This window comes from Tachyglossus aculeatus, chromosome 5, assembly GCF_015852505.1.
Source record: "Tachyglossus aculeatus isolate mTacAcu1 chromosome 5, mTacAcu1.pri, whole genome shotgun sequence".
Classification (NCBI taxonomy): domain Eukaryota; kingdom Metazoa; phylum Chordata; class Mammalia; order Monotremata; family Tachyglossidae; genus Tachyglossus; species Tachyglossus aculeatus.
The window spans coordinates 64,516,688-64,639,839 of NC_052070.1; the positions used below are offsets into that span (position 1 = coordinate 64,516,688).

A 123,152-nucleotide genomic window follows, 5' to 3' on the forward strand; every position below is an offset into this window, starting at 1 on the left:
AGCTGAGAAAATGCGCTTTATTAAGTTAATAGAAGCCAAAGAAGGGCAGGGATTCATCCTGCTGAGAGCTCACCTCCTCCAAGAGGCCTTCCCAGACTGAGCCCCTTCCTTCCTCTCCCCCTCGTCCCCCTCTCCATCCCCCCCATCTTACCTCCTTCCCTTCCCCACAGCACCTGTATATATGTTTGTACATATTTATTACTCCATTTATTTTACTTGTACATATCTATTCTATTTATTTTATTTTGTTAGTATGTTTGGTTTTGTTCTCTGTCTCCCCCTTGTAGACTGTGAGCCCGCTGTTGGGTAGGGGCTGTCTCCATGTGTTGCCGACTTGTACTTCCCAAGCGCTTAGTACAGTGCTCTGCACATAGTAAGCGCTCAATAAATACGATTGATTGATTGATTGATCCTGCCCTTTCCTTCCTCTCCCCCTCGTCCCCCTCTCCATCCCCCCATCTTACCTCCTTCCCTTCCCCACAGCACCTGTATATATGTATAGATGTTTGTACATATTTATTACTCGATTTATTTATTTTACTTGTACATATCGATTCTATTTATTTTATTTTGTTCGTATGTTTGGTTTTGTTCTCTGTTCTCCCTTTTAGACTGTGAGCCCGCTGTTGGGTAGGGACTGTCTCTATATGTTGCCAACTTGTACTTCCCAAGCGCTTAGTACAGTGCTCTGCACACAGGAAGCGCTCAGTAAGTACGATTGATTGATCCTCGTACATATTTACTCTTGCACATATTTACTATTCTATTAATCTATTTTGTTGTCCGTCTCCCCCTTCTAGACTGTGAGCCCGTTGTTGGGTAGGGACCGTCACTAGATGTTGCCAACTTGGACTTCCCAAGCGCTTAGTCCAGTGCTCTGCACACAGGAAGCGCTCAGTAAATATGATTGATTGATCCTCGTACATATTTACTCTTGTACATATTTACTCTTGCACATATTTCCTATTTATTTTATTTTGTTGATCTATTTTGTCGTCCGTCTCCCCTTTCTAGACTGTGAGCCCGCTGTTGGGCAGGGACCGTCTCTAGATGTTGCCAACTTGGACTTTCCAAGCGCTTAGTACAGTGCTCTGCACACATTAAGTGCTCAATAAATACGATTGATTGATTGATTGATTGATTCCCAAGCGCTTAGTACAGTGCTCTGCACACAGTAAGCACTCAATAAATATGATTGAATGAATTAATGCTTATTAAGTCTGTTGTACTCTCCAAGTGCGCTCACTTCAGCGCTTTGGGTGCACTAATGAGTGCCGTAAATGTTAGCGATGATTAATTGAGAAATATTCTCGATTTATAAGGACCTTCTCTCTCACCAGCAATCCTTCTGTAAACAAATGGGCAAGTAGAACATCTTGACCCTCGGGGCGACAGGAAGGTGGTTGCCTTCTTTCTCAAGATAGGAGAGAAAGTTTGGTTTTTTGTTTGTTTTTAAAAAAAAGAGAAGCTGCCTTCTCTGTGTCAATCAATCAGTGATACTCACTCAATCGTATTTATTGAGCGCTTACTGTGTGCAGAGCACTGTTCTAAGCGCTTGGGTAGTACCAGCCGGCAACATAAATACGCATCATTTTAGTCCACATTAAGCCAGTTCTCATAGCTCTTGAGAATTACTGAAGGTCACTAAGGTCAATGGATATTTTTATCCAAAACACTTCAGCCACTTAATCTTAAAAAAAGAAAGTACACCTATCTTTGTATTGTTTCATTCTTTAGGGTGGAAACTGTTTCTCCCAATCGTACTTTCATGGCATAGTGGATAGAGCCGGGGCCTGGGAATCAGAGGGTCATGGGTTCTAATCCCGGCTCCACCACTTGTCTGCCGTGTGACCTGGGATAAGTCATTTCACTTCTCTGGGCCTCAGTTACCGCACCTGTACCGTTTGAAAGTACTATACCTACAGGGATTCGCCAGGAAAGCACTCAGTACACTGGCATGTTTATCTTCCCGAGGGCTCCAAGTGATTTTTCCTAGTTATTCTTCACACCTATTTGGGGTCATAAAAATGGCAAGATTGGGCATTCACAGGCTGATCTGCCTATCTGAGCATTCCTGGCCCATTTCACTTTGTTACCTCTAAGTTTCGACATGGGTTTTATTGCCGCCTCCTTCACTTATCCACTGTGTGACCTTGGGCAAGTCACTTTTACTTCTCTGTACCTCAGTTCTCTCATCTGTAAAATGGGGATTAAAAGCGTGAGCCCCACCTGGGATAACCCGATTACCCTGGGTCTACCGCGACACTTAGAACAGTGCTTGGCACATAGGAAGCGCTCAACAAATACCATAATTATTATTATAATAAGTTGGAAGCAACAAGTATTTATTACTCCATTTATTTGTAAATATTCTACTTATTTTAAAGCAACAAATATTTATTACTCTATTTTATTTGTACATATTTATTCTGTTTATTTTATTTTTTTAATATGTTTTGTTCTCAGTTTCCCCCTTCTAGACTGTGAGCCCGCTGTTGGGTAGGGACCGTCTCTATATGTTGCCAACTTGGACTTCCCAAGCGCTTAGTACAGTGCTCTGCACACAGTAAGCGTTCAATAAATACGAGTGATTGATTGATTGATCTGCTGTGTGACCTTGGGCAAGTCACTTTTACTTCTCTGTACCTCAGTTCTCTCATCTGTAAAACGGGGATTAAAAGCGTGAGCCCCACCTGGGATAACCCGATTACCCTGTGTCTACCCCGGCGCTTAGAATAGTGCTTGGCACATAGGAAGTGCTTAATAAATACCATAATTATTATTATAATAAGTTGGAAGCAACAAGTATTTATTACTCTATTTATTTTATTTGTACATATTTATTCTACTTATTTTAAAGCAATAAGTATTTATTACTCTATTTTATTTGTACATATTTATTTTATTTTGTTAATATGTTCTGTTCTCAATCTCCCCCTTCTAGACTGTGAGCCCACCGTTGGGTAGGGACCTATATATTGCCAACTTGGACTTCCCAAGCGCTTAGTACAGTGCTCTGCACACAGTAAGCGCTCAATAAATACGATTGAATGAATGAATGAACAAGTCGTTAAGAAAAGCTGTGTGATTTTTGGCAACTATTCCATCCAGAATATACTTGCTGATCATACTGGATATGTGGATGTGTCTTGCGTAATATTAGTAGCTAAGTTACACAAGTTTATTGGTCTGAAATTGTTACTCTGGAATTGATAGTTGTTTGGAAGACCTTTTAATTGCCAAAATCTAGTTTCTAACCTGCCTGCCCTTTTTTTGTAGGCGAGAAAGAGAAGCTGTACAGGCAAACATCATGAAGTCAAATAGGGTCCAAGTAGTGATGATTTTTTAAAAATATGTTATTTTTCATACGAGGCCCAGTATCTTGAGCGGTCTATCTGCAGTTTTTCCGTAAGATGTCTGAAGTCAGATCTCCAGAAAAAAAAAGACCTCGTAAGAGTTTGTCGAGGAATAAAAACCGAAAAAATGAAGCAGAGACTAAGTCGAACTCTATCATATCTCTCTTTAACAATGCACCACCACCCAAACTCGCTTGTCCTATTTGTAGAAAACTGGTGCCAAGGTACAGTTTAAACGCACACATCGACGAAGGGTGTCCGAAGGACAATGACAAAACAGTCGATCCTAAACGTGACGGGTCGGGAAATCCTCACCTATCCTCCGTGTGCCAAACTCCAAAGAAATCCTCACCGTCGGCGGCAAGAATGAGCCCTGGAAAAAGCAACCTCGAGAAAGACAGCGTCAAACAACAGACCAGCCCCTACTTTGAGGCTAATGATAAACCGATAAACGATATTCGGGATGAGCGGAGAAGTCAGTCGGTGGAAAAAGTCCCACTGGGAGATGAGCGGAGATGTCGGTCTGTGAAAGAAATCTCCCTGGGAAGCCTGTCATCTAAACTGACTAGGAAGTTTAAAGAGGCTAGAAAATTGGAACAGAACGGGAGTTTTAAGCCATGCGAAGTTCCGGAGGCACAGAGAGGGCAATGTACGGTTGACAATACTCCAGAGTGTGGTCCTGGGGAAGGCCATATTGAGAATGATTGTGGAAACAAAAATCAGTCGGTTATATCAAAGCTTTCTGAAGCCTTCCAGACAGAAAACAGTGCCTCCAAAAATATCTCAGAAGTTGGGGAAATAAAGGAAAGTCCTGAGAGTGCTCAGGAACATGAGGCAGTGAGGCTCTCAGCTGGTCCCGTCGAAGATCCTCTTGAGTTAGCGGGACCAGACCACGCTTCAGAGAAGGGTCTAGAAAAACAGACGGGTTTTGAAGTTGCAAATGAAAATCAAGAAGGATCCACAGCACAAAGAACAAAAATGAGCTGTGCTTCCGAAGACGAAGCCCATCCGCCCAAGAATGATCGCCTTTTGGGGAATTCAGAAGAGAATTTTAAATGCCACCTAACTCATCCTGAAAAGAGGACCGTGGGAGGATTTCCTGTGGAAGGGTGCAGTAACTTAAAGGACAAAATAATTTGCAGGACATTTTTGGAGCTTTCAGAGGAGGTGGGGGCAAGCAGCGATGTTCCGGAAAAGGAAAGTCACGATTTTAGGTGGAACTCAATGCCCGAGTCTACAAATCAGCCTTACTACCTTAGAAATTTCCTTATGGTCCTGCAAGGAGTCCTAGAAAATGAAGATGATCTGAGGCTCTTTGACCAACAGGATACTGACATCATTGCTAAATTTTATCAACTTTCAGGTATCGTTAATTTCTGACCATTTGAATTGCTTGGTGAGAGAAAAAAACAGTAGTGCTGTATTGTCATTTGGAAAGTAATTTTGATTCTCGCCACTTGTTAAGCTGAATCCTCAAAAGGTGAATTTGGTTCAGGTGACAAGATCCTTGGATACTGTGTTCTGTGAAGCATTGATATGAAGTGGCTATTTTCCTAGGTTTCATCCATTTTTTCTGGGGTTTTTTAGGGATGGCAGGATATTCTTAAGGATTTTATGGACTTAAAAATCCATAATTTCCATGATACGTGTTTGAGGGGATATTCCTGGCTCCCCTTCTTCCTCGAGTCCTACTTCTGTAGGTTTTCCAACGGCTCCCAAATGTCATCCATTGGCTTTTCAATCTTCATGCTCCTTGGAGTCTTTCCAGGTCCCTCTGGTTGCTTTTCTTGTCCGTCCTTTTTCTTGTCAAATCTATCCCGGGAAGGATAGATCCTCAAGGGGATTTCTGTTCTCTGGCGTTCAGCAACTCCTCTAAGGACCTTTTGAAACATTCTGGAGACTTTTACAGTTTCTCTGTCATGGAATTGTTTCATCTAATGGTTTCTTACTCTGGGGAACGAATGGCCAGTAGCCACCACCCCTATTCGTAGCGTCTTTCATAAAAATTGGTGGTCTGTAGGGTTGGAGTCATTTTCACCACTGACTGTACCTGACACCCTTCAGAATACTTTTTACTACACTTAGAATGGATGGATGATGACTTAAATTATTTCGTCTCCTCGTCTATTAAATCTAAGTGGAGTGAAAATAGAACTTGTTACTAAGCTCCCCGGAGTCCGTCTTTCATCGCTTACTGCATCCCCCGTCAGCGTGCAGTGGGAAAAGAGGTCACAGGTGCTAGCTTGTTTTCTCTGGGGCCTGGAAATGTGCAAAACATTTCGGCTGCTTTGCTTCTGAAGCGAGAAAATAGTCACGGGAAGCCAGGGAGGAGAATTAGCTTCATTTTTTAAATTTAAATGGTATTTGTTGTTAATGATAATAATAATAATTGTGGTATTTGTTAAGCATTTATTATATGCCAGACACTGTACTAAGTGCTGGCATATGACAGTGCTTGGTACATAGTAAGCACTTAACAAATACCGTCATTATTATTATGACTAAGCTTATGACTTATAATTATGACTTATTATTATGACTATTTTAGACTGTGAGCCCACTGTTGGGTAGGGACCGTCTCTATATGTTGCCAATTTGTACTTCCCAAGCGCTTAGTACAGTGCTCTGCACATAGTAAGCGCTCAATAAATATGATTGATGATGACTAAGCGCTGGCATAGTACGTGCTTGGCACATAGTAAGCACTTAACAAATGCCATCATTATTATTATAAGATGATTAGGTTGAACACAGTCCCTGTCCCACATGGGGCACGCAGTCTTAATCAGTGCTCGGCACATAGTAAGCGCTTAACAAATACCATGGTGATGATGATTAATCCCCATTTTACAGGTGAGATCACTGAGGCACGGAGAAGTTAAGTGACTTGCCCAAGGTCACACAGTAGATAGACTGTGAGCCCACTCTTTTAGACTGTGAGCCCACTCTTTTAGACTGTGAGCCCACTGTTGGGTAGGGACTGTCTCTATATGTTGCCAATTTGTACTTCCCAAGTGCTTAGTACAGTGCTCTGCACATAGTAAGCGCTCAATAAATACGATTGATGATGATGATGAAGTGGCAGAGTCTGGGTTAGAACCCAGGTCCTCTTTCTCCCAGGCCCCTGCTCTGTCCTTTAGGGCATGCTGTTTCACAAACTGCTTTACGGTCCCTAAAGACCTTTTTCTTGTCAAATACAATGGTTTCTACTCCATCCCAATACTTTAGCCATCTTTGGCACTGTGGACGACTCCCTTCTCCTTTAAACATCGTCTGCTGTGTGACCTTGGGCACGCTGCTGTATGCCTCAGTTCCCTCATCTGCAAAATGGGGATTCACTACCATTTTAACCCCGTACATAGAATATGAGACCCATGGGGGACCTTTTTATCTGGTATCTACCACGGCACTTAGTACAGTGCCTGCTCCATAGTAAGCGCTTAACAAATATCGCGATTATTATGATTATTTTTCTGTGAAGGGGGTGGAAGCCAGATTGGAGTGGGTCAAGGGAACAACTGGGGGAGAAGAAAAATTGTCAGGTGTGTGACTTTGGGCAAGTCTTTTCACTTCTCTGGGCCTCAGTTACCTCATCTGTAAAATGGAGATTAAGACTAATAATAATAATAATGATGGCATTTGTTAAGTGCTTACTATGTGCAAAGCACTGTTCTAAGCACTGGGGCGGATGCAAGGTGAGCCCCCCGTGGGACAACCTGATCACCTTGTAACATTCCCAGCGCTTAGAACAATGCTTTGCACGTAGTAAGCGCTTAATAAATACCATTATTTTATTGTTAAGCCCGTGCTCTTTTCCACTGAGCCATGCTGCTTTTCTACCTCAGCACTTAGTACAGTGCCTGGCACATAGTAATCAACAAATAGCGTAAAAACCCCCACAAAAAACTGTGGCAGCATTAGCAGCCTTGAACCATTCTGGATTCATTCATTCAATTGTATTTATTAAGCTATCCTCAACACGCTATCCAACCTTGGCTTCACAGACTCCGTCCTCTCCTGGTTCTCCTCTTATCCCTCCGGCCGTTCATTCTCAGTTTCCTTTGAGGGCTCCTCCTCCCCCTCCCATCCTCTTACTGTGGGGGTTCCCCAAGGTTCCGTTCTCGGTCCCCTTCTGTTCTCGATCTACACGCACTCCCTTGGTGACCTCATTCGCTCCCACGGCTTCAACTATCATCTCTACGCTGATGACACCCAGATCTACATCTCTGCCCCTGCTCTCTCCCCCTCCCTCCAGGCTCGCATCTCCTCCTGCCTTCAGGACATCTCCATCTGGATGTCTGCCCGCCATCTAAAACTCAGCATGGCCAAGACTGAACTCCTTGTCTTCCCTCCCAAACCCTGCCCTCTCCCTGACTTTCCCATCACTGTGGACGGCACTACCATCCTTCCTGTCTCACAAGCCCGCAACCTTGGTGTCATCCTCGACTCCGCTCTCTCATTCACCCCTCACATCCAAGCCGTCACCAAAACCTGCCGGTCTCAGCTCCACAACATTGCCAAGTTCCGCCCTTTCCTCTCCATCCAAACCGCTACCCTGCTCGTTCAAGCTCTCATCCTATCCTGTCTTCTACTACTGTATCAGCCTCCTCTCCAATCTCCCATCCTCATGTCTCTCCCCACTTCAATCCATACTTCACGCCGCTGCCCAGATTGTCTTTGTCCAGAAACGCTCCAGGCATGCTACTCCCCTCCTCAAAAATCTCCAATGGCTACCAATCTGCGCATCAGGCAGAAACTCCTCACCCTGGGCTTCAAGGCTGTCCATCCATCCCCTCGCCCCCTCCTACCTCACCTCCCTTCTCTCCTTCTCCAGCCCAGCCCGCACCCTCCGCTCCTCCGCCGCTGATCTCCTCACCGTACCTCGTTCTCGCCTGTCCCGCCATCGACCCCCAGCCCGCATCATCCCTCTGGCCTGGAATGCCCTCCCTCTGCCCCTCCGCCAAGCTAGCTCTCTTCCTCCCTTCAAGGCCCTGCTGAGAGCTCACCTCCTCCGGAAGGCCTTCCCAGACTGAGCCCCTTCCTTCCTCTCCCCCTCGTCCCCCTCTCCATCCTCCCCATCTTACCTCCTTCCCTTCCCCACAGCACCTGTATATATGTATATATGTCTGTAGATATTTATTACTCTATTTATTTATTCATTTATTTTACTTGTACATACCTATTCTATTTATTTTATTTTGTTAGTATGTTTGGTTTTGTTCTCTCTCTCCCCCTTCTAGACTGTGAGCCCACTGTTGGGTAGGGACTGTCTCTATATGTTGCCAACTTGTACTTCCCAAGCGCTTAGTACAGTGCTCTGCACACAGTAAGTGCTCAGTAAATACGGTTGATTGATTGATTGATATCTATTCTATTTATTTTATTTTGTTAATATGTTTGGTTTTGTTCTCTGTCTCTCCCTTCTTGACTGTGAGCCCACTGTTGGGACCATCTCTAGACGTCGCCAACTTGTACTTCCCAAGCGCTTCGTCCAGTGCTCTGCACACAGTAAGTGCTCAATAAATACGATTGATTGATTGAGTGCTTACTGTGTGCAGAGCACTGTACGAAGCGCTTGGGAAGTACAAGTTGGCAACAGATAGAGACGGTCCCTACCCAATAACGGGCTCACAGTCTAGAAGGGGGAGACAGACAACAAAACAAAACATCTAAACAGGTGTCAAAACCATCAGAATAAATAGAATTATTGCTCTATGCACACCATTAATAAAATAGAGTAGTAAATATGTACAAGTAAAATAAGTAGAGTAATAAATATGTATAAATATATACAAGTGCTGTGGGGGGAGGAAGGAGGTGGGGCAGGGGCGGAGGGGTGGGCGGATGCTATTTAGGTATCCTACAACTAAGTTTCATCCTGCTTTATGGGTAGTGCTTTCTGAGCTTTCAGAAGGTAAACTAAATTTTTGAGAATAAAAGGCTTGAGAAAAGGTCTTAGTTAATGGTAACTTTGAATGCATTTTGGAGTTTATCAGTACGTGCTACTGACTGATCGATGGACCTTCATTTATTTATTTACTGAAAAAAGGAAATATTGGCTTATCCAGGCAAAAGCATATTTGAGAACAAAAGATTTAAGAAAAAATTTTAGATTTTATTTTGGAAAGTAAAGTAGTAACCAGTAGAGGAAAAAAATTACTTGCCTCACCTTTGGGATCGAATGTGATTGGGGAAAACCTGAATAATTAAATAATTATTAGATTCACACTAAAGTCAAAGAGGCTCCTTCAATTTGCCTATCTGTGTGTAAAATATATTTTTCAGACCTTACAATGACTTAGAAAACAACCTGGCTCTTTCAGAAAGAGGTGTTAATCTTGAATCACCATTGCATTTCTGAGCTTCAGTGAATTTTATGCATGAAATGATTTTTGGAAGAAAGTTAATATTGGTTTGCTAATGCTATTGAAATACATCTACCGCAGGAAATGGCCAAAGATTATATGTCAGACTTTTCCAACGCAAGCTAAATTGGATAAAAACCAGCAAGATCGAATATGAAGAGATCGGTCCAGATTTATCGCCGGTAATCGAAGAATTGAAGCAAGCAGGTTTTCTGCAGTTAGGTATGAGAGATAAACTGAAATGTAGAGCCTTCGGTTAAGGATAACTACTAATTATGTGAATTTGAGGAAAATTTAAGTTTACTGATTCATCAAACCAATTAAGAAATGCAACGAAAGAGAGGTGGCAATCTTGCAGGTTGGCATTTTTGGAGAAGAAGACTAGCTAGATTAAAAAAATTACAATCGTATGTGAAAGGAAAAGGGTTGTTTTGTCACCTTTAAACCGTGCTTTCCCCTTGTCTGGAATATGTTTTGGGTATGAGACTGAAGAGTGTGATGGTCAGGGTGAAAGTGGGAATAAGTCACCAAGGAAAACATCATGGAGAAGACAAGGTAGCTTCCTTTGAAACAGGAGCATGGGAGCTTCAAACTCAATGACAGGAAACTTTTCCCACACAGTGGGTCACAAGCTGGTGGAACTGTGCAGTCGGTTCTGCCATAATGCACATTTCTGCCACGATGCATATTTCCACTAGTCCTTTGATCGCAGATTAAGGAGTGTTTACCCGTTTGGGTTCTGTCTACCGTGTATGGTAAGAAAGAAATGGCTTGTGGGCCTGCAGGTGGACATTTAAATAGTTGAGCTTCACCAAATGTATTTTTCAAACAGGTGAGTTTTGCAGGAATACAGAGCCTGCATTATAGGAGCACTTGGTGGGGTTTCAAGTGGGGTTCGGCTAAATTCATGGTTGAGCAATCCGTAATCAGTTCCACTGCGAGGGAAAATTAGAAATGTTGGATGGTTTAGGATGGGCGTGGAGGAGGATGACTCTCAAATGGTTCCTTCAGGCATCCTGCTGCCACTTCTGGAGGCAGAATCCTGGGCTAAATGGACCATTGGTCTCATCAATAATTGATTTTTTTCTCTTTTTTTTTTGGTACTGTAAGTAATGTTTCAAATATAACTATTCTTTTGCCTGATTTTTTTTTTGTCATTTTATACGACTAGCTGTAAAAGCAAGAGGGAAAGTCTTTTTGTTTCTTTGTCTTTGGTGTAGAATAACAGTCATCTATTTTTATGTTAGTTTTGGAAAGTTTTCAATTTAGTGCAAAATTTCATTTTATTTCAAACTGGACTCGCCTAACTAAAAACTGCACTCTTAAAATTGTAACTTTATATGCACGTTTTTATTTCTTTAGAATCCGAATTGCAAGAACTCTCTGAAGTGCTTGATCTACTTTCTGCCCCTGAGCTAAAAACCTTAGCGAAGACCTTTCACTTGGCAAACCCCAATGGTCAGAAACAGCACCTGTTGGATGCCTTTCTTAAATTAGCCAAACAGCGCTCTGTCTTCAGCTTTGGCAAGAATCAACCTTCCATTGAGGCAGTGATTTTAAAAAGGTGACATTCGGTGGTATAGTAAAATCCCCTAAGCCAACTTTTTAAGAAGCTAAATTAAGCTTTGTCGATTGTGCTTATTTGGAAGTGATGTTTAGTACAGTGCTCTGCACACTGTAAGCGCTCAGTTAATATGATTGATTGACATGCTACTTGTTTTGAATCGAAAAGTCTAAATTGACTGGCAGGTACACCTTTTGAGCCCCAAGTTGCAGAGTGACTTTACTGCAGGCCTGTGGATTCTGGCTGATTAGCCAGCTAATGCCGAGGTGCTTTTTTTAAAGGATTCATGCAGGGTAAATGAAACAAAGAGAAGCAGCAAGGATTAGTGGAAAGAGGAAAGCCCTGGAAGTTAGGGGAACTAGGTTCTAATCCCAACTCTGCCAATTGTCTGCTCTATGACCTTGGGCAAGTCACTTAAATTCTCTGCACCTCAGTTTCCCCATCTATAAAATGGGGATTAAGTCCTACTCCCTCCTACCTAGACTGTGAGCCCCATGTGGGACAGGGACTGTGTCCAATTTGATAACCTTGAAAGCTGCCCCGGTATTTAGAACAGTGTAAGCCTTTAACAAATACTGTTTCTATTATTGTTATTCATTCATTCAGTTGTGTTTATTGAGCACTTACTGTGTGCAAAGCAATGTACTAAGCACTTGGGAGAGTACAATATAGCAATAGAACAGACCCATTCCCGCCCCTGAAGCGCAATGTCATTTGTTCAGAGTTGTAGTGGGAATGTTAGGAAAATGAATAGAGCCACGGCTTCAACATCTGTCCCTCTTTTTTCTTCCTTGCATTATTCAAACATGTGAAGTTTGAACCAGAAGAGAATGAGTAGTCTTTTGGTAGTTTTCCAGAAGAAAATGAGTAGTCTTTTAGTAGTTTTCCATTAAGATTTTAGTACCAAGTAATTCACTTTAAGCCTACATATTTGCAATATTTCCTTTGTTGAAATGCACAGTTATGATACCCTGATGCATAAAACCTCTACATTATAATATTTGTAATACCCTTGACTCTAAAATATTTTAAAATGCTGAGATGAACAGAAAACCAGAGTTGGTTTAGGATGGTGAAGACAGGTGTGAAGACTCATTTCCCCAATTCAGAAGTAACTTTTCTTTGCAAACATGAAGATCTCACTATCTTGAGGGAAAATATAATTGACTCATATAAATTTCAATCGTCATTTTATACTGGTGTAGAATACTCTATATTAGGAGCATAAAAATGTTCTAGAGCTGTAACAGAAAAAAAGATTTAGCTGTTAGAGTGCTTTTTCTAAGAATTAAACCCAGCTGAGAGTAAACCCAGCTGCTGGAGAACCTGTTAAATTATTTTTGCTTTAGTTTACTGTTTTCCAACATTTTTACTAATCAAATCCAAGGTGGTCCAGTCCTGGGTTTTCCCAGAGAAGAGAATGTCCCACTTAGCAGATTTTTCGTTCTCATTTTCCCCAAATCTCACATCATCTTGTCCACTTAAAGAGTCTAAAAAGCGGTGTAATGTAAATAATGATTTTCTTGATTTGTAGGGCGAAGGATTTGGCTGGACAGTCAGTAAGGGTTTGCAAAGGCCCTAGGTCCCTGTTTTCCCGTATCTTGCTCCTCTTTTCACTGACCGATTCCGTGGAAAATGAAGAAGCTGCTTGTGGTGGGCAAGGCCAACTTTCTACCGTGCTTATGGTGAACTTGGGTCGTGTGGCATTCCCCAGGTACACTGTGAACAGGAAATTACAAATCTTTCAGGATAGAAGCGATCTCATCAGGTAAGAGGCATTTTCAATTTGGGGTCTTAGCCAATATTTATTTTGGGATCACTGTAAATTCAGATTTCAGAGTTGAGGGACTTTGCTTATTTTCTGTTTGTATTTGCGCCACTAATAAACACCTTAGAAACCTATTGAGGACATAGAGAAACGTCATTCATTTCTGGGATACATTCATCAGAGGAGATTATTAAATTGTTGCCTAAAAATGCCTAATAATAATAGTTGTGGTATTTGTTAGGCGCTTACTAAGTGCCAGACACTATACTAAGCACTGGGGTGGTTACAAGCAAATCAGGTTGGACACAGTCCATGTCCTGCGTGGGGCTCATGGTCTTAATACTGTGATTACTGAGTTTAGATGTTCTATTTGAAATTCATTATATTTGCTTTAAAGGTGGGGAGGGGAGCATAGTGTGGTGGACTTGAGAAGGGAGGGAGTTTAATTCAGGGAAAAGGATCAATCAGTGGTATTTATTAAACGCTTACTGTTTGCAGAGCGGTGTACTAAGCGCCGGAGAAAATACGAAACAAGAGTTGGTAGACACGTTCCCTGCCCACCCCAAGCTTACAGTGTAGAGGGGAAGACAAAACATTAATATAACATTAATATAAATAAGAAAGGGATGAATGAGAGTATAGCCAGGTACAGTTTAGAGGGATTGGGAGGAGTCAGTGCCAGCTGGAGGAGAGCCGAGAGACAAATATTATTATATATTATATTTATATATATTATTAATAATAATAATAGATAGGAATATATTTTGGTGCAGAAAGAAATGGGTGGCTATTGATCGTTCTTGAGGAGAGTAGTAGTAATAACAATAATAATGGCATTTATTAAGCTCTTACTATGTGCAAAGCACTGTTCTAAGTGCTGGGGAGGTTACAAGGTGATCAGGTTGTCCCACGGGGAGCTCACAGTCTTCATCCCCATTTTACAGATGAGGTAACTGAGGTCCAGAGAATGAAGTGACTTGCCCAAAGTCACACAGTTGACAATTGGCGGAGCCGACATATGATCCCATGACCCCTGACTCCAAAGCCCATGCTCTTTCCACTGAGCCACGCTGCTTCCCTAATCTGTTCCGAGTGACATAAGGAGATGATCTCGATGGGAGAGGCTAGAGGTAAAATGACAGTGAGGCTGATAATAATAATGATGGTATCTGTTAAGCGCTTACTATGTGCCAAGCACTGTTCTAAGCGCTGTCACAGTACCTCTTAGTGCTGTAAGGCTGATGCAGTACTTCATATGAGAGGTGATAAGTGGGAAGCAACATGACAGTGGAAAGAGCACGGGCCTGAGAGTTGGAGCACCTGGGTTCTAATCTTGGTTCTGAAAAGTGCTTGCTGTTTGACCTTGGATAAGTCACTTCTCTGTGTGTCTATTTCCTCAATGGTAAAATGGGGATTAAAATCCAGTCTCCCTCCTGCTTATGACCTTGAGCCCCATGTGGGACAGGGACTGTGTCTTACCTAATTAACTTGTACCTTCCCCAGCGCTGAGAACAGTGTATTCCATTAAAAAAAACCCAAAAACTTAGATCAAGTGGAAGGGAAAATCCTAATGTAGGAAATATTGTGGAGGATAAAAGAGCAGATTCAGAGACAGACTGCATGAGGTAGGTGAGAAATGAAGAAGTCAGAGATGATACAGAAGTGATGATTTTCTGCGTCCAGAGGAATGGAGGTATTTCAGATCGTAGTGGGAGGTGGAAAGATTTGCCATATTGAGTTTAAGGTGCTGGCATGTTATCCAAATGGAGAGGACCTGGAAACAGGAGGAAATGTGAAATTTTAAGGCAGATGAGACACTGGAGCTCATTAGATAGATTTGGGAGGCGTCTGTGTGACTATTTGAGGCCATGTGAGTTGATGAGCCCACAGAGTTGATGAGCTCATAGAATGTGGGAGAGCAAGGAGAGTTTACAGAGAAGCAGCGTGACCTAGGGGATAGAGCATGGGTCTGGAAGTGAGAAGGACCTGGGTTCTAATCCCACCTCCACCACCTGCCTGCTAGGTGACCTTGGGTAAGTTACTTTGCTTCTCAGTTCCTCGTTACCTCAACTGTAAAATGGGGATTAATACTGTGAACCCCACATGGGACCTGGACTGTATCCATCCCAGCGCTCAGTACAATGCCTGGCACACAGTAAGTACTTAAAATACCATTTAAAAAAAATTAGCATCCCCGTCCAGTTTTCTATCAGCTACAAAGATTTCTGCTTCTAAGTCATCACTAAAAATACTGAATAAAACTAGTCCCAGATTCTGTCTGTTCCTCAAGGTTAGCACCTATCCTCAAATCAATAATACCCTCAAGCCTCAAGTAATTTCATACAAAGCTTGCGAAAATCCCGGACTTGTTAGCATTCTAGCAGTAGCCTTAATGGTAGCATTGTAAAAATGTTTTTTTTTTAATGATTTCAGCTGTGTACTGCATTTCATGTTCTTTCAGTTTTTGAACCCGTTGTGGCTGTAATTGTGAAAATTAGGGCATTGAGAACTTTCAAGTGGCAGACTCCATTGATTTTTTTGTAGTTCTGAGATTGGTAGAACAAACATTGATTCTAATAAAAGATTGTGATGATCATAGTAATTATCTGGCAAAAAAAATCACTTGGCTAATAAGTGTATACCTTTTTAACAGCAAAAGCTTTTAACCTTGGGTTTTATTTGGCACTAACTTATGCAGTTATTTATCATTACCTGGATATTTTAGTTAGTAGTAATATTGAGTAAAAATGGAATAAATGTCTGCTTAGTGGATATTCAGTTAAAATAAAATTCATAGTAGTTAATTGTATTAAGCCATACTGAGTGCAGGTCACTGTATTAAGTGTTGGGAGAGTACAATATAACAGTATAGTGGTGAGCCAGGATTTCCTTGGCTTTTATTAGCTTCTGTTGAATGGGATGTGTGCTCTAACACTCTACCCTATATGAGGTATTGGAAATCTACCTACTTACGATCTTTTTTGTTGAGGTTTAAAATGTGTGTTTTTTCCTAACTTGCCTTTTCCCAATATGGTTCTCAAATATGAAATCACATCATATAAGGAATGAATCAACCAAGAACCCAAGAGAAAGGGTTTCAGTTTTGAAGAGAAGTCCCTTTTTTCCCCAAGATTATTTTTTCCATAATTGATTGAAAATAAAGTCAAAATAACATTCCTCTGCATTTTCCTTTTAATGCTCTGATTTGTTTCTCAGACTGGATGATAGCTGGAAAAGCTTTGCTTGTGAGGCTAGAATGAAGTGAGGCCTAGAAGTTGTAGCATGTGATTGGGTTTGGCGGCATCATTCCCACTCAGGATTATTATACGCCTTTCACTGCTACACATCATAAGTGCTGGGGTGGCTACAAAGAAGTCGAGTGGAGAGGAAATGTGGCAGGGGGCTATGAAACGAAATCCTGTAAAGCAAAAAGAACACGAAAAATAAAAATCTTGACACAGATTTAATAATAAGAAGAATAAAATAATAATGGTACTTATAATAATAATAGTGATGGCATTTATTAAGCGTTTACTATGTATAAAGCACTGTTCTAAGCACTGGGGAGGTTACAGGGTGATCAGGTTGTCCCACGGGGGGCTCACAGTCTTAACCCCCATTTTACAGATGAGGGAACTGAGGCACAGAGAAGTTAAGTGACTTGCCCAAAGTCACACAGCTGGGGTTTGAACTCATGACCTCTGACTCCAAAGCCTGGGCTCTTTCCACTGAGCCATGCTGCTTCTCAAGCGCTTATTAAGCGCTTACTATGTGCCAAACATTGTTCTAAGCACTGGGGCAGATGCAATTTAATCAGGTTGGACACAGTCCCTTCCCCACATGGGGCTCACCCTCTCATCCTCATTTTACAGATGAGGTGACTGAGGCACAGAGAAGTTAAGTGACTTGCCCAAGGTCACACAGGAGACATGTGGCGGAGCCGGGATTCGAACCCAGGTCCTCCTAACTCCCAGGCCTGTGCTCCATCAACTAAGCCATGCTGCTTCTCAGTGTGGCTGATTCTGTGAGAAAGTTGTCAAAGTCAGATTTTTTTAATTAATCCAAGTGCTGATTCCGTTGATTACGACAAAGCAGGGTGACTGCTTGGCTATGTGGTGACCTCAGCAGACTGCTTCAGAGGACATTTAAATCTGTGAGATTTGACCCTTCTAGTGAGGAAATTATTCTACAAGGGGCAAATCTGACCCGATTAACTTGTTTCTACCTCAGCGCTTAGAACAGTGGTCGGCATAGCAAGCATTTAACAGATGTCGTAATAATAACAGATTATATCTTAGGCCACTTAGAAAATATTGCCGTTGGAAAAAGAATTAAGCAAGAAGCAGGGTATAACTTTGAACTTAACGCCGCTGGTTACAAGAGCTCTATTTAACTCGATGCTTTTTTATTCTTTTGGAATAGATATGCATCAGCTGTTCATACGTTGAATGATGTGGCCACCGCAATGACTAATGGAAATTGGAAAGAGGCTAATGAGTTGTACAAGTGTGCAAAAGAGGTCTGGAACAACTTGAAAAATCATCCTTCACTGAGGTAACCCACAGATACATATTCAAACGTACAAACAGATAATAAACCCCCTTCTAGACTGTGAGCCCACTGTTGGGTAGGGACCGTCTCTATATGTTGCCAACTTGGACTTCCCAAGCGCTTAGTACAGTGCTCTGCACACAGTAAGTGCTCAGTAAGTACGATTGAATGATTGAATGTAATGAATCTAACTGGGTTTTTTTGCATTAAGATCCCCCTTCTAGACTGTGAGCCCGCTGTTGGGTAGGGACCGTCTCTATGTGTTGCCAACTTGTCCTTCCCAAGAGCTTAGTACAGTGCTCTGCACACAGTAAGCGCTCAATAAATACGACTGGATGTAGCAAAAGTCATGTAGAGCCCAAGCCTGAGAGTCAGAAGGACCAGGTTTCTAATCCCGGCTCTGTCATTTGGGCAAGTCACTTAACTTCTCTGTGCCTCAGTTCCCTTATCTGCAAAGTGGGGATTAAGACTCCGAGCCCCGTGTGGGTCGCGGACTGTTTCCAACCTGATCGGTTTGTAGCTACCGCAGCACTCAGCACAGTGCCCGGCACGTGGTAAGTGCTTAACAAATACCATTTAAAAAATTAGCAAATTAAGACTAGTGCATTTAGTTGGAATGCCGGGAAGAGAAAGCAGCTAGTGGATCAAGCACCGGCCTGGGAATCAGAAGGACCTGGGTTCTAATCCGCCTCCGCCACTTCTCTGCTGTGTGACCTTGGGCAAATCACTGCACTTCTCTGGGCCTCAGTTACCTCATCAGTAAAATGGGGATTAAGCCTGTGAGCCCCATGTGTGCATCCTGATTAACTTGTGTCTACCCCTGCGCTTAGAACAGTGCTTTGCACATAGTAAGCGCTTAACAAGAATCAAAATTATTATTAGTATTTTATTATTATTAAATCTCTGTTGGAATTTTTATTTTTCGTGTCCTTTTCACTTTACCAGATTTTGTTTCATAGCTCCCTGCCACATTTCCTCTTCATTCAAGACTTGCTTGTATCCACCCCAGCACTTAGTAAGCACTTAACAAATACCCCAATTATTATTCAATTCCTCGTTTCATTTTCCTAACTTCAAAATGTTGGATGAATTGAAGCTTAGAACAAATGATTTGGTAAAGAAAATACACCTCAGAGATTCAGGTTTTCAGTTGCCAAAAATGCAAGTTAATCTGTTTTTCATTCATGATCATTCGGTCTTTTGACTTCTTTGTACACTGGTCAGCTGAATTTAAGAAATTATTATTAGTATTTATCATTAAATCTGTATTGGGATTTTTATTTTTCGTGTCCTTTTCGCTGTACCAGATTTCGTTTCATAGCTCCCTGCCACATTTCCTCTCCACTCAAGACTTGCTTGTATCCACCCCCAGCACTTAGTAAGCACTGAACAAATACCCCAGTTATCATTCAATTCCTCGTTTCATTTTCCTAACTTCAAAATGTTGGATGAATTGAAAAGAAGCTTAGAACAATTGATTTGGTAAGGAAAATACACCTCAGAGATTCAGGTTTTCAGTTGCCAAAAATACGAGTTAACAATCTGTTTTTCATTCATGATCATTCGGTCTTTTGACTTCTTTGCACACTGGTCAGCTGAATTTAAGAAATTATTATTAGTATTTTATTATTATTAAATCTGTGTTGGGATTTTTATTTTGCTTTACCAGATTTCGTTTCATAGCTCCCTGCCACATTTCCTCTCCACTCAAGACTTGCTTGTATCCACCCCCAGCACTTAGTAAGCGCTTAACAAATACCCCAGTTATCATTCAATTCCTCGTTTCATTTTCCTAACTTCAAAATGTTGGATGAATTGAAAAGCAGCTTAGAACAAATGATTTGGTAAGGAAAATACACCTCAGAGATTCAGGTTTTCAGTTGCCAAAAATACAAGTTAATCTGTTCTACATTCATGAGCATTCGGTCTTTTGACTTCTTTGTACACTGGTCAGCTGAATTTAAGAATGCAGAAGAAACAAGGCAGCAGCACAAAGGTTATGGGAGAACACAGTAAAGTTATTCATCCAGTGGAAATTCTAGTGGGAGGTGCACTGGAGCCAGCATCAAAATACTAAGCACAACCCAAAAACGAACAACGGACCTTAATTTCGAGCGGTTCAAAATACACTGTTATCTGACATTTGGGAGCATCTTCAAGTTTTTAAAAAGTTTCAATGTCTCTTTCCTTTATCGTTAACGTCTGTTCTTGGGAGAGTAAATCAAAATATTCCCCACAGTATCCTCATTGAGTAAGAACATTTAGAAAGTCCATTCCTTAAAGGACTTTAGTTCAATTATATGAAGTATTTGATCATTCAGTCGTATTGAGCGCTCACTGTGTGCAGAGCGCTGTACTAAGCGCTTGGGAAGTACAAGTTGGCAATGTATAGAGGCGGTCCCTACCCAACAAAGGGCTCACAGTCACAGCTTGAAGTTATGAACTTTCATTGCATTTTAATCCCTGACCAATGAAGCGACGGCTTGATAATGTGAAAATAAAGTAGGCCGTCAAGAGCCTTGGTCTGGTTAAGATGGGCCGTGCCTTTGGCTTGACTGTTCAAATAATCTCTTTCTTGAAATTGACCAAATGAGAAAATGAAGTAAGTAAATGATAGCCACCTGTGCAGGCTTTCCATGCTAATTAATTTGTCAGTGTGTACAAGGTGCGATTAAAAAGTACAGCAGCAAATATGAGCTGTTGGGACTCCTAAGCAATCTTATTGTATCTCCAGATATAATTAAAATATTCATTTTTTAAATATTTTTGTTCTGACTGATGTTGGTTGTTTTCAGAGAAGCACCCTGGCTCAGTGGAAAGAGCCTGGGCTTTGGAGTCAGAGGTCATGGGTTCAAATGCCGGCTCCACTAATTGTCAGCTGTGTGACTTTGGGCAAGTCACTTCTGTGGGCCTCAGTTCCCTCATCTGTAGAATGGGGATTAAGACTGTGAGCCCCTCGTGGGACAACCTGATCACTTTGTATCCCCCCAGCGCTTAGAACGGTGCTTTGCACATAGTAAGCACTTAACAAATACCATTATTATTATTATTATTATTATAGTAAGCCAAGAGCCTCAGGCTGCTAAAGATTAACACTTTTTTTAAAGAGGCTGTGTTCTCTTGTTGAAGGTGATGAGTATTATCTTTGAAACGTATCATGTAGGAAATCAGAGGGCTTTGGTAAGGGTGTGAATAAAATTGTGGGGGATTTAGGCAGTCAGTACACTTCCAAGTGCCCAAGTGAAGTACATCTTCAGTCAAATTGCTGCAGGTTTAAAGATCTTTTCCAGAGCAGCGATTCACATCCTCAGAGTCACTCTCCCCCATGCCCCTGATTTGTGCTGAATCCTGGTTGTTTCTAAGGCTGCTGTTTTAGCATGGACCTATGCAGGGACATTCCCACCCTGAAAATAGCTCCACACATCCTAGAGAAACCACTGCGCTTGAAGGTAAGGCTGGAGTGAGCAGCATCAGCAGCAAAGGCATTCCCATTTGGAAGTTGTACTAGCCCAAGTGCCTAGTATGGCTCTGCGCACATAGCGCTCAGTACGTACCATTGATTGATTGATCGATCCCTTTTGATGTTTGTTCATTCATTCATTCAATCGTATTTATTGAGCGCTTGCTGTGTGCAGAGCACTGTACCAAGCACTCGGGAAGTACAAGTCGGCAACATATAGAGACAGTCCCTACCCAGCAACCGGCTCACAGTCTAGAAGGGGGAGACAGACAACAAAACAAAACATGTAGAATTAAAGCTATATGCACATCATCAACAAAATAAATAGTAAATATGTACAAGTAAAATAGAGTAATAAATCTGTACAAATATATATACAGGTGCTGTGGGGAGGGGAAGGAGGTAGGGTGGGGGGATGGGGAGGGGGAGAGGAAAAAGGGGGCTCAGTGTGGGAAGGCCTCTTGGAGGAGGTGAGCTCTCAGTAGGGATTTGAAGGGAGGAAGAGAGCGAGCTGGCGGGTGTGTGGAGGGAAGGCATTCCAGGCCAGGGGAAGGACATGGGCCGGGGGTCGACGGCGGGACAGGTGAGAACGATGTGACACCTGACCCTTTGAGGACCAGAAGATTAGCTGTAAATAAAGTTTTCTACTAGAAAATGTGGGCCTATTATCAGTGGAATTTGCCTGCAAGTACAAGCAAGTTCCTGCACTTGAGAAGCAGTGTGGTTTAGTGGGTAAACCCCGGGCCTGAAAGTCAGAAGGATCTAGGTTCTAATCCCGGCTCCACTACTTGGCTGCTCTGTGACCTTGGGCAAGTCATAAATGCTTAGTACAGTGCTCTGCACACAGTAAGCACTCAATAAATGCAATTGAATGAACAAATAATTGAATTTTACTTCTCTGTGCCTCAGTTCCCTCATCTGTAAAATGGGGATTAAGACTGTGAACCCCAAGAGGGACATGGACTGTGTCCAACCCGATTAGTTTGTATCTACCCCAACACATAATAATAATGATGGCATTTGTTAAGTGCTTACTAGGTGCAAACCACTGTTCTAAGCGCTGGGGAAGTTACAAGGTGATCAGGTTGTCCCATGTGGGGCTCACAGTCTTAATCCCCATTTTACAGATGAGGGAACTGAGGCACAGAGAAGTTTAGTGACTTGCCCATAGTCACACAGCTGACAGTTGGCAGAGGCAGGATTCGAACCCCTGACCTCTGACTCCAAAGCCCATGCACTTTGCACTGAGCCACGCTGCTTCCCCATAGTACAATGCCTGGCAAATTCATTCATTCAATCATATTTATTGAGTGCTTACTATGTGCAGAACACTATACTAAGCGCTTGGGAAGGCCAATGACAAGCGCTTGACAAATACCATAAAAAACAATGCTTTATAAAAGGGGTGAATTGGAATTCTAGAGTAGTTTTTAATCAGTAGAAAAGAATGAAAGGATTTGGTGGACTTGATTCTGTGGACTTGTAGGATGCACTTTTAGCCTATTTGCATTAATTCTTCACCTGAACAGTTAATTATTTGTAACTGAATTTTTGGATTTCATAAGTAGGATGAGTGCTTGAAAGAAATGCAAGAGTCAAGGCACATTGCTCTTGAGTTTTTAAGCATTTGGGCATAGGTAAAAATGTGTATTTTTGCATGGGTAAAAAGACTTTGGATCAAATGCATGTGCACTTACATAAAATTATGGAATTAGGGAAATTATGGAAAATTATGGTAAATATGAAGTTATTTTTCAGTACTTGTTGTGTGCATTAAGACCCTGGTGGTTTTGTTTTTTAATTTATCTATCTTTTTACTTTAAATATAAAATGTGCTACCATAATTCCTTGCCACCAAATTTTCCCACTGTTTTATCTTCTCAGATACCATGAAGAGTTGCCTCTTTACTTGAGGTGTTTTACGGTTGGTTGGGTTTATACAAGGATTATGTCTCGAGGAGTTGAAATTTTGCAGAGATTGCACCTGTATGAGGTATGAATGAAGAGTCGGCATTCGGTCTTAATTGTGTAAATAAGTGTGTGTTTTCCATATGTGACTAAATATGACTATTGGTAAAAGTCTCTAACGTTTTTCACGTTTGCCTATCTTGTGGGACTATGTTTGATCAAGCCAACATTTTAGTGTTGCGGCTGGGGAAAAGATAAATAGTCAAATAACCTGCCATCCTATGTATCATCTTTGAGGTGCCCTATTGTTACTGACCAAGTGGGTGAATATGCATTGCTTTTGTGTAGGCCAGAGGAAAAGCGTTAATGCTGAATTTGGTAAGGTGAAGAGAGGTGGAAAGATAGTAAGTTTCATGTATTATGGGGATAGTCCAATCCCTGCATTTTTTTCTTTCACTTCCACAGATTGGCAAGTAAATAACCGTGGAATCAGAGGTTTATTGAAAAATCTCATACTGAGGAATGTTACGGTATGCATATGTGGTTGTCCCTTTATGTTGCAAAAGGATGTTTTGTAAAGAGAATGCTGAAAATATTAGGTAGCTAGACACAGGCTTTATGTCAGAGAGTTAAATTGTACTTTAGTCATTACAGGTTGATGTTTTTTGGTTTATAGATTTGTAAACGTGATCTATTTTCTGTAATGAATTTCTCCAATTTTGTGTCGCTTGTAGGAAGCCGTTAACGAGCTTAAAAACCTGTTGTCTCAGGACATTTATTGTCCTGACAGCAGAGGACGTTGGTGGGATCGATTGGCTCTCAATTTACATCAGCATTTGAAACGCATTGAACAGGTAGCGTTTTAAAATCATTTTTAGAAATGGTACTTGCGGTATTTTGAAAAATATAGCCCTGTCTTTGAACCCCCAGAGGGAGCTGAAAATTGAAAAAGAAAAATAGAGAGCTGAATCTTAGAGCAGAGTTCTCAAGTTAACATTGTTTTTTAAGTGGTATTTAAGTGGTTACTATGTGCCAGACCCTAGTTTGAAGCTCTGGGGTAGATACAAGCTAATCAGGTTGGATACACTTCATGTTCCACATGGGGCTCACGGCATTAGCCCCCATTTTACAGATGAGGGGATTCAGACAAGTGGTGGAGCCAAGATTAAAACCCAGGTCCCTTTGACTCCTGGGCCCGTGTTCCATCCACTAGGCCATGTTACTTCTCTGTGATTTTGAGTTCTTATTCTCTGAGAGCAATTTCAGGATCCTAGACACTCAACAGAACTTGTGTAAAGTATGTAGTTGTCTTTCATATTCAAAGAACACAAGAAGCAGAACAGCCTAGTGGAAAGCCATGGGCCTGGGATTCAGAGGACCTGGGTTCCACAGCCGTCTCTGCCAATTACTTGCTGTGTGACTGTGGGCAAGCCACTTAATATCTCTGTGCATTCATTCATTCATTCAATCGTATTTATTGAGCGCTTACTGTGTGCAGAGCACTGTACTAAGCGCTTGGGAAGTACAAGTTGGCAACATATAGAGACGGTCCCTACCCAACAGTGGGCTCACCGTCTAGAAGGAGGAGACAGACAACAAAACAAAACATATTAACAAAATAAAATAAATATGTACAAATAAAATAGAGTAATAAATACCTACAAACATATATGTGACATAAATCACTTGCCCAATGTCACACAGCAGGAATGTGGCGGAGCTGGGATTTGAACCCGTGACCTCTGGCCCCAAAGCCCGTGCTCTTTCCCCTAAGCCACTCTGCTTCTCCTTTCCTTTTTTCTTTTTCCTTTCCTTTCCTTTCCTTTCCTTTCCTTTCCTTTCCTTTCCTTCCCTTCCCTTCCCTTCCCTTCCCTTCCCTTCCCTTCCCTTCCCTTCCCTTCCCTTTCCTTTCCTTTCCTTTCCTTTCTTTCCTCCTTTCTTTCTCCCTTCCTTCCTTTCCTCCTTTCTTTCTTTCCTTCCTTCATTTTCCTTTCTTTCCTTTTCTTCCTTCTTTTCTTTCTTCCTTTCCTCCTTTCTTTCTCCCTTCCTTCCTTTCGTTTCCTCAACTGTAAAATGGGGATTCATTACCTAGTCTCCCTCCTACTTGGACTGTGAGCCTCATGCAGTACAGGGACTGTGTCCAACCTGATTAGCAGAGTTTAGGACAGTGTTTGACACATAGTAAGTGCTTAATGAATACCCTGGGGAAAAAAAAAAGACCTTTATGATGTAATTCACATATAAGTGTGTGGGGGGCTGAAAAAGTCCCAGCCCTGTTGTGCAGACAAAAAGCACGTTAGGATTTTTTTGGGTTTTTTGGTGGGTGGGGGATTTTGATGTTTGTTAAGTGCTGTACTATGTGCCAGGAACTGTAACTAAACCCAGGGGTCAATACAAACTAATCAGGTTGGATCCCCACATGGGGATCGCAGTCTTAATCCCCATTTTATAGATGAGTTAGCTGAGGTACAGAGAAGTGGAAGTGACTCACCCGAGGTCACACAGCAGACACGTGGTGGATCTAGGATTAGAGCCCATGACCTTCTGACTCCTTTCTTGACCTGTGCTCTATCCACTTCAACATCCTGCTCATGCTTAATGTTTGCAACATAGGGAACTGCTTTTTCTTTAGCCTAAGATAGTGTCTGAGACAGTCTCACTGAAAACGGACAGCACAAGGACACCTCTATTTCGGATGGGGGTCACTTTTGTTGCAGTGGTTACGTAAAGAAATAATCCCGAAATGACTAGACTTTAACTTGGGTAGTTTCTTCAATTATAACCCACCCAATAACCTAGCTGAATAGTGCCAAAAGGGTCAAAGAAATAGATGATGTTGATAAATGTAGAGCGGTATGTTCTACACGTGATGACATAACATTTCTGTAGCTCAATTCAACAATTTATTTTGGGGATTTTTTTTTTTTTTCTTTGAACTAGCCCACCTGGTTTTCTGTAATACAGTGATTAATATAGTAGATGTCCCCGCTGTGCCACAACCTGATTACCTTGTATCTCCCCCAGTACTTAGAACAGTGTTTGGCACATCATAAGCGCTTAACAAATACCATCATCATGTCCCTTGAAGTTGAAAGTAGTTTTGTTATCTGCCTTACCAAAGGGTAATGTAAAGAATCAAAAGAAGCATTAAGTACAGCTGAATCTCAACAGAAGGTGTTTGTTAGACCAGTTGCTCTTTCCCCCTCCTCTTTGTTCTGATCTTGCATTTGTGTTGAATAGTTGAGTCTGATCTTCTTTAGCCTTCTGTTTTTTCAGTTGGTACATTAAGCAAATTAGATGACTTTGGGGTGGAAAAAAATTGACCATGGAATGTGGGAATTTTACCATTTCTTTTGCGGCGTTGGAGCTTAAAAAAAGCAGTGTGTTGGAGTTGTGTTTCAAGGGAGTGAGCATTCCTTTCCCTATTTGCAAAATTGCTTAAATCATTTTTTTAAGTGGAAAATAATATCTACAGCTGTAGTTTCTGTTTTAATTTTCTATTGTTTATCAAAAGTTGGGAAATATTCAAGTTTAAAAAGAACCTACCAATTTAAATCTGGCCAGTGCCAGATTTTGCTATTCTGCATCACTTGTCGATCAGATAATGTGCTAATTTCATCAAATCCTCCCAAATGTTAGCCTCAGAGACATAGGAATAGAAGAATCCTCCAAAGTGCATTCCTTATTCCAGGTACGCTTCAGTGAAGCCTCTCTACGAAGATGAATATCTTGTTCCTAAAAAATTTCCAGGTAGGGCTTCTCCAGACTGGCTTCACATTCACATCTGGAATTTTACAAATTCACTGTCAGTAAGAGTTTGTCCTTTCTTCCAACCAAGATTTCGTGCTGCAAATTAAGTGCATTCCTTCTTGTTCTGACGTCATTAGGAACGTGAGCAACTAGCTAAACTTCACTGGATTCTAACGCTTTGAATATCTAGCCACTTTTTCTTGACTCAAATAATCCCAGGTCATTGTAGGACCTATTTCAATCGATCAATGTTCTTTGAGTGGCTATTGTGTGCAGAGCCCTGTATTATCACATGGGAGAGTATATTAAAAGGCAGAAACAGGAACACAATTCCTGTTTGCACCGTGCTTAGGGCCTGGATCCCAACTGTGTCCAACAGTCTAATAAAGTGCAAATAAAAGAAGCAAAGCTGAACTATTTTGCAGTTTTTACCTGTTCTACCCCCAAGATAAATAGGAATGCATCCACTCCAGGCTCATGTTCACGATTTAAACAATAGTGCCTCATTGCTAATTCCCATTTGTTTCTCGTGAATAGTCAATTCTTTCCCCACTTGGTATTTGATATTTTGATTCACTTCCCAAACTGTTCAGCTCTTCACTTGTTCCTTGGATGCTCATCTAGTTTCTCCCCCTCTAGACTGTAAGCTCATTGTGGGCAGGGAACATTACGTTTTATTGTTGTATTATACTCTCCCAGGCGCTCAGTACGGTACTGTGCATCCAGTCAGCGCTCAATACATACGGTTGAATGAATGTATGAAACCGCATGTCAGATTTGGCAAAAGCCTCGTAAGAAAGATGGTTCTCTACAATAATCTCTACTAGATTCTAATAATAATTCTAATAAAGATTCTAATAATCTCTAATAATCTCTACTAGACTGATACAGTCTAGTATCAGTAGTTTTTTTTTTAATTTATCACCTGTGTATGCATAGACACCTGGAGATTATATTAAAGGACAAGATACCCTCCCTCCAGCAGTTTACAATCTAATGAATTCTAACACAAGAGTACTAGCTATGTGAATTTTGGTTAGGCTGTAACACATCCTTTAGGGGAAGGATCATGTCTTCTTGTTCTACCCAGAAGTCACTCACTTAAATACTGATGATGGCAATATCTTCACTAAACTGTACATTTTCCCAATTGAATGCCATTGCAGAAGTGTTTGGCTTTTGCCAACTTGGAAAAATCACTCCTTCACAATTGTTTCCTTTGAATTCTGTATTAGTAAAGGTAATTTAAACAGCTTATGAAGGGCTTAATATTCAATTCTGTTTTTCATTAGGCTATTAAGTGCATCTCACAAGGCTTATTGGATCCATTTGTACGGACAGGACATCGGTTTTCTCTTTATCAGCGGGCCTTGCGCCTGAGAGATTCCCCAAGCTGTCACAAATTCAAACACCTCTTTCAAAAGCTGCCTGTAATAACCGTTGAAGACGTTACGCATGTAAGTGAATCTGCTGTGACTCATAATAATGTCAGAACTCCTAAGTTTTAGGTTTCAGGTTGAAGACAACCTCAGGAGAGCTTTTGTTCAAGGGCAGTATTTGTTTTCGGTGAAGTTCTGCCGATTGGTTCAGGGGAAAGAAATCGGGTCTGGTAATCATGAGGCGTGGGTTACAGTCCCAGGTCCGCCGTCTTCATCATCATCATCAATCATATTTATTGAGCGCTTACTGTGTGCAGAGCACTGTACTAAGCGCTTGGGAAGTACAAGTTGGCAACATATAGAGACAGTCCCTACCCAATAGTGGGCTCACAGTCTTAAAGGGGGAGACAGAGAGCAAAACCAAACATACCAAGAAAATAAAATAAATAGAATAGATATGTACAAGTAAAATAAATAAATAGAGAAATAAATATGTACAAACATCTATACATATATACAGGTGCTGTGGGGAAGGGAAGGAGGTAAGATGGGGGGATGGAGAGGGGGACAAGGGGGAGAGGAAGGAAGGGGCTCAGTCTGGGAAGGCCTCCTGGAGGAGGTGAGCTCTCAGTAGGGCCATGTCATCCGGGTTGAAGGTTTCTGAACGAAGAACCACCCAAAGCATTTTCCAAGGTGGACAGACCCCAACAGGAATCCTAATATTATAATAATAATAACGATGGTATTTGTTAAGCACCTACTATGTGCCAAGCACTGTTCTAAGCGCTGGGGTAGGTACAAGGTCATCAAGTTGTCCCACGGGGGGCTCACAGTCTTAATCCCCATTTTACAGATGAGGGAATCGGTCAGTCGTATTTATTGAGCGCTTACTGTGTGCAGAGCACTGTACTAAGCGCTTGGGAAGTACAAGTTGGCAACATATAGAGATGGTCCCTACCCAGCAGTGGGCTCACAGTCTAGAAGGAACAGTCTAGAGGGAACTGAGGCACCAAGAAGTTAAGTGGGTTGCCCAAAGTCACACAGCTGACAAGTGGCGGAGCCAGGATTCGAATCCGCAACCTCTGACTCCCAAGCCTGGGCTCTTTCCAATAATAATGATAGCATTTATTAAGCGCTTACTATGTGCAAAGCACTGTTCTAAGCGCTGGGGAGGTTACAAGGTGATCAGGTTGTCCCAAGGTGGGCTCCCAGTCTGAATCCCCATTTTACAGATGAGGGAACTGAGGCCCAGAGAAGTGAAGCGACTTGCCCAAAGTCACACAGCTGACAGTTGGAAGAGCCAGGATTTGAACCCATGACCTCTGACTTCAAAGCCCATGCTCTTTCCGCTGAGCCACGCTGCTTAGTAGCTAGATAACTAGATAACTAACGTGGGCTATTAAGGCAGACAGCATAGACTAGGGGAAAGAACCCGGGCCCGGGAATCAGAATCGGGGTTCTAATCCTGGCCCGGCCACTTGTCTGCTGTGTGATCTTGGGCAAGTCACTTCATTCATTCATTCAGTTGTATTTATTTAGCGCTTACTGTTGTGCAGAGCACTGTACTAAGCGCTTGGGAAGTCCAAGTTGGCAACATAGAGAGACGGTCCCTACCCAACAGTGGGCTCACAGTCTAGAAGGGGGAGACACGACGCCACGCTGCTTCCCCGTGCTGCTTCTTAATTTAATCGTTCGTTCTGTTGTTATTTAGGTGACGATCAAAGGAAAAATGTGTCCCCAGAGTGGGATGGGGAAATCCGTGTTTCTAATGGAAGGTAGTGGGGACGAAGAAGACCCTAGCCTAACCACAGTCATGTGCTCAGTTGAGGAGTTGGCACTAAGCTATTACAGACAGAATGGCTTCGATCAAGGTAATTTAAAAAGTGCTGTTGTTTATCCTTAGAGATCAACGAAAATCACTGTATATTTGCGGTGCTAGGAACATTTTAGTAGCCGCCTAAGTGAAATTTAACCATTGTCTTTTCAGTAAATGTAAAGTCGTTCTTTTACTTATTCATTCATTCAATCGTATTTATTGAGCGCTTACTGTGTGCAGAGCACTGTATGTATTTATTGAGCACTTACTGTGTGCAGAGCACTGTACTAAGCGCTTGGGAAGTCCAAGTTGGCAACATATAGAGACAGTCCCTACCCAACAGTGGGCTCACAGTCTAGAAGGGGGAGACAGACAACAAAACAAAACATATTAACAAAATAAAATAAATAGAATAGATGTGTACAAGTAAAAGAAATAGAGTAATAGATACGTACAAACATTCATTCATTCAGTCAATCGTATTGATTGAGCGCTTGCTGTGTGCAGAGCACTGTACTAAGCGCTTGGGAAGTCCAAGTTGGCAACATATAGAGACAGTCCCTACCCAACAGTGGGCTCACAGTCTAGAAGGGGGAGACAGAGAACAAAACAAAACATATTAACAAAATAAAATAAATAGAATAGATGTGTACAAGTAAAAGAAATAGAGTAATAGATACGTACAAACATTCATTCAGTCAGTCAATCGTATTGATTGAGCGCTTGCTGTGTGCAGAGCACTGTACTAAGCGCTTGGAAAGTACAAGTTGGCAACATACTGCATGCAGAGCACTGAACTGAGCGCTTGGGTGGGGGCAAGCACGTATTTCTCACCACGAGGTTAGTCAGGAATGTAACCTTTGGGTGACAAGAGATTGGAGAACAGCGATTAATTCGGAAAGGTGAGCAATCCAGGAGCGTCCACTTTGTGAGGAGTAAGTGGTAAGCACATTCATTCATTCATTCAGTCGTATTTATTGAGCGCTGTGTGCAGAGCACTGTACCAAGCACTTGGGAAGTACGAGTTGGCAACATATAGAGACAGTCCCTATTCATTCATTCATTCAATCGTATTTATTGAGCGCTTACTGTGTGCAGAGCACTGTACTAAGCACTTGGGAAGTGCAAGTCGGCAACATATAGAGACGGTCCCTATTCATTCATTCATTCAATCATTTATTGAGCGCTTACTGTGTGCAGAGCACTGTACTAAGCGCTTGGGAAGTACAAGTTGGCAACATCTAGAGACAGTCCCTACCCAACAGCGGGCTTACAGTCTTGAAGGGGGAGACAGACAACAAAACAAAACACATTAAGAAAATAGAATGGTAAATATGTGCAAGGGAAATAAATAGAGTAATAAATCTGTACAAACATATATACAGGGGCTGTGGGGAGGGGAAGGAGGGAAGGTGGGGGAGAACCCAACAACGGGCTCACAGTCTAGAAGTTCTTATTAAGAGCCATTGGCTGGTGGATTTTTATGGGGGTGGGAGTTATAGGCAAGAAGAAAGGGCGTGACCAGGGCATCAGAGGTGGAACAACAATGTTGGCATTTGTTAAGCGCTTACTATGTGCAAAGCACTGTTCTAAGCGCTGGGGGGGATACAAAGTGATCAGGTTGTCCCATATGGGGTTCACAGTCTTAATCCCCATTTTACAGATGACATAACTGAGGCTCAGATAAGTTAAATGACTTGCCCAAGGTCACACAGCAGACATGTGGCGGAGCAGGATTTGAACCCATGACCTCTGACTCCATAGCCCGGGCTCTTTCCACTGAGCCACGCTGCTTAGCAGCGTAGCCTGGTGGATAGAGTACGTGCTTGGGAGTCAGAAGGACCTGGGCTCTGATGTCAACTCTGCCACTTAATAATTATAATAATGATAATAATAATAATGACAGTATTTGTTAAGTGCTTGCTGTGTGCAAAGCACTGTTCTAAGCGCTTGGGAGGTTATAAGGTGATGAGGTTGTCCCACGGGGGGCTCACAGTCTTCATCCCCGTTTTACATATGAGGGAACTGAGGCCCAGAGAAGTTAAAGTGACTTGCCCAAAGTCACACAGCTAACAGTTGGCGGAGCCGGAATTTGAACCCACGACCTCTGACTCCAAAGCCCGGGCTCTTTCCGCTGAGCCCCGCTGCTTGTCTGCTCTGTGACCTTGGGCAAATCACATCACTTTCATTCATTCATTCAATCGTGTTTTATTGAGCGCTTACTGTGCGCAGAGCACTGTACTAAGCACTTGGGAAGTACAAGTCGCTAACATATAGGGACGGTCCCTACCTAATAACAGGGTAGAGAAGCAGCGTGGCTCAGTGGAGAGAGCCTGGGCTTTGGAGTCAGAGGTCGTGGGTTCAAATCCCGGCTCCACCAAGTGTCAGCTGTGTGACTTTGGGCAAGTCACTTCACTTCCCTGGGCCTCAGTTCCCTCATCTGTAAAATGGGGATTAAGACTGTGAGCCCCCTGTGGGACAACCTGATCACCTTGTAACCTCCCCAGCGCTTAGAACAGTGCTTTGCACATAGTGCTTAATAAATGCCATTATTAATATTATTATTATTTGGAATCAGGGGTCATGGGTTCAAATCCTGCCTCCGCCAATTGTCAGCTGTGTGACTTTGGGCAAGTCACTTCACTTCTCTGTGCCTCAGTTAAGCGCTTAATAAATGCCATTTTAAAAAAAACAAAAGAGGCTCACAGTCTCTGTGCATTAGTTCCCTCATCTGTAAAATGGGGATCGAGAGACGTGAGTCCTAAGTGGGACACGGACTATACCACCCCGATTTGCTCTTATCCACCCCAGCGCTTAGTATAGTGCCTGGCACATAGTAAGCGCTTAACAAATACCACAATTATTATGAATATGACTATTATTATTAGCCAAGACTGAAGCAAATTAAGTAGGTTAACTTGAGAAGTCAGTCAGTTGTATTTATTGAGCACTTACTGTGGCAGAGCACTGTACTAAGCACTTGGGAGAGTACAGTATAACAGACATGAGCTTACAGCTTAGAGGGGCCTAGTGGGAGAAGAAAGTGGATAGGTAAGAGGGAGGTCACTTGAATCAATCAATCAATCAATCGTATTTATTGAGCTCTTACTGTGTGCAGAGCACTGTACTAAGCGCTTGGGAAGTACAAGTTGGCAATATATAGAGACAGTCCCTACCCAACAGTGGGCTCACAGTCTAAAAGGATCTGTGACCTTTGGGCATTTGATACACACCTCACCCTCAGCCCCACAGTAGTTACATACATGGCTTTAAATTATCCATTCTAAATTATTTCTATTAGTATCTGTCTCCCCCTCTAGATTATAAACTCACTGTGGTCAGGCAATGTGTCTGCTAACTTTGTTGTATTGGACTCTCCCAAGCACTTAGTACCGTGCTCTGCACGTAGTAAGGGTTCAATAAATAGCATCGATTGATTGGGAGAGCTGATAGAAATCCTTAAAACCAATGATCAGGAACTTCTACTTGATGCGGTGAGTTATGGCATCTATTAAAAGGTGTTTGTGGAGTGAGGAGAGACTGCAGACTATTTTAGGAAATAATTCGGATAATAAGCTCCCCCTCTAGAGTGTAAGTTAGTGTGGTGCTCTGCACACAGTAAGTGCTCAGTAAATAACGGTGATTGAATGATTGGTTAAAGAGGGGAGGGACTGGGAGGTTAGGTAGATCAGCGAGGTTGAAATAGCAGTGTAGCTGGGAATTTAGCAAGTGCCTGAACCATGGTGGTGGCCTAGTAGATGAGGAGAAAGGAAAAAAATTCAGGAAATGCTATGGAGGAAAAAACGGACAGACTTTAGTGACAGGTAGAATGTGAGAATTTTCCCCATCTATTACACTTTGTAATCAATGTGTGGTAATATAATTCATTCCTCAGTATGGGGAAAATTAAGGCTCAAAAGACGGGAGGTTTTGTAATAATGGTGATATCCCTAAGTAGATTTTACTGTAAAAATAGCCAGGGAAATTTTTCTCTTTAAGAAATGAAACGATTAAATTTCGGCTTCCCTTGAGTAAATCAAGGTTCTCTGTATGTGTGACTTTATTCGTAGGAATTCATGGAGAAGGATCCACATTTATTACACTCTATAGCCTTCTAATGTGGGACATTATTTTCATGGATGGAGTCCCTGACGTGTTCAGAAATCCGTATCAGGTATTTATGCTATCGTCTTGACTCATGTTTTTTGGACACATGGTATGGTTTTATAATGAAATCTCTTAGGAGATTTTAGGGGGTTTTACTCATTCATTCATTCAGTGGTATTTATAATGATGGCATTTGTTAAGCGCTTACTATGTGCCAAGCACTGTTCTAAGCGCTGGGATAGATACAAGGTTATCAGGTTGTCCCACGTGGGGCTCACAGTCTTCACCCCCATTTTACAGATGAGGTAACTGAGGCACAGAGAAGTCAAGTTACTTGCCCAAAGTCACACAGCAGACATGTGGCGAAGCCGGGATTCGAACCCATGACCTCTGACTCCAAAGCCTATGCTCTTTCCACTGAGCCATGCTGCTTTACTGTGTGTAGGACACTACTTAGAGCTTGGGAGACTACAATGTAACAATAAACGGACACATTCCCTGCCCTCAACGAGCTTACAGTCTGGACATGCTAATCCCCCTAAAAAGTTGTACATGGCAGCAGCATCAAAAATATAGGACATAGTCTAAAAACACTATATGCTGATAACTCTCATCTTTGGGATACTCCCAGAACACATAGATAATAGGGATAAAAACACTATATGCTGATACCTCTGATCTTTGGGATACTCCCAGAACACACAGATAATAGGGATAAAAACACTATATGCAGATAACTCTGATCTTTGGGATACTCCCAAAACACACAGATAATAGGGATAAAAACACTATATGCTGATAACTCTGATCTTTGGGATGCTCCCAGAACACACAGATAATAGGGATAAAAACACTATATGCTGATAACTCTGATCTTTGGGATGCTCCCAGAACACACAGATAATAGGGATAAAAACACTATATGCTGATAACTCTGATCTTTGGGATACTCCCAGAACACACAGATAATAGGGATAAAAACACTATATGCAGATAACTCTGATCTTTGGGATACTCCCAGAGCACACAGATAATAGGGATAAAAACACTATATGCTGATAACTCTGATCTTTGGGATACTCCCAGAACACACAGATAATAGGGATAAAAACACTATATGCTGATAACTCTGATCTTTGGGGTACTCCCAGAACACACAGATAATAGGGATAAAAACACTATATGCTGATAACTCTGATCTTTGGGATACTCCCAGAACACACAGATAATAGGGATAAAAACACTATATGCTGATAACTCTGATCTTTGGGATACTCCCAGAACACACAGATAATAGGGATAAAAACACTATATGCTGATAACTCTGATCTTTGGGATGCTCCCAGAACACACAGATAATAGGGATAAAAACACTATATGCTGATAACTCTGATCTTTGGGATGCTCCCAGAACACACAGATAATAGGGATAAAAACACTATATGCTGATAACTCTGATCTTTGGGATGCTCCCAGAACACACAGATAATAGGGATAAAAACACTATATGCTGATAACTCTGATCTTTGGGATACTCCCAGAACACACAGATAATAGGGATAAAAACACTATATGCAGATAACTCTGATCTTTGGGATACTCCCAGAGCACACATATAATAGGGATAAAAACACTATATGCTGATAACTCTGATCTTCGGGATACTCCCAGAACACACAGATAATAGGGATAAAAACACTATATGCAGATAACTCTGATCTTTGGGATACTCCCAGAACACACAGATAATAGGGATAAAAACACTATATGCTGATAACTCTGATCTTTGGGATACTCCCAGAACACACAGATAATAGGGATAAAAACACTATATGCTGATAACTCTGATCTTTGGGGTACTCCCAGAACACACAGATAATAGGGATAAAAACACTATATGCTGATAACTCTGATCTTTGGGATACTCCCAGAACACACAGATAATAGGGATAAAAACACTATATGCTGATAACTCTGATCTTTGGGATACTCCCAGAACACACAGATAATAGGGATAAAAACACTATATGCTGATAACTCTGATCTTTGGGATGCTCCCAGAACACACAGATAATAGGGATAAAAACACTATATGCTGATAACTCTGATCTTTGGGGTACTCCCAGAACACACAGATAATAGGGATAAAAACACTATATGCTGATAACTCTGATCTTTGGGATACTCCCAGAACACACAGATAATAGGGATAAAAACACTATATGCTGATAACTCTGATCTTTGGGATACTCCCAGAACACACAGATAATAGGGATAAAAACACTATATGCTGATAACTCTGATCTTTGGGATACTCCCAGAACACACAGATAATAGGGATAAAAACACTATGTGCTGATAACTCTGATCTTTGGGATGCTCCCAGAACACACAGATAATAGGGATAAAAACACTATATGCTGATAACTCTGATCTTTGGGATACTCCCAGAACACACAGATAATAGGGATAAAAACACTATATGCAGATAACTCTGATCTTTGGGATACTCCCAGAGCACACAGATAATAGGGATAAAAACACTATATGCTGATAACTCTGATCTTCGGGATACTCCCAGAACACACAGATAATAGGGATAAAAACACTATATGCAGATAACTCTGATCTTTGGGATACTCCCAGAACACACAGATAATAGGGAAAAGCTTTGCAGTATCAGCATACGGTTATGGATGGAGCAGCCTTAACCAGGCAGACACAATCCACGACCAAAGATTTTCCCAGTCAAAACGGAGCTGAATAAATTTTGCTTCCAAAACAGTACCAACGCACGCAGGCTAGGAGTAGAAAACTGAATCGAGAAGGCCGGTATGTCGGTGGAGATATTGACAGAAAGTCAGTGAGCTGTATCAGGACGTAATCTGTGTGGTTTTGAGGATGGAATTACAGCAGAAAACATGTTCGGCTTCTCAGGTAGTTTCATTAATGCCACCTATGATGATTACTGAAGATTGGGCCCTGATACAGCTTTACAGACTCTCATTCTCTCGAGACAGATTCCAAAAACAGCAGCAGAAGGTTAAAATGGGCTAGCCCTCCAATACACCAAAAAATCGTTTCAGCGAGGCCTGCATCTCTCAGTCAGGAGTGCCATTGGGGGATTTGAAGAATGGGTAATATTTCAGTTGGAGAGCCACTTGCCCAGTGTGAGGAGCATGTTAAGGGCTCTGTGCAAACTTTTTCAGCTGGAGAATGGTGGACGAAAATATTTGAGAGGAAGAAGCACATAGAGTCAAGGGCTCGTTCTCGCCTCTCCCGCCGTCGACCCCCGGCCCACGTCATCCCCCGGGCCTGGAATGCCCTCCCTCTGCCCCTCCGCCAAGCTAGCTCTCTTCCTCCCTTCAAGGCCCTGCTGAGAGCTCACCTCCTCCAGGAGGCCTTCCCAGACTGAGCCCCTTCCTTCCTCTCCCCCTCGTCCCCCTCTCCATCCCCCCATCTTACCTCCTTCCCTTCCCCACAGCACCTGTATATATGTATATATGGTTGTACATATTTATTACTCTATTTATTTATTTATTTATTTATTTTACTCGTACATTTCTATCCTATTTATTTTATTTTGTTGGTATGTTTGGTTCTGTTCTCTGTCTCCCCCTTTTAGACTGTGAGCCCACTGTTGGGTAGGGACTGTCTCTATGTGTTGCCAATTTGTACTTCCCAAGCGCTTAGTACAGTGCTCTGCACATAGTAAGCGCTCAATAAATACGATTGATTGATTGATTGATTGATTGGAAAGCAGTCTGGTCTAGTTTAAAACTTTTTCAATTGGAGAATGGTAGACGAAAATATTTGAGAGGAAGAAGCACATACAGTCAAGGGCTGGAAAGCAGCCCGGCCTAGTTTAAAGGGCATGGGCCTAGAAGCCAGAAGAGCTTGATTCTCTTTCCGCCACTTTCCTGCTCCATGACTCAGTTTCCTTAACTGCGAAATGGAGATTCAATAACCGTTCATTCATTCAATCGTATTTATTGAGGGCTTACTGTCTGCAGAGCACTGTTCTAAGCGCTTGGGAAGTACAAGTTGGCAACACGTAGAGACGGCCCCTACCCAACAGCGGGCTCACAGGCTAGAAGGGGGAGACAGAGAACAAAACAAAGCATATTAACAAAATAAAATAAACAGAATAAATATGTACAAATAAAATAAATAGGGTAATAAATCCGTACAAACATATATACAGGTGCTGTGGGGAGGGGAAGGAGGGGAGAGGGGAACTGTTCACCCTCCTACTTCCGCGGGAAGCAGCGTGGCTCAGCGGAAAGAGCCCGGGCTTTGGAGTCAGAGTTCATGGGTTCGAATCCCGACCCTGCCAGTTGTGAGCTGTGTGACTTTGGGCAAGTCACTTAACTTCTCTGTGCCTCAGTTACCTCATCTGTAAAATGGGGATGAAGATTGTGAGCCCCCCGTGGGACAACCTGATCACCTTGTAACCTACGCAGCGCTTAGAACAGTGCTTTGCACATAGGAAGCACTTAGTAAATGCCATTATTATTATTATTATTATTATTATTATTACTTTGACTGTGAGCCCCATGAGGGACCGGGACTGTGTCCAACTTGGCTAACTTGTCTACCCCAGTGCTTAGAATAGTGCTTGATGCCTAGTGGCACTGAACAACAGCAACAACAACAACAAAAAATAAAGCAGGGTTTGCTGCCTGCATTCATTGCAGCTAAGAACTGCTCGGGGCCAAAAAAAAAAAAAAAATACAGTTCCTCTCCAGTCAGTCCAGGTTCATCCTGGAGCCGTATTTTCCTATCCCACCCCTTTATTCCGCTTTTTGAGAAAGGAATTCAGAAACGAAGATTTTTTTTTTGTAATAAAGCCTTAGAGGTCTTTAACATTTCTCTAAAACAGTAGTTCCAGCTAGGCACCGTCCCTGAAGGATATTTCGTTTTTCCTCCAGGCATTCCCATTGGATCTGTACACCGACAGCTTCTATGAAAACAGGAAAGATGCGATCGAGGCCCGGCTCCGGATGCTTCACGGGGCTGCTCCTGAAACGTTGAGACAGTTGATCGCGGAGGTTTGGAGCGCCCAAGAGGGTAAAGCAGCCGCAGTTGTTAGCTGGGACCGGTTCACTTCCCTTCAACAAGCTCAAGTGAGTAGAAATGCCAAGGGAAGAAGCGTGGCTTAGTGGAAAGAGTAGGGGCCTTGGGAGTCAGAGGACCTGGGTTCTAATCCTGACTGCACCACTTAGGCAAGTCGCTTTTCATGTCTCTGTGCCTCAGTCACCTCATCTGTAAAATGGGGATGCAAACTGTGAGCCCTCCGTGGGACAACCTGATTACTTTGCATTTACCCCAGCACTTAGAACGGTGTTCGGCACGTAAGCAAGCGCTTAACGAATACCGTATTTATCATTATTACTATTATTACATGTGGTTTGAGCACTTAATGTGCTCAGAGCTGTGTGCTAAGTGCTTGAGGGCTGAGGAGATTGCTGCTGACCGCCGAGGGCTGAATCTTAGAGAAAAGCAATCGGTTGTATGTATTGAGCACTTACGATATGCAGAGCACTGTACTAAGCGCTTGGGAGAGTGCTCTAGAGAAGCAGCGTGGCTCGGTGGAAAGAGCCCGGGCTTTGGAGTCAGAGGTCATGGGTTCCAATCCCGGCTCCACCATGTCTGCTGTGTGACCTTGGGCAAGTCACTTAACTTCTCTGGGCCTCAGTTCCCTCATCTGTCAAATGGGGATGAAGACTGTGAGCCCCCCGTGGGACAACCTGATCACCTTGTAACCTTCCCAGCGCTTAGAACAGAGCTTTGCACATAGTAAGTGCTTAATAAATGCCATCATCATCATCATAATTATTATTACTATTATTATTATAACAGAGTTCCATGCCCATAATGAGTTTACAGATTAGAGGACTGGTATTTGGTAAGTGCTTACTATGTGTCAAGCAATGTACTAAGCACTGGGTAGATTCGAGTGAAGCAGGCGAGAAACAGTCCGTCCTTCGTGAGGCTCACATTTGAGGAAACTGAAGAACGTAACGGTGCCTAAAATCATTATGAGAGGCAAGTGGCAGAGCTGGGATGAAAAACTCAGGGCCTCTGGTTCCCAGGCCCCAATCAATCAATCGTATTTATTGAGCGCTTACTGTGTGCAGAGCACTGTACTAAGCGCTTGGGAAGTACAAGTTGGCAACATATAGAGACGGTCCCTACCCAACAGCGGGCTCACAGTCTAGAAGAGCCCCAACCTCTTTCCAGCAGTGATTAGTTGTGAGTCAGTCACAGGAGCCAGGGACCAGTCCCCTTCCCCGGGGGGCTCATGTCCATTTTACAGATGAAGAACTGAGGGCCAGACAGGTTAAGAAGGTGACCTGAGGTCACCCAGCAGGCCAGTGCTAGTGCTGGATTCGAACCTAAGCCTCTTGACTGCCAGTCCTGTGCTCATGGCACTAAGCTCTCTGGACTCCCCAGGGGGCTCATGTCCATTTTACAGATGAAGAACTGAGGGCCAGACAGGTTAAGAAAGTGACCTGAGGTCACCCAGCAGGCCAGTGCTAGTGCTGGATTCGAACCTAGGCCTCTTGACTGCCAGTCCTGTGCTCATGGCACTAAGCTCTCTGGACTGTGAGCTTGTTGGGGGCAGGGAATGTGTCTGTTGGTACGGTGCTCTGCACACATGAAGCGCTCAATAAATACGACTGAATGAATTCATTCGATCGTATTTCATTGTCGTAATAATGATGGCATTTGTTAAGCGCTTACTATGTGCAAAGCACTGTTCTAAGCGCTGGGGAGGATACAAGGTGATCAGGTTGTTCCACGTGGGGCTCACAGTCTTAATCCCCATTTTACAGATGAGGGAACTGAGGCCCAGAGAAGTGAAGTGACTTGCCCAGTCACCCAGCTGACAAGTGGCGGAGCCGGGATTAAAACCTGTGACCTCTGACTCCCAAGCCCGGGCTCTTTCCACTGAGCCACCCTGTGTGCAGAGAACTGTACTAAGCACTTATGAAAGGGGCTCGTCCTTACAGTAATAATTATAATCGTAATTGTGGTACGTGTTCAGCACTCTGTGCCAAGCGCTGGGGTAGATACAAGTTAATCACGTTGGACTCAGTCCCTCTCTCACAGGGAGCTCACAGTCTTCATTCCCTTTCACAGGTGAGGTAATTGAGGCCCAGAGAAGTGAAGTGACTTGCCCAAGGTCACACAGCAGAGGAGTGGTGGGGCTGGGATTAAAACCCAGGTCCCTCGGACACCCAGGCCTGGGCTCTACCCATTAAGCCACGCTGCTTCTGGGTTACAAGCAACCCAAGTCCAGGATTGAGTATTTTCTGTTTCTGCGTAGCTCTAGCCCCTTGCCTCACCTCACCATACAAATGCCCAAACCGGGCCTCCGCTCCTTTCCGTAGCCCAGAGGCAATGCTTCATCTGGATATCCTGCATCGGGCAAAAACTCCTCACCCTGGGCTTCCAGGCTGTCCATCCCCTCGCCCCCTCCTACCTCACCTCCCTTCTCTCCTTCTCCAGCCCAGCCCGCACCCTCCGCTCCCCTGCCGCTAATTTCCTCACGGTACCTCGCTCTCGCCTGTCCCGCCGTCGACCCCCGGGCCTGGAATGCCGTCCCTCCGCACATCCGCCAAGCCAGCTCTCTTCCTCCCTTCAAAGCCCTCCTGAGAGCTCACCTCCTCCAGGAGGCCTTCCCAGACTGAGCCCCCCTTTTCCTCTCCTCCTCCCCATCCCCCCCGCCCTACCTCCTTCCCCTCCCCACAGCACCTTTCTATATGTTTGTACAGATTAATTACTCCATTTTACTTGTAATCAATCAATCAATCAATCGTATTTATTGAGCGCTTACTGTGTGCAGAGCACTGTGCTAAGTGCTTGGGAAGTACAAGTTGGCAACATATAGAGACAGTCCCTACCCAACAGTGGGCTCACAGTCTAAAAGGGAAAGACAGAGAGCAAAACCAAACATACTAACAAAATAAAATAAATAGAATAGATATGTGCAAGTAAAATAAATAAATAGAGTAATAAATACGTACAAACATATATACATATATACAGGTGCTGTGGGGAAGGGAGGGAGGTAAGACGGGGGGGGATGGAGAGGGGGACAGGAAGGAAAGGGCTCAGTCTGGGAAGGCACATACATATTTACTTGTACATATTTACTATTCTATTTATTTTGTTAATGATGTGCATTTAGCTTTAATTCTATTTGTTCTGACAACTTGACACCTGTCCACATGTTTTGTTGTCTGCCTCCCCCTTCTAGACTGTGAGCCCGTTGTTGGGTAGGGACCTTCTCTGTATGTTGCCAACTTGGACTTCCCAAGCGCTTAGTACAGTGCTCTGCACACAGTAAGTGCTCAATAAATACGATTGAATGAATATCCTGGGATCAGTCAGTCAATCAATCATATAGAGCAATTTCGGTATGCAGAGCACTGTACTCAGTGCTTGAATACAATATAAAAGTTGTTAGACATGTTCCCTGCTCACAACAAGCTTACCTGTATATATGTATATATGACTGTACATATTTATTACTCTATTTTACTTGTACATATCTATTCTATTTTTTTTATTTTGTTAATATGTTTGGTTTTGTTCTCTGTCTCCCCCTTCTAGACTGTGAGCCCACTGTTGGGTAGAGACCGTCTCTATATGTTGCCAACTTGTACTTCCCAAGCGCTTAGTACAGTGCTGTGCACACAGTAAGCGCTCAATAAATACGATTGATTGATTGATTACAGTCTAGAGGGGGAGACAGGCATTAATACAAATAAATTAGAGCTCTGTACATAAATGCCCTGGGGCTGGGGAGGGTGACTAAAAGGTGCAAATTATAGTGCAGGTGACACCAGAGGGAGTGGGAGAAAATAGAGAAATGGGGGATGTCCTTGACTGAGCGTACTTTTTGTTGGAAGAACTTTTCCCAGCTTTAGTCTTTTTCCACAGAAGCTCCCACAGATGTTGTTGAAAATCATTCATCATCATTATTATTCATTTAATCATATTTATTGAGCGCTTACTGTGTGCAGAACACTGTACTAAGCACTTGGAAAGTACAAGTTCGGCAGCAGATATACCCCCTACCTAACAACAGGCTCACAGTCTAGAAGGGGGAGACAGACAACAAAACAAGTGGACAGGCATCAATACCATCAAAATAGATAGACACATCAATAAAATAAATAGAATAATAAATATGAACGAATATACACAAGTGCTGTGGGGCGGGGAAGGGGGTAGAGCATTCATTCATTCATTCGATTGTATTTGAGCGCTTACTGTGTGCAGAGCACTGTACTAAGCGCTGGGGAAGGACAAGAGGGAGGGAGTCGGGCAGTGGGAAGGGGAGGAGGAGCAGAGGAAAAGGGGGGGCTCAGTCTGGGAAGGCCTCCTGGAGGAGGTGAGCTCTCAGTAATATGAAATTGTGTTTTCCTTATCGTGCATTCGATTTGGTGGCTCTTTTTTTCCCCGTTCCACTGAAAATTTATCAAGTGCAGGAAGTGTATCTTGTACTCTCCTTGTACCCTTAATAGAGACTTGACTAGTACTCTGCAAATAGCTGTGTGGGAGGCGGGAGAGGTAAACAGTGCTGATGGTAATAACAATAACAACAAAAAACCCCTGTCTATTTTGTCTTTAGGATCTGAGCTCCTGCTTTGGGGGTTGTTTTTTAAGCGGCGTCTGCAGAAAACTAGTCACAGACCTTCGGCACTGCAGAGGGGGCCTCCCCGATCTAGTTGTGTGGAATACTCAGGATAAGCATTTCAAGGTAAGCAATCAATCAATCAATCGTATTTATTGAGCGCTTACTGTGTGCAGAGCACTGTACTAAGCGCTTGGGAAGTACAAGTTGGCAACACATAGAGATGGTCCCGACCCAACAGTGGGCTCACAGAATCAAGGCCAGTCCAGAGTTTTCATTTTGAGCAAGATAAGGTTATATTTGTCGTCGCTCGGGTAGTTGAATGGCGAACTGTGTATAATTGTGTCCATTTTGGGCCATCCTCAAGCCCTTGCTAGTAGTTTAAGTAGACGGGGTGATTTAGTTTTTACTGTGTTATCATTTCTGAGCCACAGACCAATTTTCTGAAAGTTGCTCTCCTTGCCATATGTAATATAGGGGTTGAACATCTGAGAGGATTTGGGAATCATCAGCTGTTGAGGAGAAGTCAGATTTATAACTGGATTGTTAGAAATTCCCAATTTAGAACCTAGGCTGGAGGAAGAGTGAGGGAAAAAGAGCACAGGTCTGGGAATCAGAGGATCAGGGCTCTTAGCGCTGCCACTGGTCTTCCTTGTGACCTTGGATAAGTCACTAGTCCTCTCTCTATTCAGTTTCTCAGCTGCAAGATGGGGATAATACCATCTGCCGTTCCCTCCCTCACAGGGATGGTATGAAGACAGGTGAAATAAGGAAGGAGAGAAGCACTTCAAGTATATATATATATATAGTGCTTTAATTGCCAAAGTAGTATTATTTTAAACTAAAGGACTAGGCCCTAGTGTCCCTAACTTTCGGTGGGTAAGTCAGGTCTTCATGGAGGTGACTTGGACTACGTAAGCAGCTGCAGAGTGAATTTTTAGGCCTGAGAGAAGAGAAGCAATTTGGTCTGTGTTCTCTGGGTTGTGGTTTTTTTTTTTTCCATTTTTGGTTGACTTGGTTCATTCAAGTCTGTGAGTAATGAAGCTGTGTTTCTGCCCAAGCAACTCTCTCCTGTCTTGCAATTCTAGGCTTGAAATTATAATTAAATGTAGATGCAAGTTCATCAGGTTGGACCCGGTCCTTGTTATTCTAAATGGGGGGGGGGGGGACAGGAATAGCAGAGTTTCAGATGAGGAAACTGAGGCACGGAGAGGTTAAGTGCCACAGCAGACAAGTGGCAGAGCTGAAATGAGAAATCAGGTCCGGTAACGCCCAAGCCCGTGCACTTTCCAGTGGGCTATGTTGCTTTCTTAAAATTAATTTCTTCAAGATTGTTAATTGATAAAGAAGCAAGGTTTTGCCTCAGAATGGTTACTGTTGTCTTCTACGCTTTGACAAAAGTTTGAAACCAACCTATTACAGTTGTAGCACTATAGATAATGTCAAAATCCATTAGCTTTTTTGTTTCAGTTCTGAAGCTGTTCATTTTTCAAGTTGTGATTCTGTACTGTTGGCCCCAAGTGTGGATTATAAATAAATAAGCATCATTTATTCAAGTTTTACAGACATTTCAAATAATGGATGTAGTCCAAGCGTCTTCTCCAGGTCTGGAAGTCTTGCCAGGATGTCTCATCGGAGTAATGATCTTTGCTTTTTCTCATCCCTTGAGCCCCCGTCATTTTGGGAACACTAGTTTTAGTATTAGCTAGAAGTAGCATGGCCAAGTGGAAAGAGCTGGAAAATGGTCCTAATCCTTGCTCTGCTACTTACCTGCTGTTTGGCCTTGGGCAAATCACTAAACTTCCCTGTGCCTCAGTTTACTCACCTGTAAAATACCTATTCCCCCTATCCTTTAGGCTGTGAGTCTCACGTGGGACAGGGACTGGTGTCTGACCTGATTTTCTTGCCCAGTGCTCGGCGCATAGTAAGCATTTTAACAAATACCACAGTTACTCTATCTTAGAAAACGTACTGTTTGAAATGACCGAGAATTCTAGTTTATAAATCAGTCTTTGGCCTGGAATAAATGGTTCCATTCTGAAAGAAAACAATGATTTCCACTGAGCAAGGTATTTTCCTCAGCGGTTTTTTTTTTCTTGCTGAAATCCTTTTCCCATCCTCTCCAAAGGGTTCCTTTAGGCTTGACAAGTCACGTGTCAAAATAATAGGTTTAGCGAAGGAACTACTTCGCGTGAACTGATTATACTAAAAATTGTCTGTGGCTACAGACTTAACAGCCATCAGTGCATTACTGAATCCTGATTGCTTTTAAATTGATCTCTTCAGCTGGTGGAAGTGAAAGGACCCAATGATCGCCTTTCCCACAAACAGATGATCTGGCTGGATGAGCTGCGGAAGCTGGGAGCTGAGGTCGAAGTCTGCCATGTGGTTGCAGTTGGAGCCAAGAGTAAGCGCCTGAGCTAAATCCTGGATCGCTCAATTGGTCGCACCCGCTGCCGTCCCTAACTGGTGAAGAAGGAAAGCAAACGAGATACCCGCTGCCTCCTCATTTTATCTTCACCCCTTTCTACCTAGAACCCTGTCACAAATGATTGTTTTCCTACGGACCATGCCCGGTTTTTGGGATGTATGCTAGATTGGAACTGTGGAAGAGGCCAATAGGCAGATTCAAAGGGAGGATTTGGGGAGTGGGTCGGCATTATTTTGCTACTGCGGCTTTGGCTCTTGAGCCTAGAGGGGAGGAGACTAACCCTTCTCCTCACCTATTTTTTCAAGGCTGATGAGTGCAGGAATTTTAGGTCCCGCTGGGTAAGGGCTGTAGGGTAAGAAAGCTAATTACCGCACCTTTTGGGTGCGTCTTCTGCTGCTAAATGTCAAGCCATGCATGGTGGAGTATATACTAACCCTTCTCCTCACTTATTTTTTCAAGGCTGATGAGTACAGGAATTTTAGGTCCTACTGGGTAAGGGTTGTAGGGTGAGAAAGCTAATTACCGCACCTTTTGGGTGCGTCTTCTGCTGCTAAATGTCAAGCCATGCAGGGTGAGTATATACTAACCCTTCTCCTCACCTATTTTTTCAAGGCTGATGAGTACAGGAATTTTAGGTCCTGCCGGGTAAGGGCTGTAGGGTAAGAAAGCTAATTACCGCACCTTTTGGGTGCATCTTCTGCTGCTAAATGTCAAACCATGCAGGGTGGAGTATATACTAACCCTTCTCCTCACCTATTTTTTCAAGGCTGATGAGTACAGGAATTTTAGGTCCTGCCGGGTAAGAGCTGTAGGGTAAGAAAGCTAATTACCGCACCTTTTGGGTGCGTCTTCTGCTGCTAAATGTCAAGCCATGCAGGGTGAGTATCTACTAACCCTTCTCCGCACCTGTTTTTTCAAGGCTGATGAGTTCAGGAATTTTAGGTCCTGCTGGGTAAGGGCTGTAGGGTAAGAAAGCTAATAACCGCACCTTTTGGGTGCGTATTCATTCATTCATTCATTCAGCCAATTGTATTTATTGAGCACTTACTGTGTGCAGAGCACTGTACTAAGTGCTTGGGAAGTACAAGTTGGCAACGTATTCTGCTGCTAAATGTCAAGCCATGCGGGGTGAGTATACGACTTGCTTTTAAGCATCAGTTTTTATATACTGGGAGAGTGGGGCCACCTTCATGGGCTTGCTTAACTTTGGGGGGGGGGGAAAATGGATCTTCTATAACCTTATTGCTTAATCAGTGGTATTTATTGGGGGCTTACTGTTTGCCGAACACTAGCCTAAGCACTTGGGCTTGTACAGTACAGCAGGGTTGGCGTCAGCAGGCCCTGAATCTGTACAAATTTTGCTTTTTTAAAACTACTTCCAGGTACCCCTGTACTTACCAGAACACAAGTTTCACGTACTCCAGTTGTAAGTGTAACCTTGTTGGTCTGAACAAAATATCTGAGTGGAGAGGTTCCGGCTGAAATGAAAATGCTTGAATAAGTCTGATTAATTGGATGTTTTTATATTGATGAATACACCAGCAGAATTTCTGTGGAAAAGCATGAACTTTTATTTGACAAAATCACCTTCACAGTCAGTCCCTCTTAGTGACAAGCTCTATACTTAGAATTTCCTGTCAATTGTACATGTAACAGTCATTAGGCACAAAGGTTTTAGTTTTAAGTTACCTCTAAACCATTTGCAATTACTTCTACTGTAAGAGGGTTTGGCGACTAAAAGGAATTGGTGGAACAGTGTTTTTCATCTCTTAGGATTTCAAGTTAAAGGTTAAGACATTTTTGGCTTTAGTATAAATGTCCATCTGAGATCGATGGTCAGCTGTGTTTACCTGAAATTATAGAATTCAAAGTTATTAACTACCTAGTGACCTTTCACTACATTTCTTGCAAAAATAAAGTTTTATTGGTACTGTACATGGCAGTAATTAGTTGATTGCAGTTGGATTACCATCACTTCTTTACACCCCAGCTAAAGATACTATTTTGAATTTCTCCCATTTCAGATTTCATTAGGTCCGACATTCCTCATAATCAATGCAGTGGATTTTGCTATAAAACAATTAGAAAAATAAGTATTTTAAAGAAGTATCTATATATTTTTTTAAAAACGGTATTATAGTACCTAATTTTAAACTCGTAAAAAAAAATTAGTTAACTAAAAGAGATGAATTACATTTTTAAGGGAAGAGTGCTGATTCCTCAGTATTGAGGTACTATGTTAACTAAGCAAATGTTTGATACCAGGCACGAAACAGTATTTAATTTGAAACTCTGGAGACATTAAAGGTAAAAAAGGAATATAGACTTCAAAGAAATGGGCTAGAGCTGCTTTTCAGTCAAAAAGCTTATTCTAAATAGTCTTTCCCTTTAAGCTGACAATACAAATGAAAACCTCTTATTTCCTAGGCTACAGGTGGGCATTTCGGGCTTTAGTGTACTTAAAATTTACTCAAGGTTAGATCAAAGACAAAACTGAGCTTAAGAGGCCAACATTCACACAGTGTTTTTAAAGGGAAAGTATTCGCCAGGTAGGAAGTAGCCAAATCATAACAAACCTTATAAAAACAGCTATTGATCCTGGGCCTCACCACTTTAGAAAAACGGTTTCCTTACCAAGGTTAAATGTAAAAAACCCCAACTGAATTTTGGCAGTTTAATCAAGTGTAAACAAATGAGTTCACTTACCACCACCCCTTTTAAGCTGGAAATTTTTTGGTGGGCCAGGGGAAAGTGGTAGTAGAAAGAAACTCCCATAGGGAGTCTTTTTGCATGCAAGGCTTCAACCCAGTCTAAACTGTCTGGGATGTTAATTAAGAGGTGCTGCCTATCTTCCAAAATAGAAACTGAACTGAGAAGCCGATAACCCACCGATAAAAGTTTCTGTAAGCAGTGGACTTCTTTCGGTGAGCAGGAAAGGCTGCTAAGACCGAACAGCTTCGTGTAAGATCGCAGCATTTAACTATTTTCCCGCTTAAAGGGAGAGACGAGCGATGACTTCCAGTTTGCTTCGAGTTTCAATATAAAAATGTTTAACGCGGTAGCAGAGGCATTAACTCCCTAGTTACAAACGAAATTAAATTTCCCTGTGCTTTATACATCTTCATTATTCATTTCAATTAAAGGCACTTCTAAAGCTATTATTATCTACAGCAAATGGTTTAAGGTTAACAGTGCATATCTTATAGTTCCGGTGAAATCAAGGTGAGCTCGGTCTTCAGGAGACCCCCCCCCCCTACCAAATTGGAGAAAAATAAATAACCGGTAAACTGCATGTGTGTCAAGTTGCATCAGTCGCAACAAATTGCGGATAAAGTGTCAGTGGAAGTAATGCAATCTGTACTTTTTGCAACCCAAAACGTTCGTCTAGCAACATATTCTAGTAATTTCATATTGTCCTTGATTTTGCTTTCACTTTCCTAACTTGCTATTTGGTGTTAATATCGGCAGTGCTAGTCAATAGTTGGAGGAAAGAAAGGTTAGCCAACAGCCTACATCTGATTAATGACTACCCTCGGTTTCTGTTTTGGCAAGTGGAACTTTTCCTTACCGCCTGAAAATGAGCTTAACTCAAATGATCCAAACAAAATTTCACTACTTAAAACGTTTTTCTGCCACTGAAGATTCAGTTTGCTTTAGAGCGTCTGTGCAAATTTCTACGATTCTTGAATAGAAAATCGTTACAGCATAAGATGCCACGGCTAGCGGTGTTAATCCGGGGAAAACACGCACGGTTTTTCCCCCGGAGTGGAAAGATCGCTCTACCTCAGTCTTCGGTTGCTAGTGTCTCAGTGGACAACCATATTTTGGCACCGCTTAAGAACTTGCTCAAAGGTGTTCCTAAAATGCTTCGCCTGCAGAGGTTCCCTACAGGGGAGAAGGGGAATGAAGAGGAGAGAAATTCCGGGGTCCCAGCGGGATCGTTGGGATCACTGGCTCTAAAGTAAAGCCTGCTTTGATCCAGTTCGGAACAGCTAGCTCGTAAAGGGCTGCTCTTGTACTGCCGAAGACTCCTGTTGAGCATATCTACTTCGTCGGCTAGTAGGGAGATTTTGTGAAAGGCCGTAATGAAGCCGCCGTTATTAATCTGAGTCTCCGGAACCCAGCGGAAGTAACAGAGTTTCCACAGTTTTATGTGGGCCCCGGAAAGGCGTGGCAGAATTACCCCATGCAAGTCAACGGGCTTTGAAAACCAGTCTCGAAAATACCGCTCCACGCCGTCGCTCCGGTCGTCGGCTGGCTGCAGGAAGTCCGGTTTCAGTTTGAGAATCAGCGAATTCCTCCTGGGAAGTAATTCTTGATCGCTGATGACTCCGTTCTTGAGAGCAGAGGGCATGCCTCTTAACGTAGAGCTGTAATTCTTCTGCCGAGAAAAATATTTACAGGTGCAATTATTGTTCTGGGGTTACGGCGTTCGCTACAGTCATCGGGAGGTCAAAGATTTAGTGACGGAACGGCTGTAAGAATGACGTCGTTCTGCCCAACTCGTTGAGAATTTCGGTCTCAGACACAACTACCGCTTCAGAACGGGCAGTGGAAAAGTGGCTAAGAGCTGGTTTGGGTAAGACGGCTGGGGCGCAAGCAGCAGCTGCAGTTCCACACTTTGTGGGAAACGGCACGGCCTTAAAGAAAGAGCCAGGGCCTGGGAATCACCGGAACTGGGTTTGAATCCCAGCTCTGCCACTTAGCCGCTGGGCAAGTCACGTCCCTTCTCTGTGCCTCAGTTCCCTCTTCTGCAAAATGACGATTCCGGTTCTTCCTCCAACTTAACGCTGTGTGCCACATGTTGAACCTGATTTATTCTATTCATTTTATTTTGTTAATACGTTTTCTTTTGTTCTCTGTCTCCCCCTTCTAGACTGTGAGCCCACTGTTGGGTAGGGACCGTCTCTAGATGTTGCCAACTTGGACTTCCCAAGGGCTTAGTACAGTGCTCTGCACACAGTAAGCGCTCAATAAATATGATTGAATGAATGAATGAATATCTATCCCAGCACTTAAACACCATAATAATAATAATAATAATAATAATAAAGTGCTCCTAGTGGCTCCTTTGCCTGAGCAGCAAAAGAGGAAGAGAAAAAGGGCAATGCCCTAGGTTGGTCTATGAAGCAAAATATTCTGGCATGGCCACATTCTAGTTTTTAATGTACTGTGGGTTACCTTCTTCCCTCCACCCAATTTTCCTAGTTTTTTTTACTCTCACTGGTCAATCTCCTCACTGTCTGTGCTCCATTAAGGCTTTTCAACTGGATTAATTTGGACGGAGCACACATCTTTCATTTCACTGCATAAGCTACACGTATGAATTCCCAAGTTTGTTCAGTGAAATCAAAGACAGTACGTACATAGGGATAAGACTGCTTCTATTGCTATTTGAAGAAGCGGTGTGGCTCAGTGGAAAGAGCCCGGGCTTTGGAGTCAGAGGTCATGGGTTCAAATCCCAGCTCTGCCACTTAGCTGTGTGACTTTGGGCAAGTCACTTCACTTCTTTGGGCCTCAGTTACCTCATCTGTAAAATGGGGATGAAGACTGTGAGCCTCCTGTGGGACAACCTGATCGCCTTGTAACCTCCCCAGCCCTAAGAACAGTGTTTTGCACATAGTAAGCACTTAATAAATGCCATTATTATTATTTCTCAGTGCCTTTGTTGATGTGATCTTCAACATTTCTAACTTTTAAAATTCCAATTAGAAACAACCACATAGCTTACATGACTTGGTAATTAGGGACTAATGTTTAGACTGTGAGCCCACTGTTGGGTAGGGACTGTCTCTATATGTTGCCAATTTGTGCTTCCCAAGCGCTTAGTACAGTGCTCTGCACACAGTAAGCGCTCAATAAATACGATTGATGATGACTAAAAGTCAGGACTTGAGCTGGAAAATTTCAGGACAGGAAAAAAGGAATCTACAGTTGATAGATATTTAGGAATGAAAGTGAGATCACAATTTTATTTTCTAATTGATCGCCACAGTACAAAGCCCCTAGAAAACTTTAACTTATCCTAGACTCTCACTTACGGTGTAAGCAAAAACAAACATTTAAGCAGATCTCTGTTTGTAGGATAATTCAATCGTTACCTTTGTCCGCTTGAAAGATTTCACAGAGCCATTCTGCACATTTGGTGTACTCTTTCCAATGTACATGGGGTTGTAGAAGAGTGTGGTATCCTTCACTGTGAACTGAAGAGACCAGTCCCAAACACAGGGGAATTTTAAGCCCTTTTCATCTCCCAGTTGGACATTTTTGCTTATAGCAAATTCCTGCAAAAGAAAACATTTCTCAGATGAAACGCGGAGCAGCTGAAAAATCCTCTGAGGTCTGTCAGGAAGTCCGGCTTAAAGGACACACACCGAGTTACTCTAATATGGAGGTTGTGCTCTTAATAATAACAGTAATTGTGGTATTTGTTAAGCACTTGATTTGTGCCAGGCACTGTACTAAGCGCTGGGGTGGATACAAGCAGATCGGGTTGGACAACCGTGCCCGTCCCACTCAGTCTCAATCCTCTTTTTACAGATGAGGGAACTGAGGTCCAGAGAAGTGAAGTGACTTGCCCCAAGTCACAGAGGTCATAGACAAATGGCAGAGCAGGGATTCTGTCTCCCAGGCTCATTCTCTGAGAAGCAGCGTGGCTCAGTGGAAAAAGCCCGGGCTTTGGAGTCAGAGGTCATGGGTTCAAATCCCGGCTCCACCACTTGTCAGCTGTGTGACTTTGGGCAAGTCACTTCACTTCTCTGGGCCTCAGTTCCCTCATCTGGAAAATGAGGATGAAGACTGTGAGCCCCACGTGGGACAACCTGATCACCTTGTAAATTCCCCAGCGCTTAGAACAGTGCTCTGCACGTAGTAAGCGCTTAATAAATGCCATTATTATTATTATTATTATTCTCTATCCATTACGCCATGCTGTTTCTCTATGCAAAATGTCTCCCGAAAAAGAATGAGTTTACAAGACAGTTTTAATGGTCACCAAAATAAGCAGAGCCCTATCAAATAAAATTATGTTAGCGTCCACTTGGACACTCCCAACCCAATGAGGGGGCAACTTTTCTCATAAAGGGCCTACTATGTGAAATGGAAGAGAAAATTTAGTTACAATAATAATAATAATGATAGTGATGGCATTTGTTAAGTGCTTACTATGTGCAAAGCACTGTTCTAAGCGCTGGGGAGGAGACATGGTGATCAGGTTGTTCCACGTGGGGCTCACAGTCTTCATCCCCATTTTCCAGATGAGGTAACAGGCACAGAGAAGTTAAGTGACTTGCCCAAGGTCACACAGCTGACAATTGGTGGAGCCGGCATTTGAGCCCATGACCTCTGACTCCCAAACCCGGGCTCTTTCCATTAAGCCATGCTGTTTTATCAGTATTTAGGGTAGGAGGCTTTTTCAGCAACTAGACTGGAACTGTTCTGATGTTAGCGCTTAGTACAGTGCTCTGCACACCGTAAGTGCTCAATAAATACGATTGATTGATTGATTGATTGATTGTTATGTCCTCTGCTCTTTCCCTGTATGCACTCTGAAATCCCAGGTTCCAGCAGAGCAGATGATAAAAGGGTGCTGCAGAGAAGGTCACTTTGAGGCAACGAAATTTGAGCGGGGACTATGATCTTCTCAAGGAGAACTAAAAATATTCTCCTGCTTCGGGAAGAATAATAGGTCAGATTTTCCCTAAACAACCACCAGTCTGCCGGCCACACCTACAGAGGCTTCAGAAGACAGAAAGGTGGGTGTCTAAACTTACATTCTGGCCTCACTATCTTTGCCGCTGGAAAGGTAAAGAAAATAGCAGCAGTGCCGACACCATTCAATTAAAGCAACTGCCAGTTTCCTGCCTTAGCACAGAAGTTGTATTGATCATCATCATCAATCGTATTTATTGAGCGCTTACTATGTGCAGAGCACTGTACTAAGCGCTTGGGAAGTACAAATTGGCAACATATAGAGACAGTCCCTACCCAACAGTGGGCTCACAGTCTAAAATGAGTGTCAAGCACTCTCCATAAAAGTAAGATCTGCAACTAGACTGAACCACAAACCCGAGAGGCTTACATTAAGCCAACGGAAAGGAAGAATCCAATTCTGCGTTTGCCACTGCATTTTTATATGAGGCCTTTTGGCGGTTTTAAAAATACTGAGATCATACGGCGAAAAATACGGTGAAAACAGGAAGGGAGTGTGAGCTAGCTGAGGTATAGGCAGCTGAGTACTCTGAATTTATTTAGAACTTCCCATTCGAGGATGTCGTGGTACTTTACAAACACCTGAGGGGCATAAGTATTAATGTTCCCAATTTATAAGCAGAGGATGTGAAGTATTTACTTACGTGTAAGGGGAAGGAAATTATTGGCTGGTTAAAGGAATGTCAAGTTAATAAACCTACAGAGTAAACCAAAAATGATTGGGTTTCATTGCACTGAATAATAATTGTGGTATTTGTTAATCACTTACTAGGTGCCAGGCTCTTTACTAAGCACTGTGAGCCCACTGTTGAGTAGGGACCGTCTCTATATGTTACTAACTTGTACTTCCCAAGCGCTTAGTCCAGTGCTCTGCACACAGTAAGCGCTCAATAAATACGATTGATTGATTCCCAAGCGCTTAGTCCAGTGCTCTGCACACAGTATGCGCTCAATAAATATGATTGATTGATTGATACAAGGTAATTGGGTTGGATACTGTCCCTGTTCCACATAGGGCTCACGGCCTAAATCCCCTTTTTACAGATGAGGTAACTGAGGCCCAGAAAAGTGAAGTGACTTGCCCAAGGTCACCCAGCAGAGACGGGACGGAGCCGGGATCAGAACCCGGGTCCTCCTAACTCACAGGCCTGTACTCTAGCCACTAGGCCATGCTGCTTCTCATGATATTCTATTCTATTCGAATTCTATTATTCTAATAGAAGGTCTCCCCCTTTTAGACTGTGAGCCCACTGTTGGGTAGGGACTGTCTCTATATGTTGCCAAATTGTACTTCCCAAGCGCTTAGTACAGTGCTCTGCACACAGTAAGCGCTCAATAAATACGATTGATGATGATGATGATGATGGTATCTCATTTAGGATTTTGAGAATTCATGAACTAAGAACAAAGGGTGCAGCGTTTACTTCATCCCATTTTCTTTTCCCAAGTCATCCTGCTTTCTTCACCAGTGGGCACGACATTCCTGGTTCTAAGTTCTTGCAGCAGGTCAGGAAATAGGAAAACATCCCCACGTTACAACTGTGTTAGGAAGGAAGGGTTTACCACCGGGTGCTGTCCGCTTTCTTCCCTCTCTGATAAACCTGCCTCCCTCTGCAATTGATCATCAAAGAAAAGGGACAGAAAGACATCTTGTGTCCCCACATGGCCCACAGAGTATACTGCTGTATAAATGTTTGTACATATTTATTACTCTATTTATTTATTTATTTTACTTGTACATATCTATTTTATTTTGTTAATATGTTTGGTTTTGTTCTGTCTCCCCCTTCTAGACTGTGAGCCCACTGTTGGGTAGGGACCGTCTCTATATGTTGCCGACTTGTACTTCCCAAGCGCTTAGTCCAGTGCTCTGCACACAGTAAGCGCTCAATAAATACGACTGATTGATTGATTGCTGCATTCGCAGAACCTCCAAGGGCCTTCTGAAATCGGGACCTTTGGGGCAACCAGGAAAGGCATCTCTGGCCTGGACTACCTTTAGAAGAACAGTCTCCAAGTGAAGGGACCATACTCACTGTGCTTTGTTTTACTCGTTGGTGAGGCGAGTTGAAAAGAAAAGTGCCAAACAGTGAGATTCGGGTACTGTCGTACAGCACGGTCAAGTAAGTTTCCGAAAACTCAAAGGCTGCCGGGTACTGCTCTAGCAGCTGCCAAATGGAGTCCAGAAACAGCAAGAACAGGGGCGACTTGTAAAAGAAAATGGAAAAGAGTCATAACTTAATATCAGTTGTGAATAAAAACTAAGTAGCTTTAACATCCTCAGAGAGAACATGCCAATATTGCATATGTATATATGTTTGTACATATTTATCACTCTATTTATTTTACTTGTACATATCTATTCTATTTATTTTATTTTGTTAGTATGTTTGGTTTTGTCTCCCCCTTTTAGACTGTGAGCCCACTGTTGGGCAGGGACTGTCTCTGTATGTTGCCAATTTGTACTTCCCAAGTGCTTAGTACAGTGCTCTGCACACAGTAAGCGCTCAATAAATACGATTGATGATGATAACCAAAACCACAACATTATCGATCCAACTTGGGGGCTTTCACCGGTTTCAAAGTAAAGATGTGCTGGTGTCCTGAGGAACTTAGGAAAGAAGAAGTGTGCTCAAAAGCCCATTAATTAGAAATCAATTTGGATACTCTGGATTCTCCAGAGAGCCGCCCGACGTGCAGTTCGCTGCTTAAAAAACGGTCCCTGGCATCAAGCAACGAGAATCCGGATGGCAGGCTGGAGTTGGGGAGGGAGACTGTTGGCTGTATTTTTCCAGCTGTGAATTTCACCCTGTTTCGGGACAGCAGAGGTGACAAAACTGTATTCGTGTTATTTTATAATGTACTCATAATTTCCAGCTTTCTACAGCCATCCACAGGAATGAGCAATGAGATTGCTTTAACCACAGTCGGTGAACTTCCATAAGAGGGGCTTCATCAATTTAAAGTTGCACAATTTTGACCCCTGGGGGAATGTGTTCACCTGTTATTTGCTGGGTAGTTTACCTGCACCTTTGGATTTTTTTTTATTTTTTTGAATTTGCGAGTCCAGTAATTATTCAACATGTATCAACACTGAATCTAGAATCTTTAGCATGACCACTCAGAGCACTGTGCGTGCAGGTGCTTAATACATTTCATTCACAATGCCTGGTGGCAATACAGACAATAGACACATTTCCTACTTCTTAAACCTGTCTTATTTTAATAAGCCTTGTTGACTGAAAAACTCAGAACTTCCAAATGTGAATTTATGAGTTACCCAGTTAGTAGGATTTTTCTGGTGCTAAAACCAAAAGAGCAATCTCCAGTGGCTGCCAGTCAACCTACACATCAAGCAAAAACGCCTCAATCCTCAACCTGGGCTTCCAGGCTGTCCATCCCCTCGCCCCCTCCTACCTCACCTCCCTTCTCTCCTTCTCCAGCCCAGCCTGACCCTCCGCTCCTCTGCCGCTAACCTCCTCACTGTACCTCATTCTCACCCGTCCCACCGTCGACCCCCGGCCCACATCCTCCCCTTGGCCTGGAATGCCCTCCCTCCGCACATCCGCCAAGCTAAGCTCTCTTCCTCCCTTCAAAGCCCTACTGAGAGCTCACCTCCTCCAGGAGGCCTTCCCACACTGAGCCCCCTTTTTCCTCTCCTCCTCCCCACCCCCCCACCCTACCTCCTTCCCCTCCCCACTGCACCTGTATATATGTTTGTACAGATTTATTACTCTATTTATTTTACTTGTACATATTTACTATTCTATTTATTTTGTTAATGATGTCAATCTAGCTTTATTTCTATTTATTCCGATGACTTTGACACCTGTCCACGTGTTCTGTTTTGTTGTCTGTCTCCCCCTTCTAGACTGTGAGCCCAGTGTTGGGTAGGGACTGTCTCTATATGTTGCCAACTTGTACTTCCCAAGTGCTTAGTACAGTGCTCGGCACATAGTAAGCACTCAATAAATACGATTGAATGAATGAATGAAAGTTCTTAATGCAGAGAATTTCAGAAAATGCCTGCCTCTCAGAACTGATCATGATTTTTAAATAATGCTTTGGCAAGGTGGATTGCTTACCAATGCCTACAAACTTCCTGATTTGAATTGTTCAGGCACTTCAGAAAATGATGGCCAGTTGACTGGCATAAGATGGTCCCAAAACATTGGCTTATTAGAAAAAAAAAAAAGTACGCGCTTTGGAGTCAGAGGTCATGGGTTCAAATCCAGACTCCGCCAATTGTCAGCTGTGTGACTTTGGACAAGTCACTTCACTTCTCTGGGCCTCAGTTACCTCATCTGTAAAGTGGGGATGAAGACTGTGCGCCCCCCGTGGGACAACCTGAGCACCTTGTAACCTCACCAGTGCTTAGAACAGTGCTTTGCACATAGTAAGCACTTAATAAATGCCATTATTATTATTATTACTACTACCTTTCCTGATCATATCTTTTGTGACTCCCTCAATTTTTAACATCTCAATCGTTGGGTGCACTTAATAAATGTCATTATTATTATTATTATTATTATTATTATTATTATTATTATTATTACTACCTTTCCTGATCATATCTTTTGTGACTCCCTCAATTTTTAACATCTCAATCGTTGGGTTTTTTTCGTGATATTGGTGAAGCACTATGTGCCAAACATTGTTCTAAGTGCTGGGGAAGGTACAGGTTAATTAGATTGGACACAGTCCCCGTCCTGCATGGGGCTCACAGTCTAAGTAGGAGGGAGAACAGCTATTTAATCCCCATTTTACAGTTGAGGAAAGTGAAGCACAGAGGAGTTAAGTGACTTTTCCAAGGTCACGCAGCAAACAATTGGCAGAGATGGGATTAGGACCCGGGTCCTCTGGCTCCCAGGCGTGTGGTCTTTCCGATAGGCCATTCCGCTTCCCTATGCTGATTTGGCATTTCATTGCCTATGTTTATGACAGATAACGGGAAACACTTTTTTTTTTGATGGCATTTATTAAGCGCTTACTATGTGCAAAGCACTGTTCTAACTGGGGCAGTACAGTTTGCCCAGTGTCAAAATGGAATTCCATTACTGGCCATACGCTTAACGGAATCAGCGACCTAACGTCTGACGGCTACCTTTCCCTTTTCTCTCCAGTGGCTTGTGGCTAGTGTGGTGGTAAACTAGATTTACTAGAGACTTTGAATTTTTGTTTTGATGAATATAGACAATCTGTACTAGTCTGTAAGACCTTAAAAGGAATTATTGCGTGGTCATTAATGAGTGGGCCCCCATTCTCTCTGGCAATAATGGTGCTTATTAAACCTTTATGTGCTAAACACTGGGGGGGTTGAAACAATGTAAGCTGCACACAGGGTTCTGCGCCTAAGAAGGAAGAATGGGTATTTTAACCCCACTTCCTGCACAGAACCAGAACAAGAACTCAATCTCAAACTCTTTCCACTTACGTCATACTGTCCTGGTTCTCCTCTGGTTGTTGCTGTCTGCCTCTTTCAGTACCTTTTTTCCCCCATCTCTAACCCCCTAACCCTGGATGTCCCTCACAGTTCTGTTCTGGGTCCTCTTCCCTTCTCATTTTATACTTGCGGATGACTTCCAAATCACCTTCTCTAGCCTCGCCCTCTCACCTCATCTGCAGCCTCACACTTTCTCTTACCTCCAGGACATCTCTAGCAGGCTGCTCGCCAGCACTTTAAAATCAATACGGCCAAAACCCAACCCCGTCTTCCCTTCCATATTCCCTTCTCCTCCACCTATTTTCCCCAGTCACAGCTGACGATACCATCCTTCCTGTTTCTGAAGCACAACTTTGGCCTGATGTTCTCAACCCCCACACTTAAGCTTCCCCCACAACATTACTGCTATTCCATTACAGAGAAGCAACGTGGCTCAGTGCCCGGGCTCTTTCCACTAAGCCATGCTGCTTCACGGCTTCACTATCGATACAAAGAGTCCACTAACACAGTCGTGACGATTATCAGTTTTAACCTTACCTCTTTGTCAGACCTCTTTAAATGGTTGCACCGGTCCAGGAATTGATATCCTGCCATGACCCATTCCTTCTGTATAAGACTCTGAAATCCAGTGATCGTCCGAAAGTAAGGATCCAGCATCACTTGAACGAGAGAAGCTACAACACAACTCAGGTCCCTACCCTCTTCCTCTGCAAATAAAATTAAAATGAAAACTACATTAAAATCTGTAGATTCAGCTCTTCCGCGCATCCCGGCTGTAACTGAGGCGCAGAGGGGCCAACTGTGTTGCCGCTTTGGGCTTTTGGACCTCACTCCGAGTCTTACTGCTCACGGGTATCGAACGAGGCGTGAAATTTTATTTGGACTTTTCAATAACCCTTTCAGTGATAGCAATACTCTCAGCAGCAAACTAAGGAAAGAAATAGAAAGTGCATTTACACAGACGCTGCCTCTAAGGAACACAATTTGGGGGAAAATAGCAGCATTTCAGAGGTATTCCATCCAAAACAAGATTAAAACAATTAGAGAATTAAGAATTACCAGTATGACTGAAATTCCTGCTGGTTAGAAGATGGGTTACAATAACTCAAAAGAACAGGTATTTGCATTTAGAAATGCTACCTAACAGAAAGTATGGTCACTATGTTTAACGGATCAGTAAAATTGTTTTAATCGGCACTTAGTACCCCTGTGAAGTGTTATTTCAAATGCTAATATCGGTCCAGCACATTACAGCTTTTTGTTCAGTACAGGGATTTTGGGGTTTTTTTTAATAATTATCAAGCACTTTCCTAATCATTTCTGGTTCAACTCACTTATGTTCCTTGTAATTGTGGTTCTAGCCCTTTCTATCGGAAACAACACCTGAAACATCCCACTTTCCTCGTATGATACACTAAAACGCTGTGATGTGCCGACAGGGATAAAAGTTATTAGCCAAAAACAATTTCAATTACTTTACACTTCAGCTGCATAAACAGAGAATATATAAAATATCACTGAAAGAGGTGTATATCAACCGACTAAATTATGGAATTCTAAATTAATTACCTCGAAGAATTACAGAAAGATGTTTACTCTCTAGCATGTACACAAGTTCAGCAGAATGCTTAAGGAATGATCTAGGAGAGAAAAAGGAAAAGAACACCATTAAACTATCAAAAATCCAATCTTTTTTTTAGGATTCCGAGAAAATGCATGCTTTCAAAAGTCTCTTTTGTTGCTCACTACAGACACATCAAAACACTGCTTACCTCCAACACTTCTTACCCATTTACACTGAGTTGTATTTAATGATCATTACATTAGGGAGGATGGCAAACACATCATTAAAAGTCATTTTAAGGAAAAGGTTTGTACATACCTGATATATTCCAGCCACCGAGTGCTTTCCAGTGAGGACAACCATTTCTCTTCTGTTTCTTCAAAAGGTTCTGTAGCAAATACACACGTTCTCTTAGACTGGGAGCTTCACGTGGGGCAGGGGGAGAGTTTGTCTATTTTTGATTATTTTGTATCTATCCCAGCATTTAGCACAGTGTTCGACACTAGTAAATCCTATCACTATGACTTCATGATACAATTTAAATCACCATTCACTGAAAACCGAATGAATAAACCGGGCAAATGTTAGGCATGCCATTTTTCATTTAAGGGAACTGGCTTTGAATATGCACTGGTGTGGTTTAAGAAATGTAGTTAGGAATCTTGACAACACTTTTAACCCAAACGGAAGATGTTTTTGAGGTTAATAGTTTCAGAAGACGGAAAAGCAATCTACTTGATTTAAAGAGACTCCTAGGAAACATTTTCTCACCTAAATACATACAAAATATTCATTCATTCATTCATTCAATTGTATTTATTGAGCGCTTACTGTGTGCACAGCACTGTACTAAGTACTTGGGAAGTACAAATCGGCAACATATAGAGACGGTCCCTACCCAACAACGGGCTCACAGTGTAGAAGGGGGAGACAGACAACAAAACAAAACAAGTCGACAGGTGTCTAATATTCAAACGAACTCATTCTCACTATTAAAGAAACAACTCCTCCTACTTTTAATCAAACCAAATCTCCACTCCTAACAAAAAGAATCATAGAATTACCATTAACACATAGGTGCTTAAGTTTTATGAAGGCAGCTTGTATTTCCTGGATATTGGGCAAACACTTATCCAAATCGGATTTATAAACGTCACTCCTTTGAGGGTGGCTTTTCATTATTGCATTACAAATCCTAATAAAAAGAAAATCTTTGGGTTACTTCAGAAGATAGAACTTCCTATTCAAGCCTGCCTAACTACGGAATTCAAATAGCCCTGGCATTACAATGGTTACTAATACTCTAATAGTAAGTGAAGGTTTTTTCCAGAGTCAGAAATAGAGGAATACCCCAGAACCGGCATGTACTACATTCCTTGAAAACGTGGGTCTGTGAAGTAGCGTGCATTGGTCCGTTTCCTCTTCCAGAACCATCCCTGACGTGGAAACACACGGCCAGAGGAAGAGCATGGGCTTGGGGGTCGGGAGACTTGGATTGTAATCCCAGGCCTGGCACTTGGTTGCTGGATGATCTTGGGCAAGTCACACAATCCGTGCGCTTCGGTGTCATCTGTAGGATTAAATACCTATCCTCCCTCCTGCAGACTGTGAGTCCCGTGTGGCGTGGGGACTGTATCCAAATGGATTAACGTGTATCTATCCCGGTGCTTAGACACATAGGAAGCACGTAATACCACGACACTAATCGATCAATGGTATTTACTGAGCATTTACTACATGCAGAGCACTGTACTAATCACTTAGGAGAGTACAACACAACAGAATAAGCGGACATGTTCCCTGTCCACAAGCTTTCAGTCTAATTACAAAATCCGACAGGTAATTAAAAAGTCCCTGTAGGTCACTCCCCACCTCCTCTCATCTCTTCCCTTAGTCCTCGATCAATCGATCACTGGGATTTATTAGCGCTGTGTGCAGGGCACTGTACTAAGCACTTGGGAGAGTACAATACAGCAGAATTAGCAAATCCGTTCCCTGCCCATAATATGCTTACAGTCTGGGGGTGGGTGTAGGGAAGCAGCATGGCTCAGTGGAAAGAGCCCGGGCTTTGGAGTCAGAGGTCATGGGTTCAAATCCCAGCTCTGCCAATTGTCAGCTGTGTGACTTTGGGCAAGTCACTTTACTTCTCTGGGCCTCAGTTACCTCATCTGTAAAATGAGGATGAAGACTGTGAGCCCCCCGTGGGACAACCTGATCACCTTGTAACCTCCCCAGTGCTTAGAACAGTGCTTTGCACATAGTAAGCACTTAATAAATGCCATTATTATTATTATTATTATTATCTCTGTCTACCCCAAACATAGCTCCCTCTACTCGTCTTCCCATCCACGTACCAGGATTTATTGTTTTACCAGGGTCTTGTGTGGCACCTTGGGATGGAATAAAACGGTAGATATTGTGGGCGACCAAAGAGACAGCAAGAAGTCGGGGCATTATCAGTTACCGCCCAAGCATTTACGGGGCTTTTTCTTATTTTGGAGGTGAGTCCCATGCTGTTCTGACTTACTTGCCAATTTCTGATAAGTTGACAGGGCCTGACACCCATTTGGGGAAAAGCAGACACAGTGTGATCCTGGAAAACCATAGAATGCCAGTCTTTCTAGGCCATGTTGCACCTTCATTTGCCACATTTAGTGCCGTTAGTTTTGACACTAAGACTGACAATGCACATTTTTTCCAAGTGTCAATGTATGTTATGGCTATCACCACAACTGCACATGAGATCTGTTTTTCTGATAGCATTGGTCCTCTGGAAATCTGTCAATTGTGGCTACAAATCCTGGCTCCGCCACTTGTCTGCTGTGTGACGTCATTTAACTTCTCTGTGCCTCAGTTACCTCATCTGTAAAACGGGGATTAAGACTGTGACCCCCACGTGAGACAACCTGATTGCCTAGTGTCTACCGCAGCGCTTAGAATAGTGGTTGGCACGTAGTAAGCGCTTAACAAGTATCACTTTTATTATTATTATTACAAATAAAGTGTGTTGAAACCGTAGCAAAAAGGTGCGACAGACTAGTAATTAATAAGAAACCTGATTGCTGACTGTGACTACTTTTCTCTTTAGTACGATTTCACAAATATGACTGGCTAAAAATACTTTATGCTTATTGAAATCACTTCTCAAGGAAGAATGCTGGTTTATTTATTACCTTTGGTCTATTTTTCTCTGTTGCAAGACATCTTTTATGACAGCCATCCTTACAAGAGCACTACCATTGGAGTGATTCCAGCACCACAACTAAAGGAAAAATCACAGGGAAAGTGAGTTGGGGTGAAAAGCGAGGTCTCTCCCTAGAGGTAAAAACACCATTTTTTGAATATGTAACCGGATAACCGTAATTCAGTGAATAAAAGAAAAAAAAAAATTTCACTTACTGGCATCCTTCTCCCAATAAAGGAATGGGAATAAAGCTTGAGGTCTTGATCTGCCAAAGAAGATGGGACAACAAAATATTCTGGAAGGCTAGAAAAAATATTTAAGATTATCACCTATGAAAAGTATAAAACTTTTCTTAGCGCTTAACATGATAATAAAATTGAGGTTTCTGGAGCTAGAGGAAGTGACTCAAGCTGGAGACAATGGCCCCGGGTTTGAAATGGCTAAGTGGAGTTTTTTTTCCTTCCACCCTATTAGGCCAGATGAATTCCATCTTCATCCTGATGTTCCCTAAGTGACATTTTCCAGGGGGTGCCAGCAGAGTTCACTTACCATTAAAGAGACATTTCCCATGCAGACATTTTGAAAGTATGGCTTATGCAAATGGAAACTTACCAAGTAGAAATCATATAACCCTCATTGATGGAGCAAACTCTCCATTCTGAAGCACCTGTCCTCTTGATTTCTCTATCCCAATCAGAATAAGTTTCAAAAAGAGGAGTCTTTTGACCGCCACCACCTCCTCCTGGGTCTAATCCGTTTACTTTTTTCGCTGTAGAGAAAATTGCATCATGAACTATTTTATAATATCATTGGCATTTGCTCATTCATTTAGTGGTACCTGTAGGCTCCTCGTGGGAAGGGAATGTGCGTCTACCAACTCTGTTATAATGTAGTCCCCCCCAGGCGCTTAGGACAGTGCTCTGCACACAGTAAGCACTCAATAAATAACATTGACTGATTTTTCGAAGCAGATGAGTAAACATCTGCCAATAAAAGGATCATGATTTGGCTATAGTGACCAATGTCCTCCGTTGAAACAAACAAAAAAACCCAAAATGGACCACAGTTTAGAAAATAAATGCTTAAATGCATAATGAACACTCGCCTTTTCCCCTTCAGTTGCTAAATCTGCACCTGTTGTGAACGACTAGAATACTTCCCCAAAATACGCAGCGGGACGTAGGGAATGAGCACGGGCTTGGGAGTCAGAAGGTCATGGGTTCTAATCCTGCCTCTGCCAGTTGTCTGCTGTGTGACCTTCAGCAAGTCACTTACCTTCACCGTGCCTCAGTCTCCTCATCTATAAAATGGGGATTGAGACTGTGAGCCCCATGATGGACAGGGATGTGTCAACCTGATTTGCTTCTATCCACCCCACCACTTATAGTACAGTGCCTGGCACAAAGTAAGCGCTTAAATACCAAAATTATCATTATTGTTATTTTTGACTAATGTGGGTGACAATGACCAAAGCAGCCACCCTGGCAACTGCCTGCTGCTGGGTGTATAAAAATAATAATAATGATGGCATTTATTAAGCGCTTACTATGTGCAAAGCACTGTTCTAAGCGCTGGGGAGGTTACAAGGTGATCAGGTTGTCCCATGGGAGGCTCACAGGAAGCAGTGTGGCTCGGTGGAAAGAACGCGGGCTTTGGAGTCAGAGGTGATGGGTTCAAATCCCAGCTCCACCAACTGTCAGCTGTGTGACTTTGGGTAAGTCACTTCACTTCTCTGGGCCTCCGTTCCCTCATCTGGAAAATGGGGATGAAGACTGTGAGCCCCCCGTGGGACAACCTGATCACCTTGTAACCTCCCCAGTGCTTAGAACAGTGCTTTGCACATAGTAAGCGCTTAATAAATGCCATCATTATTATTATTATTATTTGGAGTCAGAGGTCATGGGTTCAAATGCCGGCTCCACCAATTGTCAGCTGTGTGACTTTGGGCAAGTCACTTCACCTCTCTGGGCCTCAGTGACCTCATCTGGAAAATGGGAATTAAGACTGTGAGCCCCCCCGTGGGACAACCTGATCACCTTGTAACCTCTCCAGCGCTCAGAACAGTGCTTTGCACATAGTAAGCGCTTAATAAATGCCATTATTATTATTATTATTCATCCCCATTTTACAGATGAGGTAACTGGGGCACAGAGAAGTGAAGTGACTTGCCCAAAGTCACCCAGCTGACAATTGGCGGAGCCGGGAGTTAAACCCATGACCTCTGACTCCAAAGCCCGGGATCTTTCCACTGAGCCACGCTGCTTCTCTATGGCATGGCATCGGCATTATACAGTAGTCTCTAAGGCCAAAACACTCTTTTGCAAGTACAATGACCGCCCGCACCTTACAACACGCCGAATCCTGTCCACCTATTCACTTGTGCCCACTGCTCCAACGGAAACCCAACACAACACAACTGACCCTATACAAGCCACTAGCAGGGAGGGCGATTCCTCTGCGCTCCTCCTCAGTCCTGAAGTCTTTGAGACTGGACGGGCGGAGGCTCATCCCTCAACCACTAGTTAATTTTCGGAAAAGAGAGGTTAACATAACTGTCAAATATCAATTTGACAAACTGTCAAACTCTCCCCCTCCTCCCCCTCTCCATCCCCCGCGCCTTACCTCCTTCCCTTCCCCACAGCACCCGTATATATGTATATATGTTTGTACGTGTTTATTACTCTATTTATTTTACTTGTACATACTTATTCTATTTATTTTATTTTGTTAATATGTTTTGTTCTCTGTCTCCCCCTTCTAGACTGTGAGCCCGCTGTTGGGTAGGGACCGTCTCTATATGTTGCCAACTTGGACTTCCCAAGGGCTTAGTACAGTGCTCTGCACACAGTAAGCGCTCAATAAATACGACTGAATGAATGAACCACAGCAGGAGACACGACCGTCATCCGTGCAATAAAATCTAAAAACTTCTTTTCTAGAACTACGCAGTCGAGTCATACGCCTCCTTTAGAAGCTATAACACAACGAAAGCGGTTCTCTTCCTCCTCCTCCTCCTCCTCCATCGGCAGTTTATTCTCTGTAGTGCTGGAACCGGCCTGACCTCTGCTCCAATGTAAGAAAAAAGCCTGCCATGGTAGTTCTCGGGGGATGGCGAGGGTGGTAGAGGGAAAGGATCCCCAGCTGCCCATTTTACTTCATCCTGAAGGTCCCCTCATCCCTCCCCATCACCAAAAGCTACTGTGGCCATCGTCACCGCCACCTTGGCCACTCCACATGGCCTCGGGGGGAGAGGTGGGGGCCACTGACGTCCGATTAGAAATCTGGTTTATTTTCAGCGCTGATTCTCCAGCTATCTCGACTGCCTCAAAGCACCTTCTATTACTTGTGAAACGTGACCCATTCCATCTGTAAAGCCTGTCTAGAAACCCAAGCAAGTTACTTCTGAGAAGGATTTGTTACAATCAATCGTATTTATTGAGCGCTTACTGTGGGCAGAGCACTGTACTTGTAAGTATAGTATAGTATAAGTACACAAGTGTAGTATAAGTATTCTATATTAAGTATTCTATTTATCCTAATGATTTTGACACCTGTCTACATGTTTTGTTTTGTTGTCTGTCTCCCCCTTCTAGACTGTGAGCCCGTTGTTGGGTAGGGACCGTCTCTATATGTTGCTGACTTGCACTTCCCAAGCGCTTAGTACAGTGCTCTGCACACAGTAAGCGCTCAATTAATATGACTGAACAAATAGTTCAACTGAGGCACACAGGCAGTGCCCTCTCTCAAAAATCCTATTCAATACCTTTCTGGAATAAGCTTAATTTTACAAGACTTCCTTTGGGACCCTCACTTTAATATAAATTATATTGCTTCATATATCTAGACCATAAGCCCTCCCAAGCGCTTAGTACAGTGCTCTGCACACAGTAAGCACTCAATAAATATGATTGATGATGATGAAGCCCTGTGTGGGATAGGGATCAATCAATCAATCGTATTTATTGAGCGCTTACTGTGTGCAGAGCACTGTACTAAGCGCTTGGGAAGTACAAGTTGGCAACACATAGAGACAATCCCTACCCAACAGTGGGCTCACAGTCTACAAATGTGTCTGACCTGATAAACTTGTATCTACCCCTGTGCTTCGAACAGTGCTTGATGCAATAATAATAATAATAACTATAAAACGTTAACAGTTTATTCAAATAATTCATTCCTCCTAAAAAATGTAAAATTGCTGCTTTTCCAAAATCAAGTCATGTGGAAAAATTACTTTTAAGCTTCCAAGTTCTTGTCTGTTTAGTTTTAAGGCAGATTTCCTCTAATTGAAGCATAGAAACTTGGATATAATATATCGGGGTGCAGATCATTTGGAAAAATCCAACAAATTTACCTTATTAATAGGCTTTCAGAACCTAGAAATACAAAACCCTGAATAGCTGTCTTGTAATGTCTAGCCCTGACAACAGGCAGTTTCACACGAGAAGCTGTCTTTCTATACATTTATAAAAACACGATCATATTAAAGTAGTTCGACAACATTCTTTTTGCACAGAGATAGCTTTTAAGGAGGTTTAAAGTGACTGAATCAAAATACCTAAATTTTCAATACGTTGGTTCTGAGTTAACATTTTGGAGTAACGCTCCTACAGTGAGAAATGGAAACACAGTATTTTATATTTTCACTTTACCTGGATTATGGTATTTTTTCCCAACATATTCAAATGCAAAGAGTAGCTGGAGATCAGTGGGCTGGGAATAATGAGCGATAGCAAGGCACACCTAGAAGGAAATGATAAAATTTAAGGGTCTGGGGCAGAAAAATGCTTGGCACTTATATTTACGGTATTTGTTCAGCTCCAACTAGGTGTCAGGAACTGTGTTGAGTGGTGGGGTAGCTATGTGGTGATCCTACTGGACAGAGTCCCTGTTCTACAAGGAACACTCTTTAAGGAAAGTGGGTATCTCATTCCGATTTCCCAGATGAGGAAACTGAGGTCCCAAATGACGTGTTCGAACTCACATGGCAGGCCAGCAACTAGAACCTGGATCGCCATTAAAAGTGGATATAATTTACTACATGATCCAAATTCTCGCTAAAATTATCTTCTCTTTAGTCGTGTCACACTTTCTACTAGGAATAAAACAATCTGAATATTTCATATTTTTCTTTGAAAGAAAAATAACATGTTTATGCTTAAAAACCACCGGCTAAGTTGCAAACTCGCTCAATGTCAGTGAACTATTTTTTTCATCCCCATTCTTCTTTATAAATTCTTTAGTGTGTTGCAAGGCACAAAAATTGCAAAATAGAAAACAGCTTCCCTGATTATCTGCTGGAAGTAGGCATAAGCCTGTTTCTAGCAAGCAATCATTCTCAAGGCAGGAGGCGTTCCTTTCTAAGGAGCACTGAAAAGACATTAGAAAAATGGGCTGGTGGCAACAGTAATGTGGGTATATCACCTAATGTACGAGGCCTTATTTTTTGTAGGACACTACCATGTTACAGTTGCTCCCTGCACATAATTTATCCAGTTCATTCAATAGTATTTATTGAGTGCTCACCGTGTGCAGATTACTGTACTAAGTACTTGGAAAGTACAAATAAAGAGAGACAATCCCTGCCCACAATGGGCTTACAGTCCAGAAGAGGGGAGACTGACATCAAAGCAAGTAAACAGGCATCGATAGCATCAATATAAACGGAATTATAGCTCTATACGCATCAAAACAAGTAAACAGGCAATACTATCAATAGAATTATAGATATGTATGTGTGTGTATATATATATATGCACAACTGCTGTGTGGAGGAGGGCGGGAGGAGGTAGAGCAAAGGGAGGGACGGGGAGCGATGGGGAGGGGAGGAGGAGCAGAGGAAAAGGGGGGGCTCAATCTGGGAAGGCCTCCAGGAGGAGGTGAGCTCTCAGTAGGGCTTCAAAGAGGGGAAGACAGCCAGTTTGGCGGATGTGCGGAGGGAGGGCATTCCAGGCCAGGGGAAGGACGTGGGCTGGGGGTCGACAGCGGGACAGGCGAGAACGAGGCCCAGTGAGGAGGTGAGCGGCAGAGGAGCGGAGGGTGCGGGCCGGGCTGGAGAAGGAGAGAAGGGAGGTGAGGTAGGAGGGGGCGAGGTGAAGACAATAGTGAGGAATTTTTGCATTCTCTGCTCATGAAACTCCATGGGAGGATGCTAGTCTGGGCTAAAACAATGAGCCCCTTCTTTCCTCTCCCCCTCGTCTCCCTCTCCATCCCCCGCATCTTACCTCCTTCCCTTCCCCACAGCACCTGTATATATGTATATATGTTTGTACATATTTATTACTCTATTTATTTTACTTGTACATATCTATTCTATTTATTTTATTTTGTTAGTATGTTTGGTTTTGTTCTCTGTCTCCCCCTTTTAGACTGTGAGCCCACTGTTGGGTAGGGACTGTCTCTATATGTTGCCAATTTGTACTTCCCAAGCGCTTAGTACAGTGCTCTGCACACAGTAAGCACTCAATAAATACGATTGATGATGATGATTCTCCTCAAAGGAAATGGAAAAGGAGAAAGGGGAAAACCTCCTTCCCCTACCCATAGCACCTTTGTACAGATTTATTACTCTATTTTACTTGTATATATTTACTATCTTATATTTTGTTAATGATGTCCATCTAGCTTTATTTCTCTTTATTCTGATGACTTGACACCTGTCCACATGTTTTGTTTTGTTGCCTGTCTCCCCCTTCTAAACTGTGAGCCCGTTGTTGGGTACGGACCGTCTCTGTATGTTGCCGACTTGTACTTCCCAAGCGCTGAGTACAGTGCTCTGCACACAGTAAGCGCTCAATAAACACGACTGAATGAATGAATGAATGAGAAGGGGGCAAAGACAAGGAGAAAGGGGTAAAGACAAGGGGACAAAGGAGAAGGAGGCAAATAATAATTATGGCATTTATTAAGCACTTACTATGTGCCAGGCACTGTACTAAGCGTTGGGATGGATACAAGCAAATCGGGTTGGACGCAGTCCCTTGACCCACGTGAGGCTCACAGTCTCCATACAGCAGAGACAAGGGGGGAAAGGAGAAGGGGGTAAAGACAAAGCGGGGGGCATACAAAGGGGGGGACAGACAAGGCGGGGAAAGATGGAAGAGAAAGCACAAGAGAGGAAATCTGTTAGGCCACAGAAACAGGAGGGGAGTAATAAGACAGGAAAGAATGGTAAATGACTTTAAAGTGAGAAGTATTTTACTTCTGATCTAGTCAACTTCTAAGGTATTATTACATGAAGCTCCCCCAAAGGATCCACATCTTTGCCTCCCTTGAAATTGACCCATTCTCTATAGTTGCAAAATTGTAGACACAGCTGGCTCTTGGTACATGCTGCAGACTGGCAAACGGCCTGCATTCTCCCATGGATTTCCTGAAAATGACTCCTTATTGAGCCCGACTGTACGCTCAGGATCACGAGGAAAGGCGGATATTTAATTGTATGAACTTCTCAGCTGACATCTCTTCAGTCGCAGCTTTTGTATGCCCAGTTTGGACACGTGAAAGGAGCGCACAGCTGGCTGCTTAGGAGTAAGCAATCTGTGGCTGCCAAGGGAAAAACAGAAAAATAAAAGCAAACACACCTAACTGAAAGGGTGGGACGGAGAGGTGCATTTTAAAATACTCTTTAGAAGCAGAAACCCCTTTCAGAGCGAAATGGACTCTGAGAGGCAAACTCCCAGTCTAAAAAAAAAAACTTCACTGAAGTTGGAAATAAATGAAGATCCAATAACATCTGCATTTAAAGGAATTTAAAACTGAATAAAAGTTTCAAAAATGAGTTTGGTAACATGTAATAGTCTGGTTTCTTTGGACTGGAATCAGACTGAGATGTGGTGGTTCTTTTGTGGTATAATTACAAGTGTGTGAGATTTATTTTTGTTCAGCTACAAATATAGTGCGTGTACGAACAAACGATCCCCTGGAGGCAATGCTGTTTCGCAGACACATTCTTTGACATAGCAGAAAGGTTCAAAGATTCTTGGGGGAGATGCCAAATGGAGGAAAGAGGTGACACGCATCTCTAAAATGACCTAGCAACAATTTTGTGGACACTTACCTAACAAAACTTTCTTACTTTCACAGGAAGGAAAATAAAGAATTTGCTAAGTGGGAGTTGCTAAGAGAGAGCTGCCAAGTTAGATCTCGTTTCAGTGAAGACAATTCTAAACCAACGTAAATAATACTCGGATAAAATACATATATCAGAGGCAGACGGGCTATTAAAACCTACAAATGGTGACTTCTTTTTTTTTTTTTTTAATGGCATTTATTAAGCGCTTACTATGTGCAAAGCACTGTTCTAAGACTTTTTCCGCAGGGGTTCACTCTGCTCTTACCAATAAAAAGAAGGTGAAGACGATTTTGTTTACAGAGATAACCTGACAATTTCCAAACTATCTTCACCAACAGTAATTTCTTCTAAATAAAACAGAATTCTGTCCTGTGTAATGTGACAAGGGTGACAAATTTTCATTCAAGCAATCACATCCAGTGCTAGCAAGGGTAGTAATGGAGCGGTTTTGCCCAGATGTGGCAATGCAAGGAAGGGCAGGGACTCATCCTATTTGCATCCAAGTGATAATCTTTCTTTTGAAACCTAATTTTGGGCCAAGGTTCCTAAAGAAGGGACTCCAACCACTTTCAACTGGCATAAAAGCTACATGCCCCTCTATTAAGAAAGTTTTTCTTCTGTCACCCTCATTCATTGAAACGTGTCCCTTTTCTCGTAACAGTAAGCCTAAGGAGCCTTAAAGAGAGAGATGGCTTTTATACATAATTGAGGAGATGGTTAAATGAACTACATTACCACTACATGGTTTAGATTATGAAAAGAATCTAATCTGGAGGACTGTAAAGAAAAATATTTAAAGATGGTTTAAAAATAGCTAGTTCTTTGTTTTTTAGAAGAGGAACAACACATGGATGTGTTTTGTTTTTGGCACCGTGGAATTTGATATTTCCAACAGTGAAAGGCTTCTCCTCCATAGACATGTGCTCAGAACTTTAAAACTGTAGCAGCGGTGCAACACAAAAACGGCAATAAATAGCTTTGCTGTTCACCATCTATATAACTCCTGGATTTGTTATAAAAATTCAGTTAACAAATGGCATGAAATGTAAACGGAAGCAATGTGGCTCAGGGGAAAGAGCCCGGGCTTTGGAGTCAGAGGTCAGGGGTTCAAATCCCGGCTCCGCCAATTGTCAGCTGTGTGACTCTGGGCAAGTCACTTAACTTCTCCGTGCCTCAGTTCCCTCATCTGTAAAATGGGGATTAAGATTGTGGGACAACCTGATCACTTTGTAACCTCCCCAGCGCTTAGAACAGTGCTTTGCACATAGTAAGCGCTTAATAAATGCCATTCTTGTTCTTCTTCTTATTATTATTATTATTAACTCCTAACATTCATCTGGACATGTGAAGCAGCTCTGGAACTCAAGGTATTTACTAGAGAAACTTACAGTTCAAAGTTGGTACCAAGTCAAAGTGAATTTTAAGGAACTATTGGCAATTTCTAGATTCAAACTCCAACTGGAAATTCATTCATTCATTCAATCGTATTTGTTGAGCGCTTACTGTGTGCAGAGCACTGTCCTAAGCGCTTGGGAAGTACAAGTCGGCAACATATAGAGACGGTCCCTACCCAACAACGGGCTCACAGTCTAGAAATACGCCAAGTATGCCAATGCTTTTATTCTCAATGTTTTATTACCTTTTTTGCACTTTCAGGACCCGACTCGTCGAAGCGAAACCGTACAATTCGGAAATCTTTGCAATATATAATCAACTCTGTTGGATTAAATTTGAGTTTCTGGTTCGGGCCCAGCACCTTCTGTTTCCTTTTAGTATCGTTTACTGGAAGAAAAACAATTGGTAAAGGAGAAGTGATTAATATAGCTTCTTTGCAGAGATAATTCCCCATTTCCACTAGTAATGCACTTAGATGCATATTATGGAAATTAACTGAAACCCACATATCTTGTCAACCCTAATTACTTCCAACTAGTCTTTTTCTCTTCACAACCCCTCATTTGTACATGTGTCTCTATGTGTTGCCGACTTGTACTTCCCAAGCGCTTAGTACAGTGCTCTGCACACAGTAAGCACTCAATAAATATGATTGATTGATTGATTGTAAAATAAATGACCTTTTCACCCTTTGTTAGCTTTGGTGTAAGCCTACCAAATAGACTTGACTGGCTTTTATGATAACTGTGGTATTTGTTTACTTGTGTGCCACGCACTGTACTAAGCACTGGGGTGGATACAGGCAAATTGGTTCGGACACAGTCCCTGTCCCACATGGGGCTCCCAGTCTCAATCCCCATTTTGCCGATGAGGTTGAACTGAGGCCCAGAGAAGTGAAGCGACTTGCCCAAGGTCACACAGCAGACGAGCAGTGGAGGCAGGATTAGAACTCAGGTCCGACTTTCTGATTCCCAGGCCCGTGCTCTATCCACTAAGCCATGTTGTACTTTCCCGGTTATTTCAAATTACTCCAAGGAGTATCAACGTCTGCATTTGTTATTAAAATTCAGTTAAAAAACTGCATGAAATGTAAGCAGAATGCATCTATATCACTTTCCATCTTACAAACAGCTTCCATGAAACAGCTTCCCATTAATGAACCGATTCGATATATCAAAGTGTGACAAAAGGATCTCAGGAATGTGCGGACATTTCCATGAGGGCAGGAATGTTGTCTGCTAACTACGGCCCACTCACAAGCTCTGGACACAGTGCTCAGCACGTTGTCTATATGTTGCCGATCTGTACTTCCCAAGCGCTTAGTACAGTGCTCTGCACACAGTAAGCGCTCAATAAATGCGATTGAATGAATGAATGAATTGTACATGCCCAATAAATACAACTGATTGATCGTCATAGCCGCGTACGGATCAGAACACTGGCTAGACCTTTGACTGTTACGTTTCAAATGCAGACTGCCAATTCATTCATTCAGTCGTATTTATTGAGCGCTTACTGTGTGCAGAGCACTGTACTAAGCGCTTGGGAAGTCCAAGTTGGCAACATATAGAGACGGTCCCTACCCAACAGCGGGCTCACAGTCTAGAAGGGGGAGACAGAGAACAAAACAAAACATAATAACAGAATAAAATAGAATAAATATGTACAAGTAAAATAAATTATTAAATAGAGTAATAAATATGTACAAACATTTGTGGGCAAGGAACGTGTCTTCCAACTCTGCTATTCTGTACTCTCCCAGGTGCTTAGTATAGTGCTCTGCACACAGTAAGGTCTCAATAAATACAATCAATTGGTTGATGACCATTACTTTTAAAAGTGATCCCAAAACTTCCAAGGCCTTTAAATCTTACGGACCTGCAGAACAAGGATTTCTGCAAGTGATGGTCATCAACCAATTGACTGTATTTATTGAGAGCTTACTGTGTGCAGAGCACCATACTAAGCACAGAATAACAGAGTTGGAAGACACGTTCCTTGCCCACAAATGTCTGTACATATTTATTACTCTATTTATTGATTTATTTGTTACTCTAGTTATTTATTTTACTTGTACATATCTATCCTATTTATTTTATTTTGTTAGTATGTTTGGTTTTGTTCTCTGTCTCCCCCTTCTAGACTGTGAGCCCACCGTTGGGTAGGGACCGTCTCTATATGTTGCCAACTTGTACTTCCCAAGCGCTTAGTACAGTGCTCTGCACACAGTAAGCGCTCAATAAATACGATTGATGATGATGATGATGATGCAAGGAATTCTGCAGTACCAACAGCCCCTTTGGAACAGGAAACTCAATATAGCTCGTTGTGGGCAGGGAATGTGACAGCTCATTATTGGGTTGTACTCTCCCAAATGTTTAGCACAGTGCTTTGCACAAAGTGCTCATTAAATACAACTGACTGAAGTAAAGAATATAAACAACAGATGAGCATATTTTCCATGATAGGGACTATCAGGGTGCTGTCAAGGCATTAGGCAAGGCTAAGCATATCCCCAAGACTGGTTGACGCAAATAATAATAATAAGAAGAAGAAGAATGGCATTTATTAAGTGCTTACTATGTGCAAAGCACTGTTCTAAGCGCTAGGGAGGTTACAAGGTGATCAGGTTGTCCCACGGGGGGGCCTCACAGTCTTAATCCCCATTTTACAGATGAGGGAACTGAGGCACAGAGATGTTAAGTGACTTAATGATGGCATTTATTAAGCGCTTACTATGTGCAAAGCACTGTACTAAGCACTGGGGAGATTACAAGGTGATCAGGTTGTCCCACGGGGGCCTCACAGTCTTAATCCCCATTTTACAGATGAGGTAACTGAGGCACAGAGATGTTAAGTGACTTGCCCAAAGTCACACAGCTGACAGTTGGCAGAGCTGGGATTTGAACCCATGACCTCTCCCCCTCGTCCCCCTCTCCATCCCCCCATCTTACCTCCTTCCCTTCCCCACAGCACCTGTATATATGTTTGTACATATTTATTACTCTTATTTATTTTACTTGTACATATCTATTCTATTTATTTTGTTAGTATGTTTGGTTTTGTTCTCTGTCTCCCCCTTTTCGACTGTGAGCCCACTGTTGGGTAGGGACTGTCTCTATACGGTGCCAACTTGTACTTCCCAAGCGCTTAGTACAGTGCTCTGCACACAGGAAGCGCTCAATAAATACGATTGATTGATTGATTGATTGACCTCTGACTCCACTGAGCCACGCCGCTTCTCAAATGACTCAGAGATGAAAAGACAACTATATGTATATATGTTTGTACATATTTTCTTTACTCTATTTATTTATTTATTTAATTTATTTATTTAAAGACAACTTGAAACAAAGCGAAGAACACAGCAACCATCACATAAATGCCAGTGTCAGGATATGCGCATCAGGCATCTCTTCTACAACCGAAGAAGACCAGGCCCTTCAAATCGGGAAATATTCCAACATGCAAAAACATGGGACTTCCCCAACTACCGAGGAAGCCGCCGGCATTCATAAGCCATGAAAAATGATAAAGAACTCCGATCTAATAATAATAATAATAATGATGATTACCGTATGAGTACCTTCCTATAGGCCAAGCACTGTTCAGGTTCTGGGGCAGACACCAGTTAATCAGGTTAGACACAGTCCCTGGCTCACAGTCTCAATAGGAGGGAGTAGGATTCCCATTTTACGGAGCACGTAACAGACGCAGAAGAGTTAAACAGAAGTTAGAGAAGCAGCGTGGCTCCGTGGAAAGAGCACAGGCTTTGGAGTCCGAGGTCATGGGTTCAAATCCCGGCTCCGCCACCTGTCAGCTGTGTGACTCTGGGCAAGTCACTTCACTTCTCTGGGCCTCAGTTACCTCGTGGGGATTAAGACCGTGAGCCCACTGTTGGGTAGGGACTGTCTCTATATGTTGCCAATTTGTACTTCCCAAGCGCTTAGTACAGTGCTCTGCACGCAGTAAGCGCTCAATAAATACAATTGATGATGATGTTTAAGACTGTGAGCCCCCCCGTGGGACAACCTGATCACCTCGTAACCTCCCCAGCGCTTAGAACAGTGCTTGGCACATAGTAAGCGCTTAATAAATGCCATCATTATTATTATTATTATTATTTAAAGTGACTTATCCAAGGTCCCACAGCAGACGCATGGCAGAGTTAGGATTAGAACCCAAGTCCTCTGACTCCGAGGCCCGTGCTCTTTCCATTAGGCCTTGCTGCTCCCCTGATGAGATTTCTAATGAGACTTGCAAGCATGGAAGAAATACCCTGCCTAAAAAGGCACATAAGCTTTTCCTCGCCATAACGATGAGGAAATGCCCCAAGACCTCAAAGGTGGCACCATCATTATATTCAAGAAGAATACGAGCGCAGCATGGCCTAATGGAAAGAGCACGGGCCTGGGAATCAGAGGACCCGGGACTGCTGTGTGACCTTGGGCAAGTCACTTCGCTTCTCTGTGCCTCGGTCACCTCATCCGTAAAATGGGGATCCAATACCTGTTCGTTCATTCATTCATTCAATCGAATTTACGGAGCGCTTACTCTGTGCTAAGCACACCTGTTCTTCCTCCTCCTTGGCATGTAAGTCCCATGTGGGGCCTGATTACCATGTATCTACCTCAGTGCTTAGAGCAGGGATCGACACATAATAATTGTGGTCTTTATAATTTTCATTCATTCATTCAACTGTACTTATTGAGCGCTTACTGTGTGCAGAGCACTGTACTAAGCACTTGGGAAGTACAAGTCAGCAACATATAGACGTCATCCCCCGGGCCTGGAATGCCCTCCCTCTGCCCATCCGCCAAGCTAGCTCTCTTCCTCCCTTCAAGGCCCTGCTGAGAGCTCACCTCCTCCAGGAGGCCTTCCCAGACTGAGCCCCTTCCTTCCTCTCCCCCTCGTCCCCCTCTCCACCCCCCCGTCTTACCTCCTTCCCTTCCCCACAGCACCTGTATATATGTATATATGTTTGTACATATTTATGACTCTATTTTACTTGTACATATCTATTCTATTTATTTTATTTTGTTAGTATGTTTGGTTTTGTTCTCTGTCTCCCCCTTTTAGACTGTGAGCCCACTGTTGGGTAGGGACTGTCTCTATATGTTGCCAACTTGGACTTCCCAAGCGCTTAGTACAGTGCTCTGCACACAGTAAGTGCTCAATAAATACGATTGATGATGATGATGATATAGAGATGGTCCCTACCCAACAATGGGCTCTCAGTCTAGAAGGGGGGAGACAGCCAACAAATCAAGTAGACAGGCATCAATGGCATCAAAATAAATAAATAAAATTATAGATATATACACAGCTTTCCACTAGGGCAAGCTGTTTCTCGATTGATTGGTTCATTGAAAAGTCCCAAACCACGATGGTTTGAATTGCAAGGTGGCTCATCTCACTTGCTAATGAGCTTCAAGGAGAGAGTGGAACAGCAGTTGCCTAATGTCTTTTAGACTGTGAGCCCACTGCTGGGTAGGGACCGTCTCTATATGTTGCCAACTTGGACTTCCCAAGCGCTTAGTACAGTGCTCTGCACACAGTAAGCGCTCAATAAATATGATTGATTGATTGCTGTAAGCAATGCAAAAATACTAAAAAAAGATGCCATTCTTACCCCAGTCAACTGTCTCCAACTGCAGGCAATCAATCAATCGTATTTATTGAGCCCTTACTGTGTGCAGAGCACTGTACTAAGCGCTTGGGAAGTACAAGCTGGCAACATATAGAGACGGTCCCTATCCAACAGTGGGCTCACGGTCTAGAAGGGGGAGACAGAGCACAAAACCAAACACACTAACAAAATAAAATAAATAGAATAGATAGGTACAAGTAAAATAAATAAATAATAAATAAATAGAGTAATAGAGTAATAAATAAATAAATAGAGTAATAGGGCAACTGACCAGAGGGAGGGTTAAGAGAGTTCAGATGGGCCAACGAACCCATCGTTCCTACAGCTGCCCTTGATTTAACAGTGTGAGCCCCATGTGAGCTCCAGCAATTAGAACAGTGACTGTCACAGAGTAAGCACTTAAAAAGTACCATAATTATTCTTTTTATTACAACAGAATTACGCGGACAAGTTCCCTGCCCATAGTGAGCTTACAGTCTAGATGGGGAAGAGCTGTTGTTATAGCTGGTGACCTGATTTTACCCGGGCAGTAGGTTATGTACCTTTTATATATGAGAGCTCTCCATTTGATTTACTACCTTCAAAGGCCAGCCTTGGAATCGGAGGGGCATTTGGGGCAGGGAATGTGACTACCATGTTCAATCAATCAATCAATCATATTTATTGAGCGCTTACTGTGTGCAGAGCACTGTACTAAGTGCTTGGGAAGTACCAGTTGGCAACATATAGAGACGGTCCCTACCCAACAGTGGGCTCACTCTCCCAACCGCTTAGTACAGTTTTCTGCTCAGGGTAAGCGCTCGGCAAATATAATTGATCGATTCATTTATTTATTTTACTTGTACATATTTATTCTACTTATTTTTTAGTACAGTGCCCTGCACACAGTAAGCGCTCAATAACTACGATTGATTGATTATTTTATTTCGTTAATATGTTTTGTTCTCTGTCTCCCCCTTCTAGACTGTGGAGCCCACTGTGGGGTAAGGACCGTCTCTCTATGTTGCCAACTTGGACTCCAGCGCTTAGAACAGTGCTTTGCACATAGTAAGCGCTTAATAAATGCCATTATTATTATTCCCAAGCGCTTAGTACAGTGCTCTGCACATGGTAAGCGCTCAATAAATACGATTGAATGAAAAAAATGAATGATAGGTTGCTTAGTACAGAGGAGTGCACACAGTAAGTGCTCATTAATCAGTCACGTTTATTGAGTGCTTTCTGTGTGCAGAACACTGTACGAAGCACTCGGGAGAGTACAACAATATAACAGACATATTCTCTGCCCACAACAACCTACAGTCTAGAAGGGGAGAAGAACATTAATATGAATAAATAAATAACATCTGTAGGTCCACGAGCTGCAGGCCTGAGCGGGTCGGGGATGAATAAGCGCTTAGTACAGTGCTCTGCACACAGTAAGTGCTCAATAAATATGATTGATTAAGGGAGCAAATCAGGGCGATGAACTATTATTTGGTGCCAGACCCTGTACTAAGAGCTGGGGTAGATACAATCTAATCAGATTGGACACAATCCCTGTATCACATTGGACTCACAGTCTTAATCCCCATTTTACAGATGAGGTAACTGAGGCACAGAGAAGTGAAGTGACTTGCCCTGGGCCCCAGAGCCTGTAAACCCCAAGAGGGATTAGGACCATGTCTAATTCCCACTTGTGTATTCTTTCTCAGCCCTTAATTAATTAATTCATTCAATTGAACTTATTGAGCACCTACTGTGTGCAAAGCACTGTATTAAGCACTTGGGAGAGTACAGTGCAACAATAAACAGGCATTTCCTGCCCACAGCAAGCTCACAGCCTACAGGACAGTGCTCTGCACACAGGAAGCACTTAATAAATACTACCACCAATCAATCGTATTTATTGAGTGCTTACTATGTACAGGTCACTGTACTAAGTGCTTGGGAGGGCATAATACAACAGAATTAGCCCACAGGCTGGTACTGCTAGTATCACTGCATGGTATTCTGGTGAAGCTCAAGCTAACTGTGGGCGGGGAACTTGTCCACCAGCTCTGCTATATTGTATTCTCCCAAACGTTTAGCACACAGTAAGCGCTCATAAATACGCCTGATTGATTCAAATAAATTGACTGATTGATTGTTAAATAACATTCACTTTGCCCTGATGGGTTGAACTGTCTGAGGTTCTGTAAGACTGTCCCTAAGCCCAAGGGTGATGAAGATAATTGTGGTATTTAAGTGCCTAAGGCACTGTACTGAGCGCTGGGGCAGATACAAGCGGTTGGCGTTGGACACAGTCCCCGTCCCACACAGTCTTAATCCCCATTTTACAGATGAGGCAACTGAGACTCAGAGAATTGACTAAATCCACGCGGCAGACAAGCGGTGGAGCGGGGTGGGAGCATCATGGCCTAATAAGAGCAACAGCACAGGCTTGGGAGCCAGAGGATGTGGGTTCTAATCCCACCTCCGCTGCTTCTCTGCTGTGTGCCCTCGGGCAAGCCACTTAACTTCTCTGTGCCTCCGTTACCTCAGCTGTGAAATGGGGATCAAGACCGTGGGTCCCACTTGAGACAACCTTGTATCTACCCCAGTGCTTGGAACAGTGCTCGGCACATAGTGAGCATTTAAATACCGTTATTAGTAGAACAGTGCTTTGCACATAGTAAGCACATACAAAATGCCATCATTATTATTATTATTATTAACCCAGGTCCTTTTCATCATCATCAATCGTATTTATTGAGAGCTTACTATGTGCAGAGCACTGTACTAAGCGCTTGGGAAGTACAAATTGGCAACGTATAGAGACAGTCCCTACCCAACAGTGGGCTCACAGTCTAAAAGGGGGAGACAGAGAACAAAACCAAACATACTAACAAAATAAAATAAATAGAATAGATATGTACAAATAAAATAAACAAATAAATAGAGCAAAAAATATGTACAAACATATATACATATATACAGGCCCCCATGCTCTATCCACTCAGGCACACTGCTCCTCAGTGAGCATTGTACTCTCCCAAGTACTAAGTAATCAATCAATCGCATTTATTGAGCGCTTCCTGTGTGCAGAGCACTGTACTAAGCGCTTGGGAGGTACAGGTTGGCAACATATAGAGACGGTCCCTACCCAACAGTGGGCTCACAGTCTAGAAGGGGGAGACAGACAACAAAACGAAACATATTAACAAAAAATAAATAGAATGGATATGTACGAGTAAAATAGAGTAATAAATATGTACAAACGTATATACATTATGTTTAGTGTTTAGTTTAAATACAGTGCCCTGCACATAGGAAGCGCTCAATAAATACCACTGATTGATTCCTGCTTACCGGAATGCCTGCTCTGAATTCCCGGGACACTATTCGCAGCCTGAAACAGACCCACGGGAAACAGACTTTGCGGAAAATACAGATGACTCTTCCCAGATGTCCTGACATGTCACTGGCTACCAGCTGATGCTCACTGAGACCAGAGTTTCAAGAATTTGATGATTTCTGTGCCATCTTATTTGCTTTTCTGAGACCCCAGCTGATGCCTGTAGATAAGTCTGTGGGCATTCCCAGGGTTAGTAAGTCCAAGGACGTGTAAGAGTCCCGAGAAACAGCGGAAACTTAATGGAAACACCATGTGCCCGGGAGTCAGAGGACCTGGGTTCTAGTATTGCCTCTGCCACTTGACTTTCGGCAACCACTTCACTTCCCTGTGCCTCAGTGAACTCATCGCTAAAATGGGGATTACGACTGTAAGGCCCATGTGGGACGGATTGGGTCCAACCCGATTATCTCCCACACGGGGCTCCCAGTTATAATGATGAGGGTAGTTAAGCGCTCACTAGGAGCCGTGCACTGTACTAAGCGCTGGGCTGGATCTGAGGAAAGCAGGTTGGGCGCGGCCCCTGTCCCATGTGGGGTCCACGGTCCAAGTGATAATAATACCAACAATAACAATAATGACGATGGCAGTTAAGCGCTCGCTACGTGCCGGACACCGTACTAAGCGCTAGGCGAGATCCAAGCAGATGGGGTTGGACGCAGTCCCTCAAGGATGACACGCAAATTCGTGAAGCATTCCATATTTTTTCTATTTATTTTACTTGTACATATCTATTCTGTTTATTTTATTTTGTTAGTATGTTTGGTTTTGTTCTGTCTCCCCCTTTTAGACTGTGAGCCCGCTGTTGGCAACAGTTGCCAACTTGTACTTCCCAAGTGCTTAGTACAGTGCTCTGCACACAGTAAGCGCACAATAAATACGATTGATTGATTGATTGTATCCACCACAGGACTCGGCAGAGTGCCTGACACATAGTAAACGCTTAACAACTTCCCTTAAAAGCGAATCTGGTTGGACACAGTCCCTGGGGCTCTATCCACGAGGCCACGCTGCTTCTCAAATAACGCAGAGAGACCAGCGTAGCAATTGTGATGAAGGCAGGAGCACCAATTTTTGAGTTGAGGCTTCACAGGGACGGCAAGACAAAGAGACAACAGGTATACTTCCCAAGCACTTAGTACAGTGCTCTGCACATAGTAAGCGCCCAATAAATACGATTGATGATGATGATGATGAAAGACAGTCCCCAGCCATAACACAACAGATAGCCTTTGTGTGCACACAATACGGTTGAGACTGTGGAGCCCACACACATACTCCTAACTGAACTTCACCCTCAATGCTGACTTTTTTGAGCACGAAGGACAACTACATAATTATTCGGCCCCGTTCCCTATTCTCACAATGCTGGTTTCCTCCTCAAGTAATACTGGAAAGGTTTCGAAAGCGGAAGGTTAACGGCAGCTGAACCCGAGTTAACTTCAGAGTTGCAAGCGCTGAACTCGATTCTTTCACACTGGAAGGAGAATGAACATTTGACATACCTGTGACAATTTGCTCGATGCATGTTAGGGGGACGTCGTGCTCGCCAAGCAGAAGGTTTTTATAGTGGAATTTCTGAAATTTAAACAGTAGGTTGGCAGGAAAATAAGATTTTTTTGACACTCCCACAGAGAGGTGTAAACCCATTTTTAACAAAACACAGAAAGGACGGCATAACAGCTTTCTTCAAAACAAAACGCGCTCTTGCAGATTTTAACTCCAAAATTAAAGTGATTGTTTCCAAGGATTGGATTCAATGTACAGGACGTTGGCTTGCAGCTGAATACCGATGCACAACGCTATTCTAATTCCAAAACTATGAAAAGAAAAGGCTTTTTGAGTTTCCAGGGATAAACCTACGGCTTTTCTTTTGCGATCTCACTTTCAGCAGCCACACTGAAATAGGCGGAGGAAGAGTCACAACAACAGAATGAATTGTTAAATAGTGATGCTTGGAATCTAGCATTCAGTTAACTATTTTTCAGCTTTCAACATTTTTTAATCCCCTTTTTAAAGCACATACTTGTTACTACAGAATGCTGTGGAGGCAGCAAAATCTCAGTATATTAAACAGAAGTATGGCTAAATTAATGGACGAGTGGCCCATAATGGGTTACCAGAGGAAGTTAGGAAAGTAGAAAAGGAATTTAGAGATGTTGAGTCATATTATGATGGATGTCAGGATGGGTAATAATCTATGCTTCCTCCACGCATTCTACTGCCAGGACTGGAGCCAGAATGCTCTGCTAAATTAGACCAGTAATGGCACCGATTATGCTCTTAAAATTATAAGGCATGGGCATAATTATCTAAGGCTATAATTCACTTAAGGGTGACTACTATAGAAAAAAGTAATATTAAATTGCCGCACTTCACATGCAACAAACACTGCTCTGGCTGTATACAGTTAAACTAAAGGATGGCTAAAGGCATGTGAAAATTTGAATTTCGTAGGCAAAGCCTTTTCTAAAAATCAGTGTTACTGATCTCCAGTAATGCTACAAGTAGGAGAGAAATTAAAGTAGGACACAATTTAAACTGTTACAAATTGAAACTTGGGAGAAAAATCCTCATGGTCTCAAAGCTAACGAAGTCACCGAATATACTAAACTTGACACTTTTTTTTTTCCAGGGCCACTATTTTGATTTTTCACCTGGCCAAAAGTTACAGAGAATTTCTTTCCTATGTTATAAGCTATAAACACCACTAGAAATGGAAGAAAGGAGTTACGGCTCTGGTCTGAAATACCGTATTCCAACCAATACTTCAGAGCCTCCTCACATTAGCATGAGCTAAAAAACGGAGACAAAGGACACCACTGTTTCTTCAAAAATGTTCCTAAACCTTTGCTGGGAACTTTGTATTATTTTGGTTCTTAATATAGGCCCCTTCCAGCCAATCGCATTCACATATCTGCCAAGTTAAAATGAGTTTTAACAAACACTTCAGTGTGACAGGTTAGGCACTAAATATGATTTGTTATGGGCTTACAAAGTGTGCAAAGCACTGTACTGAGCGCTGGGAAGGCTACACCGACTGAGTTGGAACCAGTCAATTGCCCACAAGGTGCTTACAACCAAAGGGGGATTGGTTGCGAGGGAAATGCAGCTATAATTTCAGTTGGCAGTTCCTGGGAAACTCCTACTCGGTGCAAACCATTCTGGTGAGAAATTGCCGTAACTTTCCCCAGTGTGCTAAATATTGGGAATTTAAGATTCAGTTCCCTCTGCATTGCACTCCTGCAGTGGTCTTGGAGGGGGTGGGGAGTTGGAGGATTTGCCCTGAGCCAACAGAGGGGTCCTGGCTCTGCCACTAGTCTACTAGTCTACTGTGTGACCTTGGGTAAGTCACTTGACTTCTCTGGGCCTCAATTACCTCGTCTGTAAAACGGGGATTGAGACTGTAAGCCCCATGTGGGACAGGACTGTGTCCAACCTGGTTAACCTGCATCCACCCCACAGTGCTTGGAACAGTGCTTGGCACATAGTAAGCACTTGGAAAGTACCATTATTATTATTATTATTATTGCTATTAACAAAGATGAGAGTCTCCCTTATTCTCTGATGGGTGGAAAGTACTATTATTGTTATTAACAAAGACGAGAGTCTCCCTTATTCTCTGATGGGGTCCAGAGCCCCTACACAGGGGAGACCTCTGCTCCTCATGACACAGTTTCAGTATCTCACAGCAGCTAAAGGCTTTATTACATAGCAGTGCATTAAAAAAAAAAAAAAAAAGACACACCTGAAGTGGCATAGGGTCATCCGTAAGAAACGAGATTTTGAAGTTACTGCACACCAGCTTGCCCCACAGATCATACTGACTCGTGTCGGAGGCGATGCATTTCCTTACAAAGTTTACTTCGTTGACGACAATTTCTCCTGTGAAAAGAAAACATAATCCATCGATTTTTTTACGTTTCCTCAAAGCCTTCCCGATGAAGAAAATAAAAATTTAACCTAGTTGAAGTAGGGCAGCATAAACTTGTGATCTCCGCTATCTCTCCGCTGGCGAGACCTGAATCCAAACTGCTACTTGGTGCCCGAGTTACCCGAGGTTTAAGCGCTTAGTACAGTGCTCTGCACATAGTAAGTGCTCAATAAATACGATTGATGATGATGATCCAGGAAGAGGCAATGTGGCTGCAAGGTGGTTCAGGGGAGAGCGGTATGACAAGATTCACTGACGCACCAGCGGTTAAGGACAGATTTCTACTTTTGGGACATCCGTACGCGGGGATCTTTACCAGAAAATCTCTAATTGTCCAACTTAGAAAAAGCACAGATAGTTAACACCTTCATGAGCTCCCTCCTTCCTCTCCTCCCCACCCCCTTACCTCCTTCCCCTCCCCACAGCACCTGTATATATGTTTATAATGCTCTATTTTATTTGTACCTATTTATTCTATGTATTTTATTTTGTTAATCTGTTTTGTTTTGTTCTCTGTCTCCCCCTTCTAGACTGTGAGCCCACTGTCGGGTAGGGACTGTCTCTATATGTTGCCAACTTGTACTTCCCAAGCGCTTAGTACAGTGCTCGGCACACAGTAAGCGCTCAATAAATATGATTGAATGAATGAATGAATGAATGAGCACAACGCTTGTGCTATTTGTGAAGCCCTTACTAAGTGCCAAGCACGGAGATCGGGTCGGTCACCATCGCTGTCTCATTTAAGTAGAAGCGAGAATAGGTATTGAATCCCCATTTTACAGACGGCGAATCCAAGTCACAGAGAAGTTAAGTGAGTTGGCCAAGCTTACACCACAGGCAACTGGTAAAGTCTGGATTAGAACCCAGGTCTCGACTTCCAGGCTTGTTATATCCATTAGGCCTAGCTCCTACGCAGAAAAAGTTATCCACATTGTTCTTGTCCTATAACTTACCTCTTGGAAATTCATTTTTTCCCAGGCTGCGTGCCTTATTCATTCATTCAATCGTATTTATTGAGCGCTTACTGTGTGCAGAGCACTGTACTAAGCGCTTGGAAAGTGCAAGTTGGCAACATACAGAGACGGTCCCTACCCAACAGTGGGCTCACAGTCTAGAATGTGGGCCTGGGAGTTAGAAGGACCTGGGTTCTAATCCTGGCTCTGCCATTTCATTCATTCACTCATTCAATCGTATTTATTGAGTGTTTACTGTGTGCACAGCACTGTACTAAGCGTTCGGAAGAGAACAATACAAGGATAAACAGACATATTCCCTGCCAACAACTTGTATGACCTCCGGCAAATCATTTAATTTCTCTGTGCCTCAGTTCCCTCATTTGTAAAATGGGAATTAAGGTTGTGAGCCCCATGTGGGACAGGGACTGTAACCAATCTGGTTACCTTGTATCTTACCCAGTGCTTAGAACAGTGGCTGGTATAAAGTGAGTGCTTAACAAATACCATAAAAAAACCCCAAAATAAGCTACTATTGCCTTTATCCCTTTGAAAATATACACACAATATAATACATTTATAATTACTTGCATGTTATTTTGGTAACTGGAAACATATTACGTGTTAAAGGTTTTCCAATATTTTTTTACTCAACTTTTGATAAATACTTAGATAAATGTATACCTCTATAGTAAAAAATGTTTCCTGGCCAAAGATGCCTACTGGAATACTTAAAAAGTTAATTGTGAGTGTCACAAATAACAACAACCAGGGCTATAGTTACAAAATATCACAAGTCATGCTAGAATAACAAATCAAATACATTGCTTAGGAGGGTCCACTTTCCACTATCATATGCTTTCGATTCTAGGACCTGAAACCATTACTTTCTTCGAAATTCCCCTTCCTCCGTCCACGAAGTAACTGGAGGTGGACAATAAATATTTCATAGCTTACAATGGAAATAAAACTCCCATTTCGATAGCTTCAATTGTTTTTTTTTTTTTGGTGGGGAGGGAATACTATTTCTTCAGTGGAGCTTACTAGTGCTAAAATGGGAATAAAACTCCATTTAGTTTCTAATCTTTTGGGAGGGATTAGTACTGATATCAGCATGAGATTCTCAAGGAAAGTAAACTGCAGGTTTTTATGGAAGATGTCAATAAATCAAAGGTATTTACTGAGTATTTACTCAACACAGAGCACTGAACTATAAATAATAATAATAATAATTAGGGTATTTGTTAAGCGCTTACTATGTTACAGGCACTGTACTAAGCGCTGGGGTAGATACAAGCAAATCTGGTTGGTCACAGTCCCTGTCCCGCACGGGGCTCGCAGTCTCAATCCCCATTTTACAGATGAGGTAACTGAGGCACAAGGAACTAAACAGAATTAGAACCCATACTGGTTCATCCCATCCCAGGCCCGTGCTCTATCCACTATGACATGCTGCTTCCCATTACCAACCTTGATTTCCATTTTATGTAACCAAGACTTCAGTAAAGATTCAGTCTACACCTGAAAGGGTAAATTAAGGCTCCACTTCCCAAAACTGAAATGGTGCTGGACATTTGATGGAGAAAACTGCGATGAGGCAGAGACTGTTATAATAATGCTGATGACTGGGGAAAGAGTCCTGAGAATAGCAGGAAAGTCAGTACAGACTGGTTCTGAAAACAGGTAGAGGAGAGAAGCTTTCTCCTAATAACCGTTAGAAAAGAAGTGAATTTCAGGTTAACAAAATGAACATTAACTGCTGATCTTGGGGGGAAAGTACTCTATTGTCAAAGTTCATTGTAGTTAATAGATATGATCTCTGTCCTCAAGGAATTTACAATACAGCAGGAAAACAGACTATAAAATAAACTGCAGGTAGGAGAAAGCAACAGAGTTCATTCATTCATTCATTCAATCGTATTTATGAGTGCAGAGCACTGGACTAAGCGCTTGGGAAGTACAAGTTGGAAACGTATACAGACGGTCCCTACCCAACAACGGGCTCACAGTCTAGAAGGGGGAGACAGACAACGAAACAAAACATGCAGACGGGTGTCAAGTCGTCAGAACAAATAGAGTTAAAACTAAATGCACGTCATTAACAAAATAAATAGAATAGTAAATATGTACAAGTAAAATAGAGTGATAAATCTGTACAAACATATATACAGGTGCTGTGGGGAGGGGAAGAAGGTAGGGCTGGGGAGGAGGAGACTAGTTCATTAATGATTTATGTTTTAAGTTTTATGTTACAGGCACTGTACTAAGCACTGGGGTAGATACATGAAAATCAGGTTGGACACAGTCCCTGCCCCGCATGGGGCTCACAGTCTCAATTCCCATTTTACAGATGAGGTAATTGAGGCACAGAGAACTAAAGTGACTTGCCCATTTCACTTTTTAAGAGTTTTAAGGCTAGTTCATAAATGCTCTGGGAGGTGAGGAGTCGGTGTGAGTACCCAAGTATTTAAGTGATGGGGAGGGGAGGAGGGAATGGGGTTCAGATGAGATGATAATCAGAGCAGGCCTCCTGGAGGAGATCATCATCATCATCAATCGTATTTATTGAGCGCTTACTATGTGCAGAGCACTGTACTAAGCGCTTGGGAAGTACAAGCTATTTTAAAGGGGCTTGGAAGATGGAGAGAGTCCCGGTCTGCTGGATGTGATGGGGAAGGAGTTCCAGGAGGAAGGATGGAGTGGATCAAAAGGTCAGGAGCAAGAGAGAAGAGAATGAAGGTCAGTGCTTAGGTTACCTTGGGAGGAGTGAAGCACATGAACTGGGCTGTAGTGGGAAGGGCACTGATTGCCTTGAAGCCAATGGCCAAATGTTTTCTCGAAGAAACATAACTTGGTAAATAAAGTACAATTAATAGATACCCCCAAAAGGCAAACAGAAAGCAGGTTACTATTTTATCCTTTGCCCTTGAAAGGCCAGAGAGTTTGATGATGTAGGCAGGACGTGAACAACATCAATCGATCGATCAATGGTATTTATTGAGCGCTTACTCTGTGCAGGGCACTGTATTGAGCACTTGGGAGAGTACAATATAACAGTTGGTAGAAACGTTCCCTGCCCATAAGGAGCTTACAGTCTAGAGAGGGAGACAGACGTGTGACTTTGGGCAAGTCACTTAACTTCTCCGGGCCTCAGTAACCTTGTCTGTAAAATGGGGATTAAGACTGTGAGCCCCACGTGGGACAACCGGATCACCTTGTATCCTCCCCAGCGCTTAGAACAGTGCTTTGCATATAGTAAGCGCTTAACAAATGCCATTATTATTATTGATCTAAAATAAATTACAGATATGCACGTAAGTGCTTGGGGCGGAGGACGGGCTGAATAAAGGGTGCAAATCCGAATGTAAATGTTGAGTTAGAAAGAGAGATTTTGAAAAGGCAAGAAGGGAGCTGCCCAACCCATCTTGACCAAAATTCCTTGAGTTTTCCAGCATAGAAGGGTTAGATGAGGAATTTCACATGATTATGGGAGTCAGAGTGGAGATTCTTCACTCTGGTTAAATCTCTAACCTCCGCATATGAGTCCCCAAATGTCCTCTTTAGGAGAGCAGGGATGTGCAGGCCAGAAGAGGAAATCCAACCATAAAAATACTGACTTCTTCCCCCTCCATCCCCTCCTCTGTTGAGTGACTACCATGTCATCAACTGTCAAGCAACTAACAGTTAACAAAATCGACAAATTTTAAGAAGGAATTCCCTGGGAAAATACTCAAGACAATTTTTAGAGAGGGATGAACTGAATCTTTGTGTGTTGGTTTTACATGTGTGGGGAGGAGAAGCAGCGTGGCTCAGTGGAAAGAGCATGGTCTTTGGAGTCAGAGGCCATGGGTTCAAATCCCTGCTCCGCCAATTGTCAGCTGTGTGATTTTAGGCAAATCACTTAACTTCTCTGTGCCTCAGTTACCTCATCTGTAAAATGGGGATGAAGACTGTGAGCCCCCCGTGGGACAACCTGATCACCTCGAAAGCTCCCCAGAGCTTAGAACAGTGCTTTGCACATAGTAAGCACTTAATAAATGCCATCATTATTATTATTATTATTATTATCAAGAAGCATGACACGGCATGCTAATCTCAGTCACTTGCACTGGATTTACCCCACCCCTGAGAGTGAAGGTCATCATATACTCTAAGAAATTTAAAACCATTTTTTTAAATGGAAGAAAGACACTCTAAGTTTTAAAAAGAGTTCCTTGTGAAAAAACAAGCAAACCCACCACCAACCTAGCATTATATTCATGAGTTTGGTTTTTTTTTTTAAGATAGTTTCACTTCTACTTTATCCCTTGATGGTGAACTGTGATAAATGCTGAATGAAACTTAAACATATGCAATATGTTTTGTGGTTTTTTGTTGTGGCTAAATGTCTGGAAGGTCAGACCTCTTACTTTGCATTACCATGCCTATGTACATTCAATACAGTGCCTAAGACATGGTAAATCTTCAAATAAATATATTTTAATGATTATAATGAAGAAGGATCTTTAAAAAACCTCTCTCTCTCTCTCTCTCTCTCTCTCTCTCTCTCTCTCCCTCCCTCCCTCTCTAAGCTGGTGCAATACCAAGTGCTGTACTTGCTTTTAGGTTTGTGGTCCACAGACTAAAAGATGGGAAAAACCTCATTTGAGAACCACATTTCATCTAAATACAGACTTAACTGCCTTTATTGCTTTCTGAAATAAATCTAAATGCAAAGTATTTATAATAATTTCCATTCAAAGCATATTTGCTTTGGCTAAGAATCCAGTCATTCCTATAATAGTAAACTCCACTGGATTTCTAAGACTTCGGGGCTAGGCATAACTTTAACTTTATAGTCAGTTTCAACCACATACGCCACAGGAAAGTAAATTCTCAAAATAGCTACAGTGGGAGAAAACAGGTGGAGGAGACAGACTCGTAATGCAAATTGTAAATACGCCAAAAGAGTGCACTTAATCAATCAATCATATTTATTGAGTGCTTGTGAGCAGAGCACTGTACTACGCACCTGAGAGAGTACAACACAACAATATGACAGACACATTCCCTGCACACAGTGAGCTTACAGTCTGCCAGAGCGCACTTGACTAGTACATTATCCAGTGATGTACACTGACAAAGTGTTCAATCTTTTCTTCGGCTTAAGTCCTAACTTATATTGAGCTTCAACAGAGTGAAAACTCCACATGTTAATTCAAACTATTACTTGCAACCATTATTCACCCCACCCTCAGTCCCTAGCACTTATGTACATACATATTGTTTTTTAAAATTCAGAAACAAATCTACCAGTTATCCCAAGGGAGTTCCAGCAAGAATAGGGATGGGCAGGAGGGTTTGTGTTCAAACGCAAAATTAAGTGCCAACGGAACAGATTCTAATCCAATCCATCGGTCGGGTAGTGATGAAATGAGGGTCATCTCAGAAAATGTGAGGTAGTCACTGGTACTGCTTTATGTTGACAGAATAAAAGGCACCCTGATAGGAAACTTCAAAAATAAAGCCAGCTAGTATTTTTTCCCTACATAATACTGACCACAGAGTAGAAAAGAGCACGTTTGTCTAGTTTTTAAAGGCATTTATCCTAAAAATCTTGGGATTTGAGGAATCAAACAAATGTACAGATGATCCTTGAAAACCATGAGTCAAGAATGAGACACCTAACACACTGGAGTATCCCTAATCCCTAATTGAGCCCCTTCCTTCCTCTCCCCCTCGTGCCCCTCTCCATCCCCCCATCTTACCTCCTTCCCTTCCCCACAGCACCTGTATATATGTATGTACATATTTGTTACTCTATTTGTTTATTTTACTTGTACATATCTATTCTATTTATTTTATTTTGTTAGTATGTTTGGTTTTGTTCTCTGTCTCCCCCTTTTAGACTGTGAGCCCACTGTTGGGTAGGGACTGTCTCTATATGTTGCCAACTTGTACTTCCCAAGCGCTTAGTACAGTGCTCTGCACACAGTAAGTGCTCAATAAATACGATTGATGATGATGATATCCATAATTTATTTACTTATATCAGTATGTTTCCCAGCACTGGACTGTAAGCTCTTGTGGGCAGGGAAGCTAACTACCAGCTTCATTATATTGTACTCTCCCAAACGCTTAGTATAGTAGTTAACACACAGTGAGCGCTCAATAAATAAGATTTGATTGATTACTTGTTACTGGATGGCCATCAAGACATATCAGGGAAGTGTGCCTTTTCTGCAAGTTATATCCAATGAAATTAAAAGTCAACATTTTTATTCATCGTCCAAAGAACTGATGGATTATAAACAGTTATTAAAACATCAACTGGAAATCCATTACAGCAGGTTAACTGGCATTAAGTATGAAACTAATAATGTTCCCCCTTCTTAAAAAACAAAATATGTGGATAAACTACGACATTTGATATTTGGAACACTAATCCAGTGACTAAAGGCATTCACCCAGAATTAGGTTGTTCCGAAGCAGAACAATTCTCATTAGCAACCAGGAAACATCTGCATATTGTATTACGTGAACTTGTACACAGTTTTCTGGCTGACACTAATCATTTTATGCAAATAATCTATTCCAGCTAGGAAAAAACAAAACAAACCCAAATCTAATCATGCCTTTGGAATATACTCTGAAGACCAGTTCCTCTTTTCATCACGCTTCCATTGTTGTTGGGGACATTTTGTGTGAGCCGTGGAAGTGTGAGAAAAGAGTAACTAGGAGGAGGGAGCGGATCGCCTTAAAACGAATGATTGGGAGTTTCTGTTGATGCAGAGAAGAATGAGCAATCATTGGGGATTTTTGAGGAGTGGGGAAATGTGTGCACAGTGATGCTTTAGAAAAATAATCTGGCCAGCACAGTGAAATAAAGACTGAAGAGGGGAGAGTCTGGAAGGTGGGAAGGTCAGCAAGGAGGCTTATACAGTAACATCATGGTTTTTCATGAAACCGTACATTAAAAATGACTGATGATAAGAATTAAAACACTCGAAAGAACACTTTAAGAACTGCCCTTAGCCAGGAGGGCAGAATAGTCAAATGAAGGACATCCAGAGAAGGTAAGCGCAGAGTCAGAATGATGGAAAATAAACAAACCTAAGGAGAACCAATATTTGCATTCAAACTTTTCCACTAAACTAATATTTTGATTTTATTTACCTTCTTTTAAAAGCTCCGGATGGGGAATATTTTTTTTAAAAAAATCATGCTAAATGCTGTCCCAGGTTAACTTGATACTTTAATCAGCAATTAAATTCAATGGCACATAAGTGCAGAGCACAACAGCAGGATCAAAATTTCAAAGGTGTGTATTTAAGGCCTATGTGATCATTTTATTTTCAAATAAAAAGTCATTAAATTAGAAAACAAAAAACATCGAAAGACTGAGGGATACAGAATGGAGGCATCACTAACCTATTTTACTTTCATAATTTTGAACAAACCTTTGTTAGGATAACAAGCTTCCCAAACTTAAAACCTGAGAGTTTGATGACATCCTCAACTCCTCACTGTCTTTCAGCTCAGTCATGCAGTTTATCACACAAATCACCCGCCCTTTCCCTTCTCCTCTTAATGGAAGTCAGATTTTGATTTAAAAGAGGAAGCTTCTACTTTAACCCCTCAGCGGGGATTTGCTGTAATTCTGCTTACTGTTGTTCTTGTTGAATTGCTGCTTTATTTTGAATTAATCTGTTATTATTTCCCTTGGCGTGTCTTCCACACTCCTGCATTTACTCTAGAATCTGAGGCCCAGAGTCGGACTTACTCATTATTTCCTCGCAATTTTTTTTACCAACACTTAGTACAACGCACTGTGCATTGTAAGCATCTTTGCATTCAAGGGAGAAAATAAGGAATCAGGCTCCAGTTAATCCTGCATGCCCTTTGGACAGCAGGAGAAACTAAACTCAGGTCTCCAGAAGGAGCTTCTGGACAAGAGATGGGGAAAATGGGCACTTCTAATTTCTGCAAAATACAATGCAATTTAAAGAAATATAAAGAGATGGTCAGGGAAAGTCAGAAAAGTAGACCCACCAGGAAGAAAAGCACAGCACACAGATGCAACGAAAATACAGAGACTCATATGCCCGCAGACAAAAACCATCACATATACAAGGAGATTTCAGCTATCATCAGCTTCAACTACCAGCCCTAAAGGGTAGTTGTAACTCAAGAGTTGTACAAGGTAGTTCTAGATAAGTTCTCTACTTCTGGAGAAGCAGCATGGCCTAATGGAAAAAGCATGGCCTGGGAGAAAGAGGACCTGGGTTCTAATCCTAGGTCTGCCACTGATCTGCAAGTTACATAACTTCTCTGTGCCTCAGTTATCTCATCGGTGAAATGGGGATTATGACTGTGAGCCTCACGTGGGAGAGGGGCTTTGTCCAACCAGATTGGGTAGTATCTACCCAGTACTTAATACAGTGTTTGGAACATAGGAAGCACTTAGATTCTATTAGAAATAAATAAATAAATGACCCCCAAATCTACCTCTCCAACCCTGACCTCTCACCTCTCACCCTTCATCCTGCCTTCGGGACATCTCTGCTTCAACACATCTAAAACTGAACTCGCTTTCTCTCCCGAGTCTTATTCCTCTCACAACTTGGCCATCCCCGCAGTCTCACAAGCCCATAAGTCCTCTCCTCTTCCCTCTCCTTCAAGCCACCTATTGAATCAGTCCACAAAGCCTATCAGTTCAACCTTCAGGCCCATCTTCTCCAGAATCTGCTCCTTTCTTTTCATCTGAACTCCAACCAAACCGGTCCGACCACTCGCCATATCCTTTCAAGACGATTATGTCAGTCTCCTCACTGATCTTCCTGCCTTCAGTTCTCTCCTCTTTCTGATCCATACTTCACTCTGCTGTCTGCATCATTAAAAAAAAAAGCATTCTGGGCTCATCTCCCCATTTCTCAAAAGCCTCCAATGGTTGTCTACTCGGGGCTGCATCCAACTCCTCACTGTCGGCTTTAGGGCATTCAATTAGCTCTCTCACACGTGAATACAGTCCATGAACTTTGCTTTTCCAGTATCGACCTAATCCCCGAGAGTCTTCCTTGTTCTTGTCCCTCTCACCACTGAATCGTTGCTCATACCCTATTTCTTTCTTGGAACTCTGCCCCTTAGTATGTCAGACCGCTCCTCTCCTCTCTGAGCAGAGAACATGTCTCCCAACTCTGTCATGTTGTACTTTCCCAAGTATTTAATACTGAGCTTTGCACACAGTAAGCGATCAAATATGACTGATCTGAGAAGCCCAACTAAATCTCTTCCAGGAAATCACTCCTGACTAATCTGTGACTAATTAGACTGTGAGCCCATTGTTGGGTTCTCTAGATGTTCTCTATATGTTGCCGATCTGTACTTCCTAAGCGCTTAGTACAGTGCTCTGCACACAGTAAGCACTCAAATACAACTGAATGAATAATCTCTCACCTCCTCACCCTATCCTCCCTCTCTCCTGCGATCCCCAAGCGTCTGTACCCCCTAAACACATCATTGCCCCCTCCACCTCCTCCACAGCACTTACATTCTTATCCTAATACTCAGTTCATTCATTCATTCAATTGTATTTGAGTGCTTACTGTGTGCAGAGCACTGTACTAAGCACTGGGAAAGTATAATTCAGCAATAAACAGACAATCCCTGCCCACTCCAGGCTTACTGTCTACAAGTGGGAAGACAGACATCAAGATAAGTAATCAGGCAGTTGCTTCCCCTTCCTGTATTTTAATGTCCTTCCCTCCCCATCTACATGGTAAAATCCTTGAGGGCAGGGATTATGTTCAGTTATTCTATTGTACTCTTCTAAGCTCTTAGTACAATGCTCTGCACTCATTAAGTGCTCAATAAAGAGCAAATGACTCATACAAAGACAGAGAAAGGGAGTGAGATTAAGTTGTCGAACAGATTCATTTTGAGCTGTTCTGTAACAGAAACTCTTTTGATAATCCCTAACTGTTGTACAACTAGGTACCTGGAGTTTCATCTTTTAATAAAAATTAATTCACATAAATGAATGTATTCGCCTAGAGCCACGTGACAGGCTTGTTGGAATTTGCTTATGTAACAAAATGAAAAAATAGAAGAGCTGGTATAAATAAAACGGGTGAGACCAGAAGGAAGTCATTTTAACAGCTTTATTTTCTCCTTTATAAAGCAAAAAAAATTGTTTGACAAAATATGCAAATAAACCAAACTCCTGCTTTGTTGCATATATTTCAAATAATCATGAACAATGAAGCTCTGGAACATAACTGTATTTTAGCATCAAAGCTATGCTCACCTTAACACACAATCGCTGGGTGGGAAATGGGATATGAGAATGAGTGGTAGTAGGATACCTGAACAGCTGCTATATGGAGAGCTGCAATTGGAAAACCAAAAGCAGGGAGGGTTTAGGAAGCGTTTTAAGGACACGGTAAAATGAAACCTCAGGCAATGTTGCGTTCCAGCTGAAAACTGGGAGTCATTTCAATCAATGATATTTATTGAGCACTTACTCTGTGCAGAGCACTGCACTAAGTGCTTGGGAAAGTGCAATGCAATAGTTAAAAGACACAATCCCTGCCCATAATCTATGGTGGAGTCAATCATTAAAATAAATTACAGCTAAGGGAAACAGAAGAGAATAAGGATATAAGAAGCAGAATGCCCTACTGGAAAGAGCCTGGGCCTAGGGAGTCAAAAGACCTGGGATTTAATTCTGGCTCCACCACTCGCTTGCTGCGTGATCTTTATCTGTGCCTCAGTTACCTCATCTGTAAACAGCAAACAAACAACAAAAAAAATGGGGATTAAGACACTGAGCCCCATGTGGGACATGGACTGTGTCCAACCTGAATGATTATCTTCTGTCTACCCCAGCACTTAGTACAGGGCCTGGCACCTAGTAGGTGCTTAACAGATGCCATTATTATTACCATTACTAGTAGTACTAGTAGTAGTAGGTATTGTGGGGCTGGGGTGAATAGCAAATGCTTAAAGGATACACAGCCACATGTCTAGTCAACACAGAGGGAAATATGGATAGAGGAAATGAGGAATTAGTCTGAGGGGGCCTCTTGGAAATGGGATTTTTGGTGATTTTGAGAGTGGGAAGAATGGTACAACATCGCTAAAATCCGCCCTTTCCTCTCCATCCAAACCGCTACCTTGCTGGTTCAATCTCTCACCCTATCCCGACTGGATTACTGCATCAGCCTCCTTTCTGATCTCCCATCCTCCTGTCTCTCCCCACTTTGGCCTATACTTAGTTCACTCTGCTGCCCGGATTGCCTTTCCGTAGAAGCGCTCGGAGCATGTCTCCCCCTGCTAGACTGTGAGCCCGTTGTTGGGTAGGGACCGTCTCTATCTGTTGCCAATCTGTACTTCCCAAGCGCTTAGTACAGTGCTCTGCACACAGTAAGCGCTCAATAAATACGACTGAATGAATGGTGAACTTTGAGGGATATGAGGGGGGAGGGAATTCCAGGTAAGAGGGAGGATGTGGGGAAGGGGTTGGCGGCAGGATAGATACGACTGAGGTACAGAAAACAGACTGGCGTTAGAGGAGTGACATGTGGAGCTTGGGTTGTAGTAGAAAACTTGCCAGGTTTGGTAGGAGAGACAGAACTGATTTTGAGTGCTTTAAAAATCGATGGTGAGGAGCTCCTGTTTGATGCGGAGGTGGATGGGCAACCACGGGAGGGTTTTTGAGGACTGGGAGATTTGGATGAATTTTCAGAAAAACAATCGAGGCAGCCGTCAATTGCCAAGAACAGACCTGCATGGAGCACTGACATCAAAAGAAGAGCAGCTCTCTGTGCAGAAGCTTTGCATGAAAAGACGAAGAGGCAAAAGGGAAAGCAGTGCCAGGGGTGATGAACAAGCAAAACAGAACACATAAGCCTTTTTGTCTCTCCAATGCAGCTGGGTCTGCGGATCCTGCGTTGGCATTTTCAGGGAGAGAGACAGACACACACACACACACACACTTCACTGTCCATCACGGCCTCTTCAAATACAAATGACAGCTACATGTATCTAAGCAAGGACCCCCTTTCTCCCAAATGATCAGTTCAGTAAGTAGAGTTGTTGAATAGTGTTAAACCTGTATCACAATCCAAAGTAAATCAAAACCCCTCCACTAACCCTCCAGTTATAAAGAATTAAAAACATAGGGAAGCAGCATGGCCTAGTGGAAAGAGCACTAGGAGTCTGGGGACCTGTGTTCTAATCCTGGCTTTGCCACTTATCTGCAGTGGGAGCCTGGGCAAGTCACTTACCTTCTCTGTGCCTCAGTTTCCTCAACTGCAAAATGGGGATTAGATACCTGTTCTCCCTCCTGCTTAGGCTGTGAGCCCTATGTGGGACAGGGACTGTGCCTGACCTGAGGAACTTGTATTTACCCTAGTGCCTAAAATAGTGTTAGACACTGTAAGTACTTGACAAACACCATAATTATTATATGCTACACTGACCCATCTCAAATGAGCATAAGTACTGAACTTAAATCAGACACTGATTTTTGTATTCTAGTTCTTATTAAATGGATTAAATAACGTACCCGCAGTTCCTGGATTTACAATGCAATCGGTTCCTGAAAACTGCATCAAAGCAAAACTTTATAAATCAGAGCCAATTTTCTCATAGGTACAATTTTATAACTGCGGAACCAGTTCTTGATCCCAAGTCACATATCCTATTTTAACTAAAATGACTCCACATATACGTATGCAATTACAGATGACTAATATTGCTACATTAACGTGATTAAATTGAATCAGAGAGGTTCCACAGTAGGGTACCCAACTTTTAATCAGTAGTATTTACAGAGCACTTACTACAGAGCATGTTACCAAGTGCTTGGGAAAGCACAACAGAGAAGGAAGGCACGATCCCTGCCTTCAAAGGACCAGATAACCTAGCAGAGAAGACAGATACTATAATAAATTAGAGCTAGGAGGAAGCTAAAGATTGTAAAGAGAAGTATGTAAGTGTGAACGGGATGGGAAAATGGAGCGGCTACCCAAGTGCTGAAGTGGGTGGCAACTGGAGGCAAAATAGGGTGTGATGATGAGAGATTAGACCTCCAGGAGATGTCAATTTAGAGGAGACTCGAAGATGGGGAGGGCGGTGGTCTGTCCGATGTGAAGGAGGGAGGTTCCAGGCTGAAGGGAAAGCGCGTGCAAGGGGTCAGTGGCCAGAGAGACGAGACTGAGTCTCTGGTCAATTTGGGAAGGAATGGACAACCATCAGAGGTTCCTGAGTAGGGAAGGCATGCATAGCACAGTGTTTTACAAAATGATCCAGAGTGAAGTAAGGACTGGAGAGGAGAGAGCCGGGAGGCAGAGATGTCTGTGAGGGTGCTGATGCAGTAAAATCAAAGTGGAAAACTCCCTCTAGTGACTTTGCCTAGTGACCAGGTCATCAATCATTCAGTGGCATTTACTGAGTGCTTACTATGTGCACAGCAATGTATTAAGCACTTGGGAGAGTACAATACAGGAGTTGGTAGACACATTCCCTGTCCTCAAGGAGCACACAGTTCCTAAGTGGAGACAGATATTAAAAAGATATTACGGATAGGGATATGAGTGCTACAGGGCCGAGAGGAAGCTGAACATCCAGTGCTTAAAAGGTACAGATCCAAGTGAATGGGCAACACAGAAGGGAGAGCAAGTAATGGAAATGAGGGCTTAGTCTGGGAAGGCTCCTTGGAGATGTGATTTAAGGAAGGCTTTGAAGGTGGAGGGTGGAGGAGCAGTGGTGGTCTGTAGTATATGAGAGGGGATGGAGCTCCAGGCCGAGGCAGGAAATCAATAAGGGGTCGGTGGTGAGATAGGTGAGACAGATATAGTGAGTAGGCCGACCTTAGAGGAGTGAAGTATGTGGTTTAGCTTGCAGCAGGAGGCCAGCAAAGTTAGTTAGGAGGGAGCGAGCTGATCAGGTGACTTAAAGCCGGTGGCCAAGAATTTCTGCTTGTTTTGGAAAGGAATGGGCAACATTTGGAGGTTTTTGCGTAGGGCGACGTGCACAGCACAATATTTTGGAAAAATGATCCTGGTAGGAGACTGCAGTAAGGACTGGAGTGGGGAGAGACAGGGTCAGCCTCGATCTCATTCTTGTATTACTACTTATTTCCTTCTAAAGCCGTAGCTGTCTAAGGGTATGTTGCTGGGGCCTCCAATGCGGTTGCCACGATACCTTTTTGTAAAAATGAGGGTTTTATTAATAAATGGCTGAAAGCAAATAAGGATTGAATATATTCAAAACAGAAATCATTCTGATATTTGATTATTTTGCTTGCGGCTGTACCAAAATGACCAGAAGGACTAAGGAGAAAACTGCTACCCTTCCAAGGGGATTACAGAATCTCATGCTTCTTTATATTGTTATGGTTATTAGAAAGACCACTTATTTCAGATCTTGAATATTTTTGGTTCCTCATTTTACTCCCTCATACCATTACTTTATACATTAATTAATAAATAGCAAGTGGAACTGTTTTGAACTGTGACTTCGATTCTACTATACTTGCTACTTAGGTTCACCTGGTCCCTTTGAGGGATTTTCACATTTGTCTTTGGTCAACTAGTACTTCACTGTGCTTGGTTCCCTATAAACAGAATGACATTCGATTGATTGATTATATGTTAAAGTCCTAATCTGAAGAACTTTCATACCATGGGAGTGAAAGCACAAGGCGACCGAAGGATTTTACCATGATCTGAGACATTTCTGTACAAGCCAAATGGAGTTGTCACTAATTCTCCGTCAATAAAAGTCCAGGTTTATCTAATCTGAAAAGTCTGGGAGGTTTACTGTGCCAAGAGTAGAAACCTCCTTAACCAAGTTCCTTCTATGTAAATATGGGAATTTCTTGAGTGTTGGTTATCAGCAACTCCCCTGAATGAGATCTAATCAGTGAATAGGTAACGCCATTTGAGTTGGGAAGTGGCAAGGAAGAGAGTCAGTCTCCTTTTGAGGCTCCTCCTCTGCCTCCCATCCCATAACTGCGGGGGTCCATCAAGGTTCAGTTCTGGGTCCCCTTCTCTTCTCCATCTATACCCACTCCCTTGGAGAACTCATTCGCTCCCACGGTTTCAGCTATCACCTCTATGCAGATGCTACCCAAATCTACATCTCCAGCCCTGATCTCTCTGCCTTTCTCCAATCTCTCATCTCCTTCTGCCTTCATGACGTTTCTACTTGGATGTCCTCCTGGCACCTCAGAATCGGACTTAAAAAGACACAGAGCTCCTTATCTTTCCACCCAAACCCTGTGCTCCCCCCGACTTTCTCATCACTGTAGACGGCACCGCCCTCCTTCCTGTCTCACAAGCCCGTATCCTTGGCATTACCCTTGACTCCTCTCTTTCAAACCACATAACCAATCCCTCACCAAATCCTGTCAGTCCAGCCTTCACAACATTGCTAAAATCCACCCTTTCCTCTCCATCCATACAATCATTCATCCTATCCTGCCTGGATTACTGCATCAACCTCCTTACTCACTTCCCAGGCTCCTGTCTTTCCCCACTCTAGTCCATACTTCACCCTGGTGCCCCGATCGTTTCCTAAAAAACCAGTTCAGGACAAGTCACCCCCCCTCCTCAAAAAACTCCAGTGGTTGCCCATTCACCTCCGTATCAAACAAAAACTCCTCACCATTGGCTTTGAAGCTCTCCATCGCCTTGCCCCCTCCTACCTCACCTCGCTTCTCTCCTTCTACAACCCAGCCTGCACACTCCCCTCCTCTGCCGCTTACCTTCTCACTCGCCCAAATACTGCCTGTGGGCTGGAACACCCTCCCTCCTCAAATCCGCCAATTACTCTTCTTGCCTTCAAAGCCTTATTGAAGGCACATCTCCTCCAGGAGGTCTTCCCAGACTAAGCCCCACTTTTCCTCATCTCCCACTCCCTTCTGCATCGCCCTGACTTGCTCCCTTTGCTAAACCCCCCTCCCAGCCCCTTAAGTATATAACTTTATTTGTATTGATGTCCTATGACTTCATTTGTATTGATGTCTGTCTTCCCTCTCTAGACTGTAAACTTTCTGTGGGCAGGGAATCTCCCTGTTCATTGTTGTACTGTACTTTCCCAAGTGCTTAGTACAATGCTCTGCACACAGCACACTCAATAAATACGACTGAATGAATGAATGAATGAAAGAGTTCTGGGAGAAGCAGCCAGAGGCCAGGAAGAGATGCTGCTTAGAACAGTGCTTTGCACATAGTAAGTGCTTAATAAATGCCATTATTATTATTATTATTCCTAATGTCTATCTTCTAGTTCTGCTTTGGGATCAGTAGAGTCCAAAGTGGGCTTTGCCCCGTTGGCTGCCTCTAGTCCTCCTGATTTTCTCATCCCAGCTTCCCCTGGGTCTCATCTAGTAAGCGCTCAATAAATACGATCGAATGAATGAATGAATCTGTAAGGTTGATGGAGTTGAGGGAATCCTAGTATCATTTCTTCTACCTCATCACCCTATAATTTGACATGGCATTTATCCTCAACATTTAATATCTGCAGAAAAAGAAACCTCTCCTTGTGGGTAGAGAATGTGTCTGCTACATTCTTACATTGTACTCTCCCAAGTTTTTAGTACAGTGCCCTGCCCACAGTAAGTGCTCAATAAATACCACTGACTGAATGATTATTTAACAAGTTGTAAGCTGTTTCCTCCTGCCTGCAGGACATCTCTATTTGGGTGTCTGGCTAACACCTCAAACTTAACATGTCCAAAACAGAAATACTTGTCTTTCCACGCAAACCCTCTCCTCCCGCCAACTTTCCACTGCTGTGGAGAACATCGCAATCTTTCATTCAATAGTATTTACTGAGCACTTACAGTGTGCGGAGCACTGTACTAAGCACTTGGAAAGTACAATTCGGCAGCAGATAGAGACAATGCCTACCCAACAACGGGATCGCAATCCCTCCTGTCTCACAAGCCCACAAACTTGGAGTTACCCTCAACATCACTCTGTCAACCCACATATTCAGCCAGTCATGAAGTCCTGTCTGTTCTACCTTCGCAACACCTCTATTACTGCACCCCTTCCTCTCCATCCAAACTGCTATCACGCTATTCCACGCATGTGTCATAGCGCAACTTGACTGATAATAATAATAATAATAATAATGGCATTTATTAAGCGTTTACTATGTGCAAAGCATTGTTCTAAGTGCTGGGGAGGTTACAAGGTGATCAGGTTGCCCCACGGGGGGCTCAGCCTTCATCCCCATTTTACAGATGAGGAAACGGAGGCACAGAGAAGTGCCCAAAGTCACACAGCTGACGATCGGCGGAGCTGGAATTTGAACCCATGACCTCTGACCCCAAAGCCCGGGCTCTTTCCACTGAGCCATGCTGCTTCTCTGCATCAGCCTCCTTGCTGAACTGTCTGCCGCCAATCAGCCTCTCCCCTTTGCAGTCTTTCCTTTACCCTGCTGCCCAGGTTATTTTTTCTTTAAGAAAATCATCCTGTGCAAGTCGCCCCGGTCCTCAAACACCTCGAATGGTCATCCGTCCGTCTCCCTATCAAACAGAAATTCCTCCCCATCAGTGTTAAGGCACTCAATCCCCTAGCTCTCTCTCTCCTACCTACACTCGCTATTCTCCCACTCCAAACCAGCCTGCACACTTGGCTCTTCTTAACACCAACATCCTTACAGTGCTCTGCACACAGTAAGCGCTCAATAAATACGATTGATTGATTGATAGCACCTCTCTCACCACTGACCCCCGAGTCACGCCCTTCTGCTTGGAACTCCCTCCCCTTTTATATATGACAGACAACCTTTCTCCCCATCTTTAAATCAATCTATCGTATTTACTGAGCGCTTACTGTGCGCCCTGCACTATACCAAGCGGCTGGGGAAGTAGATATAACAGCACTGAGAGACACATTCCCTGCCCACAATGCGCTTACAGCCTCACCAAAATCATATCTCCATCAGGAAGCCTTTTTTAACCTCTCCCCTGCCCACAATATTTTTCCTTCCTTCTTCTTTGCCTAATACATTTGGGTCTGAACCCCCCCAAGCACTTTGATCATCCATCCCACCCAGCACTTGTGTACTTATCTTTATACACTGTTGCTTCCCCTATCTGCAACTTATTCATTCATTTAATTGCATTTATTGAACGCTTACTGTGTACAGAGCACTACTAAGCGCTTATGTCTCCCCAACTAGACCAACAGCTCCTTGAAGTAAGGGATCCTGTCTATCAATTGAGTTGTGCTCTAACAAATTCTTTGTATATAGTTTCGCATACGGCAAGCACTCAATAAATACCACCGATTGACTGATAAGAAAAAGGAGCTAATATCTCTTCGTTTCCAAAGACTGACGAAAAGATGTGGCACAATAATTAGTAACTCTGGTTGAGTTTTTTTTCTTTAAAAAAAAATCGACAAAAAATACACTTTTGATATTTTAGAGAAAATATAAATGCAACTAACTTGCTGGTTAAGTTGGGCAGATGAGAGAAAAAGAACTCTAAATTTCATAAGATGTGGCACAATAATTAGTAATTCTGGTTCAGTTCTTTTCTTTAAAAAAATCAACAAAAAAATACATTTTTGATATTTTAGAGAAAATGTAAATGCAACTAACTTGCTAGTTAAGTTGGGCAGATGAGAGAAAAATAACTAAATTTCACAAGACGTGGCACAATAATTAGTAATTCTGGTTGAGTTTTTTTCTTTAAAAAAAATCGACAAAAAATACATTTATGATATTTTAGAGAAAATATAAATGCAACTAACTTGCTAGTTAAGTTGGGCAGATGAGAGAAAAAGAACGCTAAATTTCATAAGATGTGGCACAGTAATTGTGGTTGAGTTTTTTTCTTTAAAAACAAAATCGACAAAAAATACATTTTTGACATTTTAGAGAAAATATAAATGCAACTAACTTGCTAGTTAAGTTGGGCAGATGAGAGAAAAAAACTCTAAATTTCATAAGATGTGGCACAATAATTAGTAATTCTGGTTGAGTTTCTTTAAAAAAATCGACAAAAATACATTTATGATATTTTAGAGAAAATATAAATGCAACTAACTTGCTAGTTAAGTTGGGCAGATGAGAGAAAAAGAACGCTAAATTTCATAAGATGTGGCACAGTAATTGTGGTTGAGTTTTTTTCTTTAAAAACAAAATTGACAAAAAATACATTTTTGACACTTTAGAGAAAATATAAATGCAACTAACTTGCTAGTTTAGTTGGGCAGATGAGAGAAAAAGAACTCTGAATTTCATAAAACTCATGGACGCACACTTTAGTGATATTGCTTTATTCTTGGCATTAATAAGCATTTGCCTATTTTAGTAGTCAAATGCCTCTCAGTGTGGCTGGAATGACTAAGCGCTGAATTCGAGTTCACATTTGGCTCAAAGGCTGTTTATTCTATTGTCCACAACGACAAAAATTATGAACCTAGTTATGTAAAAGCATCAAGAAAAACAACTGTAACCATGAAGTACAAAAAAACTTCATTTGTTAGTAAAATATCTGCAGTCTTGCAAGGCCAGCTGTTCTCAGTGTGTCATCACCTATTTTCAATTCCAAGACAGATTTACAGATTTCTAAATAGTCAAACAACAGAAGAGTTTAATACTAAGAAAAAGCAACTCTCAGAATTGCTCATCTCCCCCTCCTATTCTATTTATTTTATTAATATGTTTGGGTTTGTTGTCTGTCTCCCCCTTCTAGACTGTGGGCCCATTGTTGGGTAGGGACCGTCTTGTACTTCCCAAGCGTTTAGTATAGTGCTCTGAGCAAAGTAAGCACTCAATAAATACGATTGAATTATTGAGTTATTTCAAAGGCAATCATTGCTACAAAATCATAGCCAAGTAGCTTGTACAAAGCTTCATTTTAAGTATTCAACACAACTTCTAGATTGTAAATTCTTTAAAGGCACAGGGATTGAGTAACCCTAATCCACTGTATTATGTATCCCCAAAGGGCTCAGTACAGCACTTTGCACATAGTAAGCACTCAATACATATCAATAATGGATTGATTATTCCGAAGTGGGCCTTAATGCCACTTAGTTCTATTTTAGTACAACGCTTTGCACACAGCAAGCACACAATACCACTGACCTACTGATATGAAAAAGTAGCTAATCTCTTCACTTCCAAAGAATAATAATAAAAATAGATGCGTACAATAATTAGTAATTCTCGTTTAGTTTGTCCTTTCTGCTGCTTTTTTTCTGTTGAACCAGCAAGGAAAATGCACTTTTGATATTCACCTCACTCTTAATACTCTGTTGCTGCCCCTACTTACAACTTATTTTATTGTCCGTCCGTCTCCCCAGCCAGACTGAGGAGGGCAGGGATCAATCAATCAATCAATCGTATTTATTGAGCACTTACTTTGTGCAGAGCACTGTACTAAGCGCTTGGGAAGTACAAGTTGGCAACGTATAGAGACGGTCCCTACCCAACAGTGGGCTCACAGTCTAAAAGGATCTATCATTTGAACTGTACTCTCACAAATCCTTAGTATACTTATTTGCAAGCAGCAAGTACCTTTTTACAGATGAAGAAACACACACACCAAGTAGTAGCCCAAATCCACGTAAATCAGTGACGAAACCAGGAGTAGAAACTCATAATTCTAATTCTTAGTCATCAGGCTCTGCTACCCGTAAAAATAAACACAAACTCTGAAAAGTGACTAGCTTAACAATCTGCAACTCACAGTACTGTTCAACATTCAAATTAACTGAATCGGGTAGGTTCTTGGGAACCTACTCTGCAGCTCTTCTGTTCGGCGCTTAGAACAGTGCTCAGCGCTTAGAACAGTGCTTTGCACATAGTAAGCACTTAAATACCATCATTATTATTATTATTATTATTACCAGAGAATAAAAATCATCATCAACCATCGGAGGTACTTCCTCTACCAGCAATTTAAAAGCAACCAAAATAAAAGTGATGACAACTCTTTTTCATTCATGCATTCAATCGTATTTATTGAGCGCTTACTGTGTGCAGAGTGCTTAAATACCATTATTATTATTATTATTATTATTACCAGAGAATAAAAATCATCATCAAGCATCGGAGGTACTTCCTCTACCAGCAATTTAAAAGTAACCAAAATAAAAGTGATGACAACTCTTTTTCATTCATTCATTCAATCGTTTTTATTGAGCGCTTACTGTGTGCAGAGCGCTTAAATACCATTATTATTATTATTATTATTATTATTACCAGAGAATAAAAATCATCATCAAGCATCGGAGGTACTTCCTCTACCAGCAATTTAAAAACAACCAAAATAAAAGTGATGACAACTCTTTTTCATTCATTCATTCAATCGTATTTATTGAGCGCTTACTGTGTGCAGAGCGCTTAAATACCATCATCATTATTCTTATTATTATTATTACCAGAGAATAAAAATCATCATCAATCATCGGAGGTGCTTCCTCTACCAGCAATTTAAAAACTTAACCAAAATGAAAGTGATGACAACTTTTTCATTCATTCATTCAACCGTATTTACTGAGCGCTTACTGTGTGCATAGCACTGTATTAAGCGCTTGGAAAGTACAATTTGGCAACAGATAGAGACAATCCCTACCCAACAACGGGCTCACACTCTAGAAGGGGGAGACAGACAACAAAACAAAACAAGTAGACGGGCATCAACAGCGTCAAACTCTTAAAATCAGTAACCTTTTCATAGTTCCTGTGTCCCACGCACAACTGATTTCGCCAAAAGACTGCAAAGAGGCAGGTGCAATAAGTTAAGAATCGGAAAAGTTAGGAGGAAACTATGTGCCAAGCACTGTTCTAAGCGCTGGGGTGACCCGGTTGTCCCACGTGCGGCTCAAAGTCTTCATTCCTACTTCAATTTATTCCGATGACACCTGACCACATGTTTTGCATACAGTAAGTGCTCAATAAATACGATTGAATGAATGAATCTCCTTCTAATCAATGATGAAATACCATCATTATTATTATTATTATTATTACCAGAGAATAAAAATCATCATTTTTATATGTTGCCAACTTGGACTTCCCAAGCGCTTAGCACAGTGCTCTGCACACAGTAAGCGCTCAATCAATACGATTGAATGAATGAATGAATGAAAGGAAAAAGGGGAAAAATAGATACTATTTGTTCTGAAGGAAATAAATTCAGACTTGACCTTTTATCTGGGCATCGCTAAACCTGGATTAATGTTTACCTGGCAAAAGCACGGGCTCCAGTTTTTTAATCTTGGGTTCCGTGTTGCTCTTGTCTTCAGCCTGAAATATTAGCAAAGGAAGTTTTAAATTGATGTCATAGAGGGCTTGTTTTTTTTTTTTGAGACGTTTGAGAAACTGCAGTTAAAAATACCTGCGTTCACTACAAATATACTTTAAGGACCAAATGCCACCTACCTAAAGAGCCTTTCTTTTTTTATATACAAAAACCTAAGAGTAAGATGGAAGAAAAGCCTTAACTTGAACTTTTGAGTTTCGATGCTGTATGCTACGGTGAAGGGAAAAAAAAACAAGTCAGGGTGAACCTTATAGAGAAGCAGCGTGGCACAGTGGAAAGAGCCCGGGCTTGGGAGTCAGAAGTCATGGGTTCGAATCCCGACTCCGCCACTTGACAGCTGTGTGATTTTGGGCAAGTCACTTCACTTCTCTGGGCCTCAGTTACCTCATCTGTAAAATGGGGATTAAGACTGTGAGCCCCACGTGGGACAACCTAATCACCTTGTATCCTCCCCAGCGCTTAGAACAGTGCTTTGCACATAGTAAGCGCTTAATAAATGCCATGATTAAGGCAAGTTTATCGTGCCTTCTAGGAGTCGTGGACCACCCTAGACCATCCGAGGAGTCGAAGGTCCCGGAAGCAGTCGAAATCGCTCCCCGGTATTTACTGGTGGCGGTGTGCGATGCGCTGTGCGGTGCGCTCGGGTGAGTGGAGTGGAGGAGAAAAGAGTGGGGGAAGGCTTTTTACAGCAGGTGGGTATGTGGGGGGCTCCCCGAGGGCAGGGCAGTGTGGGCCCCAGGCTCCAGGAACAGTTGGCAGGCTGGACAATTTGGGCTTCCTGGTGGCCAAGTTTTCGGGGCGGCAGCGGGCTGGGTTGGAGGGCAGAAGGATGGGGGGCAAGGAGAATACGAGGAGAAGAGAATAGGAGAATAAGAGGGGGGCACAGGGGCCAGGAGAAAAGGAGGGGGACACGGGCCAGAATGGGGGGGAGACAACGTGGGGGTCAGGAGAAAAAGGGGGGGGGGGCAAGGACCAGAAGAACAAGGAGGGGGGACAGGAGAAAAAGGGGAGGGGGAGACACGGGGGTCAGGAGAAAAAAGGGGGACAGGGACCAGAAGAACTAATTGGGGTGAGGGCACAGGAGCCAGGAGAAAAAGGGGAGGGGGAGACACGGGGGTCAGAAGAAAAAAGGGAACAGGGACCAGAAGAACAAAGTGGGGTGGGGGAGCACACAGAAGCCAGGAGAAAAATGGGAGGGGGAGACATGGAGGTCAGAAGAAAAAAGGGGGACAGGGACCAGAAGAACAAAGTGGGGTGGGGGAGCACACAGAAGCCAGGAGAAAAATGGGAGGGGGAGAAACGGGGGGCAGAGAAAAAAGGTGGATAGGGACCAGAAGAACAGGGGGGTACAAGAGCCAGGAGAAAATGGAGGGACAAGGACCAGAAGAACAAGGTGGGGAGACAGGAGCCAGGAGAAAGAGGGGGGCGGCAGGAGCCAGGAGAAAAAGGGGAGGGGGAGACACGGGGGTCAGAGAAAAAAGGGGGACAAGGACCAGAAAGACAGGGGGGTACAAGAGCCAGGAGTAAATAGAGGGACAAGGACCAGGAGAACAAGGGGGCGGGGGGGGCACAGGAGTCAGGAGTAAAAGGGGAGAGGATGACACGGGGATGAGGAGAAAGAGGAGGGGGGAGACACAGGGGTCAGCAGAATGGGGGGGCCACGGGGGCCAGGAGGAAAAGGGGAGGGGAGACACGGGTCAGCAGAATGGGGGGCACAGGGGTCAGGAGAAAAAAGGGGGACAGGGACCAGAAGAACAAGTCAATCAATCAATCGTATTTATTGAGCGCTTACTTTGTGCAGAGCACTGTACTAAGCGCTTGGGAAGTACAAGTTGGCAACGTATAGAGACGGTCCCTACCCAGCAACAGGCTCACAGTCCACAGTCTGGAACAAAGTGGGAGGGGGGGAACACATGAGCCAGGAGAAAAAGGGGAGGGGGAGACATGGGGGTCAGGAGAATGGGGGGGGGGCGCAGGGACCAGAAGAAGAAGGGGTGGGGGGCACGGAAGAAAAAGGGGGGGGGACACAGAAGCCAGGAGAAAAGGGGGAGGGAGAGACATGGGGGGTCAGGAGAAAAGGGGGAGGGGGAGACACAGGTGTCAGCAGAATGGGGGCACAGGGGGCAGGAGAAAAGGGGGGGGCAGGGACCAGAAGAACAAGTCAATCAATCAATCGTATTTATTGAGCGCTTACTTGTGCAGAGCACTGTACTAAGCGCTTGGGAAGTCCAAGTTGGCAACATATAGAGACGGTCCCTACCCAGCAACAGGCTCACAGTCTGGAACAAAGTGGGAGGGGGGCACACATGAGCCAGGAGAAGAAGGGGAGGGGGAGACATGGGGGTCAGGAGAATGGGGGGGGGGGCGAAGGGACCAGAAGAAGAAGGGGTGGGGGGCACGGAAGAAAAAGGGGGGGGGGACACAGGAGCCAGGAGAAAAGGGGGAGGGAGAGACATGGGGGGTCAGGAGAAAAGGGGGAGGGGGAGACACAGGGGTCAGCAGAATGGGGGCACAGGGGGCAGGAGAAAAGGGGGGGCAGGGACCAGAAGAACAAGGTGGGGGGGAAGACAGGAGTCAGGAGAAAAGGGGGAGACATGGGGGTCAGGAGAATGGGGGGGGGGCACAGGGGCCAGAAGAAGAAGGGGTGGGGGGGCACGGAAGAAAAAGGGGAGGGACACAGGAGCCAGGAGAAAAGGGGGAGGGGGAGACATGGGGGGTCGGGAGAAAAAGGGAAGGGGGAGACATGGGGGGTCAGGAGAAAAAGGGACGGGGGAAACACAGGGGTCAGCAGAATGGGGGCACAGGGGTCAGGAGAAAAGGGGGGGGGCAGGGACCAGAAGAACAAGGTGGGGGGGGGGGGGGGGGGGAGTCAGGAGGCAGGAGAAAAGAGGGAGGGGGAGACATGGGGGTCAGGAGAATGGGGGGAGGGGGAGACGTGGGGGTCAGGAGAATGGGGGGTGGGGGGGAGCCACAGGGACCAGAAGAACAAGGGGCGTCGGGAGGGGAGGGGGCCATTACCTGAGGCGGCGGGGGCAGGACGTACGACCTGAAGGTGGGTCTGGGCGGCTTGAGGGAGAACATGGTGACCGACACCGCCTCCTCCTCCTCCACGGGGGCAGGCCCTGCGCTAAGCGCTGTGCTGCGCTGGGCTGGGCTGCGTTTTGCTGTCCGGGCCGCAGGCCGCGTCTGTAAGGGGGCGGGCCGGGCCGGGCCGGGCCGGGCTCCGACAGCGCCCCCCGCCGGCCGACCCCCTTCGTCGCTCCGGGCCCGGGCCCGGGCACGCCCCCGGGGAGGGCGGGGCCCAGCCGCAGGGGCGGCGCAGGCGCAGAAGCAAGCGCGCGCGCGCCCGCCTCCCCCCGCCTCCGGCTCTTGGAGCGCTGAGGGGAAGGCCGCCCCGACGCCATGTTGTCCAGCCTGTAGGGCCCACCCCCGGGCCCACACCCCCTCCACGGCCACAATAATAATAATAATAATAATAATAATAATAATAAAATAATGTTGGTATTTGTTAAGCGCTTACTATGTGCAAAACACTGTTCTAAGCGCTGGGGGGAACACAAGGGGATGAGGTTGTCCCATGTGGGGCTCACAGTATTAATCCCCATTTTACAGATGAGGGAACTCAGGCCCAGAGAAGCGAAGTGACTTGCCCAAGATCACACAGCAGACATGTGGGGGAGACGGAATTCGAACCCATGACCTCTGACTCCCAAGCCCGCGCTCTTTCCACTGAGCCGCACTGCTTCTCTATAACATTCGTTCTCTTGCGTTGGCTGGCTCCCCCTTCAAATAACCAGTCATTCAGTCGTATTTATTGAGCGCCTACTGTGTGCAGAGCTCTGTACTGAGCGCTTGGGAAGTACAAGTTGGGCACCATACAGAGACGGTCCCTACCCAACAGTGGGCTCACACTCTAGAAGAAAAGTCCCACAGCTGACAATTGGCAGAGCCGGGATTTGAACCCATGACCTCTGACTCCAAAGCCCAAGCTCCTTCCACTGAACCACGCAAATCATATTTATTGAGCCCCTACTGTGTGAAGATTTCTTTCGTTGTCTGTCTCCCCTTCTAATAATCATTCATTCATTCATTGAATCATATTTATTGAGCGCCTACCCTGTGCAGATTTCTTTCGTTGTCCGTCTCCCCTTCTAATAATCATTCATTCATTCAATCGTATTTATCGAGCGCCTACCGTGTGCAGATTTTTCTTTCGTTGTCTGTCTCTTCTAATAATCATTGATTCATTCATTCAATCATATTTATTGAGCGCCTACCGTGTGCAGATTTCTTTAGTTGTCCGTCTCCCCTTCTAATAATCATTCATTCATTCAATCGTATTTATTGAGCACCTACCGTGTGCAGATTTTTCTTTCGTTGTCTCCCTCCCTCTTCTAATAATCATTCATTCATTCAATCGTATTTATTGAGCGCCTATTGTGCGCAGATTTGTTTTCTTTCGTTGTCCATCTCCCCCTTCTAATAATCATTCATTCAGTCGTGTTTATTGAGCACCTACTGTGTGCAGATTGGTTTTCTTTCGTTGTCTGTCTCCCCCTTCTAATAATCATTCATTCATTCATTGAATCGTATTTATTGAGCGCCTACTGTGTGCAGATTTTTCTTTCATTGTCTGTCTCCCTCTTCTAATAATCATTCATTCATTCAATCATATTTATTGAGCACCTATTGTGTGCAGATTTGTTTTCTTTCATTGTCCATCTCCCCTTCTAATAATCATTCATTCATTCATTCATTCATTCAGTCGTATTATTGAGCACCTACTGTGTGCAGATTGGTTTTCTTTCGTTGTCTGTCTCCCCCTTCTAATAATCATTAATTCATTCATTCAATCGTATTTATTGAGTGCCTACTGTGTGCAGATTTTTCTTTCGTTGTCTGTCTCCCTCTTCTAATAATCATTCATTCATTCAATCGTGTTTATTGAGCACCTATTGTGTGCAGATTTGTTTTCTTTCATTGTCCATCTACCCGTCTAATAATCATTCATTCATTCATTCAGTCAGTCGTATTTATTGAGCACCTACTGTGTGCAGATTGGTTTTCTTTCATTGTCTGTCTCCCCCTTCTAATAATCATTCATTCATTCATTCAATCGTATTTATTGAGCACCTACTGTGTGCAGATTTTTTTCGTTCGTCGTCTGTCTCCCTCTTCTAATAATCATTCATTCATTCGTATTTATTGAGCGCCTACTGTGTGCAGATTTGTTTTCTTTGTCTCCCCCACTAATAATCATTCATTCATTCATTCAATCGTATTTATTGAGCGCCTACTGTGTGCAGATTTTTCTTTCGTTGTCTGTCTCCCTCTTCTAATAATCATTCATTCATTCAATCGTATTTCTTGAGCGCCTACTGTGTGCAGATTGGTTTTCTTTTGTTGTCCATCTCCTCCTTCTAATAATCATTCATTCAGTCAGTCAGTCAGTCGTATTTATTGAGGGCCTACTGTGTGCAGATTGGTTTTCTTTCGTTGTCTGTCTCCCCCTTCTAATAATCATTCATTCATTCAGTCGTATTTCTTGAGCGCCTACTGTGTGCAGATTTGCTTTCTTTTGTTGTCTGTCTCCCCCTTCTAGTAATCATTTATCCATACATTCATTCAGTCATTCAATCGTATTTATTGAGCATCTACTGTGTGCAGATGATTGGTTTCCTTTTGTTGTCTGTCTCCCCCTTCTAATAATCATTCACCCATACATTCATTCAGTCATTCAATCGTATTTATTGAGCATCTACTGTGTGCAGATGATCGGTTTCCTTTCGTTGTCTGTCTCCCCCTTCTAATAATAATTCATCCTTTCATTCAATCGTATTTATTGAGCGCCTACTGTGTGCAGATTCGTTTTCTTTCGTTGTCTGTCTCCCCTTTCTAATAATCATTCATTCAATCGTATTTATTGAGCGCCTACTGTGTGCAGATTGGTTTTCTTTCATTGTCTGTCTCCCCTTCTAATAATCATTCATTCATTCAGTCAGTCGTATTTATTGAGGGCCTCCTGTGTGCAGATTTGCTTTCATTGTCTGTCTCCCCCTTCTAATAATCATTCATCCATATATTCATTCAGTCATTCAATCGTATTTATTGAGCGCCTACTGTGTGGTTGTCATTCGTTGTCTGTCTCCCCCTTCTAATAATCATTCATTCAGTCAGTCAGTCATATTTATTGAGCTCCTACTGTGTGCAGGTTTGCTTTCTTTCTTTGTCTGTCTCCCCCTTATAATAATTCATTCATTCAATCATATTTATTGAGCACCTACTGTGTGCAGATTTCTTTTCTTTCGTTGTCTGTCTCCCCCTTCTAATATTCATTCATTCATTCATTCATTCAACCGTATTTATTGAGCGCCTACTGTGTGCAGATTTGTTTTCTTTCGTTGTCTGCCCCCCCTTCTAATAATCATTCATTCATTCAATCGTATTTATTGAGCACTTACTGTGTGCAGAGCACTGTACTAAGTGCTTCGGAAGTCCAAGTTGGCAACATTATAGAGACGGTCCCTACCCAACAGCAGGCTCACAGTCTAGAAGGGGGAGACAGACAACAAGACGGAACATATTAACAAAATAAAATAAATAGAATAAATATGTACAAATAAAATAAACGAGTAATAAATCTGTACAAACATATATACACATATACAGGTGCTGTGGGGAGGGGAAGGAGGTAAGGCGGGGAAGATGGGGAGGGGGAGAGGAAGGAGGGGGCTCAGTCTGGGAAGGGGGCTCAGCCATAATAATAATGATGGTATTTGTTAACCGCTTACTATGTGCCAAGCACTGTTCTAAGCTCTGGGGGAAATACACTCCAGCTCCGCCAACTCATTCATTCATTCATTCATTCATTCATTCAATCGTATTTATTGAGCGCTTACTGTGTGCAGAGCGCTTGGGAAGTCCAAGTTGGCAACATATAGAGACGGTCCCTACCCAACAGCGGGCTCACTTTGGGCAAGTCACTTCACTTCTCTGGGCCTCAGTTCCCTCATCTGTAAAATGGGGATGAAGAGTGTGAGCCCCCGTGGGACAACCTGATCACCTTGTAACCTCCCCAGCACTTAGAACAGTGCTTTGCACATAGTAAGCGATAAATAAATGCCATCATCATTATTATCATTATTATTACAAATACAAGGTAATCAGGTTGTCCCCCGGGGGGGGCTCACAGTCTTCATCCCCATTTTACAGGTGAGGGAACTGAGGCCCAGAGAAGTGAAGTGACTGGCAATTGGCGGAGTCGGAATTTGAACCCATGACCTCTGACTCCAAAGCCCGGGCTCTTTCCACTGAGCCACGCTGCTTCTAGACTGGGAGCCCGTTGTTGGGTAGGGACCGTCTCTATATGTTGACGACTTGGACTTTCCAAGCGCTTAGTCCAGTGCTCTGCACACAGAAAGCGCTCAGTAAATGCAATTGAATAATAATGGCATTTATTAAGTGCTTACTATGTGCAAAGCACTGTTCTAAGCGCTGGGGAGGTTACAGGGTGATCAGGTTGTCCCATGGGGGGCTCCCAGTCTTCATCCCCATTTTACAGATGAGGGAACTGAGGCCCAGAGAAGTGAAGTGACTTGCCCAAAGTCACACACCTCCCTCTCTTCTTCCCCCCGGGCTTGCTTTTGGACGGCCACCTTGACTCATGCCTCAGTCATCCACACCAGGGGCATCGGGGAAAGGCCCCTGCCTCCGGTTTGCTCTGAGGAGAGCTCTGCCCCAGCAATTCATTCATTGATTTAATCATATTTATTGAGCGCTTGCCGTGCAGAACACTGTACTAAGTGCTTGGGAAGTACAAGCTGGCAATAATAATCGTTATTATTAGAATTATTATAATTATTAATAATTATAAACATAATAATTATTAGAATTATCATAATAACAACGATGGCATTTATTAAGCGCTTACTAGGTGCAAAGCATTGTACCAAGCGCTGGAAAATGAATCAGCAATAACAAACACACAAATATCCTCCTGAATCAATCAATCAATCAATCAATCGTATTTATTGAGCGCTTACTATGTGCAGAGCACTGTACTAAGTGCTTGGGAAGTACAAATTGGCAACATATAGAGACAGTCCCTACCCAACAGTGGGCTCACAGTCTAAAAGGGGGACATTTTGGGCATGGGGAAGGAGGTTTCCCTCCACAAGACTTTCCTTGAGGCTCTCTTCTCACCCTCCTTTTTTTTTTTAATGGTATTTTTAAGCATTTACTATTTTTAAGCATTTACTATTTACTAAGCACAGGGCAGGCCAGTCGGGTAGTACACAGGCCATGGTCCATACGGGGCTCACAGTCTTAATCCTCATACTTCAGATGAGGTAACTGAGGCCCCGAAAAGTGAAATGACCCTCCCAAGTTCATACAACATTCATTCATTCAATCGTATTTATTGAGCACTTACTGTGTGCAGAGCACTGTACTAAGCGCTTGGGAAGTACAAGTCGGCAACATATAGAGATGGTCTCTACCCAACAGCGGGCTCACAGCAGACATAGGGCAGAGCTGGGATTATTCATTCATTCATTCATTCAATCGTATTGATTCATTCATTCAATCGTATTTATTGAGCACTTACTGTGTGCAGAGCACTGTACTAAGCGCTTGGGAAGTACAAGTTGGCGACATATAGAGACGGTCCCTACCCAACAACGGGCTCACAGCAGACACGTGGCAGAGCTGGGATTATTCATTCATTCATTCATTCATTCAATCATATTGATTGAGCGCTTACTGTGTGCGGAGCACTGGACTAAGTTCTTGGGAAGTACGAATCGGCAACATATAGAGACGGTCCCTACCCAACAATGGGCTCACAGCCCACATAGTGAGCGCTTAACAAACACCGTTATTATTATTATTATTATTGTTCTGGGTCCCAGATCCGGGCTCTAAGCCCTTGTGAGGTCAGGGATGAGCAGCAGTAGGTGTCTGCAGCCCCGACGGCGTGGCCTAATGGGAAGAGCCCGGGCCTGGGAGCTAAAATAATAATAATATTCCTGCAGGCAGACCTGTCCGGTCTGTATGTGTTATCTGTGTGACCTTGGGTGAGTCACTTGACTTCTTCATGCCTCAGTTACCTCGTCTGTAAAATGGGGATTAAGATTGTGTCCAACCTGATTAGCTTCTGTCTACCCTGGTACTTAGTACAATGCCTGGAACAGAGTTAACACTTAACAGATACCTTTTTTTCTTTAAAAAGACCATCTGGGGTCAAAGCCAAGGGCTGACCACTTTGACTCCTCACTCACAAAATCATATTTAATGAAAATCCCCAGAATCGCCTGGCTGGAAGTGACAGAGAGAGAGAGAGGGTCTTGATCGATAACCCCTGCTTCCAGGAAGATATGAATGGCTAAACTTTTCACGACAAACTGCCATCCCAGCTGTTGGTCACATTTAAGATATAGACCGAACAATTAACCGTATTTATTGAGCATTTACTGTGTGCAAAACACTGTACTAAGCGCTTGGGAGAGCACCGTTTAACAAAGTAGGTAGATAAATTGCCTGCCCACAACAGATTACAGTCTAGAAGGGAAATGATTTAAAAATACAGACCAAGACATTTAAAAAGAAAAGTGCTTGGCACATAGTAAGCGCTTCACAAATAGCATCATTATTATTTAAAAAGACATTTAAGGTAAAATAGGGGTCTGAGACACTAGATAAACAAACCCTTGAATAGCCAAAACAAAGACTACAGAACAGTCGGTGATGGAGCCAAGATAGTTGGGATGAATGAAATTCATAATGATTTCAAAAGCTCACCTCAGCGTCATTGATTCAAATTGGGTTTTTTTAGTTTGTTTTTTTTAAATCCAAAAATAGAATAAGATGAGTTTCGCTCTCCTTGCCCAAAGGCAGGGGAGAAGATGGGTTGGGGAGAAGAAATAAGCACTTAATTCGATCATATTTATTGAGTGCTTACTGTGTGCAGAGCACTGTACTAAGCGCTTGGGAAGTACAAGCTGGCAACATATAGAGACGGTCCCTACCCAAAAGTGGGCTCACAGTCTAGAATGATAAATTCCATTATTATTATTATTATTATTATTATTATTAATAATATTATTAAATAGGGGTTTGGACGATGTTGAAATTGAATAATCCGTTTTGGGATCATCTAGATTCAGGTGTGCTCACTCCATTTGAGAACCAAGATTTCAGAAATTCTTAAAATATCTGAGCATGACAATGGAAATGATATCCAAGGTCCCACAGCATTAAGCAGGATTACTACAACTTGAGAAGATAGGTTTGTGGAAGACTGCTTTTCTAAAACTTTCATCTTAGAGACAAAATTTGGCAAGTCTAAGCAGAACTGAACTGGCCCTCCCCATTTCTCCTCTGCCAAATCTTACTTCCTGGCCAGATTTCTTGAGTCATAACTAACCACATTTGGCCGGAGGAACCCAATTTGTTATTGGGAGTGGGGTGAGGAGAGAAGGTTGAGGGGTGGAAAATCATTCCAACAGTGGTGTTTATTGAGTACTTATGGCATGCAGAGTACTAGGAAAAGTACAGTATAATTGAGTGGGTAGAAATGATCCCTGCCCATAAGGAGCTCTCCGTATGTGGGAGAGAGACAGACGTTAAAATAAATTGCAGGGAGTGGGAATAGTGGAATATAAGGACATCACTGCCACGCGACTGGTGTATCAAAGTACTTAAAAGGATACGTGGCCAAGTTCATCATCACTGCAGAGGAGAGGACAGATAGGGGAAATGAGGGCTTTGTGGGGGAAGGCTTCTTAGAGGAGATAATGATAATAATTATTATGGTATTTGTTAAATACTTAGTGCCAAGCACTGTTCTAGGCACTGGGGTAGACACGAGGCAATCTGGTTGCCACAGGTGGGGCTTATAGTCTTAATCCCCATTTTACAGATGAGGTAACTGAGGCACAGAGAAGTTAAGTGACTTGCTCAAGGTCACATAACAGACATTCATTCATTCATTCATTCATTCATTAAAATCGTATTTATTGAGCGTTTACCATGTGCAGAGCACTGTACTAAGTGCTTGGGAAGTACAAGTTGGCAACATATAGAGACGGTCCCTGCCCAACAGTGGGCTCACAGTCTAGAAGGGAGAGACAGACAACAAAACAAAACATATTAACAAAATAAAATAAATAGAATAAATATGTAGAAGTGAAATGGAGTAATAAATATGTACAAACATGTATACAGGTGCTGTGGGGAGGGGAAGGAGGTAAGGTGGGGAAGATGGGGAGGGGGAGAGGAAGGAGGGGGCTCAGTCTGGGAAGGCCTCCGGGAGGAGGTGAGCTCTCAGTAGGGCTTTGAAGGGAGGAAGAGAGCTAGCTTGGCGGATGTGTGGAGGGATCCACTTGAATACACTTGGTATTGATACAGAGCTTCCTAGGGAAGGGTTATTTTTTTTTTTCAGTCTTGCCCTGTGGCTGGCTCTGGGAGAAAAGAGAACTTAAGAGAGGAGCCGAGACTCTTTTTAAAAGGAAGAAAAATATAACAAAAGGAAAAAAAAAACCCATGAGAATAAAAAACAAGAAAGTAAAAGTTGGCCAAGTAGTACCCATCAAAAATCCCATCCAAGATAAATTCTCAAAATACACATTCAGAAGCCCAAATCCAGTTATATTTAAGACGGCGAAGGTATCTCATGACTTCAGCAAAGGGTAGCAATGGCCCCTGGAGCCTCTCTACAGAATGCATTATTTTAAACTGGACAACTTAGATTACATTAGCAGGAAAGTGAATCCAGCAGAAGTGGAGGGGGAGAGATAATAAATTCAGGTGGACGCTCTGCAAATTCTCTGGGTGGAAACAGACTGGAGCCTCGCAAGAGATGCCATCACAAGACTGACAATCAATCAATCAATCGTATTTATTGAGCACTTACTGTGTGCAGAGCACTGTACTAAGCGCTTGGGAAGTACAAGTCGGCAACATATACAGTCCCTACCCATCAGTGGACTCACAGTCTAAAAGTTGCACAAGAGTGCAACTAGTCGTGACCCTCATGTGACAGACTATATTTCACGGCTTTCCTCCCAGAATATTGAGACGGGCAGCCTTGAAGTCCATCTTCTTCACTTCACTTCAAGTGACTTCTCTTGAAGTCACTTTATAGGGAGACAAAATTAGTCTCCCTATAGAAAATTATGATTTGCATGAGAAATATAATACAAAATCATGATAGTTTTCACTTAGTTAAATCTGAGTAAAAGAAACAAAGTCTTCAGCGGTTTTGCATCCTTCAGATTAAAAATATTACCTGTTGGCAGCACAGCAACAGTACTATCCTGTTCGATACTTGTACTGTAAGTCAGGGCATAGCACGAACCCTGTTAGGGCTGCAGCCTGCCCCTCTGAGCAAGAATAATGCGTTATCTACGTGTCCTAGTTTTCCACTGGAAGACATTTAAGACTGCAGACTTGGCATTGCTTAGTAATCGGCAGCAAGTTCAGAAGCTAGTGAGACCATGGGCAAAACACTTTACTTCTTTGTGCCTCAATTACACTGTGATTTACACTGTGAGCCCCATATGGGACAGGGACTTTGTCCAACCCGATTAGCTTGTAACTACCCCCATCGCTTAGTATGGTGACTGGCATATAGTATGCGCTTAAATACCACAGTTGTTATGATTCACTGTTAGTATACGATCTCTCTACTGTATGTGGCAGAGCCGGGGTTAGAACCTGGGCTCTTTCCACTAAGCCACGCTGCTTCTCTGTGATTTTAGATTTTAGGAGATGCGATTTTAGAGGGGTTTTGAAGGTGGGAAGAGTGGCGGATTCCCAAATAGGAGGAGGAGGGAGTTCCAGACCTGAGGGAGGATGTGGGCAAGGGATCGGCGATGGGTAAGACAAGATCGAAATACAGAGAGTATATTGGTGTTGGAGGAGGGGAGTGTATGAATTGGGTGGTAGTAGATTAGCGAGGTAAAGTAGGAGAGGGAGAGCTGATTGAGTGCCGTAAAGCTGATAATAATAGTACTAATGATGGTATTCATTAATACAAGGTGCCAGGCACCATACAAAGCGCTGGGGTGGATACAAGCAAATCGGGTTGGACACAATCCCTGTCCTGCATAGGGCTCACAGTTTTACTCCCCGTTTTACAGATGAGGTAACTGAAGCACAGAGAAGTCATTTGACTTGCCTAAGGTCACACAGCAGGCAAGTGGTGGAGCCAGGACTAGAACCCATGACCTTCTGATTCCCAGGCCCATGCTCTATCCACTACACCATGCTGCTTCGAGGTAAGGAACATGATGGTAAGGAGCTTCTGTTTGATATGAAGAAAGATGGGCAACCACTGGAGGGTCTTGAGGAGTGGGGAGATATGGACTAAACAGTTTTTTAGAAAAATTATTGGGGTAGCAGAGAGAAATATAAAGTGGAGAGAAAAGAGGCAGGGAGGTCAGCGAGGAGGCTGAGGTAATCGAGGCAGAAAATGATAAGGGCT

The 123,152-nt window shown here is 42.9% G+C and overlaps 2 protein-coding genes across 2 annotated transcripts; one reads left to right on the forward strand and one right to left on the reverse strand.

The window, feature by feature from the left end:
- The first annotated feature begins 3,328 nt into the window (after positions 1 to 3,328).
- On the forward strand, positions 3,329 to 47,631 carry FAN1 (FANCD2 and FANCI associated nuclease 1). The gene is made up of 13 exons (XM_038746881.1): positions 3,329 to 4,719; positions 9,803 to 9,943; positions 11,084 to 11,285; positions 12,820 to 13,053; positions 17,476 to 17,607; positions 22,949 to 23,057; positions 23,707 to 23,826; positions 28,015 to 28,179; positions 29,813 to 29,972; positions 33,988 to 34,091; positions 38,956 to 39,150; positions 43,671 to 43,799; positions 45,960 to 47,631. The coding sequence occupies exons 1-13, from the start codon at positions 3,414 to 3,416 to the stop codon at positions 46,095 to 46,097; spliced, it is 3,135 nt and encodes a 1,044-aa protein (XP_038602809.1). The 5' UTR covers positions 3,329 to 3,413; the 3' UTR covers positions 46,098 to 47,631.
- A 20-nt stretch (positions 47,632 to 47,651) lies between these two features.
- On the reverse strand, positions 47,652 to 112,772 carry MTMR10 (myotubularin related protein 10). Its single transcript, XM_038746883.1, has 16 exons — positions 112,688 to 112,772; positions 109,593 to 109,653; positions 86,249 to 86,385; positions 84,006 to 84,078; positions 73,722 to 73,864; positions 68,661 to 68,751; positions 64,621 to 64,777; positions 64,224 to 64,311; positions 63,998 to 64,086; positions 61,889 to 62,019; positions 61,143 to 61,212; positions 60,830 to 60,900; positions 59,798 to 59,967; positions 55,851 to 56,021; positions 52,206 to 52,388; positions 47,652 to 50,485 (listed from the first exon to the last, which is right to left on the reverse strand). The coding sequence occupies exons 1-16, from the start codon at positions 112,748 to 112,750 to the stop codon at positions 49,889 to 49,891; spliced, it is 2,295 nt and encodes a 764-aa protein (XP_038602811.1). The 5' UTR covers positions 112,751 to 112,772; the 3' UTR covers positions 47,652 to 49,888.
- Positions 112,773 to 123,152: the final 10,380 nt, after the last annotated feature.

Coding starts and splice junctions, on each gene's coding strand:
- FAN1 (XM_038746881.1), top strand. CDS start 3,414: ATGTCTGAAGTCAGATCTCCAGAAAAAAAAAGACCTCGTAAGAGTTTG. Junction 23,058..23,706: donor AGAGATTGCACCTGTATGAG/GTATGAATGAAG, acceptor TGTCGCTTGTAG/GAAGCCGTTAACGAGCTTAA. Junction 39,151..43,670: donor CTTCCCTTCAACAAGCTCAA/GTGAGTAGAAAT, acceptor TTTTGTCTTTAG/GATCTGAGCTCCTGCTTTGG.
- MTMR10 (XM_038746883.1), bottom strand. CDS start 112,750: ATGTTCTCCCTCAAGCCGCCCAGACCCACCTTCAGGTCGTACGTCCTG. Junction 84,079..86,248: donor ATGACCCTATGCCACTTCAG/GTGTGTCTTTTT, acceptor TTTAAATTTCAG/AAATTCCACTATAAAAACCT. Junction 56,022..59,797: donor TAAAGAGGTCTGACAAAGAG/GTAAGGTTAAAA, acceptor TTCTTTTACAAG/TCGCCCCTGTTCTTGCTGTT.